At 41.1% G+C, this 103,223-nt stretch overlaps 2 protein-coding genes across 2 annotated transcripts; one reads left to right on the top strand and one right to left on the bottom strand.

The window, feature by feature from the left end:
• Positions 1 to 2,468: 2,468 nt before the first annotated feature.
• LOC115101604 (E3 ubiquitin-protein ligase rnf213-alpha-like) lies at positions 2,469 to 61,461 on the top strand. The gene is given in 68 exon segments (XM_065005959.1): positions 2,469 to 2,577; positions 3,075 to 3,183; positions 10,041 to 10,186; positions 10,863 to 11,274; positions 11,277 to 12,187; positions 12,279 to 12,469; positions 12,858 to 13,022; positions 13,236 to 13,453; positions 15,544 to 15,836; positions 17,789 to 18,051; positions 18,144 to 18,344; positions 18,532 to 18,730; positions 18,865 to 18,923; positions 19,115 to 19,268; positions 19,605 to 19,733; positions 19,899 to 19,997; positions 20,590 to 20,712; positions 20,863 to 21,046; positions 21,219 to 21,392; positions 21,520 to 21,672; positions 24,064 to 24,686; positions 25,012 to 25,171; positions 25,278 to 25,495; positions 25,863 to 26,000; positions 26,299 to 26,460; positions 26,639 to 27,929; positions 28,203 to 28,387; positions 28,479 to 28,634; positions 29,589 to 33,188; positions 33,282 to 33,412; positions 33,693 to 33,788; positions 33,909 to 34,030; positions 34,400 to 34,522; positions 34,732 to 34,781; positions 34,916 to 35,060; positions 37,996 to 38,131; positions 38,260 to 38,445; positions 38,605 to 38,735; positions 38,929 to 39,074; positions 39,231 to 39,440; positions 42,057 to 42,244; positions 43,998 to 44,118; positions 44,529 to 44,629; positions 44,761 to 44,940; positions 45,058 to 45,224; positions 45,408 to 45,510; positions 46,855 to 46,969; positions 47,104 to 47,311; positions 47,498 to 47,697; positions 47,899 to 48,021; positions 48,191 to 48,301; positions 49,610 to 49,852; positions 49,949 to 50,042; positions 50,300 to 50,334; positions 50,429 to 50,532; positions 50,993 to 51,149; positions 54,376 to 54,550; positions 54,879 to 54,973; positions 55,087 to 55,335; positions 55,548 to 55,677; positions 55,754 to 55,834; positions 55,984 to 56,164; positions 56,695 to 56,896; positions 57,043 to 57,120; positions 57,230 to 57,427; positions 57,837 to 57,929; positions 58,348 to 58,526; positions 60,620 to 61,461. Coding segments are annotated over 67 exon segments (16,239 nt in total). The 5' UTR covers positions 2,469 to 2,577; positions 3,075 to 3,089; the 3' UTR covers positions 60,771 to 61,461.
• A 4,738-nt stretch (positions 61,462 to 66,199) lies between these two features.
• Positions 66,200 to 90,505, bottom strand: afg3l2 (AFG3-like AAA ATPase 2). Its single transcript, XM_029624256.2, has 17 exons — positions 90,240 to 90,505; positions 87,384 to 87,483; positions 87,144 to 87,224; positions 85,231 to 85,358; positions 84,138 to 84,290; positions 83,871 to 83,945; positions 83,634 to 83,758; positions 83,007 to 83,283; positions 82,569 to 82,706; positions 80,756 to 80,909; positions 79,434 to 79,541; positions 78,983 to 79,108; positions 71,031 to 71,141; positions 69,838 to 69,953; positions 68,073 to 68,273; positions 67,076 to 67,270; positions 66,200 to 66,957 (listed from the first exon to the last, which is right to left on the bottom strand). Exons 1-17 carry the CDS (start codon positions 90,339 to 90,341, stop codon positions 66,721 to 66,723), a joined length of 2,427 nt encoding a protein of 808 aa, XP_029480116.1. The 5' UTR covers positions 90,342 to 90,505; the 3' UTR covers positions 66,200 to 66,720.
• Between the last annotated feature and the right edge of the window lie 12,718 nt (positions 90,506 to 103,223).

The raw sequence follows: 103,223 nt of genomic DNA, 5'->3' as shown, positions 1-103,223 counted from the left end.
AATTGTCTTTAAAAGTCCAATGCAGCTGTTTTTGTGTCAATATCAAATCATTTATGGGTAACAATTTAGTGGCCAAAGAAAAATGGCTTCGTAGCAAAGAGGAATTTCTCAAGCAAGAATTTTGCTAGGACTGTCTGGGACTGAATGAATGAATAACATTTTATTTTCGTGTCGTCAGTTGGCAACCCATCCCTTACAGGAGTAATTTACACATTATACTGTGATAATTCAGTAATAATTATTCCTGTGTTCTGAGCAGTGCGCACCACGTAAAGAGTGAAACATAAATCAATACATTATAATAAATGTTATCCAAGCAATAATTATAACCCTAGAGTCATAAAAATAATAAATACAGAAAAGGAAAGGAAAGGCGTTTGAACCCAGTCTGGCACAATGAGAAGGGGTTTAAGTGGAGAGGGAAACATTGAAAACTAGCTGTTATTGGCAGAGAGGTTTAGAACCATTTCTTATTGATCCATTAACTCATTTAACGTCTGGTGGTGTCACCAGCTCGCCTCGTACGAACCAATGTGGCCAAAAGGTCGTATTTGCATGGGCGGCGCCATTGAGGGCGTCCACCATTTTAATATAGTCAACTGGGTGGTACTTCCAACTTCATTGGCTAAGCATGTTCTCACCTGCCTTCAGCCCTTGTGGACATGTATGTCACGTGTGCCAATGGTTCTTTTTGAGTCCTTTTCCCGCAAGTGTTTTATTTTGAATCGATTTACTTACTTAGAAGTGCTTTAATATCTATTTATTCCTCTGCTGTGTTTTAGTTGACATCTTATTTCTTATTTAAGTGACTTCCTTTCCTTTGAATTGGGTAACCCCTTTTGAGTGTTTGTCTCCTTGTGTGAATGAGGGAATGAGTGTGTTCATTAGGGACCTGAGCCACTAACCCCACACCTGAGGCGTTTTTGGGGATAATGAGCTGCCCCTGCACCAAGGCAGCTCTCAGACATGTTCAGCAGATTCAAGCAACGGGAGAGGCCAGGTGCCGTAGGCTATGCTCGGCCACACCACTACCGCCGTGTCTGGGGAGAGGTGACCGGATGAGTGTGATGAGCTGACCGGAAACAACCCTATTTGGGATGAAGAGCCAAACAAAGTTTTAGTGTGTACCGATGGTTTCCAATATGATGACCTTACTGATGATGCTTTCTCCAGATGTGGTCTGCGTTGACGAGACTGCAGAGGCCTTGTCAACAGCGTCGGAACCCCGTGATGCCGGCAACGAATGTTCCATGCCAAACAACTATGGCCTCTAGCGTGTATGTGGTGTGGGACTGTCCTTGTCCTGTTGCTTTTCTCCTGTAACACCCTTTTTAATACATATTAAAGAACCTTAACCACTGTCTGTGGTATTGGGATTGAAAGAACTTTGTTTTTGGACATGTATTTCCCATTGTTAGAGCTGTCAGTTGACTATATTGTCAACATAATACATCTTAATACATCATTTGAACACTAATTGGGCATTCCACGTGCTAGTCAGAAGTGGAATAACTTCCCCATAAGTCCAACATGATTGTGTTAAAGTGCTTTAGAAGTCTGAGCAGTACTTCAACCAGTACTACTTGAGGTGGCTAACAGGTTAGCTTGCTTAACATTGACAATATGGTGAAACTAGCTACATTATCCACAATAAGTTTGTAATTGTAAAAAAAACAGACCTTATGGTTCAAAGGTCGGTGGTGAAACTGTCAACCGCCATAACATTTTCTTAGTTTCCGACTTGAAGGTTCGTTAAAGTGAAACTTCCCAGTCGGTCACTCCAAACTGCCATTAATGTAAATGCATCTGAGAAGTTGAATATAATTTTGGTAATCTTGACCTGAAGGTTTGTAGACAATGACTCCAATATCTACCATATTGAAACTAAATATAACATTTGAATATTCAAATGAATATTGAACTCAGTGAAATACATAGTCAATTTGTGCATGACAAATTCAAGGTTATGGAATTCAAATTCAATTTTTTTCTGTTGGCAATGAAATCACTCCTATGCAACCGCCTGCCAACCACACCCATGCATCAAATGATGGCTGTCAGTAAATCTGTCAAATAAAATTGTATGGTGCCTTAAAGTAGGCAGTCAGTGGGTCCTAACCTGTTCCATTCCTGGCACCACCAAATCACTGACAAAACCTCTTGACAGCTATTCGCGGAGTCGCGGAATGTTTTTAGCATGAAAAAAAATACATTAAAGGCGCATTATTATTAATAATTTGCACTGTGCAACGTAATGTAAAATGTATTTAATACCATTAATTAAAACCCCCAACTGTTATTAATTTTTTGGGAAAAAAAGAAGAACTACTAATTAGGCAAACGTGAAAAGTTAAATGACAAAACATGTTTATAAGTAGGCCTACCAGTCTATTTTTCCACTTTGTCAAAAAAATAATGCACCGTGTGGGTAATCTATATTTATACAAGGGAAGGAACGTTTCCACCCTTTCTCAGCAAAACGAAAGTTATCAGAATGTACAGTACAACATGTCCATATCTTCGATAGACTTTCAGTATTGACACAGACAGAGTCGAAGAAGAAGAGTCGACAAAACGGTAAGACGATGCTTATTGGGTGACAATCGAACAAATTAACATGTACAAGGTGAATGTATCTTTCTGTATGTTTCAATATTATTGGGCAAAATATTTAAATTGTTTTGTGTTTTGTCGAAATTATGTTAAAGTTGTGGCGCAGCAGGTGTTAACATGACTCGTTGATTATTATCTTGGGGGTAAAACTGATGATCAAAAACAAATCCTTGTTCACAAGTAGTCTAGTTTGGTCAAATCCTCGTTGTCTCGATAGGAAAGTGAGAAACTGTTTTATACAGATTTGCAGGTCATAGAAATGAATTCCAAATCAGTTACCTCAATATTCATTGTAAGTAGTTTTTCATAGGCTAACTAGAGCGGTAGCCTACTTTGGAAAGCCATGAGCCCAACCATAACTTTCGATGAGGCGTTGGCTAATTGAAAGTGAAAGTATGCTGATCAGGCTGCTGAATCATATGAATGGTTTGTAATGATGGCGTGTTTTTGATTGCAAACAGATCGGCTACATCAAGATGAAGTGTCCTGGCTGTGGTCACCAAGTGGAAAAATCGTCAAAGTTTTGCAGTGAATGCGGATTGAGGTTAGCTGCTCAAATTTGCACCACAGGTAATATATATATATATTTTATTTAATACTATTTTCAAGTATGTAATATATGAATGGCGGGGAATAAAGCTATCATATTTGGGTGCTTACACTTAGCCCAAGATGCCCGTTGCTCGTTAAGGTCCAAGGGCTATATGTTATTTTCAGGGGTAGACTGGCTCTGGCAGCCAAATAGAGCACCACAGTATGAGTCATAATACCCATAAAACCTAGCGGTCAAACAGGGAAATGGCTCCAATCATTTTCCACCATTCATTTTTCCCAAGAGGGATTTTTAGAAACACCAAACACAAGGGCTGTTTTTCATGAAGGCATACCCTGGTGTGACTATTTGATAACCGTGTAAATCTCTCACGGACAAGATGACTTTTATCAATATATTTGCCTGTATTTAGCCCCAACAAATGAAATTCTAATTAGCTGCTAATGTGGCTATCATAAAGAACTACAAATGCCATGATGATCTGAACGAGACTGTCAAATTGAGGTAAAGGTAAGAATGTCTGGATTAACCATCTAATGTTTGCTAAATGTAATAATGAAGAAATTGGCTACATTTCTTTACATTTAGAATTCTGTGAACTGTCTTGGGATATATTGATAAATGTCACCGTTTCCGAAAGAGATTTTCATGTTTATCAAAACGTCATGCCAATGTTAGCCTACATGAAACCGAGCCCTTTTAAGTGTTATCAAAATCCAACATGGGAAAAGTGAATGGTGTAAAAACGATTGGAACCATTTCGCTGTTTATATGCTCACTGTTTGCGTCTGCATTTTTTTCCTATGACAACTGAGAAACTCGGGGCAGGATCAACTAGGGAATCACGTTAGCACCCACGTGCTGGGGTTGAGGATGGATGGAATGAAAGATTTGGGACAAGTAAATCGGGAAATGTAAACATGTCCAAGTTGTTAAGAATTTAGAAGTTGTGTAGTGTATGCCCAGCATTAGACTATGCATTATAACAGGCTAGATTAACTAGATGTTATGCAACCGCACCATTTTAGTAGGCTCAACCTGGACTCAGGGGTAGATGTAACATAGTAAACGTAAAATGGGATGAAATGAAATGATACTTTATGTTTCATATGGTGTGTATTAATTTACGGCTGTCCATCATCCATTTCATATGATATGTTACAAATTGCAATACCTTATGAATTTGCTAAACGTATGATATGTTATGAATTCCCAATTTGTTGTAGCTAACATTAGCTAGGTGGCTAATGCAAAAATTAGCTAAGTGGCTAACATTAGGTAGGTGGCTAACGTTAGCTAAGCAAGGGGTTCGGGTTAGGGGTTCAGGTTATGTTTAGGGGAAGAGTTACCAAACATGCTAAGTAGTTGCAAAGTAGTTCCAAAGTTACTTATTAGCTAAAATGCTAAAGTTGTCCATGATGAGATTCAAACGTGCAACCTTTGGGTTGCTAGACCCTACTAGATTTTGCCTTAAGTAAAGTTCTGTCTTATGTAACCATAGCAAACGTAACATAACATACCAATTTGAGTACTCAGATTTACATTTACTATATTACGTCTAGTCTATGAGACCAGGCTGGTAGGCTAGGTTAATTATTGTTGTTTTATTATACTGAACAAAAATATAAACGCAACATGCAACAATTTCAAAGATTTTACTGAGTTAAAGTTCATATAAGTCAACTGAAATAAATTCATTAGGCCCTAATCTATGGATTTCACATAACTGGGAATACAGATATGCATCTGTTGGTCACATACTTTTTTTTGAAGGTATGGGCGTGGATCAGAAAACCAGTCAGTATCTGGTGTGATCACCATTTGCCTAATGCAGTGCAACATATCTCCTTCGCATAGAGTTGATCAGGCTGTTGCTTGTGGCCTGTGGAATATTGTCCCACTCGGCTTCAATGGCTATGTGAAGTTGCTGGATTTTGGAGGGGAACTGGAACTCTGGTACACGTCGATCCAGAGCATTCCAAACATGCTCAATGTGTGACATGTCTGGTGAGTTTGAAGGCCGTGGAAAAACTGGGACATTTTCAGCTTCCAGGAATTGTGTACAGATTCTTGCAACATGGGGCTGTGCCCTACCATGCTGAAGCATGAGACGGTGGATGAATGGCACGACAATGGGCCTCAGGATCTCCTCACGGTATCTCTGCATTCAAATTGCCATCGATAAAATGCAATTGTGTTCGTTGTCCATAGCTTATGTCTGCCCATACCATAAATCCCACTGCCACCATGGGGCACTGTGTTCGCAACGTTAACATCAGCAAACCGCTCGCCCACCCAACATGTGGTCTGCAGTTTTGAGGCCGGTTGGACGTACGGCCAAATTCCTTTAGTAAGCATGTGGCATTGTGTTGTGTGAGAGAACTGCACATTTTAGATTGGCCTTTTATTGTCCCCAGCACAAGGTGGACATGTGTATTGATCATACTGTTTAATCAGCTTCTTGATATGCCACACCAGTCAGGTGCCACACCTGTCAGGTCGTATTATCTTGGTAAGGGAGAAATGTTCACTAACAGATGTACACAAATTTGGGCACAACATTTGAGAGAAATATATTTTTTGTGCGTATGAAACATTTCTGGGATCTTTTATTTCAGCTCATGAAACATGGGTCCAACACTTTACGTGTTGCGATTTATATTTTGTAGAATGTTATTCTATTTAAAATGCTGAATTTAAAACAGCATACTCCGTACAGCAAGGGTTCTCAAAGTGTGGTCCGTACTTCAAGGGATCCATGGCCAGATTAAAAATATATCAACAAAATAATTGACAAAATATTTTTTACATTTTAATTTCAGAAGTAAATATTACTAACAACAAATGATTAAACACATTTTGGCCAAGGTATTCGTGGAATAAATATAGAGGGTGTAATAAAATACAATGTAAAATTATTTGTCTACAATGTATGTTCTTAACCCTGGGCAACATGGACCTGGGAGGCTCACAAGGATAATGGTATCCACAGTACTTAGTTCTTAACCCTGGGCAAAACATGGGCCTGGGAGGCTCACAGGCACAACCCAGAGGCACAACGTTGCAAGACTTCCGGGGAAGCTTGTGAAACAGACCAAGCAGACCAGGGGACGCTTGTGAAACAGACCAAGCAGACCAGGGAACACTTGTGAAACAGACCAAGCAGACCAGGGGACACTAGACCAGGGGACGCTTGTGAAACAGACCAAGCAGACCAGGGGACACTTGTGAAACAGACCAGCAGACCAGGGGACACAGACCAACAGACCAGGGGACGCTTGTGAAACAGACCAAGCAGACCAGGGGACGCTTGTGAAACAGACCAAGCAGACCAGGGGACACTTGTGAAACAGACCAGGTGACGCTTGTGAAACAGACCAGGCAGACCAGGGGACGCTTGAAACAGACCAAGCAGACCAGGGGACGCTTGTGAAACAGACCAGGCAGACCAGGGGACGCTTGTGAAACAGACCAAGCAGGCCAGGGGACACTAGACCAGGGGACACTTGTGAAACAGACCAAGCAGACCAGGCCTTGATTTGGGGTTTGAGAAGTAAATAAGAGATAAGAAACATTATTCCTTACTTGTTCATTTTCTCAAAATCTTTAAGGTCTTAAGTAGTCGAACATGTTATTACTCCAACCTCATGAAAGTGACAAAATGACACGTTTTAATTTGAGTCAAAAACAAATTTATATCGAGTGCCTTTGATTTGACGGCATGTACAATTTCTCTGCCAAATGACAAAACCTAAAGAATTGCAGGAAATTAGCTTGAAACTACCTAATTTTCTCTCTAATGCCAAGAGGCGGGGCTTTAAAACGTTCTTTCCCAAATCCCTGAGACATGGTTTATCTGGCTAAGCACTGCAGAAGTCATAGTAAAACTCCTTGTAGGCAATATTTATCTCACTTGAGTTTTGTTCCTATTATGAGAGGGGGTTAATTTCCTATCACAAAAAAAGGGTCCCGGCCCCACAAGTTTGAGCAGGTCCTGCGCCAGAGCAAATCAGTTGGTCAGGCATTTAAACTCCATGGTCGGGCCCCAGCCTCCTTTAAGGAGATGTAAAAATACAATTCATACAAATGGGTTGGGTTTGAATTCAAATTTAAATTGTTATAGAGCATTTAAAACCTGTGATAACATCATCCATAACCAGGACCATGTTCCACGTGTTGACGTGGCCTGTTGACGATCACTAGGCTTCCTCATTAACCCTACATTGATCTCTTAACTCCAGCGCCGTGATATTTGTATCATGCATGGCCTACTGCATGAAATAGCTAAATACAGTAAGATTTCAATGAAATTTGAATGCTTTTACTAACAACACTCCTCTAAGCTGTTCATATTGATATCTCTTTATAATAGGCTAATGCACATCTTTGTTCGCATTTGCAGACCAAGGCTAGATGAATTCAGAGAGTAATTAAATAGATTGGGAAGCATCCAATATAGAATTGCCTCTATACATCTTCCTACTTCACAAAATGTTTTAAAAAAGAACAGGCCCGTTTTTACCACATTCTTGCTGACTGTCGAGTCTACTTCCTCTCCCCCTCTGGCGCTCGTTATCACCAGTTTACTTATTATTACACCCAGTATTAGTTCAGTTTGTGTTTCATGTTTATACGCTACTCATGTTTGTTATATTGTTCGATGTTCCGTTTATTATTGAACTCAACACCTGCACTTGCTTTCCAACTCCCAGCGTATACATTACAGAATACTGCCTCAACAAATGGAAGCAACAGGGATTTATTATTTTCTTTCTGGTGACATCGGGTCCAAGGGCCACTATCGCAGCACCGGGGATGCCTCAGCAGGCTCGTCAGGCTTCCATTGTCAAAGCTACCGGGAATGCCTCAGCAGGCTCCAGGCTCCCGCGCCTCAGCCGGCTCGTCAGGTTCTCAGGCCTCGGTTGGCTCGTTAGACTTACATTGTCGAAGCTACCGGCAATGCCTCAGCAGGCTCCCGCGCCTCAGCTGGCTCAACAGGCTCCCGCATCTGCCTGCTCGACAGGCTCCCGCGCCTCAGCCGGCTCAACAGGCTCCCGCGTCTCTGCCTGCTCGAGGCGACCTGCTTGGTCCTCGGGACTGTTCCTCTGGTCGGCGCCCCCTGCGTCTGGAGCCGTGCGTCAGAGAGGGGGTACTGTCACGTCTACTCCCGCTCCCCCTCTCCGCCGGTCGACGTCACCAGTTTAATCATTATTACGCACACCTGCCACCATCGTTACGCGCACCTGTGCCACATGAGACTCACCTGGACTCCATCACTTCTATGATTACTTCTCCTATATCTGTCACTCCCTTTGGTTCTTTCCCCAGGCAGTATTAGTTCAGTTTTATGTTTCATGTTTATACTCTACTCGTGTTTTGTTATATTGTTCGATGTTCCCTTTATTAAACTCACCACCTGCACTCGCTTTCCGACTCCCAGCGTATACGTTACACCGACATAAGGCTTTTATACCTCCCATGTGCATGCCGGCACCACCTTTGACGAGTGTGCGATGTGGATAGGCGTCTATTTGAATAAATCCATATATATATATATATACACACTATATCACAAAGAAACCCATTCTTTAGTTTAGGCAGGTCCTAAGAAACATAAGACTTAATATAAAATAAAAATTGGGAATATTTTGAGTTCAACTATGTTGCTTGTCTGTGCAGCCTAGGCTGCGCCATGGAAATTAAATCAAAAGTTCTTATTTTGTTCATTAAACTGACTATACACACTTATATTCCCCTGCGCTGATCACAGTCAACACACCCCTATAGTTATAGTAATATTTAATATAATGTAATACAATCATATAGCGGAATAACAACAGAATAACATACAAATAACTTGTGTCACCGACTGTGTGGAACCGCTGTCAAAAAAGTGGTATTTATCACACCGTGCGCTTACCAGTTATTTTAATAAATCCATTGAATATACGCAATCACAAAGAAATCCGTTATTCATTTGTCCTAAGAAACATTATGGTAATAATAAAATGAACTCTGAGGGCTAGCCGCATTGCCATGATCGCCAGCAACTAAGCAGTGGTTTTGACGAGTGGAGTTTCAGCGCCCCTTGTTGCAGATGATGATGCATTCTTTTTAAACCAATGTCTAATATCCATTTTGAAGGTAACCAAGGTTACTGATCACAGAGGAACACTGTTGTGTTTAACTAACGCTCCACCCGCTGCTAATTTGAACTGTCGGTAAAAAGAGACGTGACTTCATGATGCATATCATCGATCTCAAACCCTGTCAGTGATAATTACCTGAGCCATATTTAATTTAACAATACAATAATTTTTTTGAGTTAATTTAAACATTAAATGGCCTATACCATACATAAAGCAGTGTTATGCCTAAACATATATCTCATTATTATTATACATTTTTTGGGATGGACCAGGAGGTAGATATAGGGCAGGCCAGGCCCCCTAAGGCCCACCCATAATGCCGGCCATGAGTTTGAGAACCACTGCTGCCAGGAGTATGCATCCCGTATCCTTGGGATGTCCCTACCCTAAACCCTAACCTTAACCTTAACCCCTACCCTTAACCTTACCCTAAACTTGTTTTTAAATTACTCACAATTGCTGCCATTAAGTCAGAATATCACCTTAACCGTTTTGCATTTCAACTTTAATGGGGTGATGTCCGAATTGGAAGCCCCCAAGGATCCCGTTTCAGCATGCACACCCATGCAGGAGCTGCTTCTGATCACGTGACCTTACCCAGAAAGGCCCTATGTATACAGCATTGTCCAGGACAAGGAAGCAAATCCGTAAAAGGTCAGAATGGTTTGCATGTCTCTATCACACGTAGTTAATGTGGATCTAAATGACTTTACCCTCCATGTCAGGTGGGACCACTTCAGAGCATCAAACATCTGTGGTCCGTGAAGCAGAGCCCCAGAAGGAGGCTGCGCCACTGACGTCGGCAGGGAACAAGACCGACGCGCCTACGAAACACTCCAGTGAAGAACCAGGGGGCAATGTCAAGAAAAAGGTCCCAAATCTCCACTAGAATATAGAGCATATGCAGAGTCAGGATTGTTTTACATACCGGTAGTTCAAAATGCGGTAACACTTTACTTAAAGCAGACGGGTATGTTGTTTCATTTCCTGTTATGAGGATTCATACGCCTTTTTATAATGTCATCTTATTAAAAAGGCTTCTAATATTTCGTTTTTTTGTAACCTCTTTTTAAATGACTCAACATCTGTCGTTAAGTCAGAGTATCATTATTATGAGGCGATAAGAGATTTACAATTATATGTTTGTTTAAACTATATTTGGGGCAGCAGGGTAGCCTAGTGGTTAGAGCATTGGACTAGTAACCGAAAGGTTGCAAGTTCAAATCCCTGAGCTGACAAGGTACAACATCTGTCGTTCTGCCCCTGAACAGGCAGTTAACCCACTGTTCCTAGGCCGTCATTGAAAATAAGAATTTGTTCTTAACTGACTTGCCTAGTAAAATAAAGGTCAAATAAAAAACAGAACCAGTCGCACTTTCAATTTGTGCCATTAGGATGTGACCAGACGTGGGTTTTTAAGTCAAGGGAACCCAGTGAAATTAGCATGGAATGGGAACACTTTAATGGGCAGGGCTTATGAATCAGAAATGCTGATCCTAAATGATTTATGTGTTAAAAGGCTTCATTTTTGTATACATTGTTCATAGAGTGGAGGCTCTTCCAGCGCTATTGAGCTGAGCACTGACACACGTCAAGAGAAAGATGAGTTGTCTGGCAGTGAGCGCTCTACTTCAGCGGTGGATGACCCTCCTGTCAACACCGCCACACCTACTGGCCCTCCTGTCAACACCGCCACACCTACTGACCCTCCTGTCAACACCGCCACACCTACTGGCCCTCCTGTCAACACCGCCACACCTACTGACCCTCCTGTCAACACCGCCACACCTACTGGCCCTCCTGTCAACACCGCCACACCTACTGGCCCTCCTGTCAACACCGCCACACCTACTGACCCTCCTGTCAACACCGCCACACCTACTGGCCCTCCTGTCAACACCGCCACACCTACTGGCCCTCCTGTCAACACCGCCACACCTACTGGCCCTCCTGTCAACACGCCACACCTACTGGCCCTCCTGTCAACACCGCCACACCTACTGGCCCTCCTGTCAACACTGCCACACCTACTGGCCCTCCTGTCAACACTGCCACACCTACTGGCCCTCCTGTCAACACTGCCACACCTACTGGCCCTCCTGTCAACACTGCCACACCTACTGGCCCTCCTGTCAACACCGCCAGACCTGCTGGCCCTCCAACCATGCCTATAGCCTCTCCAAACCCATCCCCACACCAGACACTGCCAGAAGACCAGGCCAAGGGTCCATCGAAGGCAAACGTAGACGCACCAGTGAATGAGCCAAACCAACCTAGTCCTACATCAGTCACACAGGCCTCATCTACACCCGAGACAGCTGATCAGAACACAGGAGGACGTGCCTCAGACCCAACTCAACCAGCCAGTAAACTCTTGGATGAGGAAGACCTGAAGGGGACATCACACGGGTCAACGGAGCCATCAAAAAGCCTTGATGGTGAAGGCAACACAGAGGTTAGAGTTCTGAATGAACTGAAGACCTCTAGTAACCAGACCGATGAGAATATCACAAATGAAGCAAACTCAAAGAAGTGTGTTGACCAATCCCAAGTATCCCTTGGTGATCAGAGGGGTTCTGACCCAACAGATGAGCCAAACACTAGTCAAACACAATCTGCTAGTCCAGCACCCTCAGTAACACAGGAGGTGCCTGAGAAGACATCTAAGAGAAAAGATCAGAACAGAACAGAACCTGCCTCAGGTCCAAGTCAATCAGTAGGGCAGTCATATAAAGACGTTCTGGTGGGGACCTCTCAGGAGACGGGAGATCTGTCCAGGGGGCAAGGGATTGGCGCCAGTAACTACAGAGACCAGAGCAGGAAAAATGAAGCAAACTCACAGAACTTTGTTTTTGGATCCCACAAGGCAGAGGTAATACAAATATTTCTATTCTGTTATTATTCAGCATGTGGAATGAACTGTGTTTTTGTTGTACTGTAACATTCTTGAACATAATAATTAGGCTGGTGACAAGCCTCAAGAATCAAGGCAAGAGACTTCCAAGCCAAACAAGGAACCAGCGAAGCTGAGTAATACGGGTGGCGGAGATGCATCCAAGACATCTACTATTGACGCCACAGTTGCAGGGAAAGATCTGCCTCCGAACCAACGTAATGAAGACTGCTTCCAACATCAGCCACTGCCTCCTCAGCTGTAAGCAGTAGAGTGAATCAGTCTTATGTTTAAGTGTATGTTTCCTGTTACAGTTTAATCTTCACCAACCAGTAGTCCCAGTGCCAATTGTAACATGTTTGAATTTGAAGAATTTTGTTATTTTATGTCTTCTTTGGCCATGGGTTAAGCAACATTGGGAAGGACAAGTGCAACTTTCCTGGACCCAGTGTTGGGAGGGAACAACCATCTAAGACTAGTGTAACTATCTTGGACCCAGTATGTTTTGGGTGCCAGAATATCATAACATTTAACAGCAGAAAAAGTTGATCATGTAAATTGAAATAACTTAGTGTTGAATGTTATCATGATCAATTAGATTTTGGAAATTAAATTAAACATTTTCTCTGGTTACTTTTCTTCCAAAAAGGCCACCAAGAACACAACAGGTCCCTAGGAGTGATGACCTCACCATCTATTTCCATGCTGTCATTTCCAAAGACTTCAAACTGAACTCAACTGACCGGATATTCTTAAGATCTGGAAGTCTTTTTGGATCTTGGGACATAGATGGCCTAGAAATGTTTGTCACCCGGTATGGTCTTTAATTCAAATAATGTAATTGTGTGTAGAAGGATATTAGTATACCCTGAATACATTACTGAAATACCTCACTGTCATTGATAAAAAGTATAACCTTTTTAACTGATAACAATTTCAAGATGGATGTTTAGACTAGTTGTACATTATCTTCATTCAACTTATATCAACATGATATTTAGTCACATATTTTCTGTTGTTTACACAGAGATTTGGGGAAAGATAGAGTCCTTGTTGCAGGACGAATGGTGATTCCCGACAGGAGTAAGATTGAAATTCGCTCCATACCCTATAAATATTTTGTTTATAGTAAGTGGAATGGGAAGCACTATGATCACGGTACATATGAGCACATCTACCAGACAAACTCCAGGTATATTGTCAACAGGTGCCTGTCCATCAATCAAGATCTTTTGACACATGAAGGTACAGTTGAGTGTCTAATTCCAAATACTGCACTTGCAATTCCAACACATTTTTGTTGAGATAAGGTTAGACCAGGGGTGGGCAACTGCCGGCCTGCAGCCCCTTTTGAAGTCCCTTGGATATATATCCTAAACTTATTTGGGGAGGAATTCAGTCGGGGTCTCAATTTACTGATGCAAGTGAAAATAGTAGAATACACAAGGTGCAATTTTGAAATGTGGTTGTGTATCAGCAGTTCTTCTCTTATGGCAGTCACTGATAGTCAGTCAATTAGCCAATGTCAGCAAAAACAAATGTCTTGCTAAGATAGTTTAGCGGCCATCTATCATGGTCGAAATTATTTAGTGGCAAAATGAGTAGAATTGCATGAAATTTGTTAGAAAATTGCAAAATCTGTTATTTTCTACATTGTAGAATAATAGTGAAGACATCAAAACTATGAAATAACACATATGGGATCATGTAGTAACCAAAAAAGTGTTCAAAGTAGCCACACTTTGCCTTGATGACAGCTTTGCACACTCTTGGCATTCTCTCAACCAGCTTCATGAGGTAGTCACCTGGAATGCATTTCAATTAACAGTTGTGCCTTGTTAAAAGTTCATTTGTGGAATTTCTTTCTTCCTTAATGTGTTTGAGCAAATCTGTTGTTTAGAAAAGGTAGGGTTGGTACACAGAAGATAGTCCTATTTGGTAAAATACCAAGTCCATATTATGGCAAGAACAGCTCAATAGTTTTTTAATTTAACCTTTATTTAACTAGGCAAGTCGGTTAAGAACAAATTCTTATTTACAGTGACGGCCTAACCCGGACGACGCTGGGCCAATTGTACGCCGCCCTATGGGACTCCCAATCACGGCCGGTTGTGACACAGCCTGGAATTGAACCAGGGTCGTTAGTGACGCCTCTAGCACTGAGATGCAGTGCCTTAGAACGCTGCGCCACTCGGGATCAAAGAGAAACGACCGTCCATCATTTTTTTATGACATGAATGTCAGTCAATCCGGAGAATTAATGTGCAGTCGCTCTCATGAGGCCTGCCACAGGAACTGCACCTCAGAAATTGCAGCCCAAATAAATGCTTAACAGAGTTCAAGTAACAGACACACCTCAACATCAACTGTTCAGAGGAGGCTGCTTGAATCAGGCCTTTATGGTCGATTTGCTACAATGAAACCACTACTAGAGGACACCAATAGGAAGATACTTTCTTGGGCCAAGAAACACGAGCAATGGACATTAGATCGGTGGAAATCTGTCCTTTGGTCTGATGAGTCCAAATGTGAGATTTTTGTTTCCAACACGTGTGGTTCCCACCGTGAAGCATGGGTAGGAAGTGTGGAGTGGAGTGCTTTGCTGGTGACACTGTGTGATTTATTTAGAATTCAAGGCACACTTAACTAGCATGGCTACCACAGCATTCTGCAGCCATACCCCATCCCATCTGGTTTGTGCTTAGTGGGACTATTATTTGTTTTTCAACAGGACAATGACCCAACACACCTCCAGGCTGTGTAGAGGCTATTTGACCAAGAAGGAGAATGATGGAGTGCTGCATCAAATGACCTGGCCTCCACAATCACCCAACCTCAACCCAATTGAGATGATTTGGGGTGAGTTCAACAGCAGAGTGAAGGAAAAGCAGCCAACAAGTGCTCAGCATATGTGGGAACTCCTTCAAGACTGTTGGAAAAGTATTCCTCATGAAGCTGGTTGTGCAAAGCTGTCATCAAGGCAAGGTGTGGCTATTTTGAAGAATCTAAAATATATTTTGATTTGTTAACTTTTTTGGTTACTACATGATTCGATATGTGTTATTTCATAGTTTTGATGTCTTCACTATTATTCTACAATGTAGAAAATAGTAAAAAATAAAGAAAAACCCTTGAATTAGTACGTGTGTCCAATCTTTTGACTGGTACTTGTAAATAAATAAAGGTGACATTCTGTACTGTCGCCTCATATACAAAACATTTGGCCTCATATCCAAAATGCTGGAATATAGAGCCAAATTAAACTTTTTAGCTAGTGTCCAAATAAAATAAGTTGGAGTGTATTTTAACAAAACGGTGATATTCTTTCTCTTAAGGGGAATGGCACCAGTATGACGATGTCATATATCCAGAACCAAAACAAGACGTTTTGTCACGTGTTACAAACATGTTTCAGTGGTGGGATAACATCAATAGCAACTTAGTAAAGGGAAGACAGCTGGCTGGAAAGGTGATGTTGGAAGGCATATTTGATCTTCTGAGAACCTGGACTGAAGTGAATGTGAGGAGTTTCTTTTCCCAGCTTCAGCAATTCTTCTCCACATACAGCTATCCCTGTGTCTATGACGGTGGAAAGACACCATGGCAATTATCGTTTGGAGAAGATCAGGTATATTTAAATTGGACATCGATAGAATGCTGCATTGCATGTATCGTGCTTATAGAAAGTCTATACTTCCTGAACTTTTTTCACATTTTGTTGCGTTACAAAGTGGGATTGAAATAGATTTAAAAAAAAAATTTTTTTTTTTTATTGATCTACACAAAATACTTGGTAATGTCAAAGTGAAAATAACAATTTACATATTAATTTAACTACACAGTATCTGGTGTGAGCCCTATTTGCCTCGTGCAGCGTGACATCTCCTTCGCATAGAGTTGATCAGGCTGTTGATTGTGGCCTGTGGAATGTTGTCCCCACTCCCCTTCAATGGCTGTGCAAAGTTGCTGGATATTGGCGGGAACTGGAGCACGCTGTTGTACATGTCACTCTTTGAGCATTTTTCCGATGCTCTGGATCGACATGTCTGGTGAGTACGCAGGCCATGGAAGAACGGGGACATTTTCAGCTTCCAGAAATTGGGTAGATCCTTGCGACATGGGGCCGTGCATTATCATGCTGAAACATGAGGCGATGGCGATATCTCTGCATCGAAATGGCCATCGATAAAATGCAATTGTGTTTGTTGCTTATGCCTGCCCTTAACATAACCCCACCGCCACCATGGGTCACTCTGTTCACAACAGCAAACCGTTGAAATCGGGATTCATCCGTGAAGAGCACACTTCTCCAGCGTGGCCATTGAAGGGCAGCATTTGTCCACTGAAGTCGGTTATGACACCAAACTGCAGTTACGTCAAGACGCTGGTGAGGACGAAGAGTATGCAGATGAGCTTCCCTGAGACCGTTTCTGGCAATTTGTGCAGAAATTCTTTGTTCGTGCAACATCAACATGAATTCCACTCTGGTGGACATTCCTGGAGTCAGCATGCCAATTGCATGCTCCCAAAACTTAAGACATCTGTGGCGTTGTTCTGTGACATTGTGTTGTGACACAACGGCACATTTTATAGTGGCCTTTTATTGTCCCCAGCACAAGGTGCACCTGTGTAATGGTCATGATGTTTAATCAGCTTCTTGATATGCCACACCTGTCAGGTGGATGGATAATTTTGGCAAAGGAGAAATGCTCACTAACAGAGATGTAAACAAATTTGTGCCATTTTTTGGGGAGGGGTTGATAAACAAGATTTTTGAGCATATGGAATATTTCCGGGATCATTTATTTCAGCTCATGAAAAATGGGACCAACACTTTACATTTTTGTTCAGTGTAGAGCATAGAGCGTTGGACTAGTAACCGGAAGGTTGCAAGTTCAAATCCCCTAGCTGACAAGGTACAAATCTGTTGTTCTGCCCCTGAACAGGCAGTTAACCCCCTGTTCCTAGGCTGTCATTGAAAATAAGAATTTGTTCTTAACTGACTTGCCTAGTTAAATAAAGGTAAAATAAATAAAGTGTAAATCTGCTTGAAAATGTATGGCAATTGACTTGAAAATTGCTGGCTAGCCACGATCCCCAACACCTTGACAGAGCAATACAGGTGTGAGACTTAGCTAATAAGGTGTTTCTAACGTGTTGACTTGGGGGGGAAGAATACTTATCTAATCAAGGTATATTAGTGTTTTATTTTCATTAATTCTTTAAAAGATGTAAGAATTTTTCTTCCAGTTTGAAATTACAAAGTGTTTTGTGTAGATCGTTAACTGAAATAATTATGTCAATTTGAATCGGGGGGGGGGGGGGGCTAGTAGACTTTCTATAGGCATTGTAGATGTAATTGAATTAATGAAACCGCTCAGGACTTTAAATCTATAGTTGTCATATTTGTGTGTACAGTCAACAAAATGAAACATGCGTACGCACACACAAACACAAAATAGTTTCCCCGTTGTAAAATGTAAGTCTGTCTTTAAAAAAAATGTGAGGCCATAGAAAGTAATTATGTTTCAACTGCGAAGTAATATGTTGAGGGATTTTTATTTCCACTTATTCCCTCAGGTGAAAAAACTCATGAAAGACTTCATGGAGGAGAACCTAGATCCTCAGTCCCAAAAGGGCAGAGAAAAGCATGAGGTTTTCCTCTCAGACCCACTGAAAGCAGGAATTATTATCCTGATTGTGTACAACAAGTACCGATTAAAAGAGGACAACGGAAGTCAACTCTCTCATCTTTGTCAGCTGCTCTGCCTGCCAAAAAAGCCAAGAGATGATTTCCTTGCTTACTGGACAGACTTCACCCAAGGCCTACCCAAGCATATTAGGTATATGTTCATTGTCTTTTAGTCAGTTAACCTTGAAATCCGGAGGTTATTATGAATGTCAAGCTAATATGTGGTTATTTGTATACATCTAGTGTTGCAGAGGAAGTTAAGTCGCTATGCAACGTTGCAAGAGAGGGGCGTGTTGTGAGCTGGATCTTGGTCATCCCTCTCCTGCATCTGCTTCGAGGGGACAGCAAGCCCTTTGAGCCCGTTCCACCCACCATGGACCCACCGTTTACCACCTGGGCAGGGCTTAAAGGGATCAAAATAAAAGACTCCTACAGAGACACAAGGTATGGATCAAAGGAATGTATTTTTTGTTGTTGTAGATTTTTAGTTTGTTGATTAGTTTACTTGGAGTTCAAATGGAATTTGATGATTTCTGATTTCACATCGGGACACCTTTTTTCTCACTGTAATTATTTTGTTGTCTATGTCAATGTCTTACAATCTTAACGAGACTCTTGACTGTGAATCCAGGGGCCTGATGAAGGTCATGACAGAACACAAACACCTGGTGGAGGTGGATCACCTACTTGTGCCCTCCTGGATGAGTCTGCTACAGTTGGAAGACTTGATGAGCTTTATATCAGTCATCCATGTGGGTGTCTTGGACACTCTTCGTTGTCTCCAGTTCAGTCTTCCAGTCAAGTCTGGAATGTATTACTCTGATTATGTGGTATGTGTCCTCGGTTGAATTCAACTTTTGTTAACTGTGAGAATGGTGATGTTCTCCTTAACAATGCTATTCAGAGTGTGTTAAAGATTAAGTTGTGATATACTGTACATAACAACAATATATAATTTATCTAGGAACCAGTGGGAAAGTTACTGTCACATCTCATCGACAAAATCACTGGACAACACTTCAGGTAAAGAAATTATATTTTTACTATAGAGACCTATGTTACATCTAGAGAACAGCCAACAATTGAAAATTACATTCCTTAATATATTGTGTTATAAATAATTTGATTTACATGCAGTTACAGAGCATACCGTTACAGAACATCCTGTAATGTTCCTTAACCTCACACATTAATCTTTTTTTGTTTGTTATCAGTGATAACAGATATAGAGAATGTTGCTTGAAAACAGCTGTGAGTGTTCTGGGGACAATCTGTAAGGACACTGATTCAGACCGCTGTGATCTTCCACTGAACTGCCTGCATCTGGTCAGTCTGATTGCAGAAACTTCCGGAAGCTCCCATCCACAGGTACACCCTATGTGAATGGAAAACATTTTGCTTTCTGAATATCTGGCAGTTCTGAATATCTTTTGCTGTTCATGTCCATGTGATTGAGTACAACACAATATTTCTGATAGACTAATTCAAATAACATAATGGATATTTCAGTAATTCTCAACTTGTTCATATTCAAATATTTTTGTATTGCTTTATTTCAGCACACTTCTTAGTAAAAGTGGTTGAAATGCAAATACCTTTTAAATTAGGTATCAGAGAAAAATATGAGTGCTGTTCTGCACAATTACAATATTACTATTATTATATTGTTAATAACTCAATTTGATCAATGTCTTGGTTCAACAGTCAGTGAAAAGTAAGGAAAACGAAGTTCTGGAGGAGACACTTCGAACAATGAGGGACTGGCGGCGAAAAGCATTCCCAAGCAAATCGGTTAACCATGGGTCCTATTTTACCTCAAAGAATGAGATTAAGGTAGGAATGTATGGCTTGAAGTTAAAGTCCAAGCAATAACCTGTGCAGTTTTAAATCCTCGTCAGAAGAATCAGTCAAAATGATTTTACATTAGCATAGCATTTTGATGTGTACAGTGATTGTTTGACAATCAGAGAGATTAATCATTAAGGTTATTTTCTCTAGGTCTGGAAAAAGTTGATCTCAGTCACGTTTGGGAATGAAGAATTCACTGAACTATGGAGAAGTACTTTCTTGAATGATTTTGAAGGAAAACTAAAAAAGGTATTGATTATGCTTTAAATACATTTTTAAACATATTTAAATCCGGGATTGGTACATACTTTTTCAAGGAATTAATGGGGTGGCAGGTAGCCTAGAGGTTAGAGTGTTGGGCCAGTAACTGAAAGGTTGATAGATCGAATCGCCGAGCTGACATTCTGCCACTGAGCAAGGCAGTTAACCCACTGTTCCTCGGTTGCTGTGGATGTCAATTATGGCAGCCCCCCCGCACCTCTCTGATTCAGAGGTGTTTGGTTAAATGCAGAAGACAGATTTCAGTTGAATGCATTCAGTTGTACGACTGACCTTTCCCTTTAATCATACGCTTAGTTCAACTGTCATTCTCCATCAGAACCAAAAAAATACAAGCTTGTAGACAATGTAATTCAAACATAGTTAAAACTATGATTTTGATCTCATTGATAGACCTGTCTATGAAATTAAAAGTGGTTATATTTCTCCAGCCCCACACCGTAGCTGTACCAAAACACGTGGCGGGGTGACTGCACTGTAGTTTTCGATTGCCCCTTTAACAAAATAATAGCCATTTGTACTAATGTGAAAGTAAAAACTGTTGATCGTGTGTGTCCTTCAGGAGAAGCCCATGCATCAGATTCAAATCTACTGTGACAAGATCGAGGAAGTGGGCAAGACAAGTCTCTATTTGTGTAACTCTCTGGAGAAATGTGCCTTGGAGGCAGTCACCGCCATTTGCCAGGCAAGATTACATTTTTTTATGATACTGTATGTACCTCGAATGATAAAATGTATTTGAAGTGCGTATGTATGACAGTAAATGCTTCATCCTATTTTAAAAAGTTGGAATGGTTTCGATGTTGGATTGTGTCTTACCACTTTTCATTATCAGGACAAATCTAATCTTCGTGAGCTGTTGAAGAAACATGACTTCAACAAGTTTGAGAAGCTGATGTCTGTGATAGTCCTGAAGTCCTGGCCCCAAAATGGCGATGGACAGTACGTCGAGGGCGAGGAGTTGGTGATGAAGCACCTTCTCAGCTGGCCTATGGCCATAAGCATCTTCCAAGTACAAGGTGCATATAGTATACATGCATTGCATTGCAACATATACAAAAAAGAAAAGAACACATACCTGCCTTTATTGCATCCTGAGCCTTTGCATTCAGAGCCTTGTGTTTGAGTAAGATCATATCCCCCCCCCCCATTTTCTTTCTACCCACAATTGACACTTTTGTCTACTTTCAGGTGCAAATGGAGCGTTGATTAACCGGTTGACAGATGAAGCTAAAGAGCGGATGGGAGTGGCAAGCTCTGCGTTCTGTTCTGTCGCAAAGAAATTCATCTACGGGAATATCCAGATCCAGACTCTCAATCAAATCCTTGAAAGAAAAACAGAATTCACTCAGTTGCTGAAGATAGGTGATTGTTCTGGGAAAAGTCAACAGTAAAAAAATATATATACAGTTAATATTGTTTCACTCCAAATGGAAAAAGAAGATCTCAAACTGTAGGATGTGTGTTGACGTCAGTATTTTTTCAAAAACAGATGACCTGTGTGATGACGGTCGTTGTCAGGACGGGGACGCCATGAAACGATTACTGAGATGGAGAGAGGAGGAAGTGGAGGCTATCGTCAATGACAAGATGGTGGTTGAAGGCCTCCTCATATTTTGCCAAAAACTCCAGGAACATCTCAAAAGTGAGTTCAATGTTTTCAACTCTATATATTTCTTAAGAGCTTATGATATTTGTTTAAGTATTTGCAACATTTTCCTCACGCAAAACAACAGTGGCATATCACAAGGTCTGAGCATGCAACATGTAAAGTATTAGTCCCATGTTTCATGAGCTGAAATAAAAGTTCACAGAAATGTTCCATAAGCACAAATTGCTTATTTTTCTCAAATGTTGTGCACAAATTTGTTTACATCCCTATTAGTGAGCATTTCCTATTTGCCAAGATAATTCATCCACCTGATAGGTGTGGCATATTAAGAAGCTGATTAAACAGCATGATCATTACACAGGTGCACCTTGTGCTAGGGACAATAAAAGTCCATTCTAAAATGTGCCGTTTTGTCACACAACACAATGCCACAGATGTCTCCAAGTTTTGAGGGGTGTGCAATTGGCATGCTGACTGCAGGAATGTCCACCAGAGAAAAATGTATCTCTATTTTTCAAATTTTGCCATGAGGCTGAGGGACAATGTTGCTGTTTTAGAGTTCAGGGATTCTTGAAAAACTTTCTTTCCACAAATATTTGTCTTAATTAATATGAACAACATTTGAAATATATATTTGATAGGCCAAAGTATCAACTAATACACCATGTAAAGGAACAACCTATTTATATACTGTATATTTATTTCATAAAATGCAGCTAAACTGGATTTATGTCAACTATTGTCAGGCATTACATTTTTACAATTATTGTCCAGCAAGTGTTTAAAGGCCTTGATTGTTTAATTTTAACATTAGATGTAAAACAAATTCAATACAAATCTCCAAACTTATTTTGTTTTTGTTTTATAGCACTATATAATGCTCCAGGGCTCATTTTGTTAGCATTTTGTCATGTTTTTAAAAATGTAGAACATAAAGCAAACATTTCCCCTTACGTCTAGCACAGCAAATACTTCAATTGTTTCCGCATATGTTGCAGAACAGTGATTACAATGATTTTATTTTTCAGAATATTGACAAAGAAATCTATTTTTAGGGGAGTTGACAACAGATGCTCTAAACCGACATATTCTTGCCTCTAAAAACAAAAGTTCAATACAAATATTTGTAAAATATGGAAAATACCCAATGAAAACATAATCATTCTATCAGATCTTTCAGCACCGAGTTGAAGTTAGACCAAAATCTGACTGAGTTAATGTTTCATGGAGTTGACAAATATTACATTTTTCTTTTTCATTCACAGTAAAAAAAAAAAATAGAAAAAGCCTCCGGAGGCACGCAGAGGCCAAATTGTGTTCCGTACCGCATCGCCGTGCGCCTCTAAAATGTTGTAACAATACGGAGGGATTCCTTCACAACCGCTCTGCGCTGCTCAGCAAAGCGCAAGAAGTATGAATGCCCTGACTTTATACAGAGGACATAAACCGTAAATGCTGCACGGTCAACACAGATGTCGGATTGACCATGCAGCAACTTTTTTAGAAGTGGTGGATCTGTTCTATGTACGCTATTTCTATGCTTCCCGTTCTTAACTTTAGTTTTTGCGTGTTTTACTTCTGGTTTTGTACACCAGCTTCAAACAGATGAAAATATAATATTTTTGGTTATGGAGAAGATATCTCAAAGCGGTTTAGATGGTATAATGATTCTCTACACCAGGGGTTCCCAAACTTTTTCACTCTGGGCCCCCCTGCAGCTGTTTTTATTTGATTTCAAACACTGTTTTTAGAGAGTTTGAAATTGGGATCCTTTGCTTCGGATCAGGGCATTTCCAGGCATAGAGCTGACATGGAAATGTAATAAATAATATTGAAAGTATTTTGAAAATTCCCCCAAATAAATATTTTCCCTTATATAATTTATAATAATATATAATTTCCCCAAGATGTAAAGCTCAAATAATGCAACAAAGTATTTTTTTTTCAACAATAAAAATAAGGATTGACCTCGACTTTCAAGAATCCCTGAGCTAATTTCCTGCCAATCTACACATTTTGCCATGAGGCTGAGAAAATGATGTAATTTTAAAAGCTTATTTCTTGTAATATATATATATTTTTTAATGTCATGACTTATGACGTGTTCATATGCTATCTGGGCGACCTCCGGGGCCCCCCAAAGCTCGTGGCCCCCCCTGCCTTGTGGGGGCTGCGGGGCTGTGTGCTACGCCAGTGACCGATATGTGCGAATTATTTCCCTGAGAAGGAGACGATTATATTTAACCACAGTTTAAGAAAACTGTGTGATTCAGTTATAGAATGCACAACTCACCATGAATTTTTGGATTGTTATAGTTATTTTGTTCATTGCGTGCATTTCTTTTGCTTGAGGAAATTGTAGCCCTATGACTTGACATAACACTCATGGTTAAGGTTCTCAATAAATGCCATATTAATCCACAGTCGATGTGAGAGAGCTGCAGCGCAAAAACCAAGAGAACATAGATCAGATGACGCTGGATGATTTCATGGAAGTTCACAGACTTGACCATGACTCCTCTAATGTAACTGGGGTGGTCACATACTTCAACCTGTGTGATGACACCAGGCAGATGGCATCTAGCCTACGTGCTATCAGGGACAGCTACATTTTCACTATGTGTTGGGAGAACCAAGCCAAAGAGCTTTCACAAAACCAACTTGACACAGATGAGACAGAACCAAAGCCTGAGAGGGAGACAGAAGTGTACACTCTCGATCTGATCCACAGCGAAATATTCCAGAGTTGCAACGATAATTACAGGAGCATCTATGAGAGTTTGAGATCTGGTACGATATCATTGGAGGAGGTGGATAGTATCTTTGAAGCCTACAAAGACAAGTACAAAGACATGGACAAAGATCTGAAGATAATGTGCAGGATCAACTCAGCTGATGATGGAAGATGGATCAAGAGCAGAGTCCAGCAAATCCAACAATACCATGAACTTCATCTAGCATTGGAATCGGCCAAGGTCATTATGGATGTCAGAGAGACTATCTGTCCTCAAGGGGACTTCAAAGTACTACAGACACTGCTAGATATGGTGAGTTGGAAAAATTATCACTTCACAAAAGTGATCTTGGTTCAATATATTAAGCATTTCTACACTCTTAGAAGAAAAAAAGGTGCTATCCAGAACCTTAAAAGGTTATTCGGCTTTTCCCATATGATAACCCTTTATAGAACACTTTTGGGTTTAATGTAGAACCCTTTCCACAGAGGGTTCTACCTGGAACCCCAAAATGGTTCTACCTGGAACCCAAAAATGGTTCTCCTATGGGGACAGCGAAGAACCATTTTGGAAGCCTGTTTTCTAAGAGTGTAGCATTGCTATAGTCTATTCATATAAATTATTATGATGTTTCCAGAACACTGAGGACTTTAAGGAAGAGAGTCTGAATCGCATTGATGACAATTTGCTGGAGATCAAGAAGGATCTTGAGGACATCACAGAACCTCGCAGACGGTGTCTTCGAGAGCTCGGACTGTGGATAAACTTTGTCAAATGGGTCAAAGAAGCTCTTGAAGGTGAGGTCATACCAGAAGGCAAGGCAGAAAAAGAGCATCACCAGTAGTAGCCAACTAGTCAGGGTTTCCCATAACGAACTTAAACAGTTTTTCTTTGCTGTTGCAGATATCAACGAGCTGAAAGTGTTTGTTGACCTGGCCTCCATCTCCGCCGGAGAGAACGACTTGGATGTGGACCGTGTAGCCTGTTTCCACGATGCTGTTCTTGGTTACTCCTCCATGCTCTATGGGCTTCCACCAGATGCCGACTTTCATGCCTTCAAGGAGGCTTTGACAAAACTGTGGAAGGCGCTTGGAAATGACAGCAACATACCAAATAAGCTGGTTAGATGTTATGATAATTATGACATATTTAACATTCTGGGGAAAAGCTTGTCAAACCTGAAGGACTGAGGCCTGTATTTCAACATTGTAAATAATGGCTCTTCAGCACTACACTTTCAGAATTGTGTTCTTTTTGCAGAACACCATTTACTGGACATGATATAATATGTAATGTAATATATTTAGCAGATAGCTTTTATCCAAAGCGACTCAGTCGTGCGTCCATCATTTTTTTTTTTTAACTTACGGGTGGACCACGGGAATCGAACCCACAAATCCCGTCATTGCAAGCGCCATGCTCTACAGACTGAGCTACAGAAATAATGCTTGAAAACCATATTCACAATTGTTTCCTCCCTGATTGCAGCGGGACACTGCACGTCATTTGGAGTGGCTGAAAACGGTGAAGGACAGCCATGGTTCTGTGGAACTCTCTTCTCTATCATTGGCCACATCCATCAACACAAGAGGCATCTACATTATCAGTGCACAAAACCAGAAGAAGGTATGTTCAATCAAATTAGGAAGGTTACTGTGTTTATTAACAATTAAAAGATTTGTTTATATTAGTTTGTTGGAAGATTTATCTTTGTTATTAAGGAGTTACTGTCTAGTAGTGTTGAGCGATTACCGACCTCAGAAGGCACTAATCGCTCAACACTGCTGTCTATGTTTGTACTCGTACAAGGTTTTCAATTTCTTTCTGCTATTGTTTAACAAATATCTGTAAGCTCTTTCCTTTGATGCTAAGCACTTTGATGCTTCTTATATTGGATCTTGTCCATGGTTGTTTTCTTCAATAGCTGTGTTTAGACACTGCTCTGAAGCTGCAGATCCCAGAGCACCAGGAGGAAGATCAGATGCGCAACTACTCCTTAGAAGACCTGAGAGATCTGCAGAACAAGCTAATGCTGATGTCTGGAAAGGGGGAACCAAGCCAGATTGAGGTGGATCACTTTACTGAGGTAATGTGATTGGGGACCTTGAGGATCATCACCACACCTGAAATAATAATGACTGAAAATATCATGCTATCACAGGATCTTTAAATGAACTTAACTGAGATTATATATTTTATTTGTAATATATGATTTTATGTACAGAAACTGAAGTTTTAAACAATAACTTGCTTTATCTTCTCAGGTTTTTGACAGTGTCCAGAGGCTAGCTGTAGCCTTTGTAGATCTTTATGCTGCTGGGAACCCACTTTTTAGGTGTTGGGAGGCCAAGATTCACTGTAATACTCAAAGTGATACTGGTATCGTAATGGAATTCAACCTTGGCAACATTCTACAAAACATAATGGTGGAGGGCAATGCAATGGACCATCTTACAGACCTGTGCAGGAAGATAGAGGTGTGTTTGGATGACTGGAACAGATTCATGGACAAACAGAGATCTCAGCACTATTACCTCAACTATTACACCGCAGAGCAGATAGTCTACCTTTGTAATGTTTTGACAGAGAAGAATTTGAACACTAAGTTGGATGAAAAGGTGTTGATGATGCTCTCTTTCATCAAACCTGACTGTTCCGTGTCAGATGTGTGGGAGACATGGATGACTTTTCAGAACAACATGACAGAAACTGAGCAAGATGAAGACCCCAGATTTCAGACATTCATTGACCTTCATAATGACTTGGGAGACTTTGATTCTTCTTTTGCTGATGAGGACAAATGTGCCATTGATGTTCTGCAGAGCCTTCTGGATCAGGCTGTTGGTTTACGAAAACTGGATCTGGTCTGGGATGCTTACATGAAAGATATGAGGAGCATTCTCCAGGACTCCTTAGACACCAGAAGCTTTGGTAGATTGCTAGAGATGTTGGCCAACAAAGAGAACCAGGAAGAAGATGATGAAGAACCCATGCTTTTAGAACCAAGTGAGAATACAGTCCGGAGAAAGCTCCCAAAAGGCCTCTTCAATTGTCAACCTAATCTCATAATCTGCCCACAAGATGAAATCTTGACTTCAAGCATCTGCTTGTATATGACCAGTGACTATGAGCAGCTGCCCACCTATGATGAAGTCCTCCTGTGTACCCCTGCCACGTCCTATGAGCAGGTGGAGCTTTTCTTCCGGCGATGTCTCACACTAGGCTACTTGGGTGAGAAGATCTATACCCTGCTCTTCGCAGACCAGCTGAGCTATGAGGTGAGCTACGCAGTGGAGAAGTTATTTCAGAAACTGAGTTCATATTCCAGGAGCAACTACAGGCTGGTGATCATCTGCAGCGCAGAGAGGGAGCACACCTACATCCCCACTGCCTTCAATCAGTTCAAACGGAACATGGTGCCACAGGAGTCTCTTGAGAGGATTCAGAGATACCTGTCCAGGCATTACACTGTCCCCTCACACCAGACCAGTGCGGCATCTGTGTTCAAAGGTCGACACTTTGTTGGGATTGTGTCTTCCCAGAGGGCTGGAGTTGGTAAGTCGCACCATACGGAATGTGTTTCACTTCGTATAGTCCCACAGAGCCAAACATGGGCTTTCAAATGTAACCCTGCTATATTTAATATTATGAATGTTTTTTATTTTTTTAAACGTGCGTTTTTAATTTCAGTTGCAAGCCTTGAGTTTCAGGAATACTAATAGTTTATACTCTCAACACATATGAGTTATTCAAATAGAAATGATTCAAAGCCCATACATTTGACCTAGGACTTTGTAGAGCTGAATCAAATGTGTTATTTATTTGTAGGAAAATCTCTGTACATACAGAGGTTGTATGAAAAACTGGAGGGGACTGTGACAATGGGAACCACATTCCGTAAATGCATTCGCTTAATTGAGCCCGAGGTCGATGAGCATATCATTCTTCAGTCCTTGTTTGAAACGCCAGAGAGCAAGGAACACAAAGTCTTTCATTTTGATGTCACATCCTCGGTAAATATTCCTAGTATTAATAAGATATTGAAAATAGTTGATGTTTTTCTGTGACAGGAGATTTTACATTCGTGCTTTTGATGTGCTCCAGGTACAGAAAGGCCTGCATGAATTTCTATTCAAACTGTTCTTCCTGCGTTACCTGACGGATTCCGACGGACTGATGTGGAAATGCAGCAACAAGCACTTGTATGTGATTGAGACACTACAATCCACCAATGAACCGCTCAGACATGCTTCAAGATCTGTAAGTGTCAATCTTTTTTAATTTTGGTCATGTCACGTGAAACTGTTTGAAGTATACTGTTAAATAGCCCTACCAAACGCAGACCGGTGGCTAGCTGCTAGCGTGTTCAATTAGCGTGTTAGCGTGTTAAAAAGATAAGAGGAAGATCAGTGTTCTCCGATGTCATTATCTGAAAACACTGATGACATCATCTAGTGTGCATCATGTAATTTTAACCAACTATGAGCAGGAAAAGGTTTCTTTACTACATTCTTTACTAGGATAACTATATATATATATATATATATATACAGTGCCTTGCGAAAGTATTCGACCCCCTTGAATAATTTTGCACGCCCAATTTTTAAGTTTTTGATTTGTTAAAAAAGTTTGAAATATCCAATAAATGTCGTTCCACTTCATGATTGTGTCCCACTTGTTGTTGATTCTTCACAAAAAAATACAGTTTTATATCTTTATGTTTGAAGCCTGAAATGTGGCAAAAGGTCGCAAAGTTCAAGGGGGGCGAATACTTTCGCATGGCACTGTATATATATATATATATATATGTATGTATGTATGTATGTATGTATATATATATTATTAAAGGGGGATAGACCTTTTCACATGAAAAAACATACCCTTTTCTTTACCTTAAAAGTAGTCTGTGGGGTGGAGTCAGCAACCCAAGATTTGACTTTGTTTACTAGGCTACAGTGATTTACGGTTAGCATTGCATTTAGCTTCATATGATGCATTTTTCATCATCACACTTTTTGCTTTGTCCAAAAAAATACTTTTATCTTGTTGACATGCACACTTTTTTGGGATCATATCAACAGTGGACTAATGAACAAAATACAACAATATTTAATAAATATATCTTTAAATACTTTTTTCTGTTAGACAACCCATTTTAGTCATGGAGGTAGTGTTTGTCAAAATACTTAATATGACATGTATTTGTCTGTTTAGGATCCAAAGGGACACTTTCCTCTCTTTGAGGTCTTTCCTAAGGTCTTCTGCCGTCCACCAAAAGAGGTTATGGGGTTGGAAGCGAGAATTGGAGACGATCCAGTACTGGACACTGAGGACCCACTCATGGATGACCACTGTTTTAGGAGCGAGACCTTTCAAAGACCATACCAGTATCTAACACGGTTCCATAGGGGTGAAAATCTCGACAGCTTCAATTACCAAAGAGTTGAAGGAACTCATGCAGAGTGTCTTCAAATGCTCTTCATCTACTGTGGTATAATTGATCCATCCTGGGCAGAGTTGAAGAACTTTGCTGGATTTCTCAATCTTCAGTTGCTAGACTGTGAGACATCGGATTTCTGCAACTTTGAGTTTGTTGGAGACACTCTTAGGGGATTCAGAAACTTTGTGGTTGACTTCATGATCTTGATGGCCAAGGACTTTGCCACTCCGTCTCTCTGCATCGCTGACCAGAGCCATGGGAGGCAGCCGATGGACACTGGACTCGACGAAAGAGATCTAGCCCCGTTCCTCATCAGGAAGAGATGGGAATCAGAACCGCATCCATACATCTTCTTCAATGATGACCATGTGTCCATGACCTTCATTGGATTTCACCTACGGCTGAACGAGCAAAATGGGGTTGACGCCATCAATCCGTCAACAAATGCGGTAATCAAGAGAAACATTATGACCAAAAACCTGTACAATGGCCTCAGACATCAAAGAGTTCCCTTTAACATCGACTTTGACCAACTTTCTCGAGCAGATAAGATTGAGCGTCTATGTAGTGTGCTGGGGAACAAGTGGCCAACAGACCCTGATGAAACGTATGAGCTCACCACCGACAACATACTTAAGATGATGGCCATTCACATGAGGTTCAGGTGTGGCATTCCAGTCATCATAATGGGGGAGACTGGCTGTGGGAAGACACGGCTCATCAAGTTCCTGTGCGAGTTGAGAAGGAGTGGGGCGCCCACGGAGAACATGAAACTCGTCAAAGTTCACGGTGGAACTACATCTGACATGATCTACAACAAGGTGCGGGAGGCAGAGAAGATTGCGGTTGCCAATAAAGAGAAACACGATTTTGATTCTGTTCTTTTCTTCGATGAAGCTAATACCACTGAAGCAATAAGCAGCATTAAGGAGATCCTATGTGACAACACTGTGCAAGGACAACAACTCAGCTCCCAAACTGGCCTGCAAATCATTGCCGCGTGCAATCCTTACAGGAAACACACAGATGACATGATCAAGAGGCTGGAGGCAGCTGGTTTAGGGTACAGGGTCCGAGCTGAAGAGACTGAAGAAAGACTTGGATCAATCCCTCTTCGTCAGCTGGTGTATAGGGTCCAAGTGTTGCCCCCGAGCATGATTCCTCTGGTGTGGGACTTTGGGCAACTCAGTGATCACACAGAGAAAATGTACATCCAGCAGATTGTACAGAGAGTTGTGGAAACAAATTCAATCAACAGAGAATCCATCAGGATGATCACTGATGTGCTGTCGTCATCGCAGGGATTTATGAGAGAGAGGAAAGACGAATGCAGCTTTGTCAGTCTCAGGGATGTGGAGCGCTGCATGCAAGTGTTTGTGTGGTTCTACAACAACCACTCACTGTTTCAGAATGAGTTAAAAGCATTCCTCCAGAAACAACCCCAGGAGGAAAGGAGCAGGAGTGACCAACTACACTCACCTGCCAGTGATCCAGTTGTTTGGTCACTGTTGATGGCTGTTGGTGTATGTTATCAAGCCTGTCTAGAAAAAAAAGGTGAATACCAGACCACAATCTGCAAATTCCTTCCCCAAGTCACCCCAAAGCAGATGAAGCAGGAAATCTCAGTCATGCAGGACCTTCTCCTAAGCGGTGTCCCAATGGGAGAGACAATAGCAAGAAACAAGGCTTTGAAAGAGAATGTCTTCATGATGGTGATCTGTATCGAGTTACGAATCCCCCTGTTTTTGGTTGGCAAGCCTGGGAGCTCCAAATCTCTGTCTAAAACTCTGGTTGCAGATGCCATGCAGGGCCAAGCTGCACATTCTGAACTGTACAAAAGGCTGAAACAGGTTCACCTGGTGTCCTTCCAGTGCAGCCCTCATTCCACGCCAGAGGGAATCATCAACACATTCAGACAATGTGCCCGCTTCCAAGAGAGCAAGAATTTGGAGGAGTACATCTCTGTTGTTGTGCTAGATGAGATTGGATTGGCAGAGGACTCCCCAAAAATGCCTCTGAAAACACTGCACCCCTTACTGGAGGAAGGCTGCATTGATGACGAGCCACTGCCTCATAAGAGAGTTGGATTCATTGGCATCTCCAATTGGGCCTTGGACCCTGCCAAGATGAACAGAGGCCTCTTTGTGTCCCGTGGTGACCCAGACCAAAATGAGCTACTTGAGAGTGCGAAAGGCATATGCTCATCTGACAAGATGATTCTGGAGAAGGTTAAGCACCTCTTCACACCTTTCTCCCAAGCATATATGACGACTTGCAAGAAAGGGAAAGGGTTTTTCGGTCTACGAGATTACTATAGTCTGGTGAAGATGATGTTCGCCATCACCAAGGCCTCTAAGCAGAGCCCCAGTACAGGTAAAATCATTGAAGCAGTCCTAAGGAACTTCAGTGGAAGGGATGATGTGGACGCAGTGAGTATATTCACCAAAGAGCTGCCCGGCCAATTCATTCAACCGGATTTGGATGGCATCAGCACTATTGATCTGGTGAAACAAAACATTGTTTCCATTTACCAAGATGAGGAGTGCCGATATCTCCTTGTCCTCACCAAAAACTATGCAGCCCTCCAGATTCTCCAGCAGACATTTTTCTCAGACCACAACCATCCAGAGATCATCTTTGGTTCCAGCTTCCCAAAGGATCAAGAGTACACTCAGATCTGCAGAAATATCAACCGAGTGAAGATCTGCATGGAAACTGGCCAGACTGTTGTGCTTCTGAACCTTCAGAATCTGTACGAAAGTCTCTACGACGCTCTCAACCAGTACTATGTTTCACTTGGGGGCCAGAAGTATGTCGATCTTGGATTGGGAACCCATCGTGTGAAGTGCAGAGTTCACAAAAACTTCCGGCTAATTGTCATTGAAGAGAAAGAGGTGGTCTACAAGCAGTTCCCAATTCCCCTGATAAACCGTCTGGAAAAGCACTACCTGGACATCAACACTGTTCTCAAGAAGGACCAGACGGAGATTGTCGAACAACTAAAGGAATGGGTCAAACACTTTGTCTCCTTGAAAAGTCAGCAGTCCAAGACAGACCGCTACAATCCACATGATGTCTTCATTGGCTATCACTCAGACACATGCTCCTCTGTGGTCCTGCAAGTGACTGAGAAGATGAAAACTGAGTCTGACGAATCTGACACTCAGAGGAGAGTCCTGGATGAAGCCAAGCTTATCATGCTGAACTGTGCAACTCCAGATTCTGTCATTCGACTTGACGGGACTAAATTATCTGCTGATGAGACCGAGTCCCTGACTCAAATCTATTTTGAGGAGCAGAATCATCATTCCCTGGCAGACTTCATTGCCTCTCACACACAAGAAGAGGAATGGTTGCATTACCACTTTACAGAGGTAATTCACTTGAATCTTATTTTTTTAAGAATATACCTTTTGAATAGAATGCATCTTATATTGCTCATAAATCGTATTTTGCTCCTTTTGAAGGTCACAACATTTTCCCGGCTATTGACAGCAGCAGATATCCATCAGCTGCAGAACATCACAGAGCTTTGCAACGTCAAGCTTCTCTCGCTGCAACAGTTTGACACAGAGCATTCCTTCCTCAAAGAAATCAGGTCTGCTTAAAAGTTTGAAGATAAGCTCAGTATATAGGGTTGCACAATTCCAATTACTTTCCCAAAATATTTTCCAGAATTCCTGGTTGGAAGATTCCTGGATTTCCTGCTTATTCCGTTCTGATTCCAGGCGTTTTCCAATCAGGATTTCTGGAAAACCTGGGAATTCTGGGAAAGTTACCAGAATTTTGCAACCCTAATTGTATCACGTGTGTGTTTAACCTTGTAGATCATTCATAAGAATGGTACAGGATTAGGAACATAACTGTCTTCTCTCTAGGCAATTTCTTGACTCCACATCTGACGACAAAGTCCTCATCATCCAAACAGACTATGATGAGGACTCCCAGAGCATGAACATTCTGGCATCTGCCAAGTGAGTGATTGTCATTTAGATTTGTCGTCACAACCATTGGAGAGAACTAAACTGAAGTATTAGGTGACACTTGTTGTATTTTTTTTTCCATTTAAATGTTTGATCTTTGAATCTCCTCAGATATTCATCCATAAATGAAATAAACAAATCAAAGGAAGGTGACAATGGAAGGGTGTTTGTTTACTTTGTTACCAAACTGCCCCGAATTAAAGGTGGAACCTCCTATGTTGGATTTCATGGAGGTGAGTTCGTGTTAAAAGCTATACAACAGGCTTTATTTAATAGTATGATCTAGCATCCCACCAAAGAAATGATCTGTTCTGAAATGCTTTCAATATTTACTGGAATTCAAAATACAAAAAAAGGCACTTGCACATGTGAGCGATCTTTCTTTTTTTGTAGGTGCACGGTAACAATTGAATAACGTGAAAGAAAAAATAGAGCTGCATACAGCTCTTGCTAGCGTCACTGTTCTTTATCAAGCTTTGACAAAGGCCTTGAGGCCGATGCGTAAAGTTTAATAAAGAACAGCGAAACTAGCAAGAGCAGTATGCCGGTTTCTCTTTCATATTTACCGGTATGCAATTTCCATCCTCTTTTTCTTCGCAAAGGACCCTGGAAATCAGTTCACATTGACGACCTTAGAAAATCCAAGGAGTTTGTATCAGACGTCCAGTCCTTGAGAAAGCTACCCATCAGCCAACTTTTTGAGAAAATTGAAGAGCCGTCCGAGGGTACATTTGACTTGTATTATAAATTATAAATATCCCAAATTACTTAAATATGGGAAGCCCCAGTGGGAAGAGAACCCATGACCCTTTCATTGCAAGTGCCATGCTTTACCAACTGTTATTATGCACAGTAGCACAAATGTCATAGTTGGGAATTGACTGTAAATATTCCTAGATAATTAGTTTTTTCATAGTTTTCTTTCTTGTTCCAGCAATGCAAACAGATGACACATACATCGAGGCACATGGGGTAGAGCACTCTGTAAGTATTGTATACTACATATTGTATACAAGTTTGTATTGCAGTTCTTAATTATAATATGCATGTGCTTCTGGTTTCTGTAAACCTAACAAGGTCAGGGTGTGTTATTCATGTGAGCATGTTGTTGTTTTTAGGCTGAGTTTGATGCCACAGATCTGATGCGAAGCTGTGTGCAGAGTGCAGTGAGCATGCTCAGAGATCAGGAGGACAGTGGAGCTCTCAGCACCAGGAGGGTTGAGATCCTGCTGACACTTCTGGACGATAGCGAGGACCTGAAAGGTTAATAACCCACAATATTTCCAGTGTGTTACTGTAGTTTCAGTGATAACGAGGACATGAAAGGTTAATAACCCACAATATTTCCAGTGTTTTACTGTAATTTCAGTGATAACGAGGACATGAAAGGTTACGGAACCACAATATTTCCAGTTTGTTACTGTAATTTCAGTGATAACGAGGACATGAAAGGTTAATAACCCACAATATTTCCAGTGTTTTACCGTAATTTCAGTGATAACGAGGACATGAAAGGTTACGGAACCACAATATTTCCAGTTTGTTACTGTAATTTCAGTGATAACGAGGACATGAAAGGTTAATAGCCCACAATATTTCCAGTGTTTTACTGTAATTTCAGTGATAACGAGGGCATGAAAGGTAACGGAACCACAATATTTCCAGTGTGTTACTGTAGTTGCAGTGATTAAAGACAAGACCTAGAAACTTCTCACTTGAAAAAAAAAATACTACAGTTCACTATAAAATATTACAGTACTTGCTATAGAATTCTGTAATAAACTAGAACAGTACACTACACACTGTAGTATCCCTCGATCGTGTAGTGCTTACTATAGAATGTTGTATTATGTGTAAGGGATAAACGCCGACGTTCTGTACATTACCTTGGAAATAATGGACGAGGCAGCGGCACAAGGCAGCGGCACAAGGCAGAGCCGAGTTCTCTTGCGGAGTTCGTTTTTCCAATGTAATGCACAGAAGGGAAGCGTTTATCCCGCTAATACCACAGTTGCCAAAGAAAAGAATATTAAAGCACACATTTAACGGTAGAACAAAAAAAAGTTGATATTTAAATGTTTATAAAAACAAATTTGTACTTTCTCATCTTTTGGTTGCTTAGCGATGCGACCCAGTCGTTTGTTCGATTAGTTTGATATTGATGGTTCTATGTGCGTTTCTTCTATATTTTCACTGGCAACGTTCTTATCCTTTTTTTTTTGCTAACTAGCCAAATAGCTACGGCTAACACAGTTACGAACTCTGCAGCCAGAATAACAGCGAAGTAGCTGCGTTTGCGTTTGTTTAAGCTGTTTTCTGTTGACATTCATTTGGATACATCCATAACGATCTGATGATGCCTGGAATGTTTGCCTTCTTGTCTGGACACTTGACACTGTTCTTTACAAGGAGATTGCATTACATATCAAACACTAGGCTAGAACCTAGCTAAATCATTTGTTGAACCTGTAAATAAAAAAATATAAATAGCTGAAAACAGCTGGTCAAACTAGAGGATTTGAAAGCATAGCACCACTAAACTAGAAACATGAGAGGATTTGCCAGCATAGCACCACTAAACTAAACTAGAAACATGAGAGGATTTGACAGCATAGCACCACTAAACTAAACTAGAAACATGAGAGGATTTGACAGCATAGCACCATTAAACTAAACTAGAAACATGAGAGGATTTGACAGCATAGCACCACTAAACTAGAAACATGAGAGGATTTGACAGCATAGCACCACTAAACTAGAAACATGGGAGGATTTGACAGCATAGCACCACTAAACTAGAAACATGAGAGGATTTGACAGCATAGCACCACTAAACTAGAAACATGGGAGGATTTGACAGCATAGCACCACTAAACTAGAAACTTGGGAGGATTCGACAGCATAGCACCACTAAACTAGAAACATGGGAGGATTTGACAGCATAGCACCACTAAACTAGAAACATGGGAGGATTTGACAGCATAGCACCACTAAACTAGAAAACTAGAAACATGGGAGGATTTGACAGCATAGCACCACTTGCATGACTCAAGAGTAGGGACGAGATAAATTAATGTTCATCACTCATCATGTTTGGTCATCAGATGCTCCAAAAAAAGTAGCTAACTAGCTGAGTTTTTCCTTGTTGGACCTGTGTTTACAATGTATCCTATTTTGGTTTGTGTGGTGGTTGGTTTAGCTTTCTGTAACTTTGTAGCAAGTACGGTCTCTGCATGTATATTTTATAACTGTCCGTTCTAGAATGCCCTTCTAGCCAATCAGAAACAAGTATTCAACAATGCTGTAGTATAATGTAGAATAACTGTACTGCACACTGTAGTATCCCTCGGTCATGTGTAGTACTAACTATCGAATGTTGTAGTATACTGTAGAAAACTATAGTAAATACTACAGTATTTTTCACACAAACACTGTAGTAAATAAATAGTACAGTAATGTCTGCAAAAACACAACACTTTAAAAAAAAAATCTATAGTAAATACTACTGTATTTAATTAGCATATTACCCTGCCCATTCCCCTCCCCATATCCCAATTTGTGCCACCCATAAGTTGGAAACCTGCATGCCAAGTATAGACCATATTGCGTGTTCCTTACAGGTTATACAAAAGAGCAGAAACTCTGAACTATCCGTTCAGACCCCAGTCCTACTTACCTACAGGTTATACAAAAGAGCAGAAACTCTGAACTATTCGTTCAGACCCCAGTCCTACTTACCTACAGGTTATGGAAAATGTAATCTTTTAGTATTTCTCCTGCACCTCTATGTCAAAGATAGTAAAACAAAAATACTATTGTAAATACTACCGTAATATTTGCAAAAAACACTACAGAATATTAGTCTGCAAAAGCACTACAGCAAATACTACAGTATACTACAATCCACAAAAATGCTACATTCATTACTATAGTATTTACTACAGTAATTTATACTATAGTTAGCTGAAAATACTGCGGTATACTACAGTCAAATCTGCAAAAACACTACAGTGAATACTATAGTATTTATACCATAATTTACTATAGTACTTTTCATTATAAATGGGCCCAAAATCCAAATATAGAACGTCTGAGAGGGACAATTATCTCAGGTCGTAACAGAAAACAAATACTGTAACTAAAGGTAACTGGCTTTTACATGAATGTATATGCTTGATCTCTGTATTGTGCCCTAAAGCTACGTTCCTGACAACCCTGAGAAGCCGCCTTCACTCTCTACTGGAGAACCGTGAGCGAAATATCCCTTCCCCCAAGTTCTGGGTGTTAACGGAGGCATCCAACATCGATGCTCTTCAGGAGGGGGGAACCTTCACGTATGTTAATCAATGATACTGCACTACTCTGCATATGGAAAGTCGATAATTTCATTCATTTTCAAATGGTTATTTTGTCTTGTCATTGTTCAGAAGTATAGTCAGTTCATACTGTATTTGTTCCACAGACAAACTCTATGGAAGAGAATCCAAGCAGTGGTCACACCCCTCTTGGCCCAGTTGGTCTCAGTCATTGACCGGGACCGTAATCTTGACCTCCTGCTGGACAGAAACAGTGGGGAGGAAGTCCGAAACCTGTGGCTGAAGATATTCGGCAGTAACGAGATGCTTGATATTCCTAACGTTGATCTCAAGTGAGTGATTTATGTGTGATGATACACAGACCAGATTAAGAAACCGACTGGACTGCCTGGAGTCCTTGTATGACAGTGTAAGGTTTTGTGTAGCCTGTGTTGTGTCTCAGTGGAACAGGTAGATCAGGTCACTGCTCACAAACTCCCCATTTCCCGCAGTTCTGAGTCTAAGACCATCCTGGTGCAGAGCCATGTCACAGCTGAGAGGACCATGTGCTGCACAATGCCCTTTAGCTGGAGGATCAGAGATATCCTGGACGAACTATTGATTCAAACTCGGCAGACCAGAGGTAAATAATTGAATGCCTTAATTCAGACGTAAAAATAAAATATTTTTTTTACGATACATTTAGATAACAATTGTATAGCTTATGCAAATGTAATACATTATTCTTAAAGGTGTATTTCTTATCTCTCATGTGGACTACTTACAGTATTTAGTTGTATAAACTCAATCTTTTACAAATGTTTTTTTCTTGGGAGGACGTGTCGAGGTGTTCTTTGAGAAAATCCCTCTTGGTCAGTATCTGGCTACATTGGGTGAGAAACTGCAGAGGGAATTTTTCCAAAGGTACCTGCAGGACTTCATTGCCATGACGATGAAAGTGGCTTCGGAGGCAGAGTTAAAGGTATGCCTTTGCAACATCATCATGTTTTCAATACATACAAATAGTAAAACAATAGGTTCCATTTATAGAAAGGTCCTTTCTATTTACTGTCAAATATGATAATAATATGGCTACCCATCAATTAGGTGATCCTAATGAATATATGTTTTTTCCCAGCATCTGTGTGAAGCCCTGAGCTGCTGTGTGAATGAGCTCCAGAGGAGACGAAAAGCTCCAAGTGAAGAGATTCCCTCCCTGCCCCTGATCCACACTGCCTACAACATGTACCGTACCCGTCTGCACAACCTCACCAGGATAATGTCGTTGCAACCACAGGTGGTTCCTCACCTGCAGAGAATCCCACTAGTGAAGGACAGCCCAGAGATGGTAAGAATCACACTAGTAAAGATCAGCCCAGAGATGGTAAGAATCACACTAGTGAAGGACAGCCCAGTGTAAGAATCAAACTAGTGAAGGACAGCCCAGAGATGGTATGAATCACACTAGTGAAGGACAGCCCAGAGATGGTAAGAATCAAACTAGTAAAGATCAGCCCAGAGATGGTAAGAATCACACTAGTAAAGATCAGCCCAGAGATGGTAAGAATCACACTAGTGAAGGACAGCCCAGTGTAAGAATCACACTAGTGAAGGACAGCCCAGAGATGCTAAGAATCACACTAGTGAAGGACAGCCCAGAGATGGTAAGAATCACACTAGTGAAGGACAGCCCAGAGATGGTAAGAATCACACTAGTGAAGGACAGCCCAGAGATGGTAAGAATCACACTAGTGAAGGACAGCCCAGAGATGGTAAGAATCACACTAGTGAAGGACAGCCCAGAGATGGTAAGAATCACACTAGTAAAGATCAGCCCAGAGATGGTAAGAATCACACTAGTGAAGCACAGCCCAGAGATGGTAAGAATCACACTAGTGAAGGACAGCCCAGTGTAAGAATCAAACTAGTGAAGGACAGCCCAGAGATGGTATGAATCACACTAGTGAAGGACAGCCCAGAGATGGTAAGAATCAAACTAGTAAAGATCAGCCCAGAGATGGTAAGAATCAAACTAGTAAAGATCAGCCCAGAGATGGTAAGAATCACACTAGTAAAGATCAGCCCAGAGATGGTAAGAATCACACTAGTGAAGCACAGCCCAGAGATGGTAAGAATCACACTAGTGAAGGACAGCCCAGAGATGGTAAGAATCACACTAGTGAAGGACAGCCCAGAGATGGTAAGAATCACACTAGTGAAGGACAGCCCAGAGATGGTAAGAATCACACTAGTGAAGGACAGCCCAGAGATGGTAAGAATCACACTAGTGAAAGCCAGCCCAGAGATGGTAAGAATCACACTAGTGAAGCACAGCCCAGAGATGGTAAGAATCACACTAGTGAAGGACAGCCCAGAGATGGTAAGAATCACACTAGTGAAGGACAGCCCAGAGATGGTAAGAATCACACTAGTGAAGGACAGCCCAGAGATGGTAAGAATCACACTAGTGAAGGACAGCCCAGAGATGGTAAGAATCACACTAGTGAAGGACAGCCCAGAGATGGTAAGAATCACACTAGTGAAGGACAGCCCAGAGATGGTAAGAATCACACTAGTGAAGGAAGGACAGCCACTAGTGAAGGACAGTAAGAATCACACTAGTGAAGGACAGCCCAGAGATGGTAAGAATCACACTAGTGAAGGACAGCCCAGAGATGGTAAGAATCACACCCAGAAGATGGTAAGAATCACACTAGTGAAGGACAGCCCAGAGATGGTAAGAATCACACTAGTGAAGGACAGCCCAGAGATGGTAAGAATCACACTAGTGAAGGACAGCCTAGTGAAGGACAGCCCAGAGATGGTAAGAATCACACTAGTGAAGGACAGCCCAGAGATGGAAAGACAAGAATCACACTAGTGAAGGACAGCCCAGAGATGGTAAGAATCACACTAGTGAAGAACAGCCCAGAGATGGTAAGAATCACACTAGTGAAGGACAGCCCAGAGATGGTAAGAATCACACTAGTGAAGGACAGCCCAGAGATGGTAAGAATCACACTAGTAAAGATCAGCCCAGAGATGGTAAGAATCACACTAGTGAAGGACAGCCCAGAGATGGTAAGAATCACACTAGTGAAGGACAGCCCAGAGATGGTAAGAATCACACTAGTGAAGGACAGCCCAGAGATGGTAAGAATCACACTAGTGAAGGACAGCCCAGAGATGGTAAGAATCACACTAGTGAAGGACAGCCCAGAGATGCTAAGTGCATATATTTTCCACACACTGCCACATTTAGTACTGAGAAATCAGTTTTTTTATGTTCCAAATGTTTGTATAGAGTATATATGAAACAGCCCATGATACTAGTTGAACATACAGCCACATTTAGTACTGAGAAATCAGTTTTTTTATGTTCCAAATGTTTGTATAGAGTATATATGAATGTATGATACTAGTTGAACATACAGTATATATGAATGTATGATACTAGTTGAACATACAGTATATATGAATGTATGATACTAGTTGAACATACAGTATATTTGAATGTATGATACTAGTTGAACATACAGTATATATGAATGTATGATACTAGTTGAACATACAGTATATATGAATGTATGATACTAGTTGAACATACAGTATATATGAATGTATGATACTAGTTGAACATACAGTATATATGAATGTATGATACTAGTTGAACATACAGTATATATGAATGTATGATAGTAGTAGGTTATTTACAGTATGTACTGTCAAAAAAGGGAGTACTCCCTGACGAAGGCCTTGCAGCCGAAACGCGTCAGATTTTTAAAACCTTGTTTCTATTGAACATGCCATACAAATAAAGCAATTTTAATTAATTATATGAAGAGCACCGTGGTCCACCAAAATGTCTAGTGCTTTCCATCTTCACTGTACTGCCAACATGGCGCTTGAAACCTTCCGGTTGCTAGTCCATCGCTCTAACCACTAGGCTACCCTGCCCCCACAGGTTATGGATGTCTATGCAGCAGTTGCCTGTGTTGAGCTCCTGGAACCCCCTGCATTGGACTCTGATGCCCAGTGCCAGGACTGGCTGAAGCAGGTGAAAAGACTGAAGGGGTCTATGGAGCTGGTCTGCTCCCAGAGAAGCCTGAAGCAGTATGGAGAGAGGAGCCGGGAACTGTTTGACTACATCTGGTGAGGGAAATGTCTCTTTGAAAGACTACAGAGGGCCATTTGACTTTATTCCATTTTGTTTATAAGAAAGTCAATATGCATTGCGAAAGAGGTGAAGACCTTCACTGTATAAAGTTCTGAATTCAAGGTGCTAGTCCATCCACACATGTTGGAATGAAGTAGTAAAGCAAGCATATCCATGATATTCAAAAAGCAATAAAAAATATACAGTATCAGTCAAAAATTTGGACACCTACTCATTGAAGGGTTTCATTTCTTTTTACTGTTTTCTACATTGTAGTATAAAAACTGTGAAATAACACATATGGAATCATGTAGTAACCAAATGAGTGTTAAACAAATCAAAATATATTTTAGATTCTTCAAAGTAGCCACCCTTTGCCTCGATGACAGCTTTGCACACTCTTGGCATTCTCTCAACCAGCTTCACCTGGAATGCTTTTCCAACAATCTTGAAGGAGTTCCCATATATGCTGAGCACTTGTTGGCTGCTTTTCCTTCACTCTGCGGTCCAACTCATCCCAAACCATCTCAATTGGGTTGAGGTCGGGTGATTGTGGAGGCCAAGTCATTTGATAAAGTACTCCATCACTCTCCTTCTTGGTCAAATAACCCTTACACAGCCTGGAGGTGTGTTGGTTCATTGTCATGTTGAAAAACAAATTATAGTGCAAACCAAATGGGATGGCATATTGCTGCAGAATGCTGTGGTAGCCATGCTGGTTAAGTGTGCCTTGAATTCTAAATAAATCACTGACAGTGTTACCAGCAATGCACCTTCACACCTCCTCCTCCATGCTTCACGGTGGGAAGCATACACCCGGAGATCATCTGTTCACCTACTCTGCGTCAAACAAAGACAAGGACAGATTTCCACCTGTCTAATGAACATTGCTCATGTTTCTTGGTCTAAGCAAGTCTCTTCATCTTGTTGGTGTCTTTTAGTAGTGGTTTCTTTGCAGCAATTCAACCATAAAGGCCTAATTCACGCTGTATCCTCTGAACAGTTGATGTTGAGATGTGTCTCTTGAACTCTGTGAAGCATTTATTTGGGCTGCAATTGAAGTGTGGTTAACTATAATGAGCGTATCCTCTGTAACGAGGTAACTCTGGGTCTTCCTTTCCTGTGGCGGTCCTCATGAGAGCCAGTTTCATCATAGCGCTTGATGGTTTTTGCGACTGCACTTGAAGAAACCTTAATGTCTTAAAGTAATGCTGGACTCTCGCTTCTCTTTGCTTATTTGAGCTGTTCTTGCCATAATATGGACTTGGTCTTTTACCAGATAGTGCTATCTTCTGTATACCACCCCTACCTTGTCACAACACAACTGGTTGGCTCAAACGCATTAAGAAAGAAAGAAATTACACAAATTAACTTTTAACAAGGCACACATGTTAAATGAAATGCATTCCAGGTGACTACCTCATTAAGTTGGTTGAGAGAATACCAAGAGTATGCAAAGCTTTCATCAAGGCAAAGGGTGGCTACTTTGAAGAATCTATATATTTTGAATTTTCACTTTTTTTGGTTACTACATGATTCCATATGTGTTGTTTCGTAGTTTTGATGTCTGTGTTTTTGTGTTTTGATACAATGTAGAAAATAGTCAAACAAATATAAATATATATATATATATATATATATAAATAAGTAAGTAAGTAATTAATTGTTTGTCTGAATTAACTTTCTGGGCTGTCCATTAATTCTTCCAGAATAAGTAAAGATTTGTCCTTGTTTGTTTTGTGTTTCTAGTAATCATTGGAACCGTATCCGCATCGTCTTTCTGTTTGTGGAACACATGCTGCTAGGCTTTGAGTCTGAGGAGAGGGCGCTCAAGTCTCTGGTCCTTGATCACACTCATACCTTAGGCAAAGTGAGTTCACATAATAGATTTTTTGTTATTTAAGTCAACATGCCACCGATTTACATTTGGTGCTTTATTTATACTTATTTCCATCCCATATTTCAGGTTTAGCACCCATCACTTAAACTATGTATATGTGAACCTGAGCTCTTGAACTATTTTAACGTATTGCAATTTTCTCATTACATTGAACGTTGTGCTTAAAGGATAAATTCAGTATTTTACAAGTGAATGTTTAAACTGTTCCTAACCCTGGAACTTCAGCTAACTTTTGTCACCACTAGCTAAAAACCAATGGGAGTAATGGGCAACAACTGTGTAATTTACATTTTTTTTTTTTAACAAAAAAACTGAAATCAACTCAATTGGTTGGATGTCATTTTAACTAATATGTGACTACTAATTATCTCGTGTGGCAGATTCTGGTAAAAAACTCAGACGTAAAGTCGGAGGAACCATTTGCGGCCATCATTACAATACTGAAGACTTGCAAGCAGAAAGCAAGTGATCTGATTTGCAAGTAAGTCTATTTGATATAATTTATTTAGTGTAAAAAGCTATTCATATTATATGTCTACATTATTCGCTGTGGCTGATAAGCTTTATACAGAATTTGCTGTTTAATGACGCCAGCTATTTTTTTTTCCTTAGGTTTGGTTTCCAGTGCCGTGTGTGCATGGGGGAACCACAAGACCCGGTGGATCTACCCTGTCACCACATCTTCTGTCTGACCTGTGTCAGAGGATGTCTCAGCACAGGCCAAATGTACTGCCCCATGTGCAAACACGAACTCCCAGATGACTTCCAGGTCAAAGTGTCAGAGGACATAAGGTGGGTGTGTTTTACCCTTTAAAAAAAAACAAAAAAAACTGGATAGCCAATGATAAAGGACATGTCTTTCCCTGTAACCGTCGTATCTGTCTAAATCTGTCTATTATGGTTTTGCAGAGCTTGCATCACCCTAAACGCCCAGTTCAGGCAGAGTTGCAATGCGTTTTTCATAGACCTGGTCACTACTGTGTGCTTCAAGGACAACATCCCCCCATCAAAAGGTGTCATCCTGCACCTGTTGTCCTTCCTCATGGTCGAGACAGAACCCATCCCACTCATCAGAGGTACCCTCAACACACACATGCAAATAACACGCAAACACACTAGTCAAAAATATAGAGTTTAGATTCCGTTTGTTCCTTGTATTCTTTTTGACATTTTAAGCATTTAAACAGACCGGAGGGAAGATTGTGGCTCAGTAAAATGTTTTTAATCTTTGTTCTGATTTTATATTATATTTGTTCCAGCACAAAGTCAGATACACACCAAAGATTTCTCACCATTTGATGAGTCTATGGACAAGAATCCTGTGGTGCGATCAGTGATACTGAAGCTTCTGCTCAAGTACACGTGAGTGAACCAGAAAATAAAGTGTTGTTCATACACTATATATTTACACAAAAGTATGTGGACACCCCTTCAAATGAGTGTATTTGGCTATTTCAGCCACACCGTTGCTGACAGGTGTATAAAATCGAGCACACAGCAATGCGATCTCCATAGACAAACATTGTCAGTAGAATGGCCTTACTGAAGAGCTCAGTGACTTTCAACGTGACACCGTCATAGGATGCCACCTTTCCAACAATTGAGTTCGTATAATGTTTTCCTTGCTGGAGCTGCCCCGGTCAACTGTAAGTGCTATCATTGTGTAGTGGAAACGTCTAGGAGCAACAATGGCTCAGCTGCGAAGTGGTAGGCCACAAAAGCTCACAGAACGGGACCGTTGAGTGCTGAAGCGCGTAAAAATGGTCTGTCCTTGTTTGCAACACTCCACTACCGAGTTCCAAACTGCCTCTGGAAGCAACGTCAGCACAAGGACTGTTTGTCGGGAGCTTCATGAAATGGGTTTCCATGGCCGAGCATTCCGCACACAAGCCTAACGATCACCATGCGCAATGCCAAGCGTCGGCTGGAGTGGTGTAAAGCTTGGACTCTGGAGCAGTGGAAACGTGTTCTCTGGAGTGATGAATCATGCTTCATCATCTGGCAGTCTGACCGACGAATCTGGGTTTGGCGGATGCCAAGAGAACGCTACCTGCCCCAATGTTTAGTGCCGACTAATGTTTGGTGGAAGCGGAATAATGGTCTGGGGCTGTTTTTCATGGTTCGGGCTTGGCTCCTTAGTTCCAGTGAAGGGAAATAGTAACGCTATAGCATACAATGACATTATAGACGATTCTGTGCTTCCAACTTTGTGGCAACAGTTTGGGGAAGGCCCTTTCCTGTTTCAGCATGACTATGCCCCTGTGCACAAAACGATGTCCATACATAAATTATTTGTCTATCGGTGTGGAAGAACTTGACTGGCCTGCACAGAGCCCTGACCTCAACCCCATCGAACACCTTTGGGATGAATTTGAATGCCTAATTAGCCAAGCCTAATTGCCCAACATCATGCTCCATGCTCTTGTGGCTGAATGGAAGCAAGTCCCCGCAGCAATGTTCCAACATTTTGTGGAAATCCTTCCCAGAAGAGTGGAGGCTGTTATAGCAGCAAAGGGGGGACCAACTCCATATTAATGCCCATGATTTTGGAATGAGATGTTTGACGAGCAGGTGTCCACATACTTTTCATCATGTAGTGTATCACTGCAATGCTGCTGTAACCAGCAACGTATATCAGTTTGTTTCAGATGTTATCAAACATTTGACTGAAAATGAACATTTTTTTTTGTTGTTGTGTGTTTTTAGCTTTGATGAAGTCAAAGAATATCTGCAGCAGTATTTGACATTGATAGAAGAGAGCAACATTCTAGAGGCTGAGGATAAAAATGAACTTTATGCGCTCTACATCAACTGCCTTGAGGTAGGATCTGACAGGATTTCACCCTATATCAATGGAGTGCTATCACTATTCTATTTGTAAAAGAGGTCTTCTAACCTCAACGGAACTTTCTGGTTAAATAAATAGAATAGATGTTTAAAACGTTTTTTCTGCAGGACTCTATGTTCGACAGAAAGCCACATGAATGCCAGAAGCCTGCAGACCAGCAGGCCTACCTGCAGAAAGAGACTGAGTTCTTGAGTCACTTCCTGGACTCTGTCACTGCGTCGGCTGAGACTGTCACAATAGAGTACCTGCAACAGATCGCGAGGGTCCGTCTATGCCTGGACACGGCTGCACACTTGCTCCATAGCACACAGTCTGGTAAAAACACTCAGTCAATATGGCGTCACGAATTCTGATCCTTGTTGCTTTACAAATTGTGCTTGTTGGTGTGAATTAATTATAGTAAAAAAAAAAAAATTAGACAGAATGTTTTATAAGGATTACTTGCAATCACTTTGATTGACTGATCTAAGATCTGTCCTCGGTTCCTCACATTGTGTGCAGGGGAATGTGAAAATCGTCAGGATGCGGTCGAGGAGTTCCTGTGTGCTGTTAGGAGCCTGTGTAAGGAGAGTAAGAACGACTGGTACAGGGTTTACCTGATCCGCAACATCAGCAGCCAGCAGGGTGTAGAGTATGTCCAGAGAATGCTGAGGGACACAGAGACGTACAGGTGGCTTTTTCCTGAAGAGGTGCAGCAACAGGTACATCACAGGGTTTCATGAAATGCTTCATACAACCACATAAAATCCCCCATTGATCCTGTTTTCTGTCCTCTAGTGTTTACAAACACGTTTCTAAAGTGGGACCTGAGTGGGTTAGATACAACGATGTGTATTTCCTAGCTAGTACTGTGAAAGATGATGTTATAGATATCAAGGTCTCTTCCATCGTCTTGCATGCAGAATGAAGATGTTGGCCAGATGGACCAGTATCTCGTCTATGGAGACGACTACCAGGTTATCCGCGAGGCTGTTGCCAAAGCAGTACTAGAGGACAGTGTGCAGGAGATTGAGGATACCTGTCAGGTATTAGTTTAACTCCACTAAACTTAATACCACTGTATGTAATGTGTGTGTGTGTATTAGTTTTATTAAAATGTGTGTGTGTGTGCATTAGTTTTATTAAAACTATTTCTAACCTAAGATTTTATGTTTGGTGAATTTGTCCTCAGCTTTGTGTGTTGTTTTGTTGTAGAGATGTACTGCACCTGCAAGGAGGCGGACCTTGTATATCCTGCTGGCTCTTTTCAGAGAAGTCACCAGTCTGTACCGAGCAGCCAACACAGGCCTCCACCCCACCCCTAAGGTAGGAACACAGGCCTCCACCCCACCCCTAAGGTAGGAACACAGGCCTCCACCCCGCCCCTAAGGTAGGAACACAGGCCTCCACCCGCCCCTAAGGTAGGAACACAGGCCTCCACCCGCCCCTAAGGTAGGAACACAGGCCTCCACCCGCCCCTAAGGTAGGAACACAGGCCTCTACCCGCCCCTAAGGTAGGAACACAGGCCTCTACCCGCCCCTAAGGTAGGAACACAGGCCTCTACCCGCCCCTAAGGTAGGAACACAGGCCTCCACCCTGCCCCTAAGGTAGGAACACAGGCCTCCACCCTGCCCCTAAGGTAGGAACACAGGCCTCCACCCTGCCCCTAAGGTAGGAACACAGGCCTCCACCCTGCCCCTAAGGTAGGAACACAGGCCTCCACCCTGCCCCTAAGGTAGGAACACAGGCCTCCACCCTGCCCCTAAGGTAGGAACACAGGCCTCCACCCTGCCCCTAAGGTAGGAACACAGGCCTCCACCCTGCCCCTAAGGTAGGAACACAGGCCTCCACCCTGCCCCTAAGGTAGGAACACAGGCCTCCACCCTGCCCCTAAGGTAGGAACACAGGCCTCCACCCTGCCCCTAAGGTAGGAACACAGGCCTCCACCCTGCCCCTAAGGTAGGAACACAGGCCTCCACCCTGCCCCTAAGGTAGGAACACAGGCCTCCACCCTGCCCCTAAGGTAGGAACACAGGCCTCCACCCTGCCCCTAAGGTAGGAACACAGGCCTCCACCCTGCCCCTAAGGTAGGAACACAGGCCTCCACCCTGCCCCTAAGGTAGGAACACAGGCCTCCACCCTGCCCCTAAGGTAGGAACACAGGCCTCCACCCTGCCCCTAAGGTAGGAACACAGGCCTCCACCCTGCCCCTAAGGTAGGAACACAGGCCTCCACCCTGCCCCTAAGGTAGGAACACAGGCCTCCACCCTGCCCCTAAGGTAGGAACACAGGCCTCCACCCTGCCCCTAAGGTAGGAACACAGGCCTCCACCCTGCCCCTAAGGTAGGAACACAGGCCTCCACCCTGCCCCTAAGGTAGGAACACAGGCCTCCACCCTGCCCCTAAGGTAGGAACACAGGCCTCCACCCCGCCCCTAAGCTATACATATTGGACCACCTCCTTCAACTCAACATCAGAGGGAGAACTGTTATCCCACAACTAACGATAGAGTTGGCAAACTATTCCGATTTTGAAGTTACAACAGTTATACTTTGAATTCTATTTATATTTGTAGACTTCAGAAAATCCCAATTACACTTATCCAAAATGTCTGACTTGTTTTACTCCTCCAGCAATGCAAAGCACTTGAGGACTTCATCGAGGGATCAAGGTACCTACATCGCAGGGAAGTGAGGGACTTTGCCAAAGAATTGGTTCACAACAGGATGGGAGGACTGAGTGTCCTGGCGGACCGGTCCAGTATGGAGCACACCCTTATAGAGCTGGCTGTCCACATGTCTGCTGTGCTGCTCACTGGGACAGAAGGGCTGCTCACACCTCTACAGCAGCTTGGCCTGTCTCCCAACAATATGCTGGTATGATTCTCATCAGCACCTGTCAATATCTTACATTGACTTTCTCCTTGTTGACTGTGGGAGTTGTCTTTTATCTGCTTATGTCTACCCCAACAGAGTGCCTTTCTACCCACAATGCCTGAGGACATGCTGGCTGTCGCTCAAAGGCTTATAACTCAGAATAAAGTGGATTATGGACTCTCCTGGTACTGTAAGTACAGACATTTTGAATCCTAACCTGATAAACGCTTGTACTGTAACTTGAACTTTGAGTTAATCATCGGAGGTACACCTCTGTGAAATTGTATTTGTTAACATCGTGCTACAGGAAGCGTATAGACAGTAACTGTGTTGTGGATATCTACCGTTGGAAATTGATTGTTATTTTCAGATTCAGCTATAATATAATTTTGGGTCAAAAACAATAACATTTCTGTATAAGCTCAGTTTTGACTCAAATCTCAACAGCTTGTCCGAATGGTCACCCCTGTGTTGTGGATAAGGTAAGCAAAGTTCTTCATGTAAAATTGCGTTAGTTTAATATTTTATGTTCGTTAGCTAAGCAAACAGCCAACTGATTTAACCACTCTATTGCAGTGTGGTCAACCCACCCATAAGGCAAAATGTCTAGAGTGTGAGGCGGAGATTGGAGGGGAGAACCATGTTCCCTTGACTGGTTTCCAGAAGATGGAGCTACAGCAGTAAGTCAGCTCTCTAAGGGCCCGACATTGATATTACTGTCAAAGCATCAGAGTAGGAGTGCTGATCTAAGATCAGTTTGGCCTTTAAAATTATACTAAACAAAAGACAGGAGGGACCTGATCCTAGATTAGCACTCCCACACTCTTAGAAAAATGGTTCTTCATCTATCCCCATAGGATAACTCTTCGAATAACCCTTTTTGGTTCCAGGTAGAACCCTTTTGGTTCCATGTACAACTCTTTCCACCGCAAAGGGTCCAACCTGGAACCAAAAAGGGTCCAACCTGGAACCAAAAAGGGTCCAACCTGGAACCAAAAAGGGTTCTACCTGGAACCAAAAAGGGTTCCTAATGAAGACGAGAACCCCTTTGGAACCCTTTTTTTCTTAGTGTTTTCTGATACGTTTGATACATGGCTCCAGATCTCATGTCACGAGCAAAAACTGAACGTGTCCTCTTAGGGGAGATCTCACAAGGACTGGCCACATCCTGGGAGACCCTCAGAGGAGGGACAACCCAGACACCCTGGACACCAAAAACATGTCCCTCACCCCCTTCATCCTGGTCAGACTGCTCACCCACCTGGCCATGCTGAGAGGGGCCTCAGAGCAGCCACAGGTAGGCCATCTTGTCTGCCAAAAGCTGCCAACTCTTTCTAGCTTTATGGGTCCAGTGTGTGAAAGAACAGTACCTTAATTAAGTAGGGAGTCCACCCACACTGCCAAGAGTGATTGCTTTGGTGATGAAATTCCACTTCCTTGTAATATAAAATACATTTTACCAATAGAAATATGATAATTCATGTTATTAATTGTTCAGTGGGTTATTTCTTGGACATATCAACATTAAAGTCGGATTTCATAACATTATACATCTAATTTATAAGCATCGACCTCTATTGACATAGCGGTGCAGGTTTCTAGTAACAACTTTTGAGGATTTTATATATTTGGGGTATTAGCCTTCAAAGTTGTTTCTGCGGTTTGCTAAAAGCAAAATTTGCATGACGAGCTGAATTAAATGTAAAAGGCTTTGAAAATAAAAAGCTTGGTATACGCTCAGTGCTCAGTAGACATTTCAGAGATACGCTAGTTTTTGTGAGAAATATTTGAAAAAGAACATGAAATAATTTAGTCTCAAAATCGATATCTATCTTACCTCTCAATTTTTTTAATGTCCTGTGGGTTCGAGAAGAAAGAACGAGTTCAACAGGAAAGTTTGCCTGTCAGGTAGCCTTAATTCTTGCACAGAATCCAGCTTAGCTGACGCAATACAATGTTCAATTCATTTCTGACCACTTTTTTTCTCTCTGGACCCATTTGATTTAGTCCCTCTAATTCTGACCATCCAACGAGGGTAAAAACTCGGTTAACTTCTTAACAGATTGTGATCGAGACATGAGGCTTGGACCACTGGCTTTCTTAGAGGATTATCTATACCAGAGCATGAAAGGGATCTTCAGTGAATTCCATAAAATAGTGAAACAGTAAAAAAAAGTTATCCTTTAGATAAAACCATACTAAATATTTTTACGTCTCCAAATAATTGATTTAAACACACTGTTTTGCAATGAAGGTCTACAGTAGCCTCAACAGCACTCTGTAGGGTAGCACCATGGTCTACAGTAGCTTCAACAGCACTCTGTAGGGTAGCACCATGGTCTACAGTAGCCTCAACAGCACTCTGTAGGGTAGCACCATGGTCTACAGTAGCCTCAACAGCACTCTGTAGGGTAACACCATGGTGCAGCCGGAGAACAGGTACGGTTCTCACGCCCTTCCATAGATTTTAGACGGTAATTATGGCAACTTCCGGAGGACATCCTCCAACCTATCAGAGCTCTTGCAGCATGAACTGTCCACCCAATCAAAGGATCAGAAAATTAATCGAGTACTGAAAGCATAAGCTACAGCTAGCTAGCACTGCAGTGCATAAAATGTGGTGAGTAGTTGACTCAAAGAGCGATAAAGACAATAGTTGAACAGTTTTGAACAAATTCATTTCTTCAAAAATGAAGGAGAGAGAGGAGATTTCGTTGTTTTTTTTCTTCCAATTACTTAGCTTGCTAGTTTAGCCTACTCAAACACCTGGCTCAAACTTTTCCAAGTCAAGGTAAGCTTTTGGTTTTATATATGTATTGCCACCAGGGCCCGCCGGTGTAACTGCTAAACTGCTTGCTGACTGTTCACTGTACAGCAAGATTGTACCGTGTTTACTAACGTTTTAGTTCTAGTAGCTATGTTGACTATGACGTTAGCTAATATGGTGACAATGATGTAGGCTGTGTTTAGCAGTTGGATTGTAAAGGTCCCAGACAGCTGATGTGTTGTGCACTGAAGTCCACAAGCGAATGGGAAAAGGTGAGGGGAGGAGAGTGCGTCGATGCGAGAAGGAATTATACTGTTTGTATGTGGCTGCTATGAAAGTGAACTGTGTTTGCGTGTGATCAGGGGTGTATTCATTCAACCGATTCTGTTGAAAAACATTTCTTAAACGGAAGCATAAGGAACGAAATGGGGATAAACATACCTAAATTTGTTGGACTAATGATTACTCTAGATTAGCTAGATAAAGGCAAGAGTGCAAGGTGGTATTGAATGTGTCACTGACTGTCACCTTCATTACTCAAATTGTTTCTCTCGACCTGTGCACCTACGTTGTAAAATTACATTCATAGGCTAGGTTGTAGCAACCTCATGATGGGTATAGGGAAAATCGAGTATCATGTAACCTAAACCTATCGATGTAACATTGAGCTGGGTGAATGGAATATGAATGACAGTCATCCAATATGCTGTAATAGAAATAAGGCCATGGTCCTAAAATTTTTTATCGTCCTCCTCATCTTGAACAGCACCGATCCACACAATTAACATATTTATTTTACCCATTGGTCAAAGTATGCGTTTTTGATTGGGCAAACTACCTTAAGTAAATTGAAATTGTGTACCATTGTTTACTCAATTATATAGCTCACAATAAGACCTGTATAGATGTAGCATCAGTCAGCTTGTTAGTTTATTTTATACTAATTTCAAATGTTCTATTGCAAATGAAATCCAAAGAAGTTTATAGAAGGCAGTATTTCACAATAATATTCTCCGAAAGTCAGTATGAGGTTTGCGCTCAGGCTAGAATGAAAGGTGGCTGGTGCGTAGGAGAAAAAATATCTATAGAGCTCAAAAGGTCGTCGCACTTTAAAACCACGAAAAGGAATAACCCAACGAGGTTGAGATGCAAGATAAATATATTTAATTAGTAGTAAAGGATTAAAAGGCATAAAAGGAGAAGACATTTATGCCACGTTTAAACCTCATTCGTTATCTCCAGCACCTAACCAATGTTTTACAATATGTGAAAATAGCACAATTTCTATGATCTGCGGTTCAAAAGATAAGGAGGTCCTAAAAGAATACTTCTCTGTGACATCACAGGGTAGAATTCAAAGTTAAAAATACATTTTAAAAAGTGATTTTCAAAACCTGTAACAAGTGTCTATCCAGAGGCAGGGTGTTTTCTTGCTCCCCACGTCACCGCAAATCTCATAGTGTTTGGAGAAAAAAAAAAACATTTTCAAAAACAGTGATTTTAACTTTTGATGATGTCGTCGGGGAGAACTTTTTAACTAAAAGGCTGAAACGTATGCTCCTTGTTTAGTTTTTAATGACAATAAAAAGAATGTTAACATTTTACATACAGCGTTCAGTTCAACGGCCTACCTTTTTAAACATTTCATACGAAGAGACACTGAAACAGGAGCCCTATCCTTCTCTATACCTTGCACTTTCACCCTCTTGTAATTCTTTCCTGCAATTAATCTCCCCGTTTTTTTTTCTCTTTCTAGTCCATCCAGCAGATCATCCAGCCTCCAGTCCAGGACGCCTGCCAATTTCTGATTTGTCACCTGCTGAAAGACATGGATCAGCTGACCAAAGCCCTGGGGAAGGGAAATGATGACACGGTCACCACCGTTCACCTGATAGTCAGATCCATTCTGGAACCATCACCGACCAATCAATGTAAGGACGTTCATTTCAAAGGGAATTGTTTGAGTTTGGCAGGTACTCACACTCAAGCTATAAAAAGGAGGAAAAAAACAAGAAGGCCGAGATGTAAAAATGTACATTATTTAATTCCATGCTGGAAAGAATACAAAGTGCCATTGTAAAGTAAAAAAAATAAGGCTTTATTTTTATATTTTAGTATATATTTTGTTTCTTTTTATGGCTTAAGTGCAAGTACCTGCTGAACTCTGCTGTTTACAATTATGAAAGCTAAAAATGCTTGGAGACTGTATAGCGCACCAGTAGCCCATCATTGACTAGTCAGTCGTGTCTTTGTTTCTAGTGCCGGCTGCCAATGATCCCCAACTCTCAACTAAAGAGGCCAGAAATACCTGGGAGACAACTGTTGCTACTGACATCATCACTCCTCAGTTGAAGGTGAATCCTTTTGGATAATATTTTCAGTTGGCTAGTACTGTACAGCGTGATTGAAAGATATTCTTTCCAGCTTTGACAAGAACCATGACAACCATTTGTGTGTGTCATCACAGAACCTTGACCAGCAGCTGAGGGAGGTGAACGCCACCATCAGAGACGACTCCCGTGTCTCCTCTAATTTCGTCATGAGGGTGACATTTGGGGACGAGTGTCCGTTGTCCTCCCTGTCTCAGGGCTCCCAGGTCCACTGTTCAGGGGTTTGGAGCTGCAGAGAGAGGGTGTCCCTACTCAGTCTCACCCACATCGTAGAACAGAATGATGGAAAGGACAAGCTGCCATTACTCTGGAGGTTCCTACAGAAGGTAAACCGTCATGAACTGTCTTTTGGGGGTTTTTCGTAAACGCTCTGTAAGTATGTATACTGTAACTATGTATTATTATGAAATATGTGCTCTTTCTTGCTATATTGTATGTGGTAAAATGTCAATAGCATATTTTAATGTGTTTCTTTGTGATTCTGGGACATTTTTTAAATCACACGATCGGCTGCGTTATTCATTTGGTGATTGAACAGGAGGCGGAGTTCCGGCTGGTCAAGTTCCTTCCAGATATCCTGGCCCTACAGAAGAGTCTGGTGAAAAAGTTCCAGAACTCATCAGACCTGATGGATGTCTCCATCAGAGAGTTCATCCAACGACAGCCAGGTAACAATCCATCCTTGGTACTATGCAACATAGTTGTTCTAATTTTTGTTCACAATAAATGTTTATCTTCTAACAGGACCAATGAGAGTGTGGTATGAGAAGCAAGTCCAGATATTTCTGAACACGTGGAACCTGCTCAGAGTATCTGTAGCCACCAGTGAGTTACCCTGTCCTCTATAAAACATGGCAGGTTGCCCTTACGACCAGAATGAATTGTCAAAAACAAGAATCTATTGTTTAGTGTGTGGTTTTGACAGCTCCTGTCTGTGAATCATGAACGTTTTAATTTTGTGTGTGTGTGTGTAGATGAGATAAAGATCCCAGAGGACTTCTGGAAGGAGGATTTGGACCTGGACAGTGACCTCCAGTACCTCCTGCCGCGGCGTCAGGGTCCAGGCTTGTGTTCCACGGCTTTGCTAAGCTACCTGGTGGCCCTTCACAATGAGCTGCTGCACTCTGTGGACCGCCACACTGGGGAAGACACCAGGTACACTAATGAAGAATGAGAGATAGTTCCACCGAAAGCTTACTTAAAGAGACATTTTTAAATGGCCATCTACTGTTATAATCTCCACCGGCCACAGCCAGAAGAGGACTGGCTACCCCTCAGAGCCTGGTTCCTCTCTAGGTTTCTTCCTAGCTTCTCGCCTTTCTAGGGAGTTTTTTTCCCTAGCCACCATGCTTCTACATCTGCATTGCTTGCTGTTTTCGGTTTTAGGCTGTGTTTCTGTATAAGCACTGCATCTGCTGATGTAAAAAGGGCTTTATAAATACACTTGATTTCAATTAGATTGTTTACTCAAAACGATATGTTAGGATTTTGTTCATTTGTTCAAATGACCATTTGCATCATCACAACAGTTTTTTTGCTCTACTGAAAAGTGCTCAGTATTGAAGAATTAGGGATTGTGGACAAATGATCAAAACATGGGAAGCAATGAATAAAGCAATGCACAGTATAAAATAAATAGGTTAAAGCCCGTTGACTGAATAGGGGGTGACTTTCTGCATCAACAGCTACAAGGTGAGCCTGTCAGAGCTGACAGAGCTGCATGTGATCCGCTATGAACTGGAGAAGGACCTGCTGCCCCTGGTGTTGTCCAACTGCCAGTACAGCCTGGAGCGTGGCAAGGAGACCCTGTCTGAGTACGACCTGCCCAAGATCCAGCAGCAGGTTCTCACCCGCTTCCTGCAGGGCAAGCCTCTCATCACACTGACTGTAAGTTCAGGGCCTGGTTCCATTTCAGTCCCTGGTCACGTTCCATAGTTCCTACCCCTTCAGTGTTCACAGATCTGAGTGGAATATTGGACTATAGTTGAAGGTAATATGGCACTCACTGACTGAACCAATGTGTTGACTTTCAGGGAATCCCCACTCTCGTCACCAGACACGAGAGAGATTATGACATCATTTTCAAAATGGTGAAAGGAAACGTGTCTCAGGCAAGTCGTTCTTCATCATCAAACTTGTTTTTGTTTATACTCTTAATATGGCATGTTGATTATTCACTTCACTTTACAAAAAAAAATATTGAAATGTTGTTTCTTTTAGGAGCATCTGCCGTCCCTGACCCTCACAGCCCTGTCCAGGGATCTGCAGTCGTACAGTGAGGTGTGTGAAGCCCTGAAGGCTGTGGAGCTGGCTCTGGGCTTCCTGTCCATGACTGGGGGAGATTCCCAGATGCCCCTGGACCGCTACCTGGAGGACATGCTGAAGATGGGCGAGCAGATGGACCCTCGCATCTTAAAGGTGACTTAAACTTAAACTGAGACTAGGCAACAGGATGTTGTCACGAACAGCACTGCAGACATTGAGATGAACGTGATGCAATACTTCTCTCTCTCTCACACAGTCACACAGAGAGTATCTGTGCATGTGCATGGCTGTGCGATTCACTCTGCTACAACGTGAACCAAAACAGCAGAGGTTTAGCCTCGCAGTATCTGTGCATGTGCACGGCTGTGCGATTCACTCTGCTACAACGTGAACCAAAACAGCAGAGGTTTAGCCTCGCACTTCAACGCTCTTAGTTGTTTAGAAATCAACCAGATATTGCTGTTTTTTTTAATTTTGTGCATCGCCAATTCTACCTTAAATGCAAGTGGTGAATTGTTTTCAATGTTCGTAACGTGTGTTCTACGCGGTGCCGTTTCTGTAGGCTCTGGGCAGGTGCAGTCTGAAGCACTGTGTGGCTCTGTGGCAGCTCCTGTCTTCCCTCAAATCAGAGAACATGCTGAAGAGTCTGAAGAGGGTAAGACACGTTCAGACCAACCAACGAGATACAGAACATGACACAATCATCCACAGAACATGACACAATCATCCCTAAAACATGACACAATCATCCACAGAACATGACACAATCATCCACAGAACATGACACAATCATCCACAGAACATGACACAATCATCCACAGAACATGACACAATCATCCCTAAAACATGACACAATCATCCACAGAACATGACACAATCATCCACAGAACATGACACAATCATCCCTAAAACATGACACAATCATCCCTAAAACAACCTGACTGTGTCAATTGTGTGAGCTCTTCTGAGAGAGGGTTCAATGTTTTACACCCAAAATTATTACATTGTAAAATTTTAAGTTAGTATTTGCACAGCTGAGAGAGTTTCCCCCCCCCCCCTCTCTCCTCTTCAAGGACCCTTTCTCTGGGGTGTCTACAGAGTACCAGCAGCCCCTGGAGGAGGAACAGAAGAGGCTGCTCCAGGGATTCATCTCCAAGGGTCACGTTGACACCTGGCTGCTGGAGATGCACGAGTTCCTCCTGCTGAATCTGGGGAAACCACATGTCTCAGACACCTACAGACCAGACTGGAGGTGAGGTCAAATGGCAACCATGGAGGAACTCTGGGTTAAATCATAGGTTCCAAACCATGCAACGATATTCACTCATTCTATCTTTTTAAAGGGATAGTTCACTTTTTTGTCGCTAACATTTTTTGGGAGTATGTAGCAATCATAGAAATAAGAATGAACAGAACGGGCTTGGAAGCTTTAACCCTGGCAATAGATTGGTAAACTCATGGGTACACTTGCAATGGCTGCCTGGTATTGTGATGCAATCATTTGGGTATTTTGGAATGTTCTATCAAATGATGCTAACGGATGTGGCTCATGAAATGGAATGTATTTTTTTGTAATTTAAGCAATAAGGAACAAGTGGCAGTGCTGTATCATGAATACAGTTACGGGTAAATGGCGGCCTTCGACCCGGCGCGCGATAAATAAAATGTATTCATAAAGCCCTTCTTACATTAGCTGATATATCAAAGTGCTGCACAGAAACCCAGCCTAAAACCCCAAACAGCAAGCAATGCAGGTGTAGAAGCATGGTGGTTAGGAAAAACTGTCCTCTTCTGGCTGTGCCGGGTGGAGATTATAACAGAACATGGCCAAGATGACCAGCAGGGTCAAATAATAATAATCACAGTGGTTGTCGAGGGTTCATCAAATTTCCGAGGTTGGACAGGCAGACAGCGAGGTTTATATTAATCCTTAAGGGAGACTATTGACGCACTGGTGCATCAATCTAAGTAACATAATAAAAAAATCCCCATCAAAAAATTCCTCAGTTTAAGCTTGAGATACCTGATTTGCATGGGCTGTGTCTCAATCCACTGTATCCTCCGATGTCGGCCTTCTGCATCTTTAGTGGAAGGTGGCTGTAGCCAATATGCGGGAGCACTGGTTGGTCGGGCCAATTGAGGTAGTATGTACATTTTTTATTTATTTTACCTTTATTTAAGTCAGTTACGAACAAATTCTTATTTTCAATGACGGCCTAGGAACAGTGGGTTAACTGCCTGTTCAGGGGTAGAACAACAGTTTTGTACCTTGTCAGCTCAGGGATTTGAACTTGCAACCTTTTGGCTGCTAGCCCAACGCTCTAACCTCTAGGCTACCCCCATGAATGTAAAGTTAAAGTGACAGTGCATATAAGATTAACATATAGTAGCAGCAGCGTAAAAGAGGCATTGGGGGACACACACAATGCAAATAGTCTGGGTAACTATTTGGTTACCTGTTCAGGAGTCTTATGGCTTGGGGGTAAAAACTGTTCCAATACTCTACTTAGCAAACTGGATGTAGTCTATCACAGTGCCATCTGTTTTGTTATCAAAGCCCCATATACTACCCACCACTGCGACCTGTATGCTCTTGTCGGCTCGCCCTCACTACATATTTGTTGCCAGACCCACTGGCTCCAGGTCATCTATAAGGCTATGCTAGGTAAAGTTCCGCCTTATCTCAGCTCACTGGTCACCATAACAACACCCACCCGTAGCATGTGCTCCAGCAGGTAAATCTCACTGGTCATCCACAATGCCAACACCCCCTTTGGCCGCCTTTCCTTCCAGTTCTCTGTTGCCAGCGACTGGAACAAATTGCAAAAATCACTGAAGCTGGAGACTTACATTTCCCTCTCTAACTTTAAACATCAGCTATCTGAGCAGCTAACCGATCGCTGCAGCTGTACATAGTCCATCTGTAAAAAGCCCCCCTAATCTACCTACGTCATCCCCATACTGTTTTATTTACTTTGCTGCTCTTTTGCACACCAGTATCCCTACTTACACACCTTCATTTGCTCATCATCATATGTTCATCTATCACTCCAGTGTTAATCTGCTAAATTGTAATTACTCTGTTACTATGGCCTATTTATTGCCTTACCTCCTCACGCCATTTGCACACTCTATATATACTTTCTTTTTTTCTGTTGTGTTATTGACTGTATGTTTTTTTACTCCATGTGTAACTCTGTTGTTGTTTCTGTCGCAGTTGTAAATGAGAACTTGTTCCCAACTAGCTTACCTGGTTAAATAAAGGTGAAATATATATATTTTTAAAAATAGTCTGAGGTCTGAAATCACAAGACTTTTCCTCTCTCTCTCATTCTACCTTGTTAGTGTCAAAGAGACGTTGGCTGGATACATGGACCGCAAAGGAGTAGAAGTCCTGCCTGACGTGGAGGCCTCCTTCCCAGACGAGATACTCCTCTCACAGATTGTAGAGACCTGGAAATTCACTGTGACTCACCAACAGGAATGGATGACGTAATTGATCAACTGTCCATTTGAATGTAAATGGCTACTATAAACAATCAGGGAAATGTTAGAATAGATAACAGGAGTAGCCTGTCATTAACACGATTTGTTATTAGCCATTAAGTGATAGCACAGCACAGTATGTGCACCACTGACACTCCAGATGCATGTTTAAATGGTAAATATGAAGAATCATGCCTTTCCTCCATGCAAAAAAACTGCTCTGAATGTGATTTTCCTTGACTGTTTAAAAGTTTAGTGAATCTTTTTTATGTTCATTTTTGGGGGAAATATAGTTGACTTTGAGATTCTATTCAAACTTTTCTATTTTTTTTTGATGCAGTGTAAAATTGCTTATATTTTTATGTAATGCTCTCGTTTTTACCTCGTTTTTTAAAAATAGGTTCGCAATCTTCAGACTGTTGTTATTTGCCGTTTCTTCCAAGATAATATATCCTGACACCATTGACTTTAGATCAGTGGGCACTATGGGTCCATTTTGTCTAATTTGCAGCCTTGTTAGTGAAATGCATGACATTAGAATTGTATCTGGTTGAGAATTCCGTATAGCCCTCATCTCCATTAGTTTTTTGTTCTGATTGAATATGAGTAGATTCTTTGCTTTGTCTTAAATCATTTGTCCAATCATGACATCCTGAAATAAAGGGGCTGGAGCCATCATCTCACTTTGAGATGCAATTATATCATGGCTGTCCTTCACTGTTTTCCACCACAGAGAGAAAGCTATATTCCAAAACTTGGTTAAAATGTAAAATCAAGTTCAAATTAAATAAATAATTTGCACTCATTTTTATAGGGTTTTCACTTTGTTTTTAAAAGGGTAAGTTCTTAAAATTGATGTTTGGGTCAAAATTAAGTTCATCTTAAATGAATGAACATTTACCCTTTTAATGTGGTCAGTCCAGTTTAGATCATAAAAGCATATCATGGACACATTCATCCAAAACACAATCAAGATTGCTTTCACTTTAGGGCCTAATGAATTTATTTCAATTAACTGATTTCCTTATATGAACTGTAACTCTGTAAACTCTTTGAAATGGTTGCGTTTTAAATATACTGAAAGCAATCTTGATTGTGTTTTGGATGAAGTTGTGTTCCATGATGTGCTTTTATGATCTAAGCCGGACACGTTAAGGGTAATTGTTCAATTGTATATCCATTTTTATTTGATCATAATCATTTGCACAGGGTTTCCATTTAATTTGAACTTGATAAAATGGCACGGTTCTTCCATGGCCTGCACACTCAGACATGTCACCCATTGAGCATGTTCGGGATGCTCTGGATTGACGTGTAACGACAGCGTGTTCCAGTTCCTGCCAATATCCAGCAACTTCGGACAGCAATTGAAGACGAGTGGGACAAAATTCCACACGCCACAATCAACTCTATGCAAAGGAGATGTGTTGACCTGCATGAGGCAAATGTTGGTCACACCATATACTGACTGGTTTTCTGATCCACGCGCCCCTACCTTTTTTAATGGTATCTGTGACCAACAGATGCATATCTGTATCCCCAGTCATGTGAAATCCATAGATTAGGCACTAATGAATGTATTTAAATTGATTGATTTACTTATATGAACTGTAACTCTGTAAAATCTTTGAAATTGTTGCATGTTGTGATTAAATATACTGAACAAAAATATAATCTATGGATTTCACGACTGGGAATACAGATACCTTTAAAAAAAGTAGGGGCGTGGATCAGAAAACCAGTCAGTATCAGATGTGACCACCATTTGCCTCATGCAGCGCGACACATAACCCCCTGAAGTCGGTTACAACGTCAAACTGCAGCCAGGTCAAAACAACCCTGGTGAAGACGTGCACACTGATGAGCGTCCCTCAGACAGTTTGTGTAGAAATTCTAAGGTTGTTCAAACCTACAGTTTCATCAGCTGTCAGTGGTGGCTGGTCTCAGATGATACCTCAGGTGAAGATGCCGGATGTGGAGGTCCTGGGCTGGCATAGTTACACGTGGTCTGCGGTTGTGCAGCCGATTAGACATACTGCCAAATTCTCTAAAACAATGTTGGTGGCTTATGGAAAGATAAATTAATATTAAAATTATCTGGCAACAGCTCTGGTTGACATTCCTGCAGTCAACATGCCAATTGCACACTCCCTCAAAACTTGAGTCATCTGTGGCATTGTGTTGTGTAACAAAACTGCACATTTTAGAGTGGCCTTTTGTCTCCAAAACAAGGTTGCACCTCTAATGATCATGCTATTTAATCAGCTTCTTGATATGCTACACCTGTCAGCTGGATGGATTATCTTGACAAAAGGAGAAATGCTCACTAACAGGGACGTAAACAACATTTGAGAGAAATAAGTATAGAACTTTTCTGGGATCTTTTATTTCAGCTCATGAATCATGGGACCAACACTTTTACATGTTGCATTTATATTTTTGATCAGTATATAAATTGTCATGTTCACACTGCATCAAACTTTTTTAACAATAGAGCAAAATACAAAATGTACACATTAGATAACCCTACAGTGAGAGTTTGAGCGACAATAACAAGGCTGTCTTGGCTGATCATTGATAATATTCCGTATGTCCAACGGCACACACCAACAACAACAGAACAACGACAGACACGACTATGTAGCATTGCACTGTGGTGGCATAAATATGGATAGCTTTTGGCGTTCATGAACATTGCTGGAGAAGTGTTCACCAATATTTGTATTACTTTTAAAGCTCTGAATATTTTTATTTTTGCATTTGATGATTACAAGCAGCACTGAGGTACGTATGATGTGATGCAGACCTGCCAACCTTCATTTGTAGGAGTACCACTCCAGCGCAGCGGTAGCACCCCCGGCGGCCTTGTAGACCCCACAACAGCGCACACGCGACACCCCCGTGATTGTTTTGCAGAAGACTGCCTTAGCAAGAATGGTATGCAACAGACTTTTTTTTGAGTACTTGGTAATTAGCTGCTCTTCAGTAGCTAACCAGAAATATGTTTCAAATGTACAATCATGCTCTCCCTAGGATTTTCTGACAATGTGGTGCTGCTGTAGGCCTAAGGTTGGGTGGAGAGGGGGGTCCGGGAGGGGGCAGTCAACTTCCCCCTCAAGAAGTTCACTACTAATGGCCACTTCCTGAAACTTAAGAGTCTTAAATTATATCAAACAATGTACCCAACATCGTTTGGTCCTAAATTAAATGGAGGTGGTCTCAACGACGATGTAATCGCTGCCAAAGGGGATTCTAACATGTATTGACTCAGGGGTGTGAATACTTACGTAATTAGATATTTCTGTATTTCATTTGCTAACATTCAAAAAAATATTTATATAGAAGCATATGTTAGGGTTAATTTTCAAACCAGCGTACTTCTACCTCAGATTGCGTGCATGGTATGCAAAATGCGTGCAGGTTGGCAGGTCTCAGTGATGCATAACTGTTTGCCCCCCCCCTCAGTGTGTAGTGTGTACAGTATGCCGTGTGTGTATGCGGTATCTTTCTGCAGTGTCGTCTTTATTCAGTGCGTTTACTTTTTCATTTTCCTGTTCTAACTTTGGTTTCAGTTGCATGTTTTTAAAATCACTCACCCATCGCCCTGGTCAGTTTGGATGGATTAAATCTTCACATATTTCAATCAGTTTGACTCCACTTCACAGAAGTAAAGATTAATGGGGGGGGGGGGTTGCAAGCATCATTTCTTTATTTCCTGAACATAATTTGTTCTTCTACATTTCATGTTATGTTACTACTGGAGTATTTCAGTCATTTTGTCATCTACTCAAAATCTATACAGCAACCTTGGCTTTGACATCTCATGTACAATCCCCTTTTCCAAACCAGGAAACAACCCCAAGCTACACTTCTGAACGTTCTTTACAAAGCCAGACGGATTCTACATTTTTTTTTTTTTTTGGTCATTGAAGTAATCCATAGTTAAATACTGGCTGGGTTGTGAAGTATACAAAAACTTAAGTCTCCCCCTCCCAAAGACCCACTCATCATGCCTTATACTCAAGGGGGCCTTAAGGCATGAAGATCAAGGGCAGTGCTCCCATCCAACCCCTGGAAAAGAGCACTGTAGTCAGTCTCTCTGGGGCGTGTTCAGGCTGGGTGGAGGTACAGAACATCTAGACAGGCTGGGAGCAGAGTGGAGGAAGGAGGAGAACATCTAGACAGAGTGGAGGAAGGAGGAGAAATGTACTTTGAGTGGAGGAAGGAGGAGAACGTGTGTAATTTGGCTGGAGCGAGCAGAGTGGAGGAAGGAGGAGAACAGTAATTTGGCTGGAGGAGGAAGGAGGAGTGCGTAATTTGGCTGGAGCGAGCAGAGTGGAGGAAGGAGGAGCGTAATTTGGCTGGAGCGAGCAGAGTGGAGGAAGGAGGAGAAGGTAATTTGGCTGGAGCGAGCAGAGTGGAGGAAGGAGGAGAACATGCGTAATTTGGCTGGAGCGAGCAGAGTGGAGGAAGGAGGAGAACGTGCGTAATTTGGCTGGAGCGAGCAGAGTGGAGGAAGGAGGAGAACGTGCGTAATTTGGCTGGAGCGAGCAGAGTGGAGGAAGGAGGAGAACGTGCGTAATTTGGCTGGAGCAAGCAGAGGATCTAAAAACAGAAGATCTAAAAACAAATTTACATTTTTTTAATGGCCGGGGCCCTTCTCTCTCTCCGCAATTTTTTCACCACTGTTATTTTAAATTAGGCCTATTCTTGTGTATTTATTTAGCCTCCCTCCACTACTAATCCTCGGAGATGTTGATATGAGTCGACTAAGAAATAGTTCACAGCCTGTGTAATTGATGGCAAGACAACGAATGAGCTCACGTAGCAGCAACAGAGACGTTTAGATATCCATTTAAGTGTTAAAAGTTGTCCATCAACTGTAAAATGTGAGCACTACAGAGCCACAGTTACAACTGAAGTAGCCTACCTGACCATCAAGAGATGAGAGAAACACTTTTTTAACACAGTGGTCGCATATCATCAGGTCGGTCCTTGTTCAGCAGCCTTTGACATGTTGTTGAAATGTTGAAGCTTCTTGAAGCCTACTTCAAAACAAAAATGGTACATAGTCACAAAAGTAGATGGGGTATAACTTAAAATATTGTTTTAAACTAAACAAATGCAGCGAATTTGGAGCAGGAGAAAGGATAATGATCTCCAGAGCGGTGACCCCGGTGGATGATTATTTTAGGTTTTCCGTCAAGTATGCTTTAGATGTAAGAGATCATTGAATAAGTTTGCTGACAACAAAATGAAGACACTCATTCAGAGGCTGTAGTGTAGTTAGTATGTGTTAATAATTCCATATCTGGCCATGTCTTATGACTTTAAATTCTTATTTCATGTGTGAGCGGTGACCCCGCTCTGTGAGCGATGAGTGGGATTTCCAACTGCTCAAATATTCTGGTGGTGAACAGATATGCTTATTCCTCCATGTTGAATAGGGAATACATAGCTTTATTAATGACAGGTTAAATCACACACACAAGATTTGGCGGCAAAACTTTTTGGCTCAGATTTATTTTTATTATGACCGATTTGTTTGTCAAAATCAATTTTGAGGGCCAGAAACAGGTAAGTTATATAAAATAAAATAAATTGGTCTATTATATTTTCTACATCGTTTTTAGTTTGATGTGTGGCCTAGTGTCTTCTTGACCCAAAATAATACCCCCCCCCCAAAAACAAAATTTGATATATTTTGTTTACTCTAACCATGACAGAACTTTTAACTCCTGTATGACATTTTTATCTGCAACATTCAGAATGTTTCATCTCGCTGAATACACCCCCAGACCATTGCAAAGGATGCAACTGACCAATCAGAGGGATCCTGGGCATGGTTCAGTCAGGTAACGTTTAGGTGGGGTTTTACTGACATCCTTCCACCAACCTGTTCTAATCTCAGTACAGCCTCATACTAAAAACGACCATCGGTGAGGCTAAGCAGTCCCCGTTTAGAAGGGCATCCCTCCGGAGATCTGTCGGGCCACCTGTTCCTCTGTGCTTTCCTCCTTGTCTCGCTCCTTGTTCCAGTCCTTGAGGCCCTCAGGCAGGGATGTGTCCTCATCCATGCCCCCCGTGCCCTCCACAAACTCCTCGTAGGTGGACTTCTCAGCGAACGGCCGCAGCCCCAGGAGCTCCACCATGTCCTTCTTGTCCAGCACCTCCTTCTCCAGCAGACGCTGCGCCACCTGACCAGGCAACCGTTGAAGGTAAATGTATTATTACATTTGGCTTAAGTTTTACTTGTGTGTCTGTGTGAGACAGTGTAAGCCTACGAGTGTTTTTATGTCCTACCACCACACGTACCTTCTCCACATCGCCTTTCTTCTCAGCCAGTAGGGTGTGGGTACGCTCGTACGCCTCTCGGATGAGATTGCGTACCTCCGTGTCGATGAGGCGCGCCGTGGCCTCGCTGTAGGGCTTCTCAAGGGTCATCTCGCCCTGCCGGGGCAAGTCGAAGGACACCTGTCCCACCTTGTCATTCATGCCAAACTGCACAATCTGTAAAAAATAATGGTGTAGAAACAGAGTAACACTTTATTGGAATGTCCTAATACAACAGACTGAGATTTTCAGTATATTCAATTAATTAAACAAATATATATATATATATATATAAATGTGTGCAGGCACCATGGTCTGGGTTCATGTTCACAACCCAAAAGACCAGGGTCGGTGGACCATTCTTGACACAAACAAGGAAACTGTTGAGCGAGAAAAACCCAGTAACGTTGCAGTTCTTCACACTCTCAACCCGGTGCGCCTGGCATCTACTACCATACCCTGTTCAAAGGCACTTAAATATGTTGTCTTGCCCAGTCACCCTCTGAATGGCACACATACACATATAATCCTTCTTTAACCGGTCTCCTCCTCTTCATCTACACTGATTGAAGTGGATTTAACAAGTGACGTCAATAAGAGATCCCAGCTTTTCACCTGGTCAGTCTATATCATGGAAAGACCAGGTGTTCCTAATATTTTGTACACTCAGTGTATGCTTCTCCCCACCGGAAACTTGAGGTCCATCCTCATGTCCTCCCCTCTCACAGACTCTCCCACTTGAATGTATCTCTCTCATTACGGTCTCAATAAAATGCAAAATGTCATATGATAATACACTCTACTTCAACAACATCAACAAAAATAACTGGAATGTGACACACACACACCTTCATGAGATTAGTACAACCGTCTTACCCAATCATAAACCCATTGTGTACTAGCCCTGTGAAACACAAAGAAAAACACCAATAAAAATGCTAATAAAGGTGGTGGTGGGGACGAAGGGGGACGGACAGACCTGGGCGTATGCACTCTGGGTGACCTTCCGGAGGTCGTCCTGGGCCCCCGTGGTGATGCGACCGAAGAAGATCTCCTCAGACACGCGGCCACCCAGCGTCATGCACATCCTGTCCAGCAGCTGCTCCTTGGTGTATAGGTACTGCTCCTTTGGTAGGTACTGGGCATAGCCCAACCCTTTGCCTCTGGGGATGATAGATACCTGGAGAGAGGACAAAATGTCAGTGGTAAGTTGGGCCTGTATTAAATCTGGCTGATACAGGCTTATTTTATATATTTTTTTAAAGTGAACTATCCCTTTAATATCTTGCAAAGTATGCATATATTCTCTAGAGCTAGTCAGACTGACGGTTTTACAAAGCCGTCAACATTAACATAACACATTTTCTAAGGATTGCATGGTAAAAACCATCCAACTCAGCCGGTGTAGCGTAAATTATTAGTGTTTGGATCCTGGATGTCGATTGGTTGGACAACAACTCCTGCAAAGTACCATGACCATGGTATTAAATGTCATAATTCCACTGTCTCGCAGCCCAGGCAGGGAATTCATCTATCTACACATTATTTGTCCATACCACCATTTGGTTTGCAACAGTTGGCGGTTGTATGTAGATCTTCCTACAACCTGTGCAACAATGTATCATTTCACAAATGCAATATCTCCCATGTCAGTAGCCCAAGAAAGAACGTAAAACGAATAACCGTAAACACAGAGAACTCCATTAATTAATTAACCAGCACAGTGCGGCCTATTTTATATTTATTAAATCATTATTTATTCAAGTTCTTGTTGCTCATCCTCATTGAATCTCTGCTAGCTAGGTACATGATAATGATTTGTTTAGTATAGTAACATCGCATGAATAGAATGATTAGCATTAACGACTGGGTCAAAACAATGACCTGTATATTGGTTAGTGTTGGACTAGTAACTGGAAGGTTGCAAGTTCAAACCCTCGAGCTGACAAGGTACAAATCTGTTGTTCTGCTCCTGAACAGGCAGTTAACCCACTGTTCCTAGGCCGTTATTGAAAATAAGAATTTGTTCTTAACTGACTTGCCTAGTTAAAAAAAAAAAAAAAAAAACTTTTATTTAATAGATGGGCAGGTAGAATATTGGTAGTGACTAGGATCTACCAGCATAGAGGCAGGTAGAATATTGGTAGTGACTAGAATCTACCAGTATAGATGGGCAGGTAGAATGTTGGTAGTGACTAGAATCTACCAGTATAGATGGGCAGGTAGAATATTGGTAGTGACTAGGATCTACCAGCATAGAGGCAGGTAGAATATTGGTAGTGACTAGAATCTACCAGTATAGATGGGCAGGTAGAATGTTGGTAGTGACTAGAATCTACCATTATAGAGAGGCAGGTAGAATGTTGGTAGTGACTAGAATCTACCAGTATAGACGGGCAGGTAGAATGTTGGTAGTGACTAGAATCTACCATTATAGAGAGGCAGGTAGAATGTTGGTAGTGACTAGGATCTACCAGTATAGAGAGGCAGGTAGAATGTTGGTAGTGACTAGAATCTACCATTATAGAGAGGCAGGTAGAATGTTGGTAGTGACTAGGATCTACCATTATAGAGAGGCAGGTAGAATATTGGTAGTGACTAGGATCTACCAGTATAGAGAGGCAGGTAGAATGTTGGTAGTGACTAGAATCTACCAGTATAGATGGGCAGGTAGAATGTTGGTAGTGACTAGGATCTACCAGTATAGAGAGTCAGGTAGAATGTTGGTAGTGACTAGAATCTACCTTGAGCAGGGGGTCAGCGTGCTCCAGGTACCAGCCTGCCACAGCGTGCCCTGCCTCGTGGTAAGCTACAGTCTTTTTCTCCTCAGGCTGCAGGACCTGAGTCTTCTTCTCCAGACCTGTACATTCAACAACAGAAAGTAGTTGACATACCTGTGTGACCATGGAAACAATCTGCATGACAAAGAAGGTACCAAATTCATATGGAAAAGGTTGAATGAAGGAGGTAGAACAGAAGAAGTGAGTAATCAATGATGTTTGATCTTTGTTGCTGTGGAAAAAGTCCCGTCGATGTATCAAGCCACACTAGTTCAATTAGATCATATAGATTAGAATACATTATACTTTCAGTTGAATACATTTCAGGTGAAATTGAATAAATCACATTACAATTGACAGATAAGTCCAATTAGAGCACCTTGCATCTCTATGGTTTGCTGGTCATGACAACACAGCTTGTAAGTAGCCAATACATGTTACACATTTGAATTAACTAGGCAAGTCAGGCCTCCCGAGTGACGCAGTGGTCTAAGGCTGTGCCACAAGAGATCCTGGTTCGAGTCCAGGCTATGTTGCAGCCGGCCACAACCGGGAGACCCACAGGGCGGCACACAATTGGCCCTGCGTAGTTAGGGGAGGGTTTGGCCGGCAGGGATGTTCTTGTCCCATCGCGCTCTAGCGACTCCTGTGGTGGGCCTGGCGCACGCTGACACAGTCTAGTTGTACAGTGTTTCCTCTGACACATTGGTGCGGCTGGCTTCCGGGTTAAGTGGGCATTGTGTCAAGAAGCAGTGCGGCTTGGCTGGGTTGTGCTTCGGAAACACGCACGGCTCTCGACCTTCACCTCTCCCGAGTCCGTTTGGGAGATGCAGTGATGAGACAAGACTGTTACTACCAATTGGATACCACAAAAAAGGGGTGAAAGTAAACAATGATAATGTCTAGTTAAAAAAATATATAAAAATTTAAGTCAGTTAAGAACGTATTCTTATTTACAATGACGGCCTAACCCCGGACGAAACTGGGCCAATTGTGCGCCTCCCTACGGGACTCCCGATCATGGCCGGTTGTAAATACAGCCTGGAATCGAACCACGGTCTGTAAGTGACACCTCTAGCACTGAGATTCAGTGGCTTAATACGGTATATAGCAAAATCAGGATGTGTTCATTTGTATATGTGTGCGCTTGTGCTCACCTCCGATCACACGTTCGATGGCCTGCTCAAAGTGCTTCTGGTTGATCGAGTCCGCGAGGTGGCGAGCAGCAATCAGCGCGGCTTCATTGCACACATTGGCAATATCAGCACCTAACAAAACAGAATTCAAATTTATATATTTTTTTATAGTTAAGCCTCATCCACAGCAGTTTTCAACGAGCATATTAAAAATTGAAAGGCAGAAAATATCTATATGAGCATTGTAAGAAAGACCTCACAAATTCGTATGTTATTTTTGTATACAAATATCAATATGAAAATGTACAGGGAAAATGCAACATTATACAGTACAGTATGTATGTATGTATGTATAGCAGGGTTTTCACCAGACAAGTGACCAGGAATTTAAAAATTGAACTGACATTTGAGCACTTTACTGGTCATCCATAAGCATTGGATCTGTAATGCACGAACTAGGGCGTCCACCCACGCAGCCAGCGCAAAACAATAAACAGATCATTACCTGTCCTTAAAAACAGCCATTATCAAAACAATAAACAGATTACCTGTCCTTAAAAACATCCATTATCAAAACAATAAACAGATTACATGTCCTTAAAAACAGCCATTATCAAAACAATAAACAGATTACCTGTCCTTAAAAACAGCCATTATCAAAACAATAAACAGATTACCTGTCCTTAAAAACACATTATCAAAACAATAAACAGATTACCTGTCCTTAAAACATTATCAAAACAATAAACAGATTACCTGTCCTTAAAAACAGCCATTATCAAAACAATAAACAGATTATAAAAACAGCCATTAAACAATAAACAGATTACCTGTCCTTAAAAACAGCCATTATCAAAACAATAAACAGATTACCTGTCCTTAAAAACAGCCATTATCAAAACAATAAACAGATTACCTGTCCTTAAAAACAGCCATTATCAAAAACAATAAACAGATTACCTGTCCTTAAAAACAGCCATTATCAAAAACAATAAACAGATTACCTGTCCTTAAAAACAGCCATTATCAAAACAATAAACAGATTACCTGTCCTTAAAAACAGCCATTATCAAAAACAAACAGATTACCTGTCCTTAAAAACAATTACAGATTACCTGTCCTTAAAAACAGCCATTATCAAAAACAAACAGATTACCTGTCCTTAAAAACAGCCATTATCAAAAACAAACAGATTACCTGTCCTTAAAAACAGCCATTATCAAAACAATAAACAGATTACCTGTCCTTAAAAACAGCCATTATCAAAAACAAACAGATTATTAAAAAACAGCCTCAAAAACAACAAACAGATTACCTGTCCTTAAAAACAGCCATTATCAAAAACAAACAGATTACCTGTCCTTAAAAACAGCCATTATCAAAACAAACAGATTACCTGTCCTTAAAAACAGCCATTATCAAAACAATAAACAGATTACCTGTCCTTAAAAACAGCCATTATCAAAACAATAAACAGATTACCTGTCCTTAAAAACAGCCATTATCAAAACCAGATTATCTTAAAAAAGCCAATCAAAAACAGATTACCTGTCCTTAAAAACAGCCATTATCAAAACAATAAACAGATTACCTGTCCTTAAAAACAGCCATTATCAAAACAATAAACAGATTACCTGTCCTTAAAAACAGCCATTATCAAAAACAAACAGATTACCTGTCCTTAAAAACAGCCATTATCAAAACAATAAACAGATTACCTGTCCTTAAAAACAGCCATTATCAAAAACAAACAGATTACCTGTCCTTAAAAACAGCCATTATCAAAACAATAAACAGATTACCTGTCCTTAAAAACAGCCATTATCAAAACAATAAACAGATTACCTGTCCTTAAAAACAGCCATTATCAAAAACAAACAGATTACCTGTCCTTAAAAACAGCCATTATCAAAACAATAAACAGATTACCTGTCCTTAAAAACAGCCATTATCAAAAACAAACAGATTACCAGCCATTAAAAACAGCCATTATCAAAACAATAAACAGATTACCTGTCCTTAAAAACAGCCATTATCAAAACAATAAACAGATTACCTGTCCTTAAAAACAGCCATTATCAAAAACAAGATTACCTGTCCTTAAAAAAACAGATTACCTGTCCTTAAAAACAGCCATTATCAAAAACAAACAGATTACCTGTCCTTAAAAACAGCCATTATCAAAACAATAAACAGATTACCTGTCCTTAAAAACAGCCATTATCAAAACAATAAACAGATTACCTGTCCTTAAAAACAGCCATTATCAAAACAATAAACAGATTACCTGTCCTTAAAAACAGCCATTATCAAAAACAAACAGATTACCTGTCCTTAAAAAACAGCCATTATCAAAACAAAAACAGATTACCTGTGTTCATTATCAAAACAATAAACAGATTACCTGTCCTTAAAAACAGCCATTATCAAAAAACAAACAGATTACCTGTCCTTAAAAACAGCCATTATCAAAACAATAAACAGATTACCTGTAAAAAAACAGCCATTATCAAAACAATAAACAGATTACCTGTCCTTAAAAACAGCCATTAAACAAACAGATTACCTGTCCTTAAAAACAGCCATTATCAAAAAGTAAAAACAGATTATCAAAAACAAACAGATTACCTGTCCTTAAAAACAGCCATTATCAAAACAATAAACAGATTACCTGTCCTTAAAAACAGCCATTATCAAAAATAAACAGATTACCTGTCCTTAAAAACAGCCATTATCAAAAAACAGATTACCAGATTACAGCCATTATCAAAAACAAACAGATTAAAAACAGCCATTATCAAAAACAAACAGATTACCTGTCCTTAAAAACAGCCATTATCAAAAACAAACAGATTACCTGTCCTTAAAAACAGCCATTATCAAAAACAAACAGATTACCTGTCCTTAAAAACAGCCATTATCAAAACAATAAACAGATTACCTGTCCTTAAAAACAGCCATTATCAAAACAATAAACAGATTACCTGTCCTTAAAAACAGCCATTATCAAAACAATAAACAGATTACCTGTCCTTAAAAACAGCCATTATCAAAAACAAACAGTCCTTAAAAACCATTATCAAAACAATAAACAGATTACCTGTCCTTAAAAACAGCCATTATCAAAACAATAAACAGATTACCTGTCCTTAAAAACAGCCATTATCAAAAACAAACAGATTACCTGTCCTTAAAAACAGCCATTATCAAAACAATAAACAGATTACCTGTCCTTAAAAACAGCCATTATCAAAAACAAACAGATTACCTGTCCTTAAAAACAGCCATTATCAAAAACAAACAGATTACCTGTCCTTAAAAACAGCCATTATCAAAACAATAAACAGATTACCTGTCCTTAAAAACAGCCATTATCAAAAACAAACAGATTACCTGTCCTTAAAAACAGCCATTATCAAAACAATAAACAGATTACCTGTCCTTAAAAACAGCCATTATCAAAAACAGAACCTGTCCTTAAAAACAGATTACAAAAACAAACAGTCCTTAAAAACAGCCATTATCAAAACAATAAACAGATTACCTGTCCTTAAAAACAGCCATTATCAAAACAATAAACAGATTACCTGTCCTTAAAAACAGCCATTATCAAAACAATAAACAGATTACCTGTCCTTAAAAACAGCCATTATCAAAAACAAACAGATTACCTGTCCTTAAAAACAGCCATTATCAAAACAATAAACAGATTACCTGTCCTTAAAAACAGCCATTATCAAAACAATAAACAGATTACCTGTCCTTAAAAACAGCCATTATCAAAAACAAAACAGATTACCTGTCCTTAAAAACAGCCATTATCAAAACAATAAACAGATTATCCTTAAAAACAGCCATTATCAAAAACAAACAGATTACCTGTCCTTAAAACAGCCATTATCAAAACAATAAACAGATTACCTGTCCTTAAAAACAGCCATTATCAAAACAATAAACAGATTACCTGTCCTTAAAAACAGCCATTATCAAAAACAAACAGTCCTTAAAAACAGCCATTATCAAAACAATAAACAGAACCTGTCCTTAAAAACAGCCATTATCAAAAACAAACAGATTACCTGATTACCTGTCCTTAAAAACAGCCATTATCAAAAACAAACAGATTACCTGTCCTTCAAAACAAAAACAGCCATTATCATTATCAAAAAATAAACAGATTACCTGTCCTTAAAAACAGCCATTATCAAAACAATAAACAGATTACCTGTCCTTAAAAACAGCCATTATCAAAACAATAAACAGATTACCTGTCCTTAAAAACAGCCATTATCAAAACAATAAACAGATTACCTGTCCTTAAAAACAGCCATTATCAAAACAATAAACAGATTACCTGTCCTTAAAAACAGCCATTATCAAAAACAAACAGATTACCTGTCCTTAAAAACAGCCATTATCAAAACAATAAACAGATTATCTTAAAAAAAATCAATAAACAGATTACCTGTCCTTAAAAACAGCCATTATCAAAACAATAAACAGATTACCTGTCCTTAAAAACAGCCATTATCAAAAACAAACAGATTACCTGTCCTTAAAAACAGCCATTATCAAAAACAAACAGATTACCTGTCCTTAAAAACAGCCATTATCAAAACAATAAACAGATTACCTGTCCTTAAAAACAGCCATTATCAAAACAATAAACAGATTACCTGTCCTTAAAAACAGCCATTATCAAAAATTACCTGTCCTTAAAAACAGCCATTATCAAAACAATAAACCTGTCCTTAAAAACAGCCATTATCAAAACAATAAACAGATTACCTGTCCTTAAAAACAGCCATTATCAAAACAATAAACAGATTACCTGTCCTTAAAAACAGCCATTATCAAAAAACAGTCCTTAAAAACAGCCATTATCAAAAAACAAACAGATTACCTGTCCTTAAAAACAGCCATTATCAAAACAATAAACAGATTACCTGTCCTTAAAAACAGCCATTATCAAAACAATAAACAGATTACCTGTCCTTAAAAACAGCCAGATTATCAAATTACTTAAAAACAGCCATTATCAAAACAATAAACAGATTACCTGTCCTTAAAAACAGCCATTATCAAAAACAAACAGATTACCTGTCCTTAAAAACAGCCATTATCAAAACAATAAACAGATTATCCTTAAAAACAGCCATTATCAAAAAATAAACAGATTACCTGTCCTTAAAAACAGCCATTATCAAAAAACAAACAGATTACCTGTCCTTAAAAACAGCCATTATCAAAACAATAAACAGATTACCTGTCCTTAAAAACAGCCATTATCAAAAAATAAACAGATTACCTGTCCTTAAAAACAGCCATTATCAAAAACAATAAACAGATTACCTGTCCTTAAAAACAGCCATTATCAAAACAAAACAGATTACCTGTCCTTAAAAACTGTCCTTAAAAACAGCCATTATCAAAACAATAAACAGATTACCTGTCCTTAAAAACAGCCATTATCAAAACAATAAACAGATTACCTGTCCTTAAAAACAGCCATTATCAAAACAATAAACAGATTACCTGTCCTTAAAAACAGCCATTATCAAAACAATAAACAGATTACCTGTCCTTAAAAACAGCCATAAACCTATCAAAAACAAACATTATCAAAACAATAAACAGATTACCTGTCCTTAAAAACAGCCATTATCAAAACAATAAACAGATTACCTGTCCTTAAAAACAGCCATTATCAAAACAATAAACAGATTACCTGTCCTTAAAAACAGCCATTATCAAAAACAAACAGATTACCTGTCCTTAAAAACAGCCATTATCAAAACAATAAACAGATTACCTGTCCTTAAAAACAGCCATTATCAAAAACAAACAGATTACCTGTCCTTAAAAACAGCCATTATCAAAACAATAAACAGATTACCTGTCCTTAAAAACAGCCATTATCAAAAAAAAACACTATTCCTTGTGTTTCAATGTGCAGCATTACAAAATGTACAGCCTATTGTTTCATGTGTTATAATTTGTGTTATTGTTTTTTACTTTCCTAAAATAACAGTTGTCCACCTCACGGTTCAGCTGTGGGATATTTGAACGCTGAATGCAGCAGGGCATTGCATATACAGACTGTAGGATATTCATATTTAACAAATAAATATAAAAAAGGAAGAGAAGCTTAGGCCTAGCACCAGAGAGAGAGATATGTCTGTGGCATGCTACGGCACCAACATACATTTCATTATCCTTGTCAGACTACCGCGCCTGTTATACACATATAGGTGTACAGGAGGCTACTTCGCAAATGTTCAAAATCAGAATCTATTTTTTAAATATTTTTTAATGAAGATAAGCATTATATTTTAAGATTTGGTGTAACTAAAACATTCTTCCTCACCTCAAGTTCCAACTGTTGGGGTTGAATTGGTGCGACGGTGTGCAATGCCTTCATATCATAGGACTGCAGTATAACAGGCTAATAGCCACACCTTCACAAAAGTTTCTAAACTTTATTAGGGTGAGTCAAGCCATTGTGTATAAGGAAAAATACGAGTAGGATATTATATTGCGGCGAACATTACAGTTGGAACTTAAATTTGTCCAAAGAAAATGGCTCAGATTGAAACAAAACATTTACGAACTGGTTTAATAAACCTTCACAAAATTATTGAACAGGCTGTACTGCAGCAATTACCAAGAAAGGCTAGTGCCTACCGTACCCAACAAATGACAGTAATATGCTAATATTAATTTTACAACAGGCCTACAACCCATCTTAAACATGTCTCAACAGAATGAAACAAAACACATTGTGCATATTTATAGACTGGTTTTAATTAATAAATAGGTCTACAATAATAACAATGATATACAGTAAGTAGTACAAAATTATAAATACGAAAAAAATAAGTTAAATTGCATCCTACCTAAATAGCGAGTTGCACGGTAGCCTGCAATTTGGCCGTGCCAACATTCTTCCCATCAGTATTAAAAACGTATCTTTAAGGAAATTCCCCTTGTAGGCTTTTCACTGTACTCTCTAATTCTCTGTACTCTCTAATTTTCATTTTACTTCAATGAAAAAGGCATCACATCCTCTTACATCAACAGAAGCCCAAGACTCCAATCTTGCTCTCTCAGCAGCATGCACCTAAGTCAGCGCGCAAGGAGTGAGAGGAAAGTGCTCAAGTGAGCAATAGGGATGCATGATTGGGGCGGCAGGGTAGCCTAGTGGTTAGAGCGTTGGGACTAGTAACCGAAAGGTTGCAAGTTCGAATCCCTGAGCTGACAAGGTACAAATCTGTCGTTCTGCCCCTGAACAGTTCCCCTGAACCCACTGTTCCTAGGCAGTCATTGAAAATAAGAATTTGTTCTTAACTGACTTGCCTAGTAAAATAAAAAAAATAAAAAATAAAATAATGATATCCAAAATTTCACCTGCTACAATTTCATTTATCGGCTTTTAAAAGATGTACCGTGCAGAAATCGCTTCGCCATTTCCTGGTTGCTAAAATTCTAATAGTTCACCTAACTTCAGTTTAAGTTTAAAAAAATAATAAAAGCAACTACAGTGTAGAGAATCATTGTACCCCTGTGAAAAATATTTTCCATAACCAAAAATATCGTATTTTCAGCTTGTGCACAAATCCGAAAAAAACAAAAACTAAACTTAAGCACAGTAATAGTGCACATAGAACAGATCTACCACTTCTTAGACTTGATTTCAATGAGAATGACAGATCTACAATTCAAATTTCTATGTGGATTTGATCAGGTCACCCAAAGAGTGACATATTGTAGCTTTAAATATATTTTTTTAAATGCGCAAAAGCTGGTTATTACCAGTTAACTTAAACCCTGGTATGCAGTATATGACATTCTGAATATGGTTTGTCAACAATATGTTAACAGTTTGATCATTGTAACTAGGCCTATAAACCCAATGATGGCAGTTCTGACACCATTGTCTAGGATGGCATCCCCTGTGTGCCTCAAAAACCTACCTGAGAAGCCTGGGGTGAGGGCAGCCATTTTCCTGGCGAGAGCTTCTTTGTCCATCTCTGCATCCATTTTCAAAGGCCTCAAGTGCACTTTAAATATGGACGATCTGCCTTTAATGTCCGGATGACCTGCGAAAAACAATGGCAATGACAGTTTCCAATCTTGGTCAGTCATTCCTTTTAGCATCAACTAAAAGTTGACCAATTACTACTAAAAACGAAACCAATTTCAGGCTCCTGGATAGGTTATGATATGTGACATGTTGTGGTAATAGCTTCACTATTACATGGTGGTTCATTAACAGATAACCATAGTACAACTTTAATGTTCCTTTATTACAGTGGATTCATATTTTCTTTTACCATATTCAAAACTACCGGTACATTAAACCAGAACAGGACGAAACCCAAGCAGTACGGGGGCATATGATAAAATAAAAATATGGTCTCGTACCAATGTAAATCTGTCTGTCAAAGCGTCCGGGCCTCATCAGTGCAGGGTCCAGGATGTCAGGTCTATTAGTACCTGCTAGCACTACTACATTGGTTGCCGTGTTGAACCCTGGAAAGAGAGAAAAATGGTAGGTGACAGTGTCATATGGATTCTGTTTATATCAGTGTTTCTTAATCCTGGTCGACCCCAAAAGGGGTGGCATATTTTAGTTTTTAACCCTAGCGACACACAAACCTGATTCCATTATCAGGGTTTCCCCTATATTCATTTAGCAATAGCGGGCCTAGCTCCTGTCAGTAGCTAGGTTCCCATCCAACTGGTGATAGAATATTCTAAAAATCATTAAGAAAATGTGCATTTTCCCACCAGTGGTGTGCTTCCAAACAGACACCAATCTATAGATGTACATAAAAGTATGTAGGATAAACCTATATATTTATTTTTTTACAAGATCTTAGAGAATTAACAAAAATACTTTGAGTGTGAATAAAAGATTTGGCATGGGGCCCCCAGTTATTTCGTTATAATGTTTGAGTCACGCATACGAACAAAGATAATTGCAGGAAAGTAGCTTTAAAAATGCCATTACATTCTCCCAGCCCCATGAAAAGATTTGTTGAATTGCAGGAAATCAGCATTAAACCGCAAAATGTCTATGTGGCCAAGAGGGTGGCTGATAAAAACATTGGTTGGAGAACGTGCAATTGGCCACGCCCAATACCAGGGGAAACACCGAATCAACTATCAAACCTTTGATTAGTGGAATCGGGTGTGTAAGTGCTAGGGCAAAAACTAAAAACAATGTGGACCACTTTGGGTCTACCGGACCAGGATTAAGAAACACTCATCTAACTTATAATTTCAATCAGTAGCCAGCCAGCGAGCCAGCTCAGGTAGCCAGCTCAGGTAGCATGGCTAATTGAGGCCATGTTACTGCGCTCCCTGTCCAATGTCTACAACTCCATTCATATGAAACAACAGCCTACATGTTGGTTGATCATTGTAGCCAACTTAATTCCGTAATTTTAATTCCATTCTTGCATTGAATAAAATCTCCCCACTTCACTTCCTATTTTCTCTTTCAGAAAAAATGAATACTCTCCCAAGTAATTGAATACTAAAGTATGTTTGGATATTCGAAAAACCGTGTCCATCCCTACTGCGGTGGCCTGTGTAGAGACAGACCTCGCAAAATGAGTGGACTACGTATTTTGCTGGGGCATTCATTGCCCCAGTCATTGCAAAATATTGGCTGGATTTGATGAACTATACTTTTTTTTTTGCCTCGAGCCTTCGTTAATTTGACCCTGAGTGATACACACCATCCATCTCGACCAGCAGCTGATTGAGGGTGTTTTCCTGCTCGCTCTGGCCACCAAAGTTCCCTCTGCCTCGCTTGCGCCCTACTGCGTCAATCTCGTCAATGAAGAGGATACAAGGGGCATTCTTACGGGCCATGACAAACAGATCTCGAACCTGGAAAGCACAAAGCAGGGAGAGAATAAAACCCAGAGTACATTAGGCTTTGGCGTTACACCGTGTATAGGCTTGGGTGGTACACCCTATATACCGTATACCGGGGTATTTGGAATTAGCCACGGGATGGTTTTTCAATACTGTTGAAACTATTTCTTTAAAGTTTAATAAATCTTAATATTTGTAGCTACTTTTTTATTAAGTAAATACCTGCAGTCAACTTGTGCAATATGTTAGGAGATAATAATACAAATTAAAAAAATATTTTTAAAAAACACGATCTGCTTTTTTTATTTTTTTACTTTATTTAACTAAGCAAATCAGTTAAGAACAATTTCTTATTTTCAATGACAGCCTAGGAACAGTGGTTGAACTGCCTGTTCAGGGGCAGAACGACAGATTTGTACCTTGTCAGCTCGGGGGTTTGAACTTGCAACCTTCCGGTTACTAGTCCAACGCTCTAACCACTAGACTACCCTGCCGCGTTCTTCATTTCACCTGCCACATTATGAAGCTGACCGGTTGTCCCCTGTCACATGTTGCTTGTTTGCAAGTACACAACGACGAGAGACCAGAGTCTTGGAAGTCCCTCACCATTGTGCAGCACGCACTAGGTTATCTAGTTACAGAATGGAATTCACAACTACATGTTTGCCAGCTAGATATATCTTAGAACTAATAAGTTAAAATTTCTAAAAATGTGCTAGATGCTCTGCAGTTGTGCATTTGGTTTGCCAACTTAGTACCTAGTTATCTAGCTAAGCGGTTAGCTTCCTGCAATCAAGCTCCTCTATTGGTAAGAGCAGAGAAACCACTTCTGGATCAAGAGCCATACTGTCTAATATTTGTTTTGTGCATGCAGAAAAACTTTTAAAAAAATGTTGTTACTTGTTTAACTTTATGAGCTGAGATGTCTGTACTGCAAATAGTTTGCAAGAGACTATATGAAATGCGTTTGTTATAGCATTTAACTAGCATTCGCTATGGTATTTTACATGTACTTGTTTGCATTGCTAACCTTCGGATAAAAATTTAAAAAAGATTGCCCCTCGTGTTCAGTGCCGGTATCACCCAATAAATATACTGGGATGGTATAAAGGTCGGTATGCAGGTATGACAATCTGGATACCGCCCAAGCCCATCACTTATATTGCTTTGAAACTGGAGTCCTGCTTCAGAAATCTTCCAATCGAGAGCAAGACGCAACTGTCAAGAATTGTGAGTATGAACATTAGGACATGGCTCCACTTGGCAAGGCTGACAGGACGGGGCACTACCGGGCGGGGCGAGGCACTACCGGGGCAGGGCGAGGCAATACCGGGGCAGGGCGAGGCACTACCGGGGCAGGGCGAGGCACTACCGGGGCAGGGCGAGGCACTACCGGGGCAGGGCGAGGCACTACCGGGGCAGGGCGAGGCACTACCGGGCAGGGTGAGGACTACTGGTCGGGCCTCGACAGGGCAGGTAGATGTGAAAGAATTGGATGGCTGTTCTTTCCCTTTGTCAGGTGGACATTCAAATGAAAGAGCGTTGGAACACAGTTAAGCTTTGATGAAAAAAACTAAACATGGTGAAATGAACAATATATTATGCAATCAATCAGAAATGTCCATCAACCCAAAGTATACTGACACCAAGATCCACAGTGTTGTCACTTACCCTGGCGGGGCCCACGCCCACAAACATCTCCAGGAACTCTGAGCCATTTACGGTAATAAAGGGGACGTCGGCCTCTCCGGCGGTGGCCTTGGCCAGCAGGGTCTTCCCTGTGCCAGGGGGTCCCGTCAGGATGGCCCCCTGTGACAGAAGAGTATGACTTTGGTGGTGTTCCAGGATGTCGGTTTTGCAGTCATGCTGTTTTGCAGTCATGCTGTGCATCCCAGAAGACTGCTATAACATATCGACCCTCTGGAACATGCTCATTGCTTACTTACTCCTAGAAATAACCCCCTGCCCCTATCCCCTGATGATATCACTTTTTTAATTTTTATATGTATAGGCAATATGGTGGTAGCTCCACCTTGCCCTATGATAGGCTAAGTGGAATTTTCACATATTGTTTATCCTTATAAGCAAAGTTCTCTCCTGCTGGCTCACCTTGGGGATCTTGGCGCCCAGGTCCTGGTACTGCTTGGGGTTCTTGAGGAAGTTGACAAACTCCATGATCTCCAGCTTGGCCTCCTCGCAGCCTGCCACGTCCTTGAACTTCACGTCGATCTCATCGCGCAACACCTTGGCCGTTGTCTCGCTGACACTGAATAGTCCTCCCATGCCCCGGCCACCCGGTCGGCCAGCTCCTGCTGGCCCCCGTCGCAGCATAAAGAGCAGGAAGCCGATGATGAGCACGGTGGGCAGCATGCTTAGCAGGAACGACCTGAGGGGAGAAGAGAGGTGTGCTACTGGGATTAGAGCTGGGCCGTGTTCCTAACGGAAGCTTTAAAAGATGAACCCTACTCTGCTCCCCTCCATTTTAACCCCTTGTGCTAAAAGCCCTGACGAAGGCCGTGAGGCCGATATGTAAGCTCATTAAAGATCAGTGATACTATCAAGAGCAGTGTGCGGTTTCCTTTTTCCTTCATCTTGTTCAATTGTTGCCATGCACCTGCAAATTAGATTGCTCAGATGTGCGAATGCCTTTTGAATTTTCCCGACGGTAAAGGAAAAAGGAGCATTTCTTATTAAGGTGATCTCTTCCCATTTCAGTCAATTTGGTGTCCAACTTACCCGTCGCTTTCAGCGGAGTACACCACTGGCAGACGGTTCTCCCCCTCGATACCCATCTCATACTGAGCTGTCTCTAGGTTCCGCTCAAACGTGTCCACGCTGCCGATGTTGAACCACACGTATTGCTGGGTACCAAAATATAAACCACTCATTACTACCTTTGTTCTAACAAGTGAGGAAGAGAACACATGTATATATATTTTTTTACAATTATATGGGTACAAATATTTAACTTACTCCATCAACTGGAGTCTTTCCGGGTGTAAATACCACCTTCACATAGCGCTTGTTTATTACTTCCAATCTGTCAACCTAGAGAGAAAAAAAAAGATCCAAATTCAAGTCCCCAGAATGTGAGATGGTCAACAGCAGTGGACAAATCATCAGATTCACACCATACATCACGCAAACGAACATCTAACCTCGAGCCTTAATAACACACAATTTTATATTGTTAAAAATTACACACCATTTCCCTATCAATGATAGTAATAGAATACTTACGACGTCTTTCGAGAGGTAGTTATTGACAAAGTCTTTCCAAGTGACCTCTCTCCCGCCTTCCCGTAAAAAAAAGAAATATGTAACCATGGTCCAAAATGCAGCCCCACTCAGGAAGTACATACGGAACTCCTTATCGTCCCATGGCACGTCACCCTAAGGATAAACACGTTGCGGAAGAATTTGAAATAACAACCGATTTCATTGTATCATTTTTGTCTCATTTGTTCTGTGCACTATATTGTTGTTATGGGATTTTTATGAATAATGACTAAATGATGTATACATTTAACCTTGAACTATAACGAAAGCAGAACACTACTATGTTACTGTATGGATGTATGAATCTTATTATAATCATAATACAGAATATAATGTGTGTAGTTTTAGTCAAGAATTTAGAACAAGGACTTTCTGTTCCTTGTTAGAAACGAATGGAGCTATCGTCAGACTGGCTGGAATGCTGTGTTCCTTACAGGACATTCTGTCTCTACCCAAGGAGGGGAGAGACCTTGGGCTTGTAGTAGATGGAATACTGTGTTCCTTACAGGACATTCTGTCTCTACCCAGAGAGGGGAGAGACCTTGGGCTTGTAGATGGAATACTGTGTTCCTTACAGGACATTCTGTCTCTACCCAGGGAGGGGAGAGACCTTGGGCTTGTCGTAGATTGTTTAACAGGTGGCAGACAATGTGGGAAGGCTTGTGAACTGTATTGCCATTGTATCCGAGAGGAGGAGAGACATTTATGACGAAATGTGAGGTATATAAACTAATGTACATGGTATTATGAGGAGAGCTCCCGGAAAATAAACGCTACTGATTAATTTTCAGACTGGTCTCTGTCCATTTTATGCAAATAAGTATCTTACAAATTCTTAGAAACGGACAGTGTTTTAATTGAATTGGTTAATGAACATGTTGGAGTTAAATTCCTCTAACAATTGTCTTGTTGGGTTTTGTTTACAACAGTTTAGCATTGACATGATGCTAACAGTAGTGCAAAAATAATGGTATGAGTAGTAAGACCTTGGTTAGCTCCAAATACCCAGATCATTAAGTCAACTTCCGACCAGGTTTCAGGTGTCGATTCTCACCTTTTGTAGCCGGCTATACCAATGGGACTCATCCTTCCTGCCTCCCCTTTTTCCTCCTCCGCCTGAGGCCCCACCTCCTCCACTAGATCTACCAGTGGCCTTCTGTGCATTGGTAGTTGGCTTGGCCTCTGAGAAGGCAGATAGACACATCAGTTTTCAGCCTAAAACCGAAGTCAACCCTCTGCTTAGAAGATGGAATTGGTGTAGTGCAGAAGTAAACAGAGGCTTCCATAGGTATCATTTACATGATGACATACCTCATCTAAATACTGGAAAAGTGAACATTTTGTTAATCAACACATACAGTGCATTTGGGAAAGAATTCAGACCCCCTTGACTTTTTCACCATCTTGTTACGTTACGGCCTTATTCTAAAATGGATTCAATTGTTTTTTCCCCCCACAATCTACACACAATACCCCATAATGACAAAGCAAAAACAGGTGTTTAGAAAATGTATAACAATTCAATAAAAAAATATCACTTTGACATAAGTATTCAGACCCTTTATACTCAGTACTTTGTTGAAGCACCTTTGGCAGCGATTACAGCCTTTGAGTGTCTCCCATTCTTCTCTGCAGATCCTCTCGAGCTCTGTCAGGTTGGAGGGGGAGTGTCGCTGCACAGCTATTTTCAGGTCTCTCCAGAGATGTTTTGATCGGGCTCTCGATTACCACTCAAGGACAGACTTGTCCCGAAGCCACTCCTGCGTTCTCTTGGCTGTATGCTTAGGGTCGTTGTTCTGTTGGAAAGTGAACCTTCGCCCCCAGTCTGTGGTCCTGAACACTCCGGAGCAGGTTTTCATTAAGGACCTCTGTACTTTCCCTCGACCTTGACTAGTCTCCCAGTCCCTGCTGCTGAAAAACATTCCCACAGCGTGATGCTGCCGTAGGGATGCTTCACCGTAGGGATGGTGCCATGTTTCCTCCAGACGTGACACTTGGCATTCAGGCCAAAGACTTCAATCTTGGTTTCATCAGACCAGAGAATCTTGTTTCTCATGGTCTGAGAGTCTTTAGGTGCCATTTGGCAAACTCCAAGTGGGCTGTCATGTGCCTTTGACTGAAGAGTGGCTTCCGTCTGGCCACTCTAACATAAAGGCCTGATTGGTGGAGTGCTGCAGAGATGGTTGTCCTTCTGGAAGGTTCTCCCATCTCCACAGAGGAACTCTGTCAGCGTGACCATCAGGTTCTTGGTCACCTCCCGGAACTCTGGAGCTCTGTCAGAGTGACCATCAGGTTCTTGGTCACCTCCCGGAACTCTGTCAGAGTGACCATCAGGTTCTTGGTCAACTTCCTGATCAAGGCCCTTCTCCCCCAATTGCTCAGTTTGGCCAGGCAGCCAGCTCTGAGAAGAGTGTTGGTGGTTCCAAACTTTCATTTAAGAATGATGGAGGCCACTGTTCTTGGGGACCTTCAATGCTGCAGAAATGTTTAGATAAACCATCCCCAGATTTGCTCTGACATTCACTGTCAACTGTAGAACTTTATACAGACAGGTGTGTGCCTTTCCAAATCATGTCCAATCAATTGAATTTACCACAGGTGGACTCCAATGAAGTTGTAGAAACATCTCAAGGATGATCAATGCAAAACAGGATGCACCAGAGCTCAATTGAGTCTCATAGCAAAGGGTCTGAATACATTAATACATGTGCAAAAAGGTCTAAAAACCTGTTTTCGCTTTGTCATTATGGGGTATTGTGATGTCATTATGGGGCACTCCTCGTTTATTTGTATTTTTATGAGGATTGTTTTTTATTTAATATATTTTAATATAAGGCTGTAACGTAACAAAATGTGGAAAAAGGGAAGGGGTCTGAATACTTTCCGAATGCACTGTAGTGTTCAGTAGGTCTTAGCCAGCTAACGACATAGGACGAGAAAGTATATTTTGTCAGTGGTTTAAATTACCTTTGGCTTCTCCACTGGTTGGGTTGGATTCACTGCTCTTCGGCGCACTCTTCGGACCATTGGGGAAATATTTTTCAAATCCTGAAGTAAGAACACCAAACTTTAGAGCGCACAAAATCATAAATGACCATGAAAAACTTCTCATTTTAATGACCCATAAATATATTATGCTTCGTTTTATATATAATCAGAAAGAATGAGAATCTGCTAGATGAATACAGTGAACGGTGAGGTTCATACCTTTTGGTGGTTTGGAGCAGAGTCTTTGATAGGCACCTAACACATGTTCAAACAGAGTCCTCCTTTCAAGTACTATCTGGCTGTCTGCTTGGCTGGAGACCTTGAAAATGAAAGATGACAATCAACATAACATATGCCATTTAGCAGACGCTTTTATCCAAAGCTACTTAGTCATGTATGCATTCATGTTATGTATGGACGATCCAGGGCTTCGAACCCACAACACTGGTGTTGCAAGCGCCATGCCCTATCAACTGAGCCATACATAATACATACATAACCTGAAAGCTTGGGAAAAATTATGTTGCACTAAATAAATGCACTTTTTCCTCAACTCCATCGTCCTTTTAAACGTTTTGATCGAATCAAACAGCAGCACACCTTCAACTGCGTCTAGTTTTTAAGCCATTGGCGTATTTAAGTAGTAGTGTTAGAATAGTTAGAATTGAGAAACACGGGCCTCCCGAGTGGCGCAGTGGTCTAAAGCACTGAATCGCAGTTGCTAGCTGTGCCACTAGAGGACCTGGATCGATTCCAGGATTCCAAACCTCTCCCGAGTTCATATGGGAGTTGCAGCGATGGGACAGGACTAGAGGTTGACCGATTAATCGATCATTTCCGGATTCAACCATATTAATGACCAAAGGCTCGTATTTCTGTGTGTTATTATGTTATAATTAAGTCTGATTTGATAGAGCAGTCTGACTGAGCAGCAGCAGGCCCCTAATCATTCATTCAAACAGCACTTTTGTGCGTTTTGCCAGCAGCTCTTCGCAAAAACACTGATGTTTATGACTTCAAGCCTATCAGCCTAATGGCTGGTGTAACCAATATGAAATGGCTAGCTAGTGAGCTGGGTGTGCGCTAATACTGTTTCAAATGTCACTCGCTTTTAGATTTGGAGTAGTTATTCCCCTTGCGCTGCAAGTGCCGCGGCTTTTGTGGAGCGATGGGTAACGCTGCTTCGAGTGTGGCTGTTGTCGATGTGTTCCTGGTTCGAGCCCAGGTAGGGGCGAGGAGGAGGACGGAAGCTATACTGTTACACTGGCAATACTAAAGTGCCTATAAGAACATCCAATAGTCAAAGGTATATGAAATACAAATGGTATAGAGAGAAATAGTCCTATAAATACTATATTAACTACAAGCTAAAACCTCTTACCTTGGAATTTTGAAGTCTCATGTTAAAAGGAACCACTAACTTTCATATGTTCTCATGTTCTGAGCAAGGAACTTAAACGTTAGCTTTTTTTACATGGCACACATATTACTTTCTTCTCCAACACTTTGTTTTTGCATTATTTAAACCAAATTGAACATGTTTCATTATTTATTTGAAGCTAAATTGATTTTATTGATGTATTATATTAAGTTAAAATAAGTGTTAATTCAGTATTGTTGTAATTGTCATTATTACAATTTTTATATATATATATATAAAAAAATAAAATATATATATATATAATAAATAAAAACATCGGCCGATTGATCGGCATTGAAAAATAATAATCGGTCGACCTCTAGACAGGACTGTAACTACCAATTGGATAACATGAAATAAAATATAAAATATTTGATAAACACTTGTCTTTACTTGAGTACTACGTATAGAAACCAAGTGCATGTGAAAACGTCATGGAATACACTTCAGAAATATTGCACCATTACATTTTTTGTTGGTGCGCCTGCCTACTGTCATTTCTCAGAGTAACACTACAACAAAAAATAGGTAGAGATTAAAAAAACTGAAGCATCATTAGCTAGTTTAACGATCGCTCTGAAATCTTAAAAATTCCCTGAACTGTCAGTTGAACAACATTCTGACCACACTGGCTGCATTGCGTGTGCAAGCATTGCAAAATAAACGTACACATACATCTTATTCAATCATTTCATCCAAATTGCTTGCGAGCGTCTGCATAGCCAGGCGCTAAAATAAACCTTGGTTCTATCAACTTGGTTCTATTTTAGACGCTCGATGCGCTTTAAGTCCTTCCTCCTCATTGTTTTTTAGGAGCATAACCCCGCTTAGGTGATTTAATTAAAGATGAACGAGGTCCAGACTCCAGTCCAGCAGGTTGCAAACACCACATAAAATAGAAATTAGACCTTACTAGGAGAGATCACTTTTTTAACTAACTGGGTTTTCCCCTTTCATCTGTGGATTAACTGTAGGAATAGAGAACACACGATTTTGTGTGACTCAAACTGGGTTGATATTCTACAAAAGATCCAGCAAGAAAAAGGACAGTGTACATTTCAAGTAAAATAACAAGCCAATGTATATATATCCCAGGACAAATTAGCTACCAACAGCAAGCTAGCTAGTTAAATGTCCATGAATGTTTCATATGCGTTTCGACCTGTCCCCAAATTAAATGACTTCGTTCAGAATTCTTTGTGATCTTTCCACCTGCGTGTCCTGATCGCATCTGGTGTGGAAGGACACAAATCACCACGCGTAGTCCGTATTTTAACATTGGCGAATGCAAATAGTCACTACACGTGTATACATAACGTTACCTAAAATAGCTAGACATGTTGTAACGTTAGTTTAACACGCGATAGTTGACAAGCTAACGTTAAATAACAATTTAATTAATCATGTAATCTCGCCCTGTGTTATCCAACCACGGCAATGTCATTCGCAGGCCTGTTACGCTAGCTAGAATGACAGGTTGTTTTTGTTGGGCAAAATAATGTTGGATTATGACAGTATCTAGATTTTCCACAAACAAACCACGTGTAAAGACTACTTATTGCCAAAACAAACTCGTAATGCCTTGTCATGCAATGAGAATCGACTAGCGCTGTTTGTTTTGATGTTGTAACGTCGTTGGCTAGATTGCAACTCACCAGTCGTGCACCGTTAACGTGAGTTGTTCTGACGTTTGGAGGCAGCAACATTTTGAATAGATTCCTGCCACCTCTTGACAAGCGGAGGTATCGGTGAGCCATTCTGACTTGTTACGTTGACACCTTGGTTATTCTAACGGATTATTTTTTTTTCATAACGATTTATCACAAAAAAAAATGTTTTGAAGACTTATCTCATACATGCACTATGCCATCCCATTACAAGAGCCGCCATTATTTTTTCCCTTCAACATGACGTGATGACGCAGTGCTTCTCTTGTTCTTTTACGGCAGACTACACCTATTTGGTTTATAGCCGCCACCTACTGTACTGGTAGTGAACGGAAGAAAAAGAAAACCCATTGCGGGAAAGGAGGGTTATAATATCACCATCATATACAATACAAAAATAACATTTATTTTTAAAAAAAAGCCCCACCCCACTCCTTCAGTGAAAAAACAAATCACATCCCTACACAGGCTCAGGGGCCTGTGTAGACAGAGCATTCATAGACAAGATTCCTTGTAATACCTCTGCTGTAAAATAAATTTAAAAAACATTCAGCCGCACTCACAATGCCTGATTTCTTATTTGTTTGCGCTGTACAGTTTAAAACCAATGCAATAAACAATACAAAGTCTTTTTTTTAACATGCATTGTGTCAGGATCCGTTTGGCAAGCAACATCTACTGAGGTCTTGCAGGAGAAAATTCACGACTAGGGGTGATTTCCCAGTATCTAGACTGTTCTCCCAGAAGTAGTAAGCAGAATCAACATAAGGTTAATTAATAGACATGTGCAAGCAGAATAAAGGCTGTACTCAGTTGAACAGAGCTGGGTCAACATGGAGTTAATCACTACATTGTAAAAACAGAACGTAAGCAGAAAATGTATGCCTGTGCTGTTGTAGGCCTGAGGGAAGTCAATGCCTGGTCCTGTGACTAGCTTTAAGGCATATGGTTGTATTATATATGTATGTCTGTGCCATTATAGACTAAGGGAAGCCATTATGTAATCCTATGAGTATCATTAGACAGACACCTGCATTACGCGCGTCTTGTTTTTTTGTATCGTTGCTATGGTTACGCCAATATAATCTGTAAACAAGCATGAATTGAGACAGAAAGATAATGGTGGCAAGAGGCCAAGGTGTGTTAATCATCTACATAGAGGGGAGTGACCATGTGTGTTATCTGAAAGTGGAAGTGATTCAAGATTTCCACGACAGTCTCTGATTCAACTACCATGGTTTCTTCAACATTACTCCCTTCTTCCACTCTTCTGACCACCTCCGGATAGGAGACACGCTGGACTAATTCTTGCCACCTCGGTCTCCTTCAATGTAACAGGGCACTTCATGAATTCTGGTGCATGCTCCTCCCATCTACATACACTTGACATGTCCAAACAGTTGACGTTTTATCACACTGCAGGGGGTTTGGGCACGAAGGCTCTTACAGGATATCTCACATAACCCAAATATACGTATGTTCTTCAAAAAACAAAATACTGGATGGACTGGGCTTCCTCACTCCATCCACCATATGGGTCAGTCGGCCTGCACCAACCACTGGGCTTCCTCACTCCATCCACCATACGGGTCAGTTGTCGTGCAACAACCACTGCATCTATTTCTTCAGTTACATCCTTTGCACTCACTTCTTGCGCCACTCCAGAAATAACCCACTTGATAGGTGCCCTGCATCGCAGATCCACACATGACACATTCAAATTCAATATCTTTTTCAGGTGCAAAGCACACTCCTTCTGCTCCTTGGACATACAAAAATAAACCAAATAAACCAATTTCTTGTTATTTTCACTGACGCCACCTCATCTAACGCATCTATGATTTTCGTTGAGACTTCGAAACGGATCTCCCGGGTTTCTCTTTCGATCCAAAACTCAGACTAAAGAACAGTCAGAACTAGGCTTGAATTTACTAGACTCCACGACCACTTTCCTTCTCTTGTTTTCTTTTTTATTTGCCACTGTAATCCATTCCTTCTCACTTGTCTCCACTCAATGCGCCATCTGATTCAAACAAAACATCCGCCTCCGCCATCTTCCGAATAGGTAACATTCCTCAGGCAGCCCTGTCGACGAACAGATTCAGTTCCAGTCTTCTTCTCTCAGATTTTATGGTGTAGCTCCCAAAACTAATGTTGTATTCCTATCACCAATTGGACTGGGGTAAAAATATTTTTTTATACATTCCATTACAGATATGGGAGAAAAAGTCATTAATCCACACACACTATTAAATGTTTTTTTTTATACACGTAACAAATGTCAAAACCTCTGTAATTCCCTACTCAGGCTCTAGGGCATGAGAGGATGGGGCCGCTCGAGAAAGTACATTAAATATTTTAATCCAAAGAACCGTTCAACAGCAGAAACAATGATGTCAATCTTTCGTGACTTCTTTTCAACTTGATCGGTTCCATTTACTACTATTGCGATAAAAGTAAAAAGATCCACCTTCTTCACATGGAGAATTTCCAATGTGTTTTCCAATCTCATAAAACATTTCAGAAAAAGGCTCAGTGCTGTTATCCTCACAAGGTGAGGTATTGAAAGGTATTTAAACAGAGGTGCCAAGGAGCACGTGATGCCGCGGAGCTGAGCAGACGTTGACAAACCGAGCTCTTCAAAGTTATTCTATTTTTACCTAAATAACAACGTTGAAACAATATTCTAACATCGGCTGATAAATTGTCAAGTACTTACCTTCCCAAAGAGCCATGGACCTCCGACCGAGAGGCAAGAAGGACGACCAAAACGTCGTTGATTCCCAAGATAACGATAACGCTACAGCTAGCAAGATTAGCATTAGCCCTCATAACTCAGACGACAGTTCCAGACTGTTGCTCTCAGCAGCCTCTCGCGAGCCTGCCGACATGCTGGCTACTCTCCTCCGGGAAATTCAGGATGGTAACAGAGGTCTTTCTCTGAAAATCGATAAGACTCCTAATCAATCCATTCTTCCATTGACGACCTGAAATCCTCCATGAATGATCTCCTTTTGAGAACGACTGAGGCAGAGTTGCGCATTAGCACAGTTGAAGATACCATCGCTAGACATGACCAGGTCTTGACACAACTGCAAAAGGACAATGCCTACCTCAAAAACAAAGTAGATCAGATGGAGAATCAGAGTAGACGTAGTAATATCCGTGTGGTGGGATTGAAAGAGGACAGCGAGGGCCGTGACCCGGTCCGTTTCTTCACTCAATGGATCCCGGAGGTCCTAGGCATAATCAACTTCACCAAGCCGCTGGAAATCGAACGCGCCCACAGAACATCAGCGCCGAAACCCCGGCCAGATGAGCCCCCACGAGCCGTTCTGATCAGGTTCCTCCGTTTCCAAGACAGAGAGAAGATACTGCAACTCGCAAGAGCCAAAGGGGACATCAACATCGATGGAAAGAGGGTCAGCCTTTTCCCAGATATGAGCGTGGATCTCGCCAGACGCCGCAAGCAGTTCAGACCTGCCGCCAAAGCACTGAAGGAGAAGAACATCACCGGCTACCTCATCCACCCTGCGCGGATGAAAGTTCAGTACAAAGGCCGAAGCCATCTCTTCAACACACCGGGAGAAGTGCACACTTTTCTCAAAGAACTGAGCAACGTCTGAGCCAGGACGGTCTCTCTGGGGGATAAAATGCAGTTCGTTTGTTTTCTCTTATCCCGATTGAACTGCTTGTATCTCCCGGTCACTATAATTGATTTTGTACATTTTCAACTAACCATATCTTCCCGGGGTGAGTTCTATTACATTTACAGGAGAGTATATTTTGGTTTAGTCCATATCTACTGGGCGAAGCAATAAGTGGGTTTAGGCCCACTGCTTTCCCCCTCATTTATGTTAATCTTTCGTAAAGAGACTCAAGCATCCCTTACCGTGGGCAGTAAATATTCATCCATAAATATCTATTCACAACGTTTGTTTTCAATTTAGAGAGCTCGCAGGTTTTAGTTTACGCCAAGGTTTAGCTAGTAAGAGCAAGATGGAAAGCGAGCAGCAACGTATCTCTACAAGTGTATTCATGTTTGATTGTTGGGACTGTTGTTCTAGTCTGACAATCGGGGTGGGTGGGATTTTTATTATTTTTTTCTTCCTTTTTTCTATGTTTATTGTTTCCTTCCTAAAGAGACACACAGGTCACTTTTGTGCTCAAACCAAAGTTGAAACATTTCCTAATTATCTGCATATGATAGATTTATATTCAGTTACATATTTGAAACCCAACCTATGCTTAATCCACTAAAATATGTAACATTCAACGTAAAAGGTCTTAACAGCCCGATTAAAAGGAAAAGAGTCTATACATACCTTAAGAAATTAAAGGCTGACATTGTGTTTTTACAAGAAACACATCTTACAGCCAGTGAACACAAGAAATTGTGGGTAGGACAAGTTTTTGCATCCTCTTTTAACTCCAAAGCAAGAGGAACTGCAATTTTGATAAGTAGACACATCCCCCTCTGCGTCAACAACACCATCTATGATCCCTCTGGCAGGTTTGTTTTGGTGCAGGGGCATATGTTTTCAGAGTCTTGGACCCTATTGAATATTTATGCTCATAACTTCGATGACCATATGTTTATTCATAATGTCTTCCTTCAGGTTGCTCAAGCACCACCAGGATGGCTACTGGTTGGAGGAGACTTTAATTTTTGCTTAGATACAGTTCTTGATAGGTCTTCTGATAAACCCTCACTTCTTACCAAAGCCGGCAAGCTCACCATGTCATTCATGAAAGATATCAATTTACTAGACATCTGGAGACAGTTGCACCCACAGGATAGGGACTATTTTTATTCACACCCACACAAGACACACACACGCATAGATAACTTTTTACTTTCGACAGATTGCTTAGTGACCATTCTCCTCTGGTATTATCAATCTCCATTCCTACCAAGGTAAATGGAGCATATAGATGGAGACTAAATTCTACACTTCTAAAGCAACCTGAATTTTGTGCATTCATCAAAGAGCAGATCAATATTTTTACTTTGACAAACAAACCCTCTGCTCCTGACAGCTTCATTCTTTGGGACACATTGAAGGCCTATCTGAGGGGACAGATTATTTCCTATACTAAAGGGCTGAAGAAAAAACACGGTGCGGAACTGAGTGCCCTTGAATCTGAAATCTCTGAGCTAGAGAAAACCTACCAAAGAGGCCCGACTAAAGATCTATACAGGCTTTTGGTAAATAAAAAACTTAAATATAATATTCTGAACACATATCAAGCTGAGAGGGCCATCACTAAATCAAAACAGCGTTATTATGAGCTTGGAGAGAAAGCTCACAAAGTATTGGCATGGCAACTGAAAGCAGAGGAAAGTAAGAGGACAATTAATGCCATAGAAACTCTCACTAAAGAGATATCTTTCGACCCTACTGAAATTAATAATACTTTTAAGAAATACTATGAAGACCTCTACACTTCCCAATCAAGCGATGATCTATCAGAGATAGACTCCTTTCTCTCCTCTCTCAACCTCCCATGCCTGTCAGGGGAAGACAGCAAGCGCCTGAGTGAACACTTCTCAGTTCCTGAATTGTTGGAGGCCATTAAATCCTTACCTTCTAATAAATCTCCTGGGGAGGATGGCTTCCCTCCAGAGTTCTATAAAGAATTTAGGGAGCTGTTGGTCCCCTACCTTATGGAGGTACTTAAAAAAGCCAGAGAAGACAACTGCTTTCCAGAGTCCTTCTCTCAAGCAGTGATTACTGTAATCCACAAGAAAGGGAAAAACCCGCTAAAGTGCGCCTCCTATAGACCAATCCCTCTCCTTAACACAGATTGTAAACTGGTCACCAAGATGCTATCTAAGAGACTGGAGTCATGTCTTCCCCTGTTGGTCAACCCAGATCAGACTGGCTTCATAATTAATAGATTGTCCTCCAATAATCTCAGAAGGTTCTTTGATATAATTCACCTTGCTAACAAAAACAAAATACCTAGTGTCGCAGTCTCCCTCGATGCTGAAAAGGCCTTTGATAGGGTTGAATGGCCATACCTCTTTCGCGTCTTGGAAAAGTTCGGTTTAGGTACCGTGTTTGTAAATTTGATAAAATCACTCTACAAATCTCCTAAAGCTAGGATTGCTACCAATGGGATTACTTCCTCCTCTTTCCCTCTTTATAGGGGGAACAGACAAGGTTGCCCAATTAGCCCCCACCTCTTTGCCCTCGCCATCGAACCGTTGGCTGAGGCTATTAGAACGTGCCCTGACATACATGGCTTCGAGGTGGGCCCCAATACCCATAAATTATCACTCTTTGCGGACGACCTTATCTTATTTCTAACAAACCCAGAACACTCCCTCTCTCACTTGCAGATCCTACTACAGTGTTATAGTTCTTTCTCTGGATATAAGGTCAATTTTGATAAAAGCGAAATCTTACCGTTGTCTGTCTTTGACCATCATACCATCAAGCACAAGTTTCCTTTCAGATGGTCGCCTATGGGCTTCACATATTTGGACATAATGGTGGATGGTAATCTGAACAACCTCTATAAACTCAATCTGGCCAGTTTGTTGCAAAAGGTGGAGGTTGACCTTTGTAAATGGATGGACTTACCTCTCACTCTACTGGGTAGAATCAATGTAATTAAAATGAATGTCCTGCCCAGGTTTCTATATCTGTTTCAATCTCTCCCTATCCCTGTTCCCGCAGCATTTTTTTCCTCTCTCGACAAGCTGACCTGACGGTTTATCTGGCACGGCAAAACCCCTAGGGTTGGCCTGGATAAACTGACCCTTGATTACAGTCAAGGGGGCTTAAACCTCCCCAATTTTAGAATGTACTACTGGGCTGCACAGTCTAGGTTTCTGGCTCAGAGGTTTGACAATGGTCCCTCTCCCTCATGGTTGAACATTGAAAAGCTTGAGGTAAATGATGACACTGGGGCAGATTTGTTTTACAAATGGGACAGAAAATCTATAAAAACCATCACAGACAACCCTTTAATCATACATTCTGTCCTGGCATGGTGCAGGACATGCCCCTTGGGTTGTGCCGTGGCGGAGATCTTTGTGGGCTATACTCGGCCTTGTCTCAGGATGGTAAGTTGGTGGTTGAAGATATCCCTCTAGTGGTGTGGGGGCTGTGCTTTGGCAAAGTGGGTGGGGTTATATCCTTCCTGTTTGGCCCTGTCCGGGGGTGTCCTCGGATGGGGCCACAGTGTCTCCTGACCCCTCCTGTCTCAGCCTCCAGTATTTATGCTGCAGTAGTTTATGTGTCGGGGGGCTAGGGTCAGTTTGTTATATCTGGAGTACTTCTCCTGTCCTATTCGGTGTCCTGTGTGAATCTAAGTGTGCGTTCTCTAATTCTCTCCTTCTCTCTTTCTTTCTCTCTCTCGGAGGACCTGAGCCCTAGGACCATCTGACATGATGACTCCTTGCTGTCCCCAGTCCACCTGGCCATGCTGCTGCTCCAGTTTCAACTGTTCTGCCTTACTATTATTCGACCATGCTGGTAATTTATGAACATTTGAACATCTTGGCCATGTTCTGTTATAATCTCCACCCGGCACAGCCAGAAGAGGACTGGCCACCCCACATATGCTCTCTCTAATTCTCTCTTTCTTTCTCTCTCTCGGAGGACCTGAGCCCTAGGACCGTGCCCCAGGACTACCTGACATGATGACTCCTTGCTGTCCCCAGTCCACCTGACTGTGCTGCTGCTCCAGTTTCAACTGTTCTGCCTTATTATTATTCGACCATGCTGGTCATTTATGAACATTTGAACATCTTGGCCATGTTCTGTTATAATCTCTACCCGGCACAGCCAGAAGAGGACTGGCCACCCCACATAGCCTGGTTCCTCTCTAGGTTTGATCAGCTGAAACAGAAATACCACTTGCCTAACAGGGACTTCTTTAGCTACCTACAACTACGAAACTTTATTAGGGTGACTCTCAAGGGACAATGGAACCTACCTAAGATGTCACCTATTGAACAACTCTGCCACGCAGACCAACCACTGTTCAAGACCATTTCCCGTGTTTACAATGCTCTTATGTCAGGACTAACACTGCCTGGGCTAGATAAACCCCGACTTAGATGGGAGAAAGATCTGGGTATTGATCTTGATGAGGATCTATGGAGTGACCTATGCAGGGATGGGGTTACATCCACATTGAACTCCAGATACAGACTGATCCAGTTTAATTTCCTCCATCAGCTCTATATCACCCCATCTAGACTGCACAAGTTCAACCCAGATATCTCCTCCCTATGTTTTAGATGTGGCTCAGATGAAGGAACATTCCTCCATTCCACTTGGCAGTGTTCAAAACTACACGGTTTCTGGCAGGGGGTATGCGATACCATATCCTCAATTCACGGGGTTGCATTCCCTTTAGACCCGGAGGTCTGTCTACTGGGTAACTTTACTAACACCAATCTTAGGCAAAGCCATACTATAAAGCTAACAGAAATATTGCTAGCGATTGCCAAGAAATGTATTGCCTTGAAATGGAAATTGGATTCCTCCCTGCCAGTTGCAATGTGGCTTTCGGAAGTTAATAGTTGTATCCCTTTGGAGAAAATCACTTACTGCTTGAGGAATAAGTTAAAGACATTCTACAGAATTTGGCAACCTTTTATTGACTATATGGAGAATCTCCCCCCACATCTCATTGATTGAAACTATATATAATCCTCACATAATGTTTCACACGTAATGTATAATATGTAGCCTACGGGCAGGTGATCCAATGTCACGTAATGTATAATATGTAGCAGCCTACGGGCAGGTGATCCAATGTCACGTAATGTATAATATGTAGCCTACGGGCAGGTGATCCAATGTCTCGTTATTTTGTTATTTTTTTATTATTTTATTATTGTATGTTTGTTTATATAAGTATAATTATAATTTATTTTTGTTACGTTCGTCTGATACTGTCACTTTGTCCTATCGTTGTCTAATATCTTTTCACTTTTGTTTTGAATGTTCTTAATTGGAAAATGCAAAAATAAAATATTAAAAAAAAAAATTAAAACAGAGGTACCAATCATTTTGACCCCTATCTTTTGAGGGAAAAAGGTAGTATACAGTTGAAGTCGGAAGTTCATATACACCTTAGCCAATTATGATTCTTTTTACCTTTATTTAACTAGGCAAGTCAGTTAAGAACAAATTCTTATTTTCAATGACAGCCTAGGAACAGTGGGTTAACTGCCTGTTCAGGGGCAGAACAACGGATTTGTACCTTTCTCACAATTCCTGACATTTAATCCAAGTAAAAACTTCCTGTTTTAGGTCAGTTAGGATCACCACTTTATTTTCAGAATGTGAAATGTCAGAATAATAGTAGAGAGAATTCTTTTTTTCAGCTTTTCTTTCTTTCATCACATTCCCAGTGGGTCAGAAGTTAACATACGCTCAATTAGTATTTGGTAGCATTGCCTTTAAATTGTTTAACTTGGATCAAACATTTTGGGTAGCCTTCCACAAGCTTAACACAATAAATTGGATGAATTGTGGCCCATTCCTCCTGACAGAACTGGTGTAACTGAGTCAGGTTTGTAGGCCTCCTTGCTCCACACGCTTTTTCAGTTCTGCCCACAAAGCTTCTATAGGGTGGAGGTCAGCGCTTTGTGATGGCCACTCCAATACCTTGACTTTGTTGTCCTTAAGCCATAACTTTGGAAGTACGCTTGGGGTCATTGTCCATTTGGAAGATCCATTTGCGACCAAGCCTTACTTCCTGACTGATGTCTAGAGATGTTGCTTCAATATATCCATATAATTTTCCTCTCTCATGATGCCATATATTTTGTGAAGTGCACCAGTCACTCCTGTAGCAAAGCACCCCCACAACATGATGCTGCCACCCCCGTGCTTCACGGTTGGGATGGTGTTCCTTGGCTTGAAAGCTTCACCTTTTTCCTCCAAACATAACAATGGTCATTATGGCCAAACAGTTCTATATTTGTTTAATCAGAACAGAGGACATTTCTCCAAAAAGTATGATCTTTGTCCCCATGTGCAGTTGCAAACAATAGTCTGGCTTTTTTATGGTGGTTTTGGAGCAGTGGCATCTTCCTTGCTGAGCGGCCTTTCAGGTTATGTCGATATTGGACTTGTTTTACTGTGGATATAGATACTTTTGTACCTGTTTCCTCCAACATCTACACAAGGTCCTTTGCTGTTGTTCTGGGATTGATTTGCACTTTTCGCACCAAAGTACGTTCATCTCTAGGAGACAGAACGTGTCTCCTTCCTGAGTGGTATAATGGCTGCGTGGTCCCATGGTGTTTATACTTGCTTACTATTGTTTGTACATATAAACGTGGTACCTTCAGGCGTTTGGAAATTGCTCCCAAGGATGAACCAGACTTGTGGAGGTCTACAATTTTTTTTCTGAGGTCTTGGCTGATTTCTTTTGATTTTTCCATGATGTCAAGCAAAGAGGCACTGCATTTGAAGGTAGGCCTTGAAATACATCCACAGGTACACCTTCAGTTGACTCAAATGATGTCAATTAGCCTATCAGAAGCTTCTAAAGCCATGACATAATTTTCTGGAATTTTCTAAGCGGGATTTAAAGGCACAGTCAACTTAGTGTATGTAAAGTTCTGACCCACTGGAACTGTGATACAGTGAATTATGAGTGAAATAATCTGTCTGTAAACAATTGTTGGAAAAATTGCTTGTGTCATGCACAAAGTAGATGTCCTATGTTAGGGAATAATCAGAATTGGTTGGTAACATAGGTAAGATGTTTTATATTCATCAAATGTGTGTAAGTTACTTCTCATCAGAATGGTATTTTTGTATAATACTGTGGCGAGGTTGCAGTCATCTGTTCTATGTCAAGACTAAGTTGCATGGGCCGCAGAGAGGGGAGAGGTCCAAGTGTCATCATGTGTAAACATATCTTTTACTCCCTACCTTTCCCAGCGGGTAAAGGAGGGTGGCAGTGTCTGGAATCATTATATGCTCCCTCTAATGTTGTTTCTATCTTAACCTATAGCCTCATTCTCCTCTCTGTGAGTTTGTCCAGGATTGGTTGTATTTAGAGTTGGTTGTATCTAAATGACAATTTGATATATGCCTGTTGATATGGAGGATTGGTTTGTGATGTGATGGAGCTGATATAATTCAAGATGGACTTTGATAACTAACTCTGACTTGTGTGTGTGGTTTGCTCCCATGAATTGGTAAATAGAGGAAATTTCCACGACATTTGGCGACGAGGAGGGGATGTGAATCTTCACTCGGTGACCGTTCCTACGATCTAGGTAAATAAATAGTGCACGAGGGATCCCCTAAACTTGGGATCTCAGGGAGAACCACACTTCAGGAACGAAGCAGATGGACCAACCTTTGATCTAAGAGGAAGCGAGCCGAGTGGATACCACATCTCGAACTGAGTTTTTTAAAGAAAAACACAGATTTGAAGTTTTTTAATTATGCCTGTTACGTATACTCTGAGCGTGAATTCCTTTGTAAGGAAGGCACATTGGCGGCGTAAGCAGGGCCGAGTCAGAGGAGAGTAATCTGGAGGTTTTGTGGACTCAAAAGATACTCTGCACTGTCTGGTTGCCAGTGACCAAGAGCCCTCCTGACACTGAATTGATCACAATGGGGATTTGGTGCGGTCTGTCGGGGTGATAGGCCAGGGGGTCTGTGTGTTCTAGGTGAAACACAGCACTTGGTGAAGCCCTATTGGAAGAAGGATCTTATTCTGTGCGTCTGTGTGATTTGTCTAAGTGACCCTCAGATGTGGTGAATTCCAATTATTTTAAATGTGCTAGCCAGGTATGCCCTGGGTTACTCTGTGTGAGTATGTAATAGTTGTCGGACCGTTCTGTGTGAGCGGGGTAGGGTTGACTCTGTGTGGGCAAACCTTTTGATGTTCTGTGTGGACGTCTGAACAGTTCTATGTGAAAATCTGACCAATCCTGTGTGGATGATCCTGAAAGTTCTGTGTGAGTACCTAAGATTTTTAAAGTTTTATATGGATTCTGTGAATTATTTGATATATGATAAATGGTATGTGTGTAATGCGGAGAATGATTAGATACAATTTAAACCACCCATTCGTAGACGTACGTAGGTTTTGAGTTCATATCTTAAATGGATAATTTGATAAAGATGAAGTTTTTAAGCACTATTAAAATAATCTACAAAATCTGGGAAATTGAGCTCTAGAAACTGATTAGAGTGTGTCCACTTTTGGTTATCTTACCCTAACGATGTAACTATAAAACGCATATTGGATTATCTCCATCTGGGTGAAACATTTTAAATTTAACTGCCTTTAAGGTCTGAACATGTTATAATTTTTCTTCCCAGTATGAGAGAAGTTGCGGGATTTATTGAATAAACTGTTTTCCATAAAGTTAAAGAGAATTCGAGGGATGCTCGATGTAATTTATAATGTCGTACAAAGCCTAAGGTTTTCCATCAAACGAATTATCATTGCGTGATTAATGTGATGTAGTAAAGTAATTGAAATATGTTGCATAAGTAAACATAATCTACTTTTATTAAAAGGCGCAATATCTGTTTCCTAGTCATTAACTGTCAAATTTATTCTTTGATTGCTAATATATTCATTTGGAATTTGAGAATCATAGCCGGAGTATGAGAATCATAGCTGGAGTAACGTTTGTACTATTAAAATTGGGCTATTATTCTTCTGGGAAACCGATAGCGACGTGTTTTGATTCTACTTAGAAATGGGGTTTTTATGCGGAGAATCTTAGTTTTTCAAAATAGCATTAGTGGTTCAGTGGTAGAATTCTCACCTGCCACGCGGGAGGCCCGAGTTCCGTTCCCAGTCATGGCGCTGGCTGAATTCAGAGTTTTTGATTGTAAATAATCTATTTGAATGTTTTGCCTGGAAAGTTATGGTTGCTCGTCTTTGTATAAGAGATAAATTGAACGTTTTCAATAGATTGTTTAGGTTAAATTGATAGACTAATTCAATTTAAAATAATAACGA

The sequence above is a fragment of the Oncorhynchus nerka genome, linkage group LG20 (assembly GCF_034236695.1).
Source record: "Oncorhynchus nerka isolate Pitt River linkage group LG20, Oner_Uvic_2.0, whole genome shotgun sequence".
Lineage (NCBI taxonomy): Eukaryota > Metazoa > Chordata > Actinopteri > Salmoniformes > Salmonidae > Oncorhynchus > Oncorhynchus nerka.
The sequence above is the reverse complement of the archived record's forward strand: the minus strand, read 5'-3'. Positions and strand labels throughout refer to the sequence as shown.

Coding starts and splice junctions, on each gene's coding strand:
- afg3l2 (XM_029624256.2), bottom strand. CDS start 90,341: ATGGCTCACCGATACCTCCGCTTGTCAAGAGGTGGCAGGAATCTATTC. Junction 79,542..80,755: donor GCTGCTGGTCGAGATGGATG/GTGTGTATCACT, acceptor CTCTCTTTCCAG/GGTTCAACACGGCAACCAAT. Junction 79,109..79,433: donor TGACAGACAGATTTACATTG/GTACGAGACCAT, acceptor TGTTTTTCGCAG/GTCATCCGGACATTAAAGGC.